The 121,896-nt window shown below is 40.8% G+C and overlaps 5 protein-coding genes across 12 annotated transcripts in view; all 5 read left to right on the top strand.

Moving 5' to 3' along the window:
* Window positions 1-590: 590 nt before the first annotated feature.
* On the top strand, window positions 591-17,061 carry LOC149315942 (complement decay-accelerating factor transmembrane isoform-like). Of its 6 annotated transcripts, none has more exons than XR_016280419.1 (12): window positions 591-672; window positions 3,221-3,409; window positions 6,208-6,396; window positions 8,226-8,325; window positions 8,993-9,078; window positions 10,440-10,499; window positions 12,094-12,153; window positions 12,652-12,696; window positions 13,720-13,749; window positions 14,941-15,009; window positions 15,508-15,592; window positions 16,281-17,061. XR_016280419.1 is itself a non-coding variant. In XM_089514460.1 (11 exons), the coding sequence occupies exons 1-11, from the start codon at window positions 600-602 to the stop codon at window positions 15,522-15,524; spliced, it is 918 nt and encodes a 305-aa protein (XP_089370586.1). In that variant the 5' UTR covers window positions 591-599; the 3' UTR covers window positions 15,525-17,061. The 6 variants fall into 6 exon arrangements, 1 of the variants encoding a protein (XP_089370586.1); XR_016280423.1 differs by lacking the exon at window positions 591-672 and adding an exon at window positions 2,840-3,070; XR_016280420.1 differs by lacking the exon at window positions 10,440-10,499.
* A 4,508-nt stretch (window positions 17,062-21,569) lies between these two features.
* On the top strand, window positions 21,570-80,214 carry LOC149315941 (complement component receptor 1-like protein). Of its 3 annotated transcripts, none has more exons than XM_089514448.1 (19): window positions 21,570-21,927; window positions 24,011-24,199; window positions 24,655-24,843; window positions 25,707-25,806; window positions 27,300-27,385; window positions 28,177-28,371; window positions 43,206-43,394; window positions 49,343-49,439; window positions 54,138-54,226; window positions 54,729-54,929; window positions 56,312-56,494; window positions 56,924-57,019; window positions 57,151-57,240; window positions 58,701-58,769; window positions 65,118-65,168; window positions 65,963-65,992; window positions 70,093-70,168; window positions 71,414-71,467; window positions 78,569-80,214. In XM_089514448.1, exons 1-19 carry the CDS (start codon window positions 21,810-21,812, stop codon window positions 78,678-78,680), a joined length of 2,214 nt encoding a protein of 737 aa, XP_089370574.1. In that variant the 5' UTR covers window positions 21,570-21,809; the 3' UTR covers window positions 78,681-80,214. The 3 variants fall into 3 exon arrangements, with proteins under 3 accessions (XP_089370574.1, XP_089370575.1, XP_089370576.1); XM_089514450.1 differs by lacking the exon at window positions 21,570-21,927 and adding an exon at window positions 23,645-23,706; XM_089514449.1 differs by lacking the exon at window positions 71,414-71,467.
* A 7,868-nt stretch (window positions 80,215-88,082) lies between these two features.
* Window positions 88,083-98,878, top strand: LOC149315940 (complement decay-accelerating factor-like). The gene is made up of 6 exons (XM_089518283.1): window positions 88,083-88,095; window positions 89,292-89,483; window positions 90,933-91,032; window positions 91,718-91,803; window positions 94,341-94,456; window positions 98,852-98,878. The coding sequence occupies exons 1-6, from the start codon at window positions 88,083-88,085 to the stop codon at window positions 98,876-98,878; spliced, it is 534 nt and encodes a 177-aa protein (XP_089374409.1).
* Window positions 94,830-101,155, top strand: LOC149315939 (complement decay-accelerating factor-like). The gene is made up of 6 exons (XM_089514461.1): window positions 94,830-94,865; window positions 98,456-98,547; window positions 98,852-99,040; window positions 99,496-99,684; window positions 100,548-100,647; window positions 100,740-101,155. Exons 3-6 carry the CDS (start codon window positions 98,926-98,928, stop codon window positions 100,885-100,887), a joined length of 552 nt encoding a protein of 183 aa, XP_089370587.1. The 5' UTR covers window positions 94,830-94,865; window positions 98,456-98,547; window positions 98,852-98,925; the 3' UTR covers window positions 100,888-101,155.
* Window position 101,156: 1 nt separating this feature from the next.
* Window positions 101,157-121,896, top strand: part of CR1 (complement C3b/C4b receptor 1 (Knops blood group)) — a 134,390-nt gene continuing 113,650 nt past the window's right edge. Inside the window, exons 1-3 of the mRNA XM_089518282.1 lie at window positions 101,157-101,436; window positions 113,550-113,738; window positions 119,457-119,553. Coding sequence (XP_089374408.1) covers window positions 101,157-101,436; window positions 113,550-113,738; window positions 119,457-119,553 — 566 coding nt within the window. The remainder of the gene's footprint in view (window positions 101,437-113,549; window positions 113,739-119,456; window positions 119,554-121,896) is intronic.

Raw genomic sequence — 121,896 nt, 5'->3', positions numbered from 1 at the left:
GCAGGAGCCAGAAGTACTCAGGATGCTGCCACACTGCAGAATTAATCCAGTTTGATACCACTTTAGGCTCCATCCTAGGGAATCCTGGGATTCGTAGTTTGGTGTAGCACCAGAGCTCTCTGACAGAGAAGACTATAAATATCTCACAAAATTACAATGCCCAGAATTCCATTGCATGAAGCCACTGCAGTTAAGGTGGTGCCAAACCAGATTATTTCTGCAGTCTGGATGCAGCCCGTGCTGATTTTAGTAGTCTCCTAGGTCAATAACACACTTGCAGAGATAATCCAGTTCGAGGCTGCTTTAACTGCCCTGGATCAGTGCTAGAGAATCCTGGGAATTGTAATTTATTGTGGCACCAGAGCTCTCTGACAGAGGAAGCTAAATGTTTCAGAAAACTACAGTTCCCAGAAGTGTTTTGGACCCTAAATTTCCCTGTAGAGTATTAGAAGTCGGCCCACTATGATGTACCTGGAGGGTTAAGCCCCGCCCCCAGCCTTGGTCCCTCCCCTCCCATTCTAAGCCCCGCCCCTTAACATCTCACCTGCATCCGAAGCCTCCATCAGTTGAAAAGGCTGTTTGGAGGCCAGGAATGCTCAATGTCAGGATCCTTCTTGCCCAGTTGGTACCAGTCACTCTTGGTGTTTTTCTCGCTCCTCTACCGGATTCAAGGTAAGTCGCCAATGTGGTGTAGAGGTTGGAGCATTTGACTAGGGCCTCATTCACACTACATAATAAAACGATTTTTGAGTTGCACTGATGGAGCGATTTAGCACCGAATAAATGTTCACACTGTTCAAACAGCGATCATATCTGCCCATTTCAATTTACTCCACTTTGTATTCACATTTATCAATAGAATCGAATCAAAATGGAGTTGCATCACAGGAGTGACTAGGCCACAGGGAACCGAATCCAATCAACAGTGCGTTCACATTTGCGCTGAATCAGTTCATTTAAAAAGATGCTGGGAATGTTGCGGATTCAGAACAACCAGTTTAACTGGGTTTAGCGTTGTGCCCCCCCCCCCCCCCAGAAACTGCATCAGAAATTCAGCACAAGTGCGAACAAGGGCCCATTAAACTGGTTTACACCGGTTTAAAAAACGGTTTATTATGTAGTGTGAATGAGGCCTAGGACTGGACTGGACAGGGTTCGAATACCGCCTCGGCCATAGAAACCCCTTGGGTGACCTTGGACAAGTCACACTCTCTGAGTTTCAGGGGATGGCGATGGTAAACCTCCTCTGAACAAATCTTGCCAAGAAAACCCCATGGTAGATTTGCCTTTGGGTCACCATAAGTCAGAAATGACTTGAAGGCACAGAAGAACAACAATACCTTCTCATTTGATGTGTGTGTACCTTACAAAGAGGAGACTAATTCTAATTCCAGCACCTTGCTACTTGTTCATTGCTTGTCAATTCTGAATATTCGTTTGATTGTGGACTCTTGGAAATAGTGGTAGTGGTACTGTACACCTGGTTATCAAGAAGACTCAACTGCACACAAAAAGGATGAAAGATTTTCAGAAGAAGAAAATAATTGAGAAAAAAAAATTATGTTCTACCATAAGTCCGAAATAACTTGGGGGCACACAACAGCAACAGCAATAACCTCAAGTCATTTCAGAGTGATGACCCTAAAGCAAGCCTGCTGTGGGGGTCTTCTTGATGAGATTTGTTCATAGGGTATTGCCCTTGCCTTCCTCAAAGGCTGGGCATTTGCTCAGGGCCACCCAGTGTTTTTCCATGGCCAAACAAAGATTCGAACTCTAGTCACTCAGAATTCTAGTCCAACACTCAACTATGCACCATGTTGGCTTGAAGTGATGACTTACTCTCAATCAGGGTTGGCCCTACCATATAGGCGACCTAGGCAGTCGCCTGGGGCACAAAAAGACCAGGGGCACAATTTGTGCCCCTCTGCATGCACGTGCGCGCGTGCACGCACGCAGCCCCGTCCCAGCCCAGGGCACCCACTCTTCTCCTGCTGCCCTGGGCCTGACTCAGGGGAAGCAGGGGCTGGTGCTTGGCTGGAGCGCAGCTCTAGCCCCGCTCCCAGCAGAGCAGTAGGAGATGTGACTTTGGCGCCCTGGGAGCCGGAGCTGCGCTCGTGCATGCTCCCAAGCGCCCTCTCCAGCCACCCGCGGGGAGGAAGGGATGGGGGGCGCCTCCGCCTCCTCCCTTTCTTCCCGCAGGTGCAGCCACCTGCGGGGAGCAAGGGATGGGGGCGCCTCCTCCTCCTCCCTTCCTTCCCGCGGGTGCAGCCACCCATGAGGGATGGTGGGGGCGCCTCCTCCTCCTCCTTTCCTTCCTGTGGGTGCAGCTACCTGCGAGGAGGAAGGGACGGGGGGGGGGCGCCTTCTTCTTCCTTCCTTCCAGCAGGTAGAGCCACCCGCGAGGAGGAAGGGACGGGGGGGTGCCTCCTCCTCTTCCTTCCTTCCCGCGGGTGCAGCCACCCATGAGGAGGAAGGGACGGGGCACCTCCTCCTTCTCCCTTCTCGCGGGTGCAGCCACCCACGGGGAGGAAGGGATGGGGGGCACCTCGTCCTTCTACCTTCCTTCCCACGGGTGCAGCCACCCGCGGGGAAGGAAGGGACAGGGGGCCGCCTCCCCCTCTTCTCCCCGGGGCTTCCAGGCAACTGCGGGGAGAAGGGGGTGGGACTACAAGCCCCAGCGGGCTTTGCGGCAGGAAGTCCCGCCCCTTTTCCCTCAGCAGCCTCCCTAATTGGTTGGAAGGCTGGGAAGGGGCGGGACTTCCAGCCGCAATGCCCGCTGGGGATTGTAGGTGGCCGGGGGGGGCGCCAAAGTATTTCTCGCCTAGGGTGGCCAAATATCTAGACCCTGCCCTGCTCTCAATTGAGAGTAATTGGATTTAGGCCAAGGGTAGAGATAAGGCTGACCTTGAGATGTTGATGAACTGCCAAGTCCCAGAATTCCTCACCACTGACCAGCCTGGCTAGAGCTGCTGAGATCTGCAGTTCAACAATACCTTGGAGGGCCACATGATTTCCACCTGTCATATAAATCATAGAATTTGTATGAATTCATTGAAACCGGATGCTTAGGGTATGCTTTGCAATTGTTATTAAAATAAACACACAAAAATAATATTTGAAAATCAAATATTTGAATATATATAATTCAAATATATTTGAATATTAGAAAATCAAAACCAGTTATGCACTGATTGAGATCAATGTTTTCTGTTCCTTGTAGGTGATTGTGGACCTCCACCAAAACTGAGCAATGCTGTTCCTTATAACAGAGTTGATGCAGAAAGATTCCGCCCCATGGAATCAGTAACCTACAAATGTCTAGATGGTTTTTATAATGTTCATGGAAAACTAGATATTGTAACATGCCTTTCAGATTCAACTTGGAGCCCCATAGAAGAGTTTTGTGAACGTAAGTTTTATTTTATTTTTTCAGTGTGCTGATTCTTACTATATTACTAGCTGTTTACCAAAAAAAAGAGGTAAAATATATGCAAGACTTGCAAAACTCTACTTATAAGAAGTATGCAGAGATCTTCTAATAAATTATTGTTAGTTTTTGGATCGATGATGACAATCTATGGCAGGAATCCTGTTTTCAGGGTTCTGAAACACACTGCAGAAATAATCCAGTTTGAAACCAAGAATGAAAAAGATCACTGGAAAAACATGTTTATATATGCTTGTGTTTAACTTTTTTTTTTTTATGAATTTATGAAATAAAAACTCAAGTAAGAAGGGAAAAAACTCAAGAGAGAAGCACAAAATCAATCAGCCGAATAAAAATGGAAATAACATGAGGCTTAAGAGCAATTATTGTTATGTGTCTTCAAGCCATTGCCAGCTTATGGTGCTCATAAAGTAAACATATCATGGGAGTTTCTTGGAAAGATTTGTTCATTGCCTTTCTCTGAAGCTGAGAGAATGTGACTTGCCCATGATCCCACAATAGGTTTCCATGGCTGAGCTGGGATCTGATCACCCAGATTTCTAGTTCAACATGCATACCAGTGTACTGTTTCCCAGATCTCCCAGGTTTCTAGTCCAATGAGAAGTCGAAGACTTTCATGGCCGGCATCCATAATTTTTGTGGGTTTTTCGGGCCACATAGCCCAAAAAATCCACAAAAACTATTTTTAGTCCAACATGCAAAACAGTGTACACTACTGTCTCTCCAAGAGCAATGTACATAGGAATAAGAAAGCCCTGAGGAAATAGAAGAGTCTTTGTCTTTCTCCAGTTTCATCAGATGTTCTCTGATGAGAGCATTTCAGAGCTTGGAGTACTAACGGAGAGTAGAATATTTCCAGTAGGCACAGTCACATCTCAGATGACAAAAGCAGCAGGGGAAAAAAAGGTTTCTATTGTGGAGTTAAGTATGTGGGCAGACACATCTGGAGAGTAGTGGTCTTCCAGATGTCTCCCTTCCAAGACATGAAGTGATTTAGTGGGCAATCCCAGCACTTTGATTTGAATCCAGAAATTGACCAAGACTCACCACAGGTAGTAGAATAGGGATAATACAATCACAGTCCCCAATCCCAATCTATACACTTGCAGTTGTGTTTTGGATTTGCTTCATTTTCTGAGGTTGAATCTGCACTGCAGAATTAATGCAGTTTGACACCGTTTTAACTGCCATGGCTCAAAGGTATGGAATTCTGGGATATGTAGTTTTGTGAGCTATTACTTTTCTCTGTACCATCGTTAAATTGTCCACTGTTGGGAAGCACTGTTTTAACCATAGGCCACGTGTTTCCTTTTGATTAGTTTGTAGCCTGAGTTGAAAGTGTGGCTAATACTGCCAATGTGTGTCAGTTAGGGTTGCCATAACTGTCAATCTCCAAACCAGGACAAATGTAAAAAATGTAGGACAAATGTAGGACAAATTTTGCCCCCAAATGTAGGACACACGAACAACTAAAAAAATATTAATAATTTTAAAAATCATTAATATAAACACATGTTTCTTAGGCATGCTCAAAATGGAGGACATTTTGGCATTATTCCTAGACAGATGGCAGAAATGTACTTCCCTTTCTAGCCAAACACCTCCCCCCACATTCCAAAACACACACAACAGCATATTTGGGCATTTAACATAGCATTATTTAACATGGCCTCTTGCATATTTCAGAGGCTTATTGCATAACCAAACCCTTTGGGTTTAACACTTAACATGGTTTAATATGGCTATGCATATTTAACATGTCAAGGTGGTTTAACAAGAAGTGGATTTGCCCTCGGTTTCAGGTTTCATACCCCAACTGTACTTCTCAGAAGTGTGTACTTGGTCAAGGTACTTTGATTTTTCTTCACTGCTCATGAGTTTGTAAAAATCAGAGCAACTTACATTGGCCATGCCTCAGAGGCTTGCTGATATCAATGTCATTATCATCACCATTGTCAAAACAAGGCAGACATGTTAGCATTAAAAGCACAAAAAATACACAAAAAACACACTTTGGAAAGTCACACTCTCTCGCCTTCAGAAAGAGAGGGCACATGCCTCAGAAGGTTGCTGATATCAATATCATCATCATCTTCATCATCATCATCACCACCACCACCACCACCATCACCATCATTGTCAGAACTAGGCAGACTTGTTAGCACTAAAAGCACAAAAAATACACCAAAAGCACACTGGGGGGGGGGAACACTTAGAAAATGGCCACCCACCTCCACCTCCTCCTCCTCCTCGGCGCCATGTGACACCAGAAAAGGGCCCTTTCCCCTCCCCCTGGCCCATAGGCCTACTCTCTGTCCTCCTCCTCTGCCTCCGCCTCCACCTCCTCCTCCTCACAAGCTTTGCCTCCTCCTTGAGGCTGGCCAATGGCAGACTAGTGCTGGAAACAGCCCCGTCCCCACTGTTCTGCCATTGGTCAGCCAGCCTCAAAGGGACGAGCTCCTCTTTTTAGCCCTGTGTGCAGCTGCGTGAAGGTGGAGGAGGAGGAGGATGACCAGCCACCTGCATTAGTGGCCGTGACGATGGCCGTATGAGCGGGGCCGGGCCAGGGGCTGGGCCCAAACCCGGGAATTGGCGGCAACTGGACGGGACTGTCCCAGAACCATCAAAAACGGGACAGTCCCGGCTGCTGGCGGGATATGGCATTCGTAATGTCAGTGCATCATATAAAAGGTGAAGTCTTTCTTTTATAGTCCTTATTAGCAGAGTCTGTTATGTCTTCTGTCTCCTTTTGTTGCCAGGCGTCTGCAGTAGGCCGCCAAGGTTCAGATTTGCTAAAGTAAAGGCTGGAGAGTTTAAATCTTATTATACTGCAAAGACCAGAGTGGCATATGTTTGTCGCCCAGGTTATGACACCATCCCTGGAATCAATTATGTTATTACTTGCCTTGAGAATTACACCTGGACAGTGCTCCCAGTTTTTTGTAAAGGTCAGTATTTTATTCTCTAAATTACCTTCAAGATTACCACAGCATTTCAGCTTGCAAATGACTTCAAAAGGGTATGATGCTCAGTAGATAGATTATTTTGATAAACTCTGTAGAGATTGTATTTTTGAGGAATATAAGTGATTTAGGCACAGAGATACAATAAGTTTTTATTTCCTTTTCATTTAGTTGGCATAATCTATTCTGCTTGTATCTTTTTGTGATCATATTTTGTTGTTATTGTTAGCCATCAAGTCAACTTTGACATAGTGAACTTATGAATGAGAGGCCTCCAAGGACCCCAATAATCAACTGCCTTGTTCTGGTCTTGCAGACTTAGGCTTGGTTGAATCAATCCGCCTGTAGTGTGGGCTTTCTCTTTTCCTACTGCCTTCTGAGCGTCAAAGTTTTTTTCTGACAAGTCAGGTTGTTTCACCCTCAGTGTAGTCAACTTGACTTCTAGTGAGAGTTCAAGCCTAATTTGCTCTAAGATCCATTTATTTGTCTTTCTTAGCAGTCCATGGTATCTATAGAACTCTCCTCCATCTTCCATTTCAAAGGAGTTGATTTTCTTCCTGTTAGCTTTCTTCACTGTCCAGCTTTCATACTCCTATACAGAAAGTATACCCATATACTTTGTTGTTGTTAACTGCCCTTGAGTCAGCCCCCACTCATGGTGACCCTGTGGATGATACATTTCCAGGCCCCCCTGTCCTCTACTGCTCTGGACAAGTCCTGTAGATTCATGCCTGTGACCTCCATGATTGTGTCTATCCATCTGGCATGTGGTTTGCCCCTCTTTCTACTGCCCTCCACCTTTCCAAGCAAATTAATGTCTTTTTGAGTGAATCATGACTTCTCATAGTGTGTATAAAATATGACAAGCTTCAGTTCCATCAAATGAGCTTACAGAAAGTGGACATATTATGGCATGGATAACTCAGATAATTCTGCTATGAACTGTCCAAGCATCTCAGATTGAGGCAAGAACACCAGTTAAAATGTCCAAATAAATGAAATTGACAAATATTCTGACAATATTGATCCAAATAGCTTTTTTGTTTTTGAATATGGCATACATTGCCAAAGGAACACCAACATCCAAAACCAATCTCATGAAACATCAGGACAAAAACAAAACAAACAAACCAAAAAGGAAAAAAAAAGGTCAGGAATTGTACTTGAGGTCCTTAATTTTAGAGAATTGAAATGCATTCAGCTCTTTATTAATTACAACAAAAAGGACAAAAGTGATTGGTCTGTGAATATTCTGTCTAGATTGTTGTTTTAAAAAAAGAAAAGGAAGGAAGAAATTCCTTTCAGCTTTAAGAGCAACTATGGCGTGTTACAGACCACCCAAAAGTGGGCGGTCTGGCGCCGGCTCCATTAGCTACGCCGAGAAGCCCCAGCGGCCAGATCGCGAGGCTTCCTGGTGCAGCTAAAAAGGAGTGCCGAAACGGCGCTCCTTTTTGGGCCCTGGAAGTGGCGCCGCAAGGTGCGAGGCACACTCGCGGTGTCACTTCCGCCACGCGCACATCTGGATGCTGTGCATCCAAGACGGAAATATGGCAGCAACCATGTGGATGGGCACTGCCATTTAGTACGCGCTCTGCGTGTCCTAGGACGTGCGGAGCACATACTAAATGGCGGTGTGTAACCCGCCTTACCTAACATTTTAGGGCACTGGTTCATGAGAAGGGAAGAAGAGCCTAATTTTTCCTTGTGGCTCTTTGAATCTGGCCAGGGCTGAGTAAATTAGATTAGATTCTTTGCCTATTAATGCATTATACTTATAACTTCTGCATGTTTCTTCTCAATGTTGTTTTTGATAGGAAAATCATGTGGGGATCCAGGAAAACCAGAAAATGGTGAAGCTGTTATTCTAACTGATCTTTTGTATTTGGCAAAAGTAAATTTCTTCTGTGAGGAAGGGTGTGTATTGACTAAGCACTGTTTTTTAAAAAATAATTATGTTGTAAAATGTCTGGATTAGATCTGGATTTAATCAAGACTAGAATAGAACCACTGAAATTAATATAGATTGATAGAGAACCGGGGGGGGGGGGGAGAGGAATCCATGGTCTGACAACTTTTTAAAAACCCACTTTGTAGGAAAGGTTTGACAATGCCACCATTGATCCCTGGTTTTCTGCTTGCAGTAGACTAGTGAGTGAAGGCAGGAAAATTAAGAAAGATTAAGAAGATTCTCCTGTGACGGAGAAATGTTTTACAGTTGACCCTCTCCATCCACAGATTCAACCAGCCACAGCTTGAAAATAATTTTTTCTAAATATTAATTCCTAAAAGCAATCCTTGATTTTACTATTTAATGTTTTTTTAAAATAAGAGTTTAAGTGAAGTGTCTTAAACTCCAGGTAAATCTACACACACCAACATTTTAATATAGGGGCAAGTAAATCTTGGAAAAATGGGACACACAAACTCTTACATATTTGCATTTAATCTGTCCATAAACAAAAGCCTTAACATTCCTTAATCCATTCATTTCTTAATAAAATAAATCTAGGATTTTAAAGGAGCTATAGAAAAATAAGGTAAGAACATCTTCTCTTACATTCCATGCTTTCTATTTCTCCAGGTACAGATTAATTGGATTGTCTTCTATCCAGTGTGTGCTGAAGGGAGATGGAGTTGAATGGCAATCAAAACCTCCAGAATGTCAACGTAAGAGTCTCTTTCAAAAAACTGGTTAAAGCTGGCATGGGGGGCATGTTTTATGAGCTTTTCTCATGTGGTCCTGAGCTCTAACCACAATACTGGTGCTAAGAAGAGTGGCATTTCTGACTTAGATTTGACCCAAGATTTGAACAAAACAGGTTTGAGGGGCCACTGCTAGCTCTAGAGTTACACTTTGCTGATTTTTATATAAAACTTACTGAAATTTAAAGTAATGTCACAGGCTTTCATGTTTGAGTTAAACAGAACAATTAATGATAAGTACACTACTGCTAGATTGGTCAACATTATTTTACCAGTACAAACAGGAAATACCTCTTTAAAAAGGTATGTTTCTAACATGAAATGGAATGATACTACCATGAGTGCATGCCTTGATCACTGAAATGTGGTTGCTACTGGTGTAATATGCTCATAGTAGGCCATTCTAGTGAGCTGCTCAGCTATTGCATTCAGCAGTTGCAACAGCTTCCAAACCAGCCTAAGTGCAGTTCAAAAGAGTGAAATGCAGGAAATCAAAAGCTGAGATTATCAATGCATGGGTATCTTATGGCCAACCCAAAGAGGAGTCACCAATGGTTCCCTTTTGTTGTGGAGAGAAGTAACAAGTGGGGTGCCACAAGGTTCCTTTTTGGGTCCAATATTGTTCAGCTCCTTTATAAATTATTTGAATGATGGAATAGAGATGATCATCAGATTTGCAGATAACACCATAGTAGAGAGGATAGCTGCCCCAGAAGACAGAAATAAGATTTTAAAAAATAACTTTAAAAGAATTTGAGAACTGGGCCAAAATTAATACAATGAATTTCATCAGGGACAATGTAAGATACTACATCTGGGCATGAAAAATGAAATGTCCAAATATAGGATGAGTAATACCTGGCTTGAAAGCAGCACATGTGTAATGGATGTAAGGGTCTTAGTAGACCACTAGCTAAACATTGGCCAACAGTGTGATGCAATAGCCAAAAAAGCCAGCACAATTCTAGGCTCCATCAACAACAGAATAGTGCCCAGATCAATGGAAGTGGTAGTATTCAGCTTTGATCAGTTCTCACCTGGAATACTGTATCCAGTTCTGGGCACCAGAATGATAGTGACAAGCTGGAACATGTCCAGAGAAAAGGTCTAGAAACTACGTCTCATGAGGAAAGACATAGGGAGCTGGGTATATTCAGCTTGGAGAAAAGAAGACTTTAGAAGTGTTCTACTAAGGAAAACTAATTTGTATCAGTCTCTCACAAATATCACATAAATTATTTGACTCCTAGGATTTTGAGAGAGATCATTAATGCATTAGTCACCAGCATATGAAAGTCAATATGTACTTGTTTCTTGTTATGCAGGGCCAACAGGGCCAACCATAAGGCCAACCTCTAAGAAGATCACCATTAGTCCTAAAACTGGTAAACAAATGCTGCTCACTTCTGTCCTTCTCCAGTATCCTGTATCCAGTTTGTTCCTACTCTTTCTTAAGCTTTTACTCATTTTTCAGCATGTCTTCCTCACTACTGCTTTCCCTTTTCCTTCTTCTGTGTGTCCTCTCCACTTCTCCATGTGTCTCTAGGCTTGTGTGATTCCATCATTCTGCACAGATAGATCTATCTTTCCTGTGTATGCCTTTGTTACACAAAGCAGCTTCCTCTGTCTCCTCCTGTTTCCCTGTCCAGTTCTCTGCTATATATAGCACTCACTACCATAGATGCCATCTGATAGAAAAGATAACAGAGGAGGCAGCGACAGGAGAAACAATGCAGCGAAGGAAGGAGTTTACCGCATGTACTTTTTACACCGTCCCGGGCACAAGACAGGATCGGGCTGTAACAGGTTAAAACTGATTTTTCTCGCTCACAAAATTGCTGTTGTGCTGCCTCCCGACCATCACCCATCCTCCAGCAGAGCTCTGGCAGCTTCCATAGTATCAAAATTGGCCACCAGAGCACTGCTGGAGGATGAGGGATGGTCAAGCGGCAGCACACCAGCAATTTTGCATATGGTAAAATCAGTTTTAACCCATTCCAGCCAGATCCCATCCCATGCCTGGGTCGACATGACATTCAATAAACTTCAAAAACACAGAGCCTTCCCCATATTGTTCCCCAGAAAATGTTTCCAAACTCACAGTAAGTTTTATTGAGAGAAAAGGTAGTTTACATTCTGGTTTAAGTGTTTTCTTACCTTTGAAAAACATTAATATAATTTATATTCATGGATTTATTATCATCTCTGTTGAGGGCAAGTCCTGAGTAACATCCATCATTCTTAGGCTGCAAGGGATATCACTACTTCAGCTGGTCTACTGTCTTTTTGGACATCTTGATCTGTTGGGATTGCACTCTTAATTTTTAACTTAGACTGCTAGCATCCCCACCATCTTTCCTTCCTTTCTGTAGAATGCCTCTTGGCCTCAAATGGGATCCAGAGGCATTTTGGGAGAAGGGATATCATGAGGCATTTCCTCAGGACTTGAAGGTATGTGTTGCCTGTAGATGTGCATTTTTTAAAAATGAATGAGAGGTAGATTAAATTGGCATTTTGTTCTGCTTTATGATGGAAATAATTAGCTTCTAATTTGGTGCTCAGACTGAACCTCAGTATCACACTCACTATTTTGGGCACAGATGTTTGTGACTGGCACTCTACTAAGAAAAACTACCATAGTTTGTATCAGCCTCTCACAAATATCATAAAAATTGTGAAGTCAAAGGCTTTCATGGCTGGCATCCATAGTTTTTATGGGTTTTTTGGGCTATGTGACCATGTTCTATAAGAGTTTATTCCTGACATTTCGCCAACATCAGTGGCTGGCATTCTCTGAAGATGCCAGCCACATATGCTGGAGAAACATCAGGAATAAACTCTTATAGAAAATGGCCACATAGCCCAAAAAACTCACAAAAAACTATCATAAAAATTATTTGGCTCCTAAGCTATTGAGAGAGGTCATCAATGCATTAGTCACCAACATATGAACATTAATATTTGTTTCTTGTTATGCAGGGCAAACAGGGCCAACTATAAGGCCAACCTCTAAGAAGAGCACTACTAGTCCTGAAACTGGTAAACAAATGCTGCTCACTTCTGCCCTTCCCCAGTATCCTCTACCCAGTTTTTTTGTCACACCCCATGCTTTCTTAAGCTCTTACTTACTTTTCAGCATGTCTTCCTGACTACTGCTTTCCCTACTGTATTCCCTCTCCACTTCTTCATGTGTCTCTAGGCTAGTGTGATACTGTCATTCTGCATTTTCTCCATATAGCTCTCTTCCTCCACTTCCTTTTTGGCTGTGGTACTCCATTCTTCATCTACTCCCCCGCCTCATTTTCTGCACAAGTAGAGATATCTTTTTAATTTATATTGCCATATATTAATATATTATAATTAATATATCAATATAGTATAATTAGTATATTATTATATTATAAATAATATAACAATATTATTATATTATTTATAATATAATAATATACTAATTATACTGTATAATATAAAATAATATTGTAATAGTTTAATACAATTTTAATTGTAAAATTTTATAAAACTCTCTGTCTTATACAGGGTCTACCCAGAGTCCAGGTAGAACAGCTCCTAAAACAAAATCAGGTAAAGCTAAAAAGTCGTGGTGCCAAACAACCTTCTTTCTGGATTAATCTTCACCCTTCTAATAAATAAGGCAGAGGGGACACTGAAGGGAGCATTTAGTGTTCTGATTTTCATTATTTGTCCTGAGACTTTCATGTACCGTTAAATTTGGCACATGTGAAAAACTTATCTGGATAAAAAATTATGGTTGGCTTGCTCTTAATCCATAGAGGTCCCAGTGCAGTGCTAGACTTCAATTTGGCTTCTATAAATTAATTTTAACAATATATTTTAGGCTGTAGCCCTATGCCTACTTTCCTGGGGTATGTCCCACTGAAGTAAATAGGGCTTGGAGTGCTGATATTGTATTGACCTGAATTGCTAATATTTTCTGAGTCCATTAATGCATGTAGATGCATCCCTAATAGTTTTCTGGGCCTTTCAATGCATCGAGGAACATCTTTCCAGACGATCATGCCTTTCTCAAGATGCACATGCATGTTGACTTTATATAAAAATTAACGTATGCTGTGTCAATTGGCCTTTTTCTATTATCAAAAGGGAAATTTCTAAAATGGTTCCAGAATGTCAGAGGGAGTGGGGAACAGTGCAGAAGAGGTTTTATGTTTTTTATACTATGTGCCTTCAAGTTGTTTTGGACTCAAGGCAACATTGGCATTTCTTGGCAAGTTTCTTCAGAGTGGATTTTCCATTGCCACCCTCTGAGGCTGAGATAGTATGGTTTCCATTGCCAAGCTAGTGTGGGTCCCATGGCCTAATGGGTTTCCATGGCTGAGCCTGGATCCAAACTCTGATCTCCAGAGTCATAGTACAATGCTCAAACCACTACACCAGGCTGGCTCCTATATGGCTAATCATCATAATCTTTTAAATGAACTACATATTGGGTTTGGAAGTACATCTGAATTCTCATTTTACATATGTTTAATAGCAAGAAAGCCATTCTTCTGCTTGATTTAGAAAAAGAGAGACTCTTTATCTGGTGCTCCATGTGGCTGGAACCATTTTTTTCATTCATTTTAGGAACCAGGAAGACTACAGGAATTGTTGTTGGTAAGTAATTACAGAGTAAGATGATGCAAGAGCAATATACAGCTTTTGCTCTTGTTCTTTAATATTTGATGGAAGCAAACATAGAACACTTAATGTTCTGTGCCCTTTGTCAGTCTCCACTTTGCAGTATAACTACTGCACAAATTGCTGAAGAACTGCTGAAATGGTGCATGTTTTGGGCAAGTGTTCTTGGAGTGCAGGTAGGCTCCAACTGTGAGAGACAAGCTGTGGATCACCACACTATTTGCACTGACATCTAATTTGACTCTGGGAAGATGCAAATAGTTGCATCCAATATAGATTTTCCTTATACTGCAGACAGGCTTCTGATTTTAAAAAGAATGCTAAATTTCCTGCTCAAGATATGGCTGTATCCATATTCACTGTACCTGAGCTAATTCACTTGAGTGGTTTTACTATGCCTTTAAAAAGCTGGATAGCAACTTATTTTACCATGTGTATTGAAAATATTGCTTGGATTAGTAAAGAAGTTAGTAAATTAGGATATGTCCACACTACAGAAATAATCAATTTGAGCCTGCTTTAACTGCCACGGCTCCATGCTTTGGGATCCTGGGATTTGTAGTTTGTGGTGACACCAGAGCTGTCTCTGACAGGGACAACTAAATTTCTCACAAAACTACCAATCCTAGAATTTCATAACATTTCAACAGTGCTGAACTGGATTATTTCTGCAGTGTGGTTGTGGTCATAGTAAGGAGTTTAAACCTGATATGGCTTAATGAACATAGAACAAAATATATTCATAACCTTCATCCTTCCTATTCGAAGGATGGTTGTCAGTGGAAGGATTCCTGTCTCTGCTATGAAGGGAACATATATCTGATGTTAAATTCAGAATCAGAAAATTGGAGGAAGTGTTCAGCTACATGAGACACAGTACTCAATACTGGAGTCAATTATCTGCCTGTCTGCTTCTTTGGTATATGTCCTGAGCAAATGGATGATTCCCTTCCTGCCAGTTTTAGATGTCTTTGTGTTTTTCATGTTTAAATTGTTATATGGCTTGATTCTGCTTCCCCACCCCAACCAACCCAGTTTAGCTTGGACCTACTGTATTGGAAAGTTGCGTTTAAACTTTGGCTTTTCCTGAAATGTAAATCTGTTACTTTTACCTTGTTCTGCATTACTGCAGCATTTCACTGAGTTTCTTTCCTTTTTTTCTTAAAGGAGTTGTGGTTGGCGTTATACTTCTGGCTGCTGCAATTGCTGTATTTATGAAATGCAGATCTTATTACCGTAAGAGAACTTTATGAACAAAAAATAATGCGTCATCCCTAAATTCATCCAGCAATAATTTTATATGCTTTACCACTCAGTCACTAGTATTAGTTCTACTGTCTGAGTAGTAAACTACTACCCACTATTAAACAGTGATCATTACTTTAATAGGTTATTTTCATGAGACCACCATACCTTTCCTGTGCTTTTCAAAGCATATTGGTGTAATCTTATCTGTCATCTTTCTGGGGTATGAGATAGATAAATAAACTGTGCTGGAACATCTAACAAGTTACACTTATGAGTAATTCTGTGCAATTACACTTATATCTATAGAAATAGGAAACAGCTATTTCTCATGGAATTGAAACAGGAGAGAATTATAATGGAACTGCCTTTTGATTTTTTCCCTTTTTCTTTCACATTTTCTTTCACTTTGTTAGATTGTTTTTATTTTAAAAGTCTTTAGCTTTAAGAGAAAGGATCTTCTTTATTTGAAACTGTTTGTATTTATAGGTCCCAATGAATACTGAACATCTTCATATTCCTTTTAAATTTCTTTGAAATGAAAGATTCGCCACTCCAACTGACTCAGTGCTTGGTATGTTTTGATGTCACGGTACCCCTTGAATAACCTATTCAATGCAATTTTATATAATAATATTATTTTAAGCATATAATTAAATATTTACCTCTTTTCTAGATTTTTCCTCTTCTCCCTCACCTCCTATCCTAGATTTCACATGCAGATCTATCCCTTCCAGGACTCAAGAAGCCATCACCACTAGTACCATCATCACTGTCATTGTCATCATCATTATTTATATTCTGCCTCCCGCTATGAAAAAAATTGGAGTCCACCAACCATTGGAGTGTGACTTCTACAGCTGTTACACTTCTAAGATTCCCATGTTGATGCAGAAACTCACATATGATTTTGGATCTAAAGATGGGCTATGGTGGAAATGAATCATTTTAAACATAGTTGGTCTAAACTATTTATGGAACTGTTTCTTTTGTGCTCATCAATTCACTCTGCTTTATATTTAATACTCAGCAGTTAGCATTTTGTAGTATAGTAATTAGACTATTTCTGATTCTGCATGACTGGATATTCCTGTCTGAGCATCTACAGTTTGGTCATCTCTTCAGTGTGAAAGCTGCTAATATTTCTTGCAATAAAAGTTATGTGTGTTGTGGAATGGAATTCACAGGAAGTAAGTGTTGAAATTTCTTTAAGTGAAATATGGAAATATTAATTTGAAATGTATGCTTCGTTGATTCCACAGGAAAACTGACCATCATCCAGGCTGTTCTGATTCTTGGCTGTAGAATAAGAAGAAAGGTGAAGCTATTAAGACCCTGATCTGCTTGCAGTGAATTTCTGATAAGTAGTGCTCCAGTTAAGAACTGGAAATGGGTACTGTATAGCGAATGCTGATGCTTTTCACAATTAAACAAATTGCCTCTACAGAGAGAAGCATTTTGAGCATGAAGCATTTTGAGAGAAGCATTTTGAGCATGGCCCCATAGTTTGACACAGGAGAGGGCTGGTCATATTTCTGCCTTGGAAGTGATGCACTGTCTTATTTTTATATGAAAATGCTACAATGGAAGTCTCATGGGATCTTCTTGGTTATCTATCCTGAAGGCTGCCTATCACAAAATAATCTATTTCGTTTTTCAATGTTTAGGGCAAAGTGAAGGCATGCAAACATAGCTATCCATACTGTCACACTTCTCAGTTCTTCAGGATTTCTCAAGCAGAGCAATAACTATTTCTGTGTGGTTTTAAAAAAACAAAAAAACTAAATTATATCCATTATGTGTTGTGTATCTTTTATTAAGTAACAGAAATAATACAAATGTCAGTGAAACAGAGTGAAGTAACCTATCTTTATCACTGGAATATGGTCCTCAAAAGTGACAGGCTGGAGATCAAAGCATGTTAAAATTAACAAGGTATTTTGCCTATCTGTAAATAGTGTTGTTGTAAATTCCATATTGCCTTGAATAATTTTTTTCTTTGTTGAACGAAAGAAATATAAAGCCTCTATTGAAAGTAAACTACGTTCTTCTGAGAGTACTTGTCAAAATTAAATGAATGCTGAATAAAACATTCCAGGAATTAAGTGAGGCATTCCTTCTCTATTTAAGTTTTGCTCCAGAAACGTACATTGCACCAGTGTTTATGCAGTTGGTACAGGACACCAAATAGTGAGTAGTTCCACAGAAATGCTTCACTATGGGAACACCTACAACAAAGCATTTCAAAATAACTTTGCAAAACCAAAAGACTCAGTCAAGTTTCATTGAACCACAAGAAGGAAGTTCAGGCTAGATTCTCCTCAGGCCACACCTCTAGATCAGTGATTTATACTGTATTGCAAACTAGCTGTTGTACCCAGCATTGCTCAGAAAAAACAGTCATCACAGTTAAAATAATTCAATTTCAATTGCTCAGGAGATCTTGTGATGCCCAAATGTTCCTCATATTGCACATTAGTTTTAATTGCCCTTGAGAGGGCATGTATCCCTCAGGCAACTGCTCTGACACTACCCTGTATAATAAATAATAAAAAGGGGTACTCCTCAAGACCCTCCATGTGAACTGTATGTATACCACATAGCCTGTAGGTTAAGTCAGATCATCCCAGCATGTAACTTCCAAATGTGGTGAAACTCTGTCCAGCTGCTTTTCATATGATGCAGTAACAAAACAGACTGACTTAATTTTATTTAATATATATGAGAAGAGATTCCACAATGTTCCTTCTCCCCCTTCAAAGAATATGCACAGGATAGTTTGATCCTTGATATTGTAGAGGTATTTATACTTAACCGTTTTAGAATCATAGAATCACAGAGTTGGAAGAGACCGCAAGGACCATCCAGTGCAACCCCCTGCCATGCAGGAACTCACAATCAAAGCATCCCTGACAGATGGCCATCCAGCCTCTGTTTAAAGACCTCTAAGGAAGGAGACTCTGCTAAAATGTTCTATCTACAGTATAGGCATTTAATGATAAAACAGCATTTCCCCATAATATACAGAATCTAGACCAGATGGAAGAGAGACGGTGTGGTGGTGTGAAAGTTGAACTATGACTCTGGAGACCAACATTCAATTCCCAGCTCAGCCATGAAACTCATTGGGTGAACTTGGGCAAGTCACATGCTCTCAGCCTCAGGGGAAGGCAAGGACAAACCCCCTCTGAACAACCCTTGCCAAGAAAACCCCATGATAGGTTTGCCTTAGGGTTGCCATAACTTGGAAACAACTTGAAGGCACATAACAACAACAAAACCACTAAGGGAAAAGAATTAGGAGGGAAGTGGTGGGGAAGGATAGGATCAATTGAGAACTGAGAACAAAAGAATGGGCAACATTGTGGCAGATGATGGAACTATTTCTTCTAATTGAAAAGCAGTAAACCTTAGGGCTTTGACAAACCATTGCAAAAGCAGGATTACAACATTCTGCTGTATGTGCCATTGCAGAGGAGGTGGCCACACACAGGGCTGTTTCATTTTGTTTTGTTCTTTAGTTGCCATAGCTTTTTTTGTGGTTGTTACACTACTTGTTTCAAGTGCATACTTGACACTTGAAAAACCGTCTGCTTGGAAATGAACTTGAGATGCCTTTGTAAGAACTTCCAGTAAGCCCTTGAGCTCAGTGCTGCCCTTATTTTACTGTCCTGCTTTTAGTTTTGCTATTTCCCACTAATGCACCCACATTACCATGACTGAAACTCAGGCCCACAAAGGGTCTTTTAGTGGAGTGTCCAGAAGAATCACATACTGCCGAGTAATCGCTTCTGAACCTGAAAAATCTGTATTCCCAGGAGCCTTTTCTGACTCCACAGATAATTCTCCCCAGGCTCTGTGGGACTTTAACCAGTGTGATGTGATGGTGAGAATGTTGGATGGAAGCTAAGAAGACACGGGTGCAAATCTCCACTCAGCCACAATGAAGCTCACTTGGGGGAACTTGGGTCAGTCAGTCTCTTTTTCTCTCTATAACTCAGTGGCATCACTAGGGCATCTATGTGGAGGGTGTGAAGCACACCAGTTGATACCCTAAGAGTGGATGACACCACTGCCCCTCAAGTATCTGCATTTTGGCAGAAATGGGCCATAGCATTTACCTGTTTCCATTTAAAATGATGTAAGAGATGGTGTGAGTGGGGTGAGACTCTGTGAGAGGAGAAAGGAAAGGCTCCATTTTAAAAAAAAGTTTGAAATTTCAAAAATTTTGATTTTCTTTAAAACATCACCTCTTACCACATTTTCAGTTTAACCACATGAAGCTATGCATATGGAAATACGATTTATGAGTAACATTAGTACAAAAAAATGACGAAAGATTCTGTATGGTGTGGTTTGGGAAGAAGTCAGTGGCAGGGGTGGCGGCCCCATGAGTTACCACACCGGGTCACACCAACCTTAGTGACACCACTGTCCTAACCTTCCTCATTGTGCTGTCAGAAATGTAGACTGGAATGGAGTGGGACACACTATGAGCTCCTTAGGGACGTGGCAGAATCATAGAATGAGAAATGCAGTAACAAACAGAAAATTAAATTTGTGAGATTCCCTTCCTATTCTACCCTGAACTACCAACTATTATTCTGGTTTTCCCTTTCATCTACCAGTCTCCAGGAATCCCAGAAGGTGTTTTTAAGGTGGGATTGGGATTCATCACTGGTAGGAAGGGTATGGGTTTGACCTACTTGTAGCAGGAGACCAAGGGGGCATTCACATTAATTTTTTGTCCTGAGGAGATGCGGATCATCGCACTGATGCATATTGGGTTTGTTGTTCCCATTTTGTTTTGGCTTTGCGACTCTCTTTGAGTGACTGTAACCCCTTTGTTATTCACACAGGCCTTCATTTTGGGATAAAATGTGGCCACGTCCCTTCCTTTGAATGATACAAAGCAATCCAAATCAATTTGAAAGCTTTTTCACACTCCCAACAATGCAAATCGATGCGGGTCTTTCAGGAAAAGTCAGGGGGAGGAAACGGTTTTGAAGATCCTGGGTTAGGTGGGTTTTTAACCACCACTCCCCACCACCCACCACCCCAAAAAAGTGCATTGGGTGCATTTGGGACATGGGTGAACAAGGATTCAACCTAGATTCATCCCAGGTTATTTTTGTGGTGTGAATGGGGCCAAATTAGTTTTTTGTGGGTTTTTTCAGGCTATGTGGCTATGTTCTAGAAGAGTTTATTCCTGATGTTTTGCCAGCATCTGTGGCTGGCATCTTTCTCTGAAGATGCCAGCCACAGATGCTGGTGAAATGTCAGGAATAAACTCTTCTAGGACATAGCCACATAGCCCAAAAACCCACAAAAAACTATGGATGCTGGCCATCAAAGCCTTCAACTTCACATTGGGCCCAAATTACTTTCTCCAGCCATCCTCACATGTGACAGCTCTTACAAGTAGAATATGTATATAGACTTCCCCTCCCTCCCCATGTCTTCAGTGGAGCTTACTTTGAACTATGCATACCTAGAATAGATCGCAGGCAGTTTTGATTATTTATTCCTGGAAGGGCTCAACCACAATAGCTATTTTTTAGGGTTTGATCATTTACTACACTTTTGATTGACAGGAAATTCAACTAGAAGTCTCAGAGGTGAAATTCTGACAGGTCATTTCAGGGAGTGGGGAGACTCAGGGTGGTAAATTGGTTTGAGCATTGGACCAAGACATAGAGGGACCAGGGTTTGATTCTCCACTAGTCTATGGAAACCTGTCTGGTGTGGTGACTGTGGGCAAGTCACACTTTCTCAAACTCAAGACGAACCCTCCCTCCATGGCAACTGTCATCTTCTGGCCTGGGAGCGAGTGAAAAGGCTGGCCCATCTCCATCAGGGCTAGCCTCAAGAGGAAGAGTGTATTTTTATTTTTATGTATTTTATATTTATGTATTTTATTGCTGTAACCAGCCTGGATTCCTTGTGATTGGGTGGGCTATAAATAAATAATTATTTATTATTATTATTATTATTATTATTATTATCATTATCATTATTATTAACAGCCAACAAAGGCAATTGTAATGGCAAACTCCTTCTGAACAAATCTTGCCAAGTAAAACCCATGATAGTCTCTCTCTCTCTCTCTCTCTCTCTCTCTCTCTCTCTCTCTCTCTCTCTCTCTCTGTGTGTGTGTGTGTGTGTGTCTGTGCCTTCAAGTCACCTGCCGACTTATGGCATGAATTTCATTGGTTTTTTTTTTCCAAGGTAAGGAAGATTCAAAGGCGGTTTTGCAAATTCTTTCCTCTGAAACACTAGATAACTTACAGCAGCTGGTAATGCGTTGGCAGTCTCCCCTCCAAGTACCAAACAGGCCTGACCCTGATTAGCAAAGCTCTGGTGCCCCCCCCCCCCCAAAAAAAAAACCCCTACCCTTCTCAGAATTCAGTAGCATGGAGCCACAGTGGGATCAAAGCTGCAGTGTGGATGCAGGCTCAAGAGCAGAAAACTTTTCCACCTCTTTGTAGGATAAACAGAGCCTTTCTTGGGGCAGCAAGGGCTCTGCAGAATTGCAAGTTTGGTGTCTTTAAAAATAGAAGCCTCCAGGCTTGCAGGGAGTGATAAACCTCAGGAAATGGAGAAAGAGAAAGGAGGGAAGAGAAAGTGCTCAGTGGTGGGGAGGGCAGAGGAAGTGTTCTAGTAATCAGGCACATTTCACTTTCTCAGATCTTAGTAAATATCAAAGTGCCCAGGGCCACCCACAGCTTAGATCCTGCCTTCCTGCTCCTATCCCCCCTGGGAGCCCACTCTTCCTACCCTGGCATGTTTGGATGACTTCTGCCGAGACACCAGGGCTGGAAAGGGACCCAGCTACCATGTGGTCCCCTTTAGTCTCCTACGGGGAACTGATGCTTTTGCTGCTTTTGGTACTTCTTTCTGGAATTCGAGGTAGGTACCAAGAAAAGAGTGTGGCTGCACCTGCATTGCAGGAACAATCCACTTTGATACCACTTTAAACTGCCAGGCTATGGAGTTCTGGAGAATGTTTGCTGTGGCACCAGAGCTCTCTGACAGAGAAGGCGAAATGTCTCACAAAACTAGTTTCCACAATTTCCTAGCATTGAGCCATGGCAGTTAAAGTGGTGCCAAACTGGGTTGTTTCTGCAGTGCAGATGCAGCCAAAGAAGCTGTTGAACCTGCAAGATGGGCCAACTATGAGCCCCAACCAGCTCCATCTTACCTTCCTCCAGTATTTGTTGTTGTGTGCCTCTAAGTCATTAAAAAAAAGTTACAGCAACCCAATAATTGGGTTTTCTTGCTTCAGAGGGGAGTTTGGCATGGCCATCCTCTGAGGTTAAGAGAGTGTGACTTGCCCAGGGTCACCCAGTGGGTTTTTATGGTCGAGTGGGGAATTGAACTCTGATCTCCAGAATCCTAGTACAAAGCTCAAACCACTATACTGCACTGTCTCTCTCCTACAAAATATTACCAGATAAGACTGTGATACTCTTCTGGAGTCCTTTATAATGAGCAATAATAACAGCATCTTTACAGAAGTCAAAGACATTGCTGTTAGTCTGGAAAATCAGTATGCAAATGGCTCATGTAGCTTCTTTGAGACTTAACTGAAAGAAAGAAGCTGGGAGTATGAGCTTTCTTAGACTTGACCCTACTTCCTGAGATGCATGCTCCGCAGTTTCCCAGTAGCATGCCTCCTTATAGAATGCTGCTTGATTATTTCCCAGCATGTGCAATATTGGGGCCAAGCTTAATTCACTCCAGTGACAGTGCTAGGAAGATAATGCCTGGAAGCCTAACAAAAAGATAAGCCACTGTTTGGATAAGCCATGGAAGCATGTGGAGTGGGGAGGATAAGCAACTGAGACAGCATTCTGTTAGATACAAATGTTTGCCACTACAAGTAGGCATAGCTATGGCCTCTTATGCATCTGGACAGCTGACAACACTACGTTTGTGATGAGCACCATGGTTCTTGGGTTCATTTAGTGATACAATCAATTATTGTATCCATTGGTGTAATGCCACTCACATAGCTGCCTAAGACAAGAGACAAGATTGGGGGCCCCTCTCGTTTAATTTTTTAAAAGTGGGATGAACTGGTAGGTAGATTGTACTTACACCACATCCTCTATCAGATAGTACTTTGGATTTAACGTGTCCCAAACTCCAAAGGTGCACAGTACTTAACATTTGTATCAAAAGAACTGTAGGCATGGCTTAGCAACATGCATAGCCCTGAACATGGGAAAGAGTTTAGTGAGAAAATTTCAGTCAAATGTCCAGATGTAAAAAGAAGGGTTTTTTTTAGTAGAGAGGAGACAACAATCACACAGACTCTGACTTTCAAATCAGACTAACTGGTCACTCTTAGAGGATCTTGCAACACATTTGAGACTAATTGCGTGGAAGAAGTTGTAGCATAGCTTTCATAAATAGACTTGCTCATGGCCGGCATCCATAGTTTTTTTTGTGGGTTTTTCAGGCAATGTGGCCATGTTCTAGAAGAGTTTTTTCGTGACCCTTCACCAGCATCTGTGGCTGGCATCTTCACCAATTGAATGCATCTACTGTATTTGGGACTAATCAACAGGATTCCACCCTCTATTTCAGCTCATTTTTCCTTTACATATTATAAAGGACTCCAGAAGAGTATCACAGGAACTGTCAGAAAGTTGTCAGCTTGGATGAGATACTGATTATTAAGAGGTTTGTTCACTTGAAATGTTTTATAAATAATGACCAATGCTTGTAATATCCAACTAACATGTATATGGAATTGTGCCTGAATTCTATATTCATTGCATATATAGAGAGAAATCTTGTAGCATCTTTGAAACTAACTGAAAGAACGAAATTGGCAGCATGAGCTTTTGTAGACTTCAGTCTACTTCCTCAGATGCATTATATTTATGATTATGCTTTCTGTTGATGCACAGTGTAAATCTATAAAATATTTGGAAAACAAATCAGCTGTGCAGTAATTAATGTCAATATTCTTTACTCATTTTAGGTGATTGTGGACCACCACCAAAACTGAACAATGCCATTCCTTATAACAAACTTCATGGAGAAAGCTTCCTCCCCATGCAGTCAGTAAACTACAAATGTCTGGATGGTTTTTATAACATCTATGGGAAACTGGATGTTGTAACATGTCTTCCAGATTCACAATGGAGCCCCATAGAGGAGTTTTGCGAACGTAAGCCTGCCTACTCTTCACAGGACAGGTTTTAAAGGGTTTTTGCGGATATGACATCTTTTTTTTCCAAAGTAGTGCTTATGTTGTAAGTTGTAAGGAAATTATAAGGGAGCATGGAGTGGGTGATGTAAAGGGGGATGGAGAGGTATTCTGAGCATGCTGGCTTTGAGCTATGCATATATTTGTACCATCCTAAGATCATTCGCTCTTTGGAAGTGCTGTTCTGAACAGGAGTACATACTTTCTTTTGACAACTTTGGGAGGCTGGAGTGGAAGATTTTGTGACAGACAGGGCCTTTAGGTTAGGTGTCTCACAATGGTTTACAGAAAAAATGAAGTCTTTCTTCTACAGTCCTTATTAGCATATCCTTTCAGGTCTTTTGTTTCCTTTTGTTGCCAGATTACCTAATGATCTGAGGACTGTAATGATGCTATTGTTGTTGGTTTATTGCCAGGCACCTGTGTGAAGCCAGCAAGGGCCAGATTTGCTAGAATAAAGTCTGAAGATATCATGCCCTTCTATCCTGCAGAGACCAAAGTGAGCTTTACATGTCGTCCAGGTTATAACACCATCCCTGGAATAAATTCTGTTATTACATGTCTTAAGAATTATACTTGGACAGCGCTCCCAGTTTTTTGTGAAGGTCAGTATTTTATTATCTCAGTTAACTTCAAGACTACCATAATTATGCAACTGCTGTTTTCACATATAAGGTACTTATAAGGGTATGGGACTGAGTAACGTAAGAATACACTCATCCCTCCATATTTGATATTTGTGGATTTTATTATTCACATACTCGATTAATATGTTCTTTCTAGGAATATCTAGGTCCTCCAGTGCAACTCTATGGTCAACTTTAAAAGTTGCACTGAAGGACCTAGAGGTTCCTAAAGCGGAGACTCTGCTAGGCCTTTGCAGCCCCTCCATCACAGTTCTATGGTCAGTGACTGTCGGATGTTGACCACTGAGTTGCACTGGAGGACCTAGAGATTCCTACTAGAGAGGTGTCTTCTCAGGTAAAAACATGGTGTTTTTGTTATTTGCAGTTTTTCCATATTCACGGGGGTCTCGCGCCCCTAACCCTAGCGAATATGGAGGGACAAGTGTATAAGGGACTACTACACCAACATGAAACATGTTTTTCATTTACTTTAATTTGAGAGGCACATTCTGTTTAATTTGTATCTCTTATGCTGGATTTTGTCATATGCTGATCTTTTGATTATAGGTTGGAAAATATACTCCAATGGCATCGATATAAGTGGATTAAATGGCACTGTTCTGCTTGAAGAGATCTCTATTCTTTTCTGTTTTAGGACAACTTGGATACAGAACTGGTTTCTGAGAAAGGAGAAGATCAGAAGCTTTCGTTGCAGCCTTTTGAACTCAGGCCAAGATATTAAATACATGACTTGTTTGTCCATTAATGTGAGATCCAAATAATGCTATTAACATATGTTTGCTCATATCCTTATGCTTATTTTCAATTTTGTTTTCTGCTAGGAAAACCATGTGGTGATCCAGGCAAACCAGAAAATGGTGACACTGTTATTCTAACTAACCTCCTGTATTTAGCAAAAGTAGATTTCATCTGTAAGGAAGGGTGCGTATCGACCTACCTACATTAAAAAAGTAATTCCAATGCATAATTAGATCCCGACTAAGTCATCTTTGGAGCAGACCCGTTAAAGAACATGAACTGGATGGGGAACAGGAAAAAATGTCTAGTGACTTTTTTAAAATGCAAATTATAGGTAAAAGTTTTAAAACAATGTCACTGAGCCCTGTTTAAAACAGCAACTTCAGAAAAGATTGGCATAGTTTCTTGTGTTCATGAGAAACAAGAAAATCCAACCCAATAAGTTATTTATTGCTGTTAATGTTATAGTTCCCTCCACAGATATTAAACATAAAAATGTGGTTAGGGTTCTCTGGCTTGTGAGAACATTTTCAAGAGAAACCCCATATTTTACTTGCAAGAGAATGAGTGCATGAAAACATGTGATGGAAAAAGAGTTTAAAAGGGGCAATGATCCATTTCTGAAAGGTTCTTTTGTAAAGGACAAAGGTTATGTAAAAAAAGGAACATATGTTCTCATGTATTCTTTTCCCACTCAATAAATATGCAGAAACTGCAGCAAAACCAAAAGGATGCATGGCAAACTTCTAATCATGTTTCATCTGCTGCCTTGTAAACAGTTCACAAAGAGAGAACAGGAAAGATTAGCAAGAACTAACCACAAGCGCAGACTCTGTTATTCATCACGAGGGGAAAGTAATGCTTTCCACTACCCACTTTTTAAAAGAATTATTTGAACATTCACAAGAACTTTGATTCTAATCCAGTCTACAAAAGTTTCTCACTCATCCCACTAGTAAATTTGAGAGAAGAATTCCTGTCAGTTTGTCATTTCTTACTATGTCTGTAAAACTATATTTTTTGGCTCCATCTAGACTGCAAAATTAATGCAGTTAGGCACTGCTTTAAATGCCATGGCTCAATGCTATGGAATTCTGGGATTTGTAGATTTGTGAGATATTTAGCCTTCTCTGTCCAAGAGCTCTGGATACACAACAAACTACAAATCCCAGGATTCCATAGGATGGAGCCATGACAATTAAAGCAATGTCAATCTTCATTAATTCTGCAGGTTGACAGCTTTCTTTGTCTCTCTGTGTGTGTAAGAGAAAGAGAGAGAGAAAATTAAGTTTATTGAAGAGGTTAGCTATAACAGTGGGGATACTTTTGTGCATTCCACTTGGCTCACATATCCAGAGCATTTTGAGTCCCAACCTAGCTAGCTTTCACAGCACCGGTTTACTGTGACTGGCTTCCCAGGTGTATCAGAAGAACACCCATTCCTAATTTAAATAAATGTAAAACATCTGGGAAAAGCCCCTTGTAATCACTGTGAGGAATCAGGGTGCACCCCCTGCCCCCCCAGAATGTAAGCCTGCTTGAGATGCAAATATTATGAACGTATCAGCATTTAAGTCTTTTCATACAGAAACAGATTTTTAAAATATGGAGGCTCTTAACTGATCTATGGGGAAATGAGATAAGAATGTGTCCCCTGCTGTTTTTCTTTTTCTTAGGTACCAGTTAAAAGGACCATCCTCTGCCCAGTGTCTCCTGCAAGGAGATGGAGTTCAGTGGAAACCAGATCCTCCAGAATGTCAACGTAAGAGTCTTCAAGCACTTCATAGCTTATCATGGCTCTAGATTGGATGTAACTGTAGCAGCAGAAAGGTGTTTATCACATGGAGGTTTTTGCAGCTCAGATCCGGGGTGATTCCTGGTTCAGCTATGCAAATTCACGTTATAACGTAGTTTCTTGAATGGCACGATGAGCTCTGAAGTCTACAAAAGAAACCCAAATTATAGCTGTACCAGTTTCAAGCTTTCAGAAACTGGGTGATAGTTAGCATGGAGAGTAACTGTTGGGTGAACTCCTTCCATATGGTCCTGGGCTTTCCCAGCATCACTGGTACAACAAGAAGAGATGTCATTGCTGACTCACATCAAGCGGCAAGTAGATCAGATGTTCTGTAGTTGCCATACAAACATTCTTGCTGACTTTACATCTTTTAAAACTTTTCTTCCTTCTCATCATTTTGCGCTCCTGATATCCTTACTCTTTCATTGTTTCATTATGATTAAATCTCAGACTCCTGCTTTGCCCTTTCTTTTGAGCTGAACCCCTAAGATTGGAATCTCACTGACATTGAGAGGAAGCTATATTTCTGTATTTATGTTACTAAACTGAAGCATTCAGAACAGAGTTATGGTTCTTCAAAAGTTTATATGGCATGGAAAGAAGCTTATTTATACTGAGAAATGAGAAAGGAAGTGATTTTCCCATGCAGTATAGCACAACCTATTAAACTTTCTCCATAAAATGACGTCATTGTATATCTGTTCTAGTTAAAGGTTTAAACAGAATTTCATTCACACTTTTCCTTTTTGTTTCAGGGATAACTTGTTTTCCTCCTCCTAATGTCACTAATGCATCACACAATGGAAGTAGTACTGGAAATTTTGGATATAATTCAACGGTAACCTACCAATGTGATTATGGCTTTTCACTTATTGGAGAGGCTTCTGTTCGGTGTACTACTGAAGACAACACAAATGGAGTGTGGAGAGGATCTCCTCCTGAATGCAAAGGTAAAAAGGTGGTTTTGTTGATCAAGAGAAGATTAATCACCTGAAAGATGTCTCATGAGTGCAAAGGTTTATTTATATAAATATGATTTTGTTTTACAGTATTGTCCACTGTAAGATTACGGAGCAGAAAGGTCTAATTTCATTTCCCTGTCCCAAATAAAGTATACCCATTGAACCACTCACTGCAATTCCCATTGATTCAATGGGTGTACTTTAGTTGGGATTAGTAGTTGAATTTAAAGGTCTATTCTAGATCGTCCAACCAAATCAGGGTAGAATCCTGTGATGCAGGAGAGGATGTAACTGTTTTGAAAATTATTCCTGATGTTTCGCCTGCATCTATGGCTGGCATCTTCAGAGAAAGATGCAGCCACAGATGCAGGCGAAACATCAGCAATAAACTCTTCTAGAACATGGCCACATAGCCCAAAAAACCCACAAAACACTATGGATGCCAGCCATGAAAGCCTTCGACCTCACATTTTGAAAAAATTATTAAATAAGTAAAACTGAAACCTGTCAGCAGAAGTGGGGTGTAATAAAAGTATCACTACAGATGGCTAACAAAACACCAGAACAGTTGGAAGACACTGAACAAAGGCATATATGCAACATTACACTGTCTCGTGTCACTCCAAAAAATGTACCCTTCAAAGCTGCCTCACTCCTCTGAAAGATGACAATAGCTGCAATGCCTAAAAGTGTCTTTAGTGACAAGACAAATGTTTTAAAACCGTATTTGCTTATCTTGTCTTGACTTGCCTTGCTCAGAAAGGAAATAACAACTCCTTTCGGTATGATTACCAAGAATGTACTAGTCATGTGTACAACTCTGGAGAGCCATATAATATTTTATACCGAGAGCCAGAGTGGTGTAGTGGTTAGAGTACAGGAGGTGTTCAGATCCCCACTCTGCCATGGAAAGATACTGGGTGTCCTTGGGCAAGTCACACTCTCTCAGCCTCAGAGGAAGGCAAAGGCAAACCCCCTCTGAACAAATCTTGCCCAGTCAACCCTGCAATAGGGTTGCCTTAGGGTGGCCATAAGTCAGAAACAACTTGAAGGCATACAGCAACAAGTCTATTGACTTTTATTCAGAAAGTACCACTGCATTCACTTGAGTTTACCTGCTCATAACTATTGTTTTTTGAGGGTTTTGGGGCTATGTGGCCATGGTCTAGAAGAGTTTATTCTAGCTGGTGAAACGTCAGGAATAAACTCTTCTAGAACATGGCCACGTAGCCCGAAAAACCCACAAAAAACTATGGATGCCGGCCATGAAAGCCTTCGACTTCACAACGTTCGTAACTGTTGAGCGATATAATATATATTGTACACTGCAATCCAAAAGACACACTGTAAAAGCACAGTTTCCTGGAGAAAATGTGAAATTCAAGACTCCAGTGCTAAAGTAATCACTTTCTGGTCTTCTGGTGTACTTTAAATGGCAACAGCCTTGTACTTGCTGTTCATTGTTCATTGAAGCAATAAATAAACATACATGGGGGGGGGGGGGGGAACATTCTGTGTTTGGTTTTCCTGCCACTGTAACAGCAAATACCAACTGCTCCCACCCCAGTGATTCCGAGATTTAACTACTGAGATTAGGAATTGCCCACATTAAACAAGGGAAGCCTTTATCAAAAGGCTAAAGAGGTGGGCACTTTGTTTAGAATTTATATATGATCATGTTGTTGCTGTTGTGTGCCTTACGGCGACCCTAACGTGGTTTTCTTGGCAGATTTTGTTCAGAGGATTTTTGCCTTTGCTTTCCTCTGAGGCTGAGAGAGTGTGACTTTCCAGTGCTCTAACCATTACACCAGCCTGGCTCTCAGTATAAAATATTACTCAAGGAAATTGCTAAAATACAGGTTGGAGTCTCTCATTCCACGTAGAACGCAGCGCAGTTCAGATTACTACAGTTTGTCCAGGCCCTCTTTGTGCATGAGTAGTTGCAACAGCCACCTTAAGTAGAAAGTGCCACAGAAGCCCCTGGGGCTTGTAGTGATAAAGGATTGTGAGCCTGACCCCTGCATAGACCTAACTGCTCTTTATACTGAATTATATTACAGTCTTATGTTTGGTATTTTGGAATAACTGGGTTCAATCGGTTTGTTTTTATGTACGTTGTAAGGATTTTATGTGGGGTCTAAGGTTTAAACCGCTTTGAGTCTCTGTGTTGGGAGAAAGGCGGGATATAAGAAAATAATAATAATAATAATAACCTAGAATTCCAAACTCTGAAATACTCCGAAATCCGAAAATGTCCACCTAAAGTAGCTGAGATAGTGGCACCTTTGCTTTCCGATGGTTCAATGTACACAAACCTTGTTTCACGCACAACATTATTTTAAAAAAAACTATGTATAATATTACCTTCAAGGTATGTTTATAAGGTGTAGATTTGAAACATAAAATGAATTTCACGTCGAGACTTGGGTCGTCCTCTTCTTAGTCCTGCTCAAAATGGCCGACATCGTGAAAATCCTCCTGGACAGAAAATTGAAATGGAGGACAGTTTGTAAATTTCCCTGCAATTATTTGTTCTTTTGGATTAATCCTTTCCAAAGGGAACCAGAGGCCGATAAAATAGGGCTTGCTCCTGGATGGAAGGCTGGAATGGAGGACATGCCCTGGAAAAGGAGGACCAAGCCTGACCACCCTGTTCTCAGCCACACTACAAAATGGAGGACATTTTGGAATCCCTGCTGGGCATAAAGTTAAAATGTAGGACATGTCATGGAAATAGGAGGACCGAGTCTGGTCATCCCCTGTTCTTAGTCATATTTGGGGAGATTCCTCCTGGAGAGAGAAGGCTGGAATGGAGGACATATCCAGGAAAATGAGGATGAAGCCTGGCTGCTCTCTTCTTAGCCACACTCAAAATGGAGGACGTTTGGGGATTCCTCCTGGAGAGAGAAGGCTGGAATGGAGGACATATCCAGGAAAATGAGGATGAAGCCTGGCTGCTCTCTTCTTAGCCACACTCAAAATGGAGGACGTTTGGGGATTCCTCCTGGGCAGGGGATAAAAATGTAGGCAAAGGAGGACACCCCCCCCCCCATTGGTCGCCCTGTTCCTAGTCACACTCCAAATGGGCGACGTCCTGGGATTCCTCCCGGACAGGGAAGGAATCAATGTAGGAGGCGTCCGGGAAAAGGAGGAGCAGGCCTACCCTGCCCTGGCAGCCAGATTCTCCGGCCAACGGTTCCTTTGCGCAGCTGGCGCTGGGGCCGAGCGTTCTGGGGAGAGAGGAGGGCCTCTCCTGGGCTCCATGGGGCGCCTGCCTCTCGCCTGGGGCTGCTACTGCTGCTGCTCTGGGCTCCTGATGGTGGCCCCCCTGTATCTCTCCCAGGAAGACGGGCCCCCCGAGGGTGGGTAAGGAGGGCCCTGGGCCCCTGGGTGGGACGGGGCCCCACTTGCCCCAATGGCCACCAGGCAGGCCCCTAGGAATGGAGGACGCCCTCCAAATTGGAAGCTGGGCCTAGGGGTCCATGCTCCTTAATGAGGCTCAACATGGAGGACCCTTTGGGAGAGAGAGAGAGAGAGAGAGAGAGAAGGCTGAAATGGAGGACAGTGGCTGGGAAAAGGAGGACCAAGTCTGGCTCACTCTGTTATTATCCCTGCTCAAAATGGAGGAGCCTTTGGGATATTCCTCCTGGAGAGAGAGAGAGAGAAGACTGAAATCGAGGACCATGTCCTGGAAAAGGAGGACCAAGCTTGGCTCTCCCTGTTCTTAGTCCTGCTCAAAATGGAGGACCCTTTGGGATATTCCTCCTGGAGAGAGAGAGAGAGAGAGAAGACTGAAATGGAGGACAGTGGCTGGGAAAAGGAGGACCAAGCTTGGCTCTCCCTGTTATTATCCCTGCTCCATAATGGAGGACATTGTGGGATTCCTGCAGGAGAGACAGAGAAGGCTGAAAGGGAGGACCAAGTCTGGCTCACTCTGTTTTTAGTCCTGCTCAAAATGGAGGACCCTTTGGGATATTCCTCCTGGAGAGAGAGAGAGAGAGAGAGAGAGAGAAGACTGAAATGGAGGACAGTGGCTGGGAAAAGGAGGACCAAGTCTGGCTCACTCTGTTATTATCCCTGCTCCACAATGGAGGACATTGTGGGATTCCTGCAGGAGAGAGAGAGAAGGCTGAAAGGGAGGACCATGTGCAGGAAAAGGAGGACAAAGTCTGGCTCACCCTGCTTAAAAAAAGGCAATGGTAGTCCCTTGACATGAATGTTTAGTTGGTTAGAAAGGGCAAAACAAAACAAACTGGCACTGCCCCTTCTCTCTTGCCAGCAGGTCCTCCTTTCTCCAGACTTAGTCCTCCATTTCAGCCTTCTCTCTCCAGGAGGACTATCCCAAAGGGTCCTCCATGCTGAGCCTCACTAAGCAGCATGGATTCATGGATTCAGCCTTCTCTCTCTAAATGCCCTGCATCTTGAGCATCGCTAAGAAGCGTGAATTTATATTTATATGAGTCAGTGTGTGTACAGCTTTTATTTTTGTCAGCTCAGTTTGGTCATCTTGGTTTCCAGGGAGGTTTCCAGCTTGATCTGCTCTAGGACCCATGTGTTTGTCCTTTTGGCTGTCCATGGGATCCTCAGCACTCTTCTCCAGCACCGCATCTCAAATGAATGGATTTTCTTCCTATCTTCTTTCCTAACTGTCCAGCTCTCAGATCCGTACATGGCAATAGGGAATGCAATGGCTTGTATGATTCTAACTTTGGTGCTTAGTTGTAAACCTTTGCATTTTAGGATCTTTTCCCTCCCCATTCTTAACCTTCTTCTGATTTCCTGACTGCAGCCTCTATTTCTATCAGTGTTTGATCCCAGATATGGGAATTCTTTTACGATTTCTATTTCTTCATTGTCTAGGTTGAACTTGTGAAGGTCCTCGGTGGTCATTGTTGTTTCTTTTTCTATTTTAGGGCCCCATTCCCACCCACCCATTTGCCCTGGATGGAACTGGACAGATCCAGTTGCCCCCCCCCCCCCAATCTCTCCGGAAACAAGTGCCCACTATCTTTTACTTTGATCGGGGTAATTTACCCCTCTGAAGTTCACATTTGTGGTACCGGTTTAAAATGAAGGCTCCTTTGCTCTCAATCAAATTCACTTCTGATTTCATCAAAGTCATGGGTTTCCACATGCCAGCCTCTAGCCTCCCCTTCGCTTGCAGCCTAATGCTACCTCTGAAGCCCTTGCCTCCCCCCCATGCATCCTCTTCCCATCACAATAATAATAATAGTAATAATAATAATTCCTCACCCCAAAATGCCATCTCTGCATCCTTTGCTTTCTGCCACCCCAGAATACACATATGTAGCAAAAACATTCTGTATCAGTTTGCCAAATTGAAACAGAAACTTCGCATTGTAGCATTCGCATATAAGAAATAATTTTTTTAAAAAGCCCCTTGCAAAGTGAGGTGCCATGCCGGGAGAAAGCAAATGAAAGGGAAATGTAGCACAAGCAGACACATTCTATCTATATGTATCAATAGAACTATTCACATAGTTTGTCAAAAATAAAAATACAAACAGAGAGAAAGAGAAAGCTGCCTGCGAGAGGGGAGGCATGTTCCGTTTCTTCCCTCCCTCTGACCTAATCCCTCCCCTGAACTTGATCCTTCCTACTGCTCCTCCTCCTCCTCCTCCTTCGCCCTAATTCTGCCCTTCATAGCACCCTTCCTCCTCCTCCTCCTCCTCCTTCACCCTGATTCTGCCCTTCATGGCACCCTTCCTCCTCCTCCTCCTCCTCCTTCACCCCGATGAAGGGGAGGCATGTTCTGCCCTCTGCCCTCCCTCTGACCTAAATCCCTCCCCTGAACTTGATTCTTCCTACTGCTCCTCTTCCTCCTCCTTCGCTCTAATTCTGCCCTTCATGGCACCCTTCCTCCTCCTCCTCCTCCTCCTCCTCCTCCACCCTGATTCTACCCTTCATGGCACCTTTCCGCCTCCTCCCTCCTCCTCCTCCTCCTTACCCCGATGAAGGGGAGGCATGTTCTGCCCTCTGCCCTCCCTCTGACCTAAATCCCTCCCCTGAACTTGATTCTTCCTACTGCTCCTCCTCCTCCTCCTCCTCCTTCGCTCTAATTCTGCCCTTCATGGCACCCTTCCTCCTCCTCCTCCTCCTGCTCCTCCTCCTCCTTCACCCTGATTCTGCCCTTCATGGCACCCTTCCTCCTCCTCCTCCTCCTCCTCCTCCTCCACCCTAATTCTACCCTTCATGGCACCCTTCCTCCTCCTCCTCCTCCTTCACCCCAATGAAGGGGAGGCATGTTCCGCCCTCTGCCCTCCCTCTGACCTAATCCCTCCCCTGAACTTGATCCTTCCTACTGCTCCTCCTCCTCCTCCTCCTTCGCTCTAATTCTGCCCTTCATGGCACCCTTCCTCCTCCTCTTCCTCCTTCACCCCGATGAAGGGGAGGCATGTTCCGCCCTCTGCCCTCCCTCTGACCTAATCCCTCCCCTGAACTTGATCCTTCCTACTGCTCCTCCTCCTCCTCCTCCTTCGCCCTAATTCTGCCCTTCATGGCACCCTTCCTCCTCCTCCTCCTCCTCCTCCTTCACCCTGATTCTGCCCTTCATGGCACCCTTCCTCCTCCTCCTCCTCCTCCTCCTCCTTCACCCTGATTCTGCCCTTCATGGCACCCTTCCTCCTCCTCCTCCTCCTCCTCCTCCTTCACCCCAATGAAGGGGAGGCATATTCCGCCCTCTGCCCTCCCTCTGACCTAAATCCCTCCCCTGAACTTGACCTGATCATGACCAGGGCCAAGTTCATATTTGCCGGACCCGGTTTTTCTGAAAAGATACAGGTAAAACTCCGCTTTCAAAAGACCCACACCAAGGGGCATTTGCCCGTGAATGGGTGTGAAAGCCTCGAATTCACTTGTGGAAGAATCGGGGCCAATTATGAACTTCCTGTGGTTAATCTGTTTCTGAACTGGGATAAAAGGTAGTTTGAATGGCCCCTAGGTTCCACAGTAGGCCTGCCTTTGCACTTTCTTCCTTGATCTTCCTTAGTAAGTGTTCCAGGCCTGTAAGGTTTTCCACTAGCACTATGGTGTCATCTGCATATCTTAGATCGTTGATATTCGTTCCTCCTATTTTCACTTCTCCTTCTTCTGTGTCCAAGCCTGCTTTTCGTATAATATGTTCTGCATACAAGTTGAACAGGTAGGATGAAACGATGCAGACTTGTCTGACTCCTTTGCCAGTTGTGAACCATTCTGTTTCTCCATGTTCTGTTCTGACAGTAGTCTCTTGTCCTGAGAACAGACCTTTTTGTATCGGCTCAGCCATTTTGGGTTGCCTACCTTACCAAGTGTGGCTATATCCTTTTGAGTTTCAATATCCAAGATTCTTTGTCACATGCTCTTTCTTGCTTGATCACTAAATACACAAGTTACAAGGAGACTGCAGCTCCTTATAAAGTTTGTTAGTTGCGTGGTCCCAGAAGACTGTGGATGTGATTATAACTGTTCTAAAAGTCACAATCTTGGGAGTCTATCTAGCTCCATTTCATTAATTTTGACTCTTCTCTGTCGTGTACCCCTGAGATCCAGACCACAGCCAAGGCTTGTAGATTCTTTTTATACAATATTGCCAAAATCCGACCATATCTCTCCGCCTCTACTGCCAAGATCCTTGTCCATGTCCTAGCGATCTCATGACTTGATTACTATAACGTCCTCCAGGCTGGGCTTCCTCTTTCTCACCTCCGCCCTTTAATTTCTGTCGAGCATTCAGCTGCACGCATTATCACATCCGCCCACTGCTCTGACCACATCTCTCCTGTGTTGGCATCCCTTCACTGGCTCCCCCTCCCTTTCCGCATTCAGTATAAGCTCCTGCTGTCAACGTTTCAAGCCCTCCATGGGCTGCCCCCCCTTATTTATCAGACCTTCTTTCTCCTCACCTTCCCACTCGGGCCCTCCGTTCTAGTAGTCAAGGTCTGCTGTCTCAGCCCAGGATTTCCTCTGCCCCATCTAGGATTCACCCCTTTTCACTTGCTGCCCCTCACTCCTGGAACCTTCTTCCCTCGCAAGCAAGGGCCATCACTTCTTTAACCAGCTTCAAAACGGAGTTGAAAACCATCCTGTTCAGAGAAGCGTTCCCAGACTTTGCGCGATTGTCATTTGCTATCTGATGTTCTTTTTGTTGCCTGTTTTATTGAACCATTTCCTGTAATGCTATGTGTTTTATTTGTATTATCCTATCATATCTTAGACTGTACGCCATAGGCAGGTTTACTCTTTTATATTTGTTGTTCTTATGTACAGCGCTGTGCAAATCTACAGTGCTATATAAATAATAATAATAATAATAATAATAATAATTTTTCACCAATAGTCACACACTCTGATTTTAGCTTGTGAAGAGATTGAATAGATTTCTAGTTCATCTCTAACTGTTGCTGAGGTCCTTTTATCTACGCCCAAGATACTTCTCAGATGTTGAGACTATGCTTGTTCTACTACTGAGATGGAATTTAAACCCCCAACTTCTGCTGTATATAAAAGCATAGATGTAACCTTGACTTTATATACGTTAATTATAGGGGTTAAGATGCCAGGATAACTGTGTGCTTTAAGTATAAGAGTCATACGTGCCTTTGCTTTGAGTGAACTCCTTTGATGATGATAGGACCAGAAAATTACTCCAAGATAAGAAAAGGTATCCACTTCTTCTCTTACCTCACCCTCTAATTGCCATCTGTGTCTCTGCTGTCTTTTTCCAAACACCACTATGTTTGACTTAGATTTATTGATGGTTAAAAAATTATCCTGGCAATAAGAGCTAAGTCTTCTTAAAAGTCTACGAATACCAACTTGTGAATATGATAACAATATCATATCATCAGCATAAAGCAAAATATTACAAGATGTATTTAAGACTTTGAGCATATGGAATGCAAGGTCCTTCAATTCACCTGGCAGGTCATTAATATTAAATAACAGTGGTGCTAATAAACACCCTTGTCTTACCCTTTTTGTGTATCAATCCTATTTGTCATAGCATCATTTATCCCAAGTCACACTCTCAGATATTTGCCTGTATATAAGGCTTTAATCAATACCAACAATCTTAATTCAATTTTATGGGCGATCAAATTGTTCCATAGTATTTCTCTGTTCACCATATCAAAAGCTGTAGAAAGATTGATAAAAGCAGCATACAGATGTTTCCCTTTGCTGGCATATTTGGCAATCATGTGATTCAGAATGAAACAGTTATCAGTGGTGGATCTATTTTGTCTAAAGCCTGCTTGTTCTTCTATTAAAATACCTTTTTCAGTTACCCAGTTTTCAAGTCTCTTCAAAAGGAATCAGGAGTAAATTTTGGCAACAATATATACAGTATTAGACTAACAGGCCTGTAATTACTGGGCTCCTTATTGTTCCCTTTTTTACACATGGGAACCACTATTGCCAACTTCCATCCGATAGGGATCTGACAGGTATTGTTTATATGCATAGACCTGTCAAAAGAGGAACTCACTAGTCAATATATTTTTTGTATAATTCAGCTGGTAAAAAATCCCCCCCCCCCCCCCGGTGCTTTGTTATCTTTAAGGCCCTTAATAATAGACTGTATCTCGTCTTCTGAGAGTGGTGGCCAGGGGGAGAGGGTTTCAGTACAAAAAGGATCCTCATCTGAGTGCTGTTTCTCAACAGGTTCATTTAAAGCAAATAACCCTTGAAAATAATCCTCCCAAACCTTGGCTGGGATAGGGATATCAGATGAAAATAGTCTTTTCTTTAAAATTCCTGTAGCAGAATGCCAAAATATAGCTGAATTATGACTCTTTACTGCTATCTTGAGCCCAGCCCAAATTGTAATAGCATGGTTTGTTTCTTTAGTTTTATGAGTTTTTTATATTACTTTCTAAGGGACAACATATTATTATTATTATTATTATTATTATTATTATTATTAAGCTTTATTTATATAGCGCTGTAAATTTACACAGCGCCGTACATACAATCTTTTTAATTAGACGGTTCCCTGCCCTCAGTCTTAAAAAGTCATGATGCAAAAGGAGAAGGGAATGGTGGTGGAGAAGGGGACCAGGCCCAGCATTTCTTCTCTCCCTCTGAGGCCTGGACCAAGGCAGGTGGACTGGAGGGCTCTGCTTCTTAATCAAGGCCAGGCCTGATGGAGTTGGGCCTGCCCTTTCATTCCCTCCATCCAGATGGAGGCAGATGCCATGGAGGGAGGGCTCTTCTTGAGGCTAGCCCTGATGGGGTTTGTATATGAGAAGAGGAACACCTCTGAGCAGCTCTCAAAGCTGACTTTAATTTCTTTTTCAGCATTCTACATTCAGTGTCAAACCAAGGTGATTTGCCTCTCTGGTAGTTTTTCGCAGAGGGTCTGGTTGATAGATAATTCTTCAGCATATGACACAGATTTGTACATGCTTTAGAAACTGATAACCAGTCTGCTGTAGGCAACCGAATTGTATTGGCCCAGTTTTCCACTTTCCCTGTTCTAAGCCTATCTGATATTGCAAGATTATCAACACTGGCCCATCTAAGCCTACCTTTTGGACACACCTCGTGAAACATCGATCAGCCCTACTCCTTGATCTCAGACCCGAACTACTGCATAAATTCACACATACAGGTTGATGATCACTTTCCCCTCTTGGGTGAAGAACAATCTCAGAAAAGAGGTCAATTTTGTCTCTTTTGTATAATTCGTCTGTGTATTGCATCCAACATCTTTTTATTCCTTCCTGACCTTGAATTATGCTATTTTTATTGTCATAAAGCATCCCAGACCTTGGCTTGAATATTCCTTTGGTTTTTTGGATCTTGTGAAATAATCTCTTATTCTTCCCTTATTGTTGTTGTCTTCTATTTCTCTGCACTGGTCATTGTAGTTATTTTTCTTTATCTTTCTGCACAAACTGTTGCTCTGTTGAATTCATAATTCTTAGTTTGTTCCTATCTCTCTTTTGTTTACAGTTCCCAAATCCTGTAGCATTGAGCCAGGGCAGTTAAAGCAATCTGTCTGGATTATTTCTGCAGTTTGGATGCAGCCTTATTAGGTGGAGTGTAATGCTTGGTTCTAGATGGACTCAGGTCTTTCCTGAGCCCTGGCATTGCTTTGCTCTTTCCTTTTTAAAAAGACCAACAAACAAAGGTCAGGTTTTTTTGTAGTGTTAGTCTATTACTTGTGAATTGTTAATTGTGAATTAACAACACAATTGTAAATTAACAACACAATTGTGAATTGTGAATTGTTATACCTTGGCGCATTACAAACGCGCACAAAGTACGCGCTCTGCGCGTGCTAGGGTTGCGCAAGAGTGTGCTAGGTTTAGGAAGCGGCGTTACTTCCACACGCCCCTAACCCTAGCACGCACAAAATGGTGGCCCCCTTCCACACGGGGGCCACCATTGCTACGTCACGACTGCGGCGCCTACAAATGGGGCGGCGCAGAAGTGACATACTGGGGCTGCACAAGGGTGTCCTTGGGGCTTGAAGCTCCAAGGACATCCCTTTTCCTTTAGCCGCTTCCCCACAGCCTGGAAAGCGGCTGATCGGGGCCTCAGAGGCTACCGCTGTGCCAGCTAAGGCCCCGATCCGGCAGGGAAAGGGCTGGTTACAGGCGCACCCTAAACGGGTGGTCTGTAACACACCCATGTTATTTTTAATTATCATAAACCATTTCATCACAAATGGAGTGGGCTGTGGTCCATGAGAGCTCCTGAATCAGAAAAGAAATATGCTATAGTCCCATAGAACACTATAATTAATTTGTCAGTTTTTTACTGTTAGTTTGTTACAGGGGAAACAACAAAGAGACTTGTGAAGACTAACAACATTATTACATCATGTTATTTTCATGCATCATAACCCATTACATCACAAATAGATACACAAACACATGCTCGCTCAATCTCTCTCTATACACACAAACACACACACACACTATAATTTGTTTCTTTAAGGTGCTGCAGGACTCTGTTCTTTTTTGAGAATGAGAAAGACATTTCCTGCATTGAGTATGCCTGGTATCTGCTCCATAGAGCCCAGGCATGCACTGAATCCTCTTCTGAACCACATCCGCACTTCAGAAATAATTTGGCTTAGTCCCGCTTTAACTGCCCTGGTTCCATGCTATCAAATTCTGGGAATTTTAGTTGGTTGTGGGAACAGACTGGTGATTAATGGAACAAAAAGACTAGTAGAGGTAGACAGATTCTTAGCACCTTCCAGATTTCTCTATTGTGGGACTGAGGACAACTGTCTTTCTACCATGCTCTTTGTGGTCCTGGATTTCTTAAAAGCCAACACATCTGAAGATAAATTTGGAATGCTTTATTTAATAAAGGGGCAGAGAACATCTTTTGAGCTTGAGGTGAATCCATCCTGGAGGAAGGTTTGTGAAAATTCCAGTCTCAAGGCCGTATAAGAAAGTATACGGAGTCAAGAAGAGAGATGCAGTCCGTGCCTGCATATCCATTTAATCATATCATCCCCATTTACAAACATCCATAAATGTGTTTAAATCATCAACCCTGATTTTTCCTCCAGTGGCCACGCTGACTGGAGGATTCTGGGAGTTATAGGGGGAAAAAACTTTCTCAAGCTCTGCCTTTCACAGACTATATGCAGCTTTATCAGTTAAGACAGGCTTATTTACAATTATTTATAATTGCTCCATAATAAATGTTTTCAGATTCCTGCCCCAATCTCCAACTATAATTAGTTTATTTATAAGTTTTATGGTCCACAATGCTATGTAACATATATAATCTTTACTGAATATTACCATTATTACATCACATACTATCCAGCCCCGCATCTCCCCTCCCTCCTCCCCCTCCAATGGCTGTAACTGAGTAAATTAGTACCCAGTACCCATAATGTGGAATATCTTATTAATAGATTCCCTGACTTCATTGTACCTTCTATTATATTTTTAATCTCCAACTATTATTTTCTTTTTCTTTTAAGTGTGGCATAAAGTATACTGCAGTAGCAGTCCAGAGGTATAGTGCATGGGTAACCAACAACAGGACCTATTGTGCCAGATAAGGTCAGAGCTGATGAACAAGCTGGAGTTTGTCACACACAAACATGCACAAGCATCTCCAAAATGCCACAAGCATCTCCACACAGCAATACTGTATTGTGTCTTTCTGAGGAGCTTATCGTGTTAACAAATAAGCCGGTTTACTTCTTCCTGCTTGAATTCAGTATCTGGGATGCCCCTGGATGTTATCATAGCTAAATTGCCACAAATCTAGCTGGGATGCTGCTACCCAGATGCATCTCAGGTTGAAGCCTCACTCAGCCAGCACTTTTTGGAAGTCGGAGAGCTTCTGAATTCAAAAATTGGCCAGCTGAGCGAGGCTTTGACCCAGGATGCATCCGGGCAGCGGCATCCCAGCTAGATTGGTAGTAATAAATTGTAAGCCGTTTTGATAGCCTTGGCTGAAGAGCGGGATATAAATAAATATTATGATGATGATGATGATACCATCCGGGGGCATCTGGGATCCTGCATTCAAGCCAGAAAAGGTAAACTGGCTTATTTGTTAATGCAATAAGCTCCTAACTGTGGGCTTTTTGGGAGCTGATCTTCATTGAAAAGCAGTGCATTGATATAGGAAGTAGAGCAGAACAGGAAATAATTTTTGGGTGAGGGTTGCATTTCCTCAGAACTACTGTGTATACTTATGTATAAGTCTAGACACTTTAGTCAAAAACTGACCCCAAAAAACTGAGTCGACCTATCCACAGATCAGTGTAAGCAGTCGGCCCTCCTTATCCACAGATTTTTTAATCCACGGATTCAAGCATCCACATCTTGAAAATATTGAGAAAAAGTGTAAATTCCAAATAGCAAACCTTGATTTTCGATTTTATATAAGATACAGCGTGCCTGCGCCATACGCGGGCACGCCATACGCGGCCTTGAGCATACGCGCTCAAGCCGCGGGGCGCGCGCGGGGTGGAAGGGGCGGCGCGTCCTATTCAATTGAATGGGTGCATGCACCCGTTGCGCCCCGCGTGCGCCTGTGCTGCCGCGCACGAGCCCCATTGTTTCCAATGGGGCTCGAGCATAGGCGGAATTCGCCTTACACGGAGGGATCCGGAACGGATCCCCCGCGTAAGGCGAGGACGGACTGTACACCATATTATTATGCCATTGGATTGAATGGAACTTGAGTATCCACGGATTTTGTTATCCACGGGAGATCCTGGAACCAAACCCCAGCGGATAACAAAGGCCCACTGTACTGTACTTTAACTCTTATATAAAAAAGGAACCATCCCCTGATGAAAGGCAAGAATGCATTCTGCACTGAAAGAAACACATTGGTTTTGCCAGAGGTCTGAATGGATTGCTTGCACAGGGCTTTTGAATATAGGCCGAGGCCTTGTGCTTGGGTTAGAGCATCATCTGCCAGTATTATTCTGGGCATGTTTCTTAGTATTGGCAACACCTGGATACTGTCTACAAACATGAGATAACAGTAAGAGTAGTACCAAATACCATAAACTGGCTGTTATCTGAAAATATGTAAACTTGATACCTCACATTTTCTGTGAATTGGGAGCAACTTGAAACTTATGCCACGAGTGTCTTACACATTGAAGAAGATATTCCATTCCTCTGGTATAATCCAGATGGCAATTAAATGTCTCTGCATTACTCAGCAAGTTAACTCAATTAAAAAAAAGGGGGGTGGGGGTCCAGGTCTCATCTAGGGAAATAATATTAAGGCTTTATAGGTTAAACAGAATTTTGTGCTCCTAACCCAAACCCTTCATCTTCTCACCTTTTCACAAAATTTCTGTCTACCTTTAACTCCAGTTGTTTGCCTTAGTCCACCAAGGCAGCCGCATGCTACAATAAGGAATCTGAAAGAAAATGACACCTATCCTGTTGGAACTGTTCTGGAATACAGATGCCACCAAGGTTATCAATATGTAACTGGAGCAAGACCATATATTAGTTGTCTGCCGACATCTACGTGGTCAACAATTCCACAAGTTTGTGAAAGTGAGTATCTTTGTTCGAGAATTTCAGCTGCCTTGGATCCTGTACAAAGAGAAAGGCATGATATACAAATAAAATAAAATGTTTTTTGCAGACAACAGCAATTCTTATGAAATCTTGATTAAACCATATGCAAAGATGGAGGATTCCTTGTATTTTATGTTCTCCAAATATCTCAGATATTTCTTTTTAAAAATATTTTTAAATTTTACAATGCAAATTATTATGCTTCATACAAATATATGCTTTAACACTTTACTTATTTTATACTAAATATCACCTCAATGCACCCCTTCCCCAGAGCCATTCCCATCCATATACTCCAACCAAAATTTTAATTCATCTCGTGAAGGTAATTTTCCATCTTCTTTTCTTGATAATTTTTCAATTTTTTTTCATATTTCATCAAAACCATTTCTTTTCCATAATCCTTTCTTCACTTTCAATTTACACGTTAATTTATCATTAATCGCTATTTGCCAGACTTCTTTATACCAATTCTCCAGTTCCACATTTATTTTCGTTTTCCAACTTCTTACTATAATTAATGTCGCTGCTATAAGCAAATTTGTTATAAGATTTCTTCTTTTTTCCATTCTACATCATTATATAGTGATAACAATACAATATTTCCTTTTCTGTCTACTCTTATTTTCATAATATTTTCTATTTCTAATATTACTGTTTCCCAAAAAGTTTTTTACATATTTACATATGTATATATGATCCTACTTTATTACATCCTCTCCAACAATATTTTGAATTGTTCTTATCTATGTTATGTAATATCACTGGTGTCAAGTACCATTTCCAGATCAGCTTATAATAATTTCCCTTAATTCTTTCCAATACATTTCTTTGTTCCCAAATTTTATTCCACACATTTTCAAAAAATTTACATCCGAATTCTTCTTCCGATATCCCTTTCCAAATATTTTGGTTTATTTCTTTTCTTTTATTCTCCATTAATATTTTTTACATTTTACTAGGTATTCCTTTCATAATTTTATTTTCCTCTAGTTCTTTTCCTTTCTGAATTATTTGTTCAAATTGCGTATATTTTTCCTTTTCTATATTCTTTTTCTTCCAATTTTGGACCTTTGTTCTATTTCCATATAATGAAATAAAATTTTTATTCCCTTAAGTTTTTCTCTTTTATATTTTCTCTTCCTATTTGTAATTCTATCCAATTTTCTATTTTATCTATCTTCCTTTCCTTTAATTCCTTATCTAATAAATTTCTTAAATTCTTTGGGAATGACTTTACCATTATTATTGATACTGTCAATGAATTTTCATTCAATAATTCTTTTTTATATTTATTCCATATTTCTAGTATATTTTTCATCAGTGTGTTTTCAATTTCTTTAATTCCTTTCCTACTAAATTCTTTAAAGAAAATATTCCCTATTTTCAAATGTATTTCTTCTTTTCCTGTTTTCAACCAGTCCAGATCTGATGTACCTAACATACCTTTAGTACATATATTAATTGATTAGCTTCACAATATCCCTTTATATTAGGGAGGCCTAACCCTCCCTTTCCCTGGGATTTATACCAAAATTGTTTATTTACTCTAGTTCTTTTTCCTCCATTACAATATATGTTTAATAATTGTTGCCACTTATTTAATTCAGCTTCTGATATTTTTAATGGTATCATTCTAAATAAAAAAAATTAATTTTGGTACGATTTTCATTTTAACTAGTGCTATTCTTCCAAACCATGATAGTTTTATTTCCTTATATTCTACCATTTTTTTCCAATTTCATTCTGTAATCCAACCAAATTTTTCATTTCCATTTCATTTAGATCTTTCATTATATTTGTTACTAAATATTTTATATTACTTTTTATTCTTATCTCTAAATCTTTTTGTTTCACAAACTGTATTTCTTCTTCTTTTGTATAGTTGAATAACATCATTTCTGATTCATTCCAATTAACCTGAAGTCCTGTCATCTCTCTAAATAAGTTCAATTGTTCTTTAATTTTTCCCATTTTTTCTTTTAAATCTTTAATAGTTACTAAAGTATCATCAGCAAATAAACTAATTTAATAGTTTTTTCCTAGCCCTATTCCTTCCAGATTTTTAGTCTTCCTTATAATATTTGCTAGCATTTCTATCACCATTGCAAATAATATTGGTGAAAGTGGGCATCCTTGTTTTGTATCTCTCGTTACTTTTATTTCATTTGTTATTCCATAATTTACTATTATTTTAATTGAATTATTACAATATTTCCACCCCCCATTCAGACCTTTTTCATAATTATTTTTAATCAAATGCTTTAAATATGTCTAATGCCAAAATTCCTACTTTTCATTTGGTTGTCCCCATTACATGTATTTTACTCAAAACTCTACCTACTAAATTAGACATTTGTCTTCCTTTCACAAATCCACATCAATCTTTCCCTATATATATACATTTATTCATTCTATTTGCTATTATTGCTGTTAATATCTTTGCATCCTGATTTATTAATGATATAGGTCTATATGACCCTGGATCCGTTAAATCTTTATCTGTTTTTGGTATCTCAGATATTTCTACCTGAATATCTAACAGCAGACTCGAGGGACAGAACCCTGATGTCTTTGGAACTACAAAAATACATAGCTGTTTTTTTTTAAAGAAAGCTCAAGGGTAGGTTTTTCAGGAGGAAGGTATTTATGAGGTAATAAAAGAAAAGCACCCAGCTTACTGAAGACTAGGCATATTCACTTGGTACAGAATGCTGACTGTCATTTGGAGGAAAAGAAAAGAGGAAATAGTCTGCTTGAGGAGGTTATGGCTGGCTTCCTAGTACTCACTTACTAGAAGGTGATAATATATTACTGTATATACCAATGTATAAGGCTAGAAATTTTGGTTAGAAAACTGACCCAAAAAACCTGGGTTGATTTATCCACAGGTCAATGTAAGTACTGTACTTTAACTCTTACTTTGAAAAAGGAACCATCTCCGGGTGAAAGGCAAGAGCAGAATCTGTCATGGAAGCACTGATACCCCCTCCATTCTCTCATCCATCCAGTCTTTAGTATGAGCAGCTTTGCCTTCCAGAATTTTCTAAGTTCTTTGGCATTGTTTTCCTTTACTTCATGCTTTAGATCCTTTGTTACGTGCCCCTAGGTTTTACCCTCAATTTATCCATGGGCCATATCAAAATCCATATTTTTTGGCCCAAAAATCTGTCTTCAGCTTATACATGAGGTCGACTGATAGTCAAGTATATACACTATATACAGTAGTTTCATTGATTATCCCAATTGACATCAATGAAGCCATCTTTTCTACTTCTTACCTCCTAGGAATCTATAGGTCAGTTGTGCCCCTATGATTCACTGATTCAACTGAGTGTTAAGCCTGTTGGGTGCCTCTTACCTCTAGCACCATGACCAATAGCAAGCAGCTATTCCTTGTTTGGTCTTTTGACCCTCCACCTCAAATTTGTAAGATAAGTGGTTTACAGGAGGGCCTAAATTGCCCCCTTTGGTGCTGGTGTGTATAATGATCACCAGACTGTTCACCCGCTACATGCCCCCTTCACCCTATACCACCCTGTTGGACTGTCCGGTTTGTGTATATTGTAATTACATCCATTGGAATTTTCACACTTTCATTAATTTGCTTTGCCGCAGCCCTGCACTTGTATTGGGATGTTGATATTGTTAAGGTTACTGCTGGTTTTACTTCCTTCAGCAGTAAAGCTTATAGTCTCTCCCCTCTCTGTCCCCTTGTAAGAAATAACAGCCAGGAAGGCAGAGGTTCACAAAAGAACTTTCTTTACTGTAAGCAGCAGAAAACACAACAGCATTAGTAGTCTTTCACCAAACAGAGTCAAGCAGAGAATGTCAGCAGAGCGAGTCAGAATCTGCCAGCATACCTTAAAACACAGTAATAGCATTGGGTAACGAATAACGGATCCAGGCTAAAAAGCCTATTGGTCTGTTCACTAACAAGTAACATAAATGTTCTACTCCGCAGAAGAGGACATTTGAGTCTGAACACACACTTGAAAATAAGACACAGAATCCCCACAATCCAAATGTCGAACAGATATGCAGCAGTGAAGATGTGCATTTTCCAGGCTAAGTCGGACTATCTTTTTGCTCTGGGTTTTGGTCCTGGAGCACAGCTTCTATCTAATTTCTGCCTGCTTTGAAGGTGTGCGTCATCTAAAGACCCTGTCTTCAAAGCGGCTGGAAACCACTTTATTTAGCCTGTCTGTTTCATACCAAGGATAATAAAGAAAACAGAATTCCACAAGATTGAATTGCTGTTGTCTGAATGGTCCTTGAAAGGCAGAAATGTCATGTCAGCAGTGTAAGCGGTCTCTCAACCTGGCCTCAATGTGGTATAAAGTTGAGATGCTCCCTCCAGCCTTGGGAAATATTGACAATATCTGCAGTATGTTCACATCTAAAGTTCAGGATTTTGTGTATTCAGTATTCTTAATATATGCCTTAATTAGCACATAATATTGTTCTCTTTGGTAAATGTATGAATCATACTGGTTTTATTCAAATTGTAATTCTAAAGATACCTGGTATTGGAGAAGGAATAGCAGGTTATTGTCCCCAACATATGTTGGTTTTAGACAATTTGGGGTGTGATAATAATTTAATAAATTGTTAACATTGTGTATTATGTCATTAGTTCTCTGTTTTGGACAGTGCCACCATTTCCCCAAAATAGAAGAACCGATTTTTTTAAAAATCCAAAATCTATTTAGCATAGGTGACAATGCAACAAGTGTATATAGTTCAAGAAGTTATTTTTCTCAACTGCTTTTATATATAGACAGGACCTAATATATGTCATCTGGCCCAACAGATTGCAGTATTAAGGGTTATCAATAAAATCAAATTTGAGGTAAACTTTACAGAAGAGTTCATAATGTATTCATATATATATATATATATATATATATATACCCTGTGATGTAACTGTTAAGAAAAATAGCCAGTTGAAACTTATGTGTTGACACTGAGACAATGTATAAAATATACTTGGAAATAGGAGATTGTCAGTTTTTTTTTTGTTTAATCAGTATTTACATCTGAAAAATTCATAGTTTCTATTTTTATCTCTGTAGACTGCAGAGACCTGAATTTTTGCACAGATTGAAACAAATGCCTTTGATCGTTTACATTTTACTTGATATGTATACTTTTAGCAAAAGAACAGTTTCCTTTGACATGCTAGAAAGATCTGGAGAGAACAAAAGCGGGAAAGCGGATTTGAGAGTCATATGAGTACAGTGGTGCCTCGGGTTACGAAATTAATTCGTTCCGCTGTCAATTTCGTAACCCGAAAGGCTTTCGCAAGCCGAATCCCCATAGGCGCTAATGGGGAAAAGCCGCGATTTGGTGTAAAATCGCGCCGAAAAGCACCAAAAGTTTTTTCGTAACCCGAAAAAACTTTCTTAACCCGAAACAGTTTTTTTAAATTAATTTTTTTCGTATCCTGAAAATTTCGTAACGTGGGTAATTCGTATCCCGAGGTACCACTGTATACAGAAATTGTAATGGTCTTCTGCTGTATTTTCTAAAGATTGTAATAAAACATTCTGATGAATGAAAAGGAAAGCTTAGAACAGCCACTCAGTTTCTTGAGCACATTGTGGTCATCACTCTCAAAGAGAAATAGTCCTCAGCATTGTTTTTTTAATTCAGTCACCAAACTTTCTAATTTTTCTCCTTGAAATGACTTTACACTTCTGGTTGTGCTTCCTCTCCACAATAGTTACCAGACATGCCTCTTATATTACATTTCCCCCTTTTTAATTATTCCACATCTGTATCATTTGTAGCCAGATGTGACAGAAACTTCCTTCATCCAACCCAAAGCAGACAAGATAATACCTAGATATCTGTTAGTGTGTTTGCTCTGTTCTATGAATGAGGACAGCATGTTGTAATTCTAGTTCTAATTCTTCCTTTAGGAAAGCGGTGTAAGCCTCCAGTTTTAGAAAATGGCAGATTTGAAGGCCCAGAAGAATTAGCATTAGGTGATACAGTAACTTTCAGCTGTGACAAAGGGTGAGTTTCAGGTCGCTTGTTGAAAAAAAATGTGTGTCGAACTCCTGGAAGGGTTTTGCTAGCAATATATTAAAATGTTTATACGTATTGTTACCATCTGAACCGTTAGTTCTATGTGGTTAGCCTAGTTATATCCCATTTTAATGGAGGCAGATCTTTCCAAAGCATCTTATAATTGCAATTAAAAATATATTAATTATAAAAATATAATTTTGAAATTGCAACATAATAATCAGAACAGCTGATCACAATCTTTCCTGGTGAGCAGTTGATATCAGATAGACTTGAACAGATGAGATGTGGAGCATCCTATGAGATTTTCCATTTATTTCCCTTCTGCCACCAATGTGAAGACCTTCTTCCAGGCCTATACTGATTTATATGTCAACTTTGAGACCTGGAAATGTAGAGTGTTTATAAGATATGAAGCATAATATATGAAGTACAGTCACCCTTCCACATTCCTGGCAGTTAGGGGCCAAGGAACCCATGAAAGTGGAAAACCTTCAAATATATTAGCCTCCCTCCACAATATGAATGATAAAGAGTCCTCTCCCACCAAGAGCACCGCTCATAACTTTTTTTTAGCCTTGAAACACATATCCTCTCCCACATTTCCAAAGTGCTTCCACTTTCAGTCTGATGTTAGCAACCACAACTGCAAAGGATCCACATTTTCTCCTTCCTCTTCCCCGACTCCCTCCTGGCCAGACAAAAGCAACACTGTATCTTACCCATTTTGACAAAACTTTGCGTTCTGCTCGTTTCCAAAGTCTTTCTACTCTGAATCTGATGTTTGCAGCCATATATCTTGATTTCAGCAAGGCCTTTGACAAAGTTCAAGAATCATTATATTCTTGCAAACAAGCTTATAAAATGTGGGCTAGACAAGGTAACTGTTACATGGATTTGTAATTGGTTGACTGGCTGAATCCAAAGGGTGCTCAACAATGGCTCCCTTTCATCCTGGAGAGAAGTAACCAGTGGGTCCCACAGGGCTCTGTCCTGGGCCTAGTGCTATTCAGCATCCTTATCAATGACCTGGATGACAGAACTGGGGGCATACGTATCAAATTTGCAGATGACACCAAATTAGGATAAATAGCTAATACCCCAGAGGACAGAATTAAAATTCAAAATGACCTGTATAGACTAGAAGGCTTGGCCAAAGCTAACAAAATGAAATTCAACACAGAGAAATGTAAGGTACCGCACTTAGGGTGGAAAAATGAAATGCACAGATTTAGGATGGGGGGACACCTGGCTGAACGAGAGTTATATGTGTGAAAGGGACCTAGGAGTCCAAGTAGACCACAAGTTGAACATGAGTCAACAGTGTGATGAGGCAGCTGAAAAGGCCAATGCAAGTTTAGGCTGCATCAATAAAAGTATAGTGTCTAGATCAAGAGAAGTAATAGTGCCACTGTATTCTGCTTTGGTCACACCCCACCTGGAATATTGTGTCCAGTTCTGGGTACCAAAATTCAAAAAGGATATTGAGAAACTGGAGCGTGTCCAAAGGAGGGCAATTAAAATGGTGAAAGGTCTGGAAATCATGCCCTATGAGGAACAGCTTAGGGAGCTGGGGATTTTAGCCTGGAGAAGAGAAGGTTAAGAGGTGATATGATAGCCCTGTTGAAATATTTGAAGGGATGTCATATTGAGGAGGGCGCAAGCTTGTTTTATGCTGCTTCAGAGAATAGAACCCAGAACAATGGATGCAAGCTACAGGAAAAGAGATTCCAGCTCAACATTTAGGAGGAACTTCCTGATAGTAAGGGCTGTTCAAGAGTGGAACACACTCCCTCAGAGTGTAGTGGAGTCTCCTTCCTTGGATGTCTTTAAGCAGAGGCTGGATGGCCATCTGTCGGGAATGCTTTGATTGTGAGTTCCTGCATGGCAGGGGGTGGACGCAATGGCCCCTGTGGTCTCTTCCAACTCTATGATTCTATGATTCAATCTGTACAAAGGGAAAGTACACCATTGCTTTTGTTTGGCTGAGAGAGAGTGGGAGGGAGACTGGATCATCCCGGAGATGACTGCAAACACTAGATTTAAAGGGAAGGTCTTTGGAAATGAGGAGGATGTAAATTTTGGCAGAGCAGGGGAATGAACAGTGTTGGTTTTCGCTGGCTGGGAGGGAAGATTGAGGAAGAGTGTGTGAAAAGGTTGGCTTTGTTAAGCAGAAGCTACAAAGTCACAAATAGTCAAAACCGCAAATCTGAAACCTGAAAATGTGGAGGGCTAACTGTATAACACAGAGAACAGAAAACTGTGTATTGTAGAGTCTAGACACAGTTCAGTTCCAGGGAGAATGCCAACATAACTATCAGTGTTGAGATGCCTGTATAAACAATGCCTTGACTGACAATAAACTTAAAATGGGCTGTAGTAGAGAGCAATTTCTGATGCAATCAGATGGCTGCTATCTGAAGGAAGTTAACTGTCCGTGATGTTTTGTTATGTCCAGTAACCTGACTGGAGGAGAAAATGATGTTTATATAAATAAGGGCCATATCTATGAGGTCAAATGGACTGGCAGCTTGGAGCAGCCAGAGACCACTCCAGCCCCAATTGACCCCTGGTGGGCATGGGACTACGGCGACCTAACGCTGCTGTCTGGAACAGACCGTTGGCAAGGAACAGTTTTCCCCCACTCCTATTATGGCCGGCTTTGGGCTATGTTAGCCGGCCTAGGTGCAGCTTCCTGGTGATCTGGGGGCATGCGTCATCTGCACGCCATGCCCCCAGATTGGCCCGAAGGTGGTACTTTTTATCCGTCTGTTTTGGGCCTATATTACTGCATATAATAAATAGCCTAAAAGACTAATAGAGAGCATGATCATCCTCCCATATAAATATCCTTTGATTCCATTACTTAGGAAGGCTTAACTTGGAATCTACGTGTTAACTCTGCCCATGTGGATTTTACTCTGCTCACAAGCTAGATACCCAGGCAGCTAAAAGATGATAAACCGCACTGCAGACAGACATATATATCTGATGAATGCTCTGAAAGCAGAGGAGAAGCAGCCTGGATTGCTCCATCCCCAAAAGGTACATCAAATTGTTTAGCCAAGGAGGAGCTGTGCAAGTGCACCACATTCTGCAAGGTGCTATTGGCCCTCTGTATTGGTGGGGATTTGGTTCTAGACACCCCCACCCCCAACACACAGATACCAGAAAAAGTTAGACCTCAAGTCTTATTAGCCACAGTAGATGTTAACATGTATGTGGCTGTGCCAGTGGGACTGCATGCACTCCTACCATTGTCGATAATGGGGCAGTGCCATCTGCGGATGCTCCAATCCACAGATGGCTAGTCCGCTGCTATGGAGGACCAACTGTATGTGCCAGGGCTTACCACTGCCTTACACTGCCACCTCCACCTTCCTGGTCAGCTCACCAGGGATTCGCACCCACAGGTGGAGGTGTGTGACAGTTGGCTCCTCTGGTCCAGTAAGGCAGGCAGGCAGGCAGAATGGCAGGGCAAGGGATGGACAGGACCCAAGGAGAGGAGGAAATAGCAAAGAGGCTTTTGGGCAGCCATTGAAGGCATGGGGTAGTGGAAGGTTGCAGGTTCCAAATTGAGAAGGAAGGTAAATAATTGGAGGTACTAAGAACTATTCCTTGGAACAATCGTTTCTATTTACTGTTCATTTGACAGCTTTCATAACCAATTTCTTTTCTTATTTTTAAATAAATGAGGTGAGCATACACTTTCTATACTATCTTATGATTGGCTCTCCAAGTGCCGCTCCCTTGGATTTTCAAGCAGGGATGAAAATACCTACCTTGATGTTCCTTTAAATCGGACTTGTAGCCTCACCATCTTGCTCCATCCCACTCTGCACTTGAAGGCTTTATCCACCCCAAGGCTAAATGAGTATGGAGAGAATGGAAAGGCACATGCCAAAGGTCAATGGATATTTATGTGACATGCCAGGGTGAAGAGAGAAATGGAATCTTGTTGCAGTCTTCTCCAGTTCCACTGACTGCTGGGTAATTTTGAGTGGCACTTTCAGGAGGAAGGGAAAAATTCCCCCACTCTACCTGTGCTATAAATTATCCTGTGTACTCACTTGGCTGTGTTCCTTCATTTTTCCTTCTGTGTCTGAAATGACAAAAGGGAGTCTTGCTAAATATTTTACATTGATCTGAATAGGTGCACTAGACATTGGAAGCTCAGACACTCTCATGTATGCTTTGCTGTAACGCAAGCTGTGATATCATAAATTAGGGTCCTGGAGGTGGGGAGGTTCTTCTCTTCATTTTTTGCATGTCTTGTCTCTGAAATTAAGGTAATTGGTGGCTTATCTCAGCCTGGATTAGTGACTAGAACAGATCTTTTCAGTTATGGGGCTCTTTGGAATATTTTTCTTATCCTGGTATACACTCCATTACGTTTTGTCAGCAAGCAAAGACCCCCCTCACACTTTTATTATTCAGATCTCTTGAAAATATTTCCTGAGCTGGCTATAATCCCGTTGCTGATACATTCTTACTCCTTCATTCTGTTAAATTGTTTTAAATTGTTGGTTTCATTATCTTTTATTTCTTTAGGAGGCCCTGGCAATGATAATGCGGTGGACTGCAAATGATCTTGCAAAACTAAGCCTACTAGCTCCAAGATATCCTGTATTTGTATACTCTTTTTTCCTATCTCATGTACTAATTGTAAGACTTTTCTCTCTTTAGGTACAGATTAATAGGCCATAAGACTTCTCGTTGCACTTTGTTTGGGAGGAACAAGGTTGAATGGGATAAAGATCCTCCGTTTTGTGAACGTAAGATTATCTGTTCCTTTAAGCTTGTTAGTGTTTGCCTCAGTACATTTCATTGTTATTTCCGTATTGCAAATAGTTTAGTTTGTAAAGATTTACATATGCCTAAAATTTGGCTAACCCCATCCCACCAAGCCTCCTCTAAAAATAAAGTTTAAAAATTGGCAGAAATTGGAACCAGAAGCAATATTGCTCACTTCTTGTTTCTATTTTAACCATTTTGTTTCGCTTGTGGCTAATGTGTGGCAAAGCTGCTGCATATTGCAGTGGTTTTGAACTATTTTGGATTGTTTTGGAGTGGGGGAGCTTCTTAGGAATTTTCTTTTCTTTTTTAAGACTTTTATTTTTCAGATCTCTAGGGCTTTGCCATTCCTGCATAGTCCACTGAGGAATGGGAAGGAATGCAAATTTGCCCTCCCCACATCTGCATCTGCCCGCCCCTACTCTAATTGATCCTTCTGCAGTTTTAATGTACCTGGACCATTGATGTTGCTTTCTTTCTCAGGAATCCCTTGTGCTCGCCCTCCTGAAATTGCCAATGGAAAACACAGTGGTGACACAGCTCTTGATCTCTATGTTTTTGGCGACGTGGTAACATACACTTGTAATAAAGACTTTTCCCTTATTGGAAATAAAAGTATTACCTGTACAACTGCGGAAGATGGCATAAGTGGAAAATGGGACAGACCCCCACCTCAATGTAAAGGTGATGGAAATTTGTGTTTTGATATCTTAGGTGAAATTACTTTGATTGCCCAAAACTAGTAGAAAACGTTATTGGCAATGGTGCAATCCATCAAGTGCCATCCTGCAAATAAGGCTTCGATGTATTTCAGTGGGACTGCAAATAATTCTGTTGAAGTGGTGGGAGGATATTACTTAAATTGATGCTTCTTTCATGTATATCATTTCAGCTTTTGTGGTCAGTGGAGCAGGAGTAATAATTATTATTCAGTAGTTTTCACGCACCACATTTAAGGTAAACACCATGTAGCAGCTATCATCATGTGACAATAGATGGGGGGGGGGAGGTCCACTCCATCCTGAGACTACTATATGGAGTAAGTTTACAGAACCAGCTTGGCATAGTGATTTGAATGTCGAAGGAGAACTCCAGGAGACAGGGTTCAAATCCCCATATAGAAACTGGGTGGGTGATCTTAGGCAACTCTCACTTTCTTAGCCTTAGAAGATGCAAACCTCACCTAAATAAATCTTGTCAAGAAAACCCTATGTTGAGACACTACAAGTTGGAGTGAACCTGAAGGTGCATAACTAAATACACTAAAGGCACAAGATCCCATCAAATCTTGGAAGCTAAACCAAGTCAGTCCTGGTTAGAACTTGGACAACAAATATCAGGTACTGTAGGCCAGTAGTTTCATTAGCAGGGTGCAGGATATGTGGACCACACCAGGTGACACCCCAGAAGAGGGGGTGACACCCAGTCAGTCCCTTCCCTCCTGCAGGGCCTCCCTGCAGCCGCGGTCCTGGGTTATGGGGCTCCCCACAGCTGCAGGCTTGTTCCCTGGGGGTGTGTGGGTCCGAAAGCCTGCTCCCCGGGGTGTGTGTGTGGCATTTCCAGTGCTCCCCGGGGTCTGGTGGCTGCTTCCTGGGGGTACATGCAGCATGTCTGACCACACGCTTATGCTCCTGTGCACACCAAAATTGCACCAGAAGTTGTGCACCAGAGGACCCGTGTCCATAGGTTTTGCCCACCCCGCTGATGAATGATCAAAAGAAGGAGATGGTGAAACCATCTCTGAGTATTCCTTTCCAAGAAAACCCTATGGAACTCATGGTGTTGCCATAAATCAATATGTGATTTGAAGGCATATACACACACCACCACCACAACAACGATATATAAAAGAAATCTTGCTTTGGGTTGAGATCATTGCTATACAAAATAATGTATGTTTACCATGCTCTGACTTTACATCATGCATAGAAAAGCATAATTTAATGGCAATAATTGGTAGGTTTAAAAGTGTAAAGTGGACTGTTTTTAATTGTTTTCAAGTTTAAGATTCCAGGTACTGAGCTGAGTTGACACTTCCTTAATCTTTGCTTTTCCTCTCTTTCCAGTGGTCCGTTGTAGCAGACCAAGAATTTCAAATGGAAATCTAGTAGGTCCATATATGTATGCTTATATGTATAATCATGTTGCAGAGTTTCAATGTATCTCTGGCTACAGGATGGTAGGAAGTAAGTTAGTTACATGTGGTGCTGACAGCAGATGGCATCCAAGCCTTCCAACTTGTGTCATGGGTATGTATCTTACGATATACAGTATGAATGAATTTCAGAAGAGCTGTGTTGTGTTGGGATGCTAAACACCCTGTCTCTACAGGGCTATACTGGAGGTGGCATTCCCTCTACTGGCCTATGGTGGGGTGCCTTAACCCACTCCCATTTTTATGCAAGCCCCCCCCAAAAAAAAACCCCTAGGAGGCATGGGGAGGGGGCAGTTTCACTCTGTTTTAGGCCAAAAGGACCCTGAATCCACTAAAATGGGAAGGTCACAACTGGTTTTGAAAAAAGTCAGTCTCTGAGTTCAGTCCAACAGGTTTTCAGTTAAAAGGAAAGTTTGGGGTGCATAGCAACTCTAGAGAGTTGAAAAAAGGGTTTGGATTTATGCCCCCTTCGGGTCTAAACACACAAATTGATCATATTCCCTTTTCTTCACTCTTTGGGTAGTTACAACTGCGACTACGACTACGACTACGACTACAACTACCACCACTACTGGAGGAGGAGGAGGAGGAGGAGGAGGAGGAGGAGGAGATGATGCTGGTAAGTTATAATAGCTTTGGGTTTAGTAATAAGTCTTTTTGGATGCAAAAAAAGAAAAAGGACTTGCATAAGATGTTGGATTTTATATTTGTTATTTTTAATGGATAATGTTGTATCTACTCTTTGGGTAGATACAACTACAACAGCGACTACGACTACGACTACAACTACAACTACCACCACTACTGGAGGAGGAGGAGGAGGAGATGATGATGATGCTGGTAAGTTATAATAGCTTTGTGTTAGTAATAAATCTTTTTGGATGCAAAAAAAGAAAAAGGACTTGCATAAGATGTTGGATTTTATATTTGTTATTTTTAATGGTTCTTGTTTTTGATTGATTTTCATCTTTTGATAGTTCAGTTACCTTTAAAACTTCAGTACACTGTGAATTTTTATCTTTTTTCAAAACTATTGTAAGTCACTTTGAGTCCTGAATTGGGAAAAAAGCAGGTTGTAAATAAATAAAATAATGGTGACAATGGTGATATAGAGTATTCTGCCTTGGAATAAACACAATAGTGTTATGTAGCCCCATCTGCATTCTGTAACTGTGTCTAAAAAATTGAAAAGTTGTGAAAAACCCCTCCAAAAACCAACATTATAATAATAATAATAATAATAATAATAAATTTTATTTCTACCCCGCCCTTCCATAGATATGATCAGGGCGGCTTACAAAATTTAAAAACAGTACAATAGAAAATGAAAATTCAAATATCAAAGTTAAAAACATTACTACAAAAAACAGGAACAGGAAATCGATAAAATACACATGTCAAGGGCAAAGAAAAAGAAGAATAATTTATGGTAGCTATTAGTAAATTTTGCTCCACGTAAATAAAAAAGTGTGGATGTTAATGAGTCAATGTGAAGAAAAATAATTTTGTTGGCTTGTCATTACCCCCCACAATTATTGTGTTACAAGTAACATTGTTACCTGTAATACATTACTTTCAAATTTTATATACAGTACTTGCTGCTGAATTTTGTGTTAATTTCTTAGATTTTTTGATATGGCTAAAGAAATAGCTATAAATAGCTATAAATAGGTATAAAGAAATAGCTAAGTTTTACAGATCAACCAAGTTCTTCAGCATTCTATAAAATTAAACCATTGTTCCATTTTAAATTAAGACTGATTTGATTGAAACTGATGTTTCACCGGTGGGTATTTTTAATGTCAGCCAAATGCATTAGCTGCAGTTTGTAGTAAGCCAGCTTCCATGAGTAAATGAACTAATCATGCAATATAGACACTTTTTATCTTTCCAAAGACATTGGAGTTTATCACACAGGAGGAATTTCTCTTAAATTTGAATGAAAAGAAAGTGGGACCAGAACGCATTCATGTGAATTCGCTAGTTCAGCTAATTTAAGTGAAGTTGAATTGCATTCAAACTGACTTCCCATTGCCTGAAAATAGCTTGCCATTGCCCGAAATTGCGTGTGGTAGTTTATCTCGCAATAACATTAAACCCCATGATTGCGTTCGGATTGCCATTGGATTATACTTCCAATTTCCCTTGTCTGATAAACTTCATTGTCTGAAGACAAACCAGTCTGGGTGAATCTCAAGCATGGCAGCCCATAGGGACTTCTGTGACTTGATTGTTGAAAGGAGTCATTAATGAATGAACAGCCAACACCTAAATGTCAGTAACTGTCTCTTGTTACACAGGAACACCAGTAGAGCCAACCATAAGGCCCCCCTCAGAGACAACACGTGGAAACATTCCCAATGAAGCTGGTAAACAATTGTTTTTAATTCTTAATGATGTTGTATTTGTTTATTACTGTAATTCTGTAGTAATAAGCAGGCTGATCCTGCTTAGTTACTGAGATAAAATGAGATTGTGCATGTTCAGGGTGGTGGCGCAGTGGTTGAATGCCTGTACTGCAGCCACTCACTCACAAACCATAAGGTTATGAGTTTAATTCCACCAAAAGGGCTCAAGCTCAACTCAGGCTTGCATTCTTCCGAGGTCGCTAAAATAAGTACCCAGATTGTTGGGGGCAATTAGCTTACACTTTGTAAACTGCTTAGGGAGTGCTTAAATAATAATAAGAATAATGATGATGATAATATATATATATATATATATATATATATATATATATATAAATATATATATATATATATAACGCCGCTTCCTTTTCGGGGATTGAGGCGGGTAACAACAGTTTAAAATACAAGTAAATAACAACAAGGTCTCCCCTCCCCCTATTCCACCCACCTTAAAATATCAGTTTTTAAAATGAAATCAAGTAACACTACATCATAAAATATCAAAGAAACATTGTTCATTACACTGTGACAACAAGTCATAGGAGCACATATGGACAGGTTTCTTCATTCATGATCTAATCAGTCTGGATAGGTGAGCCTGAAGAGAGTCGTTTTTACCGCCTTCTTAAAAGCCTCAATTGAGGATATTTGGCAGATTTCTTCAGGGAGGTTATGCCAGATTTTTTGGAGCGGCAACAGAGAAGGTTCTTTGGGATGTTGTCACTAATCTAGTTCTGCTCGACTGTAAGAGATTCTTACCCGAAGGGTGGAGTGTGCGGGAAGGATTGTATGGAAGGAGGCATTCCTTTAAGTAAGCTGGACCCAAGCCATGTAGGGCTTTATAGGTAATAACCAACACTTTGTACTGTGCCCGGAAGCTAATGGGCAGCCAATGTCATGATTTTAGAATTGGTGTAATATGGTCAGATTTAGATTTTCCAGTGACCAGACTGTCTGCCATGTTTTGTACCAATTGAAGCTTCTGGACGTGGCACAAGGGTTGCCCCATGTAGAACGCATTACAGAAGTCGAGACCAGAGATTACCAGTGCATGTACAACCATTTCTACGTTTCATTGCTCCAGGTAGGGTCGCAGTTGGTGTATCAGCCGAAGCTGATAACAGGCACCCCTGGCCGTTGCATCAACCTGAGATGACAGTTGAAGCGACGTATCCAGCAGTACCCCCAAGCTGTGAACACAGTCCTTTAGGGGAAGTGTTACCCCGGCCAGGACAGATGGACTTATCTCCATACCCAGAGGGGGGTTACCTATCACAAGTACCTCTGTTATTTTTTATTAAGCTTGTCTATTTTCCCTTATCCAATTCATTACTGATCTCAGACAGTCATTCATAGGGGAGATGCCCTCCTTGGTCGCTGAAACAGCCCGAGACATAGAGAAGTAAATCTGGGTGTCATCAGCATACTGATAACACCTCGCCCCAAGTCTCTGGGTGATCTCACCCAGCGGCTTCATGTAAATGTTAAACAGCATGGGGGACAGAATGGTGCCCTGAGGGACGCTAGATGTCAGCTCTCTCTTAGAAGAGAAGCTGCCCCCCAGCATCACCATCTGCTGCACTGATAAGCAGTATAGAAATGTACTTGCTATTGCTATTGCTATGGTATGGCCATAGAGGCCACTTTCAGGTTTGGTGCAGGCTACAGTATTAGGGCTGCACACGTGGCTCCTAACACTGCCTAAAATGCCTTCTCAAGCCATACGACATTGTTCCATAGTCTTGCTGTTTACATCTCCTTTGTTTTATGTTTAAAATAGCTTTGCAACATCTTGTATAGCAAAGACTGGACATCATCAGCTTTATCCTTTTTCTTTTCTTTCTCCAAAATGCTTCCACCTCTATGGGACCCTGAGGCATTTATGGGAAGGGAACATGGTCAGGTAAATAGAGGCAAGGGCTTTGATTTCCAGCATGTCAAGCCAAAATTGCCTTTTTAAAAATACTTGAGTTACAAAGAAAGGAAAAAGAAATAATGAAAAAGTGGGGATATATGCAATATAAAAGAGGGTTAGGCATGTAGATTGATATATCCAGTTGGATTATTAAAATGAGCTCTATTTGGGAATACCTTTGAAGAGTGTTCAGAAACTTGAACTGGTTCAAAAAATTACAGCCATTTTTTTCTTGTTGTTTTGTTGTCTTTTGACTTTTGTATCTTGTAAATTTTTAACATTTTTAACATCATACCCAGCTGTGAAGAAGTGGGGTGCCAACTTTCACCATGGAGATTTTGAGACTGAATATGCAGCCAGGTCTGGGAAGTCTTCAGCATGCCAACTCGTGTAATTGTTGATGACGATGACCTGATTTTGGCAGACCTGTGAATCTCAGTTAAAACCAGTGCTGAGACTAGAGATATCCTGGAAACATATTGGGTTTGTAACTTATGAGTGGTTGGCTATACAGAAGCTGTCAGCCAAATGGATGCCAAAATGTTGGAATGCTGACCAGAAATAAAATTGAGTGGATACCTCCAAATTGATTTTGTAGCCTTTTGAATAATCTAGTGATGATTTTTTTGGAATAACTCATCACTGTTGATGAAACATGGTTCCATCATTATGATCTGGGGACCAAACAACAGTCCTTGCAGTGGCAGCACTCAAGTTCTCCCCAGCTGAAGAAATTCAAGTCTCAAAGATCAGCAGGAAAGGTTAGGGCCGCTATTTGGGGGGATAAGGAAGGTACTTTGATGTTGTCTTCAATAGGGCCAAAAAATGAATTCAGAATAGTACTCTAATTTGCTGTGCTGGTTAAAGAAAGCATTGACATTAAAGCAACAATATAAGCTGTGGAAGGTTCTTCTCTTTTGTTGCAAGACAATGCGCCTGTTCACAGGGCTGGCAAAAGGATGGATGTTTTGAAGAATTTAGGTTTTGAGTGTATAGATCATCCATCTTACTCACCAGATCTTGCTCCATCTTCTTATTTCCTCTTTCCAAACTTTTAAAACTGTTTGAAAGGAAGGAAATTTTCAAATGATTCAGAGGAGATAGCAACAGAGCAGTATTTCAGTGACCACACATCAGGATTTTTTTTGGAATGGTTAAGGAAACTTGAGAAATGACATGTCAAGTGTGTCAAACTTTGGGGTGAATATATGGAATAGCATGTAAATTTCATGGCTTTGGATCATTCACTTCTTGGGAGATTATCATACTAGGATAAGAAATGGGAGAAAAGTCCTATGCTCTTGTCATGTTTGCACGATTACAGGAAGATTTTCACATGACATCATGCACATATTGTACTTATCTCATCATCGAAGCGTCAGGTTAGTGCATTTTCTCATTAACGCCAAAAAAGCATTAATGGCTTGCCATTAGTGCTATCGTGAACATGTGAAAGGCAATCACATTTCAATAGTGCCATTGAGAATCAGTCATTAAACCTTCTGGAAATAAATTGAATCCCCCAATCCCCCAGTGTGCTGTTCAGCAGAATCACTTGCTGTCTGTGTCACACTTGTGAGTCACAGGAGAGTTCCTTAGCAGCAGGACGCCAATGCTAAAAGCTGCCAGTCTGCGGAATGTCAAAGTGCTATTTTACCGTTCGTGAATCGTTAATGCCTCGTTATTGCGACACCGTGCGAAAGTGGGTGTTGCAATTTTGCCATTGTATCGTTCTTGCTACATAATTTTACAATAGCGCTATTAAAGTGTAAATAGCCCTTGTATGATAATCTCCTTGGTCAGGTTAAAAACTTTACAGCACTCCTCATATAAGTTGGAAGACTTTTTAAAAATGTATTTAATGTTCTATTTGTTTACTATAGGTTTTACTGTGAGTAGTTTTTGTTTCTATTTTGCTGTGGCTTTTGTTTGTCATTGTCATTGTTTCCTTTTTTAAATTTGATTAAAGATGTCAAAAACATGTAGGTAAATCCAATGGAATAAATGGCTCTACTCTAATCAGATCTAGCAAAGGGTTTTAGGACTTATTAAGATGACATTTAAGGGGAGGGCTTCCAGAACTAGGCATGAGAAGTAAGAACAAAAAGGGATCCAGGGGTTGGGAAAAATCAGAGGGGATGTTTCTTTTTTTGCTTACTACAACTACATAATACCCCAGCCAGCATGGCCACTGAGTTTTAATAGGAGTTATGTTGTAGGAGAATAATGGGGAGCCAGAAGAAGGAAAACTCCTGGTGGTGTGCTCAGAGAGTGATGTGTAGCTGTTTGTTTCTACCTATGGGTTTTTGTGTTCTGGCCAAAACTAACAAAATAAATTTCAACACAGAGAAATGTCAGGTACTACTCTTAGGCAGGAAAAAAATGAAATGCATAGATATAGGACGGGGGACATCTGGCTTGACAACAGTACATGTGAAAGGGATCCAGACGTCCTAGTAGACCATAAGTTGAACATCAGTCAACAATGTGATGTGGCAGCTAAAAAGACCAATGTGATTCTAGGCTACATCAATAGAAGTAGAGTGTCTAGACCAAAAGAAGTAATAGTGCCACTCTGCTCTGCTTTGGTCAGGCCTCCCCTGGAATACTATGACCAGTTCTGGGCATTACAATACAAAAAGGATGTTGAGAAGCTGGAGTGAGTCCAGAGGAGGGCGACTAAAATGGTGAAAGGTCTGGAAACCGTGCCTGATGAGGAGAGACTTAGGGAGCTGGGTATGTTTAGCCTGGAGTCTAAGCTATGTTTAGCCCTGTTTAAGTATTGGAAGGCCTGTTTAAGTATTGGAAGGGGTGTCATGTTGAGGATGGAACAAGCTTGTTTCCTGATGCTCCAGATAATAGGATCTACAGCAATGGATTCAAACTACAGGAAAATAGATTCCACCTAAACATTAGGAAGACCCTCCTGACAGTAAGAGGTGCTTGACACACCCTTGAAGTGTGGTGGAGTTTCCTTCTTTGGAGGTTTTTAAACAGACTCTGGATGACTATCTGTCAGGTGTGCTTTGATTGTGAGTTCCTGCATGGCATAATGGGGTTTGACTGGATGGCCCTTGTGGTCTCTTCCAACTCTAGGATTCTATGATTCTGTGTGTCTGTGTATGTGTATAATTTGGAGTGCAGTTTTTGTTGGGGCTGTTTGTCTTGTTTGTATTATTGTGCTGCCTGTTGGTTGGGGAAAATAAGTGAAATAGCAATTTTATTGAGTTTTGTGGGGCAAATGTATAGTTTGCAATTTGGAGCGCAGAGCTTATCTCAGCCTTAGAGCTTTTGTCACGTTACTTATCCTGAGTGACAAGCAGCTCCCCCCCCCCCCCCGTGCCGATCCTTTTGTCGTGGTGACCATGATATTTTCTCAAATTTCAAAATGTACCCATAGCTCCCAAACACAGATGTCTGTTATGCCATGTCTCTCATCTGCTAAATGTAATGAAGCTCACGGAAACAGGGATGGGCAACTCTAGGGGCCACACTGAGCCATCCAGTGGATTTTGGGAGGCTGTATGCTCACGTACCCCTGAGAAGAGAATTGATCTTTTCTTTTTTTTGTCCCACAATATCTCCTGGGGTGTGTGTGGAGAAATTTGGGCAAGTTTTTGACATTTTTCTGGGCTATATTATTCCCCCCTCCCCCCAATAAGTTTATGCCAGCAACAGGACATAATCTAGAATCATGTTCTGGGTTACTTCCTATTGAAAAAATGGCCTTCCGGGCCCAAAATGGCCCAGGGGCAAAACTTTCCAGAAATGTTGCCCATGCTCGCAGGAGGAGCTTGGGGGCATTTGAAACAAAGCACTGGAAGAATGAGGGGGCACTGGGACCACAAAAACAGCCCTGTGGGGCAGAGGCTACGCTCTCATATTAGTCTAAAATATATTTATAATTATGACTACACCCTTAAACAATAAGTTTGGTAAGTGCAGAAAAATCTTGGGAATCCATTTGATCAAGGCTGCATCCGCACGTCAGAAATGTTCCAGCTTGACACCCCTTTAACGGTCATGGGTCAGTGCTATGGAGTTCTGGGATTTGTAATTTTGTGTGAGAGAAAGCTCTGTCTGAGAGCTCTAGTGCCACAACAAACTACAGTTCCCCAGTTAAAGTGGTGTCAAACTAGATCATTTCTGCAGTGTGGATGCAGTCTAATTGTTTTGAATTTTTTCTTTCTTTAGAATACCTTTATCTTCCATTTTGGGGGGGCTGGTGTGAAAGATCCTGTAGTTCCATCTGGCGTTGTCTGACTCTGCATAACTTACAGTATCCTTTTCTCTGCATGGACGACTTCTCTTTTTTGGTGAAGCTTTCAAAAAAATCTGTGTCACTTTTCATTAATTCTGAAGAAATGTTTTATAAAGTTCCCTCTTTTGTGCAGGATCTACACCGAGTCCGAGTCCAAGTGGAACAGTTCCTAATGGTAAACCAGGTAAATCTAAAAGATGGTGATAGCAAAACAAGTTGTTCTTTCTGCACTTCTAATAGGCAATGAAGTAGGAATAGTGGTCGGGTTAGTTAACTTGCTGATTCTCATTGTTTATTTTAAAACTACTGTGTCCCATGAAGTTTGACTTGCATGTAACACTAGATAAATAACTGGATCACTTCTGGTTAATACACAGAATTCTCAGTGCAGTTCTAGACTTAAGCTTGTCTTCTTTAAAACTGTTTTTTAAGCAGTGCATTTAAGGCTGCAGTTCTATGCCCGCTTACTTGGGGTAGGTCCCACTGAACTAAATGGGACTTGCTTCCAAATATAAATCCAAAGTGTTGATATTTTCTCCAGTCCAGTAGTGCATGTCAATGTGATGTTGACAGTTTATTTTGCTATCCAATAAATGTCTCTAGTTCAGCATGCTTGTTTCATGTACCATTGTACAAACAATTCTCTTATGCTGTTATGGCTGGCTTTTAAAAATTATTATTATTACAAAAACACAACTTCTGAAATTACTCTAAAATTTTGGAAGGGGAAACAGGTCCAGGATATTTTATTTTCAAAGGCTAACCATTGTAATCTTTTTAATAAATCACATCTGGAATTTGGAATACATCTGTATCCACACGATACATATTTTAGTAAAAAAGAAAGAAAGAAAGAAAGAAAGAAAGAAAGAAAGAAGGCCATTCCTTGGTTCCAGCTAGAGAAAAAATGGATAGTTCCACTCCTTGCTGATGAAACATCAGCTCTCTTATTTTCTTCTTTTCTCTCTTTTGCTTTAGAATCCAGCAACACCCTAGGAATTGTCATTGGTAAGTAATTCCAGAATGAGACCTTTTACTACAGTTACTGCTATGGTATCGACTGCTTGATTGAACTTAGATCACTTAATTCTCTGTGTCTTTTCTTGTTAAACCATTTTGTGGTTTAATTGCCGAAGATTCCTAAAGGTAAAGGTATTCCTTGACACGAATGCCTAGCTGTAACTGACTGTAGGGGGCGGTGATCATCTCCGTTACTAAGCCAAAGAGCCAGCATTGTCCAAAGATGAATCAGCGTTGTCTGAGGACTGCTCTGGTGGTCATGTGGCCAGTATGACTGCACCAAACGCTGTTACCTTCCCACTGAAGTGGTACTTATTTATCTACTTGCATTTACATGCTTTCGAACTGCTAGGCTGGCAGAAGATGGGACTAGTGACAAGATCTCACCCCATCATGCAGCACTTGGGCCTCAAACTGACAACCTTCCGATCATCAGAATAAGCCACTGCATCCTTTAAAGGCACCTACTTGGAGGAAATTGTGACTATCTTTATCAAGGGTTCTTTGAGTGCAGACATGCCTGCCTACCTACCTACCTACCTACCTACCTACCTACCTACCTACCTACCACACTGCTGCTTGTAAAGTTGCCAATAGTTGGCTCCAAATCCAGTTCTGTGGGCAGAGTTCTGATGTTACAAAAGAATGCCCAATTTCCAATTTAAAACATGCCTGTTTGTCTTTACAGACAGCCTACTGTGTCCAGCACTACAGTGTCCCTGAGCTAATATACTTGAATGGTTTTACCTTGAAAATATCTGGATAACTATCTGTCTTGCATTAAAGATATTTATTTAGCTATGAATAGAGTGTAAAACTGTCACAGCTTAATGAACACAGAACAGAAAAAAAAGAATCTTCATAAGCTCTATATTTCAAGGATATTTGCAAATGGCAGAATACCTGGGTCTTCTATGAAGGCAACATGCATCTGATACAAGATTCAGAATATTGGAAACACTTTTAATGAAGTGTTAAAACAGTGAAGACACAGTCTTTATTGTTGGAGTCAATAACCTGTCCACCTGGTTTCTCTGCATTACCTCCTCAGCAAGAGGATCACTCTCACTACTCATCTCAGTGCAGTTTATTGAATAGCCCGAGGGCCGTTTCAAAATACTAGTAACATAGTAATAAAGCAGTGCCACACACCTATATATAAAATGTAAATATAGTGCACTAGGTGCAATAAACCCCAATACAATATAGATACATATGAATAACCTGAGCATGCACCAGAACCAGAACATGCACCACTTGTATACAGCTTATACATATCTAAAAAGTATATGATATATGCTAAAAGATATACTAATAAACAGGTAAAAATAAAATGGTTACACAATTGAACAGTAATATGTAAGATAGCTACCATAGAAAGTAAAACAGAATTAAAATTGAAATTGAAATGGGAGGCAGAAATAACATAAAACATCCGTCATCGTATGTCAAATCTGTTCATCACCCTTACAATTAACACCAATCATCCCCACATATCTAGATCTCAACAGTGATGCTTTATGAAGGAACCGAGCTGTGGCAATAGAGATTTTTGAATCTTGTCCACTCATAAAGTATGATATTCTGATGTGGGTATCCCAGAATATTGTTCGTTTAATATAGGGATGAAGGTATTGATCCCTTTCCACTTGGTACAGATTACATCTAAACAAAATGTGTGCTAGATCCTCAATTTCATGATCCCCACAAATACAAGTTCGTTCATTATAAGGGATACCCTGGAATCTTCCCTGTCTTACCATGGTATCAAGTTGGTCGAATCTTGCTCGGGTGAATGCCTCTCTGAGATGTTTAGGGATCTGTATTTTTAGATAAGATGGCATCTGAAAGGACCGTTTGTATTGGCTCAACCATTTTAAGTTGCCTACCCTACTGAGTGTGGCTATGTCTTCTTGAGCCGCAATGTCCAAAATTCTCTGTCTTGCACCCTTTCTTGCTTGATCGTTCATAGTACAAGCTACAGGGAGGCCACAGCTCTTTATAAAGTTTAACAGTTGCATAGACCATGAAGATTGCAGTTGAGAGTGCAACTGTTCTAATAAGCATATTCTAGGGAGTCTGTTTGGCTCCATTTCATTAATTTTGCACCAGTAATTGAACACTCTGATTTTAGCTTGAGAGTGGATAGAGTAAATTTCTAATTCCGCTCTTACAGCAGCTGCTGAGGTCCTTTTATCTACTCCCAGAATACTTCTCAGACGTTGAGACTGGGCTAGTTCTACTACTGCGGTGGAATTTAGACCCCATACTTCTGCTGCATATAAAAGCATAGGTGTAACCTTAGCTTTGTATACATTAATTATTGGGGCTAAGGAGTCTGGGTACTTGTTGACTTTTAGTTTAAGAATGAGGTTCATACAAGCCTTTGCTCTAAGTGAGCTTTTGTGGTGATGGCATGACCAGGATCCATTCTCATTGAATGTTACACCAAGGTAAGAAAAAGACACTACCCATCTGTTTTAGCAGGATGCGTGTATGTATTTCAGTACAATACAATTTAATCTTGTTTGGAGGTTTTGGCCTCATCCACACTTCAAAAGTAATCCAGTTTGACACGACTTTAACTGCCATGATTCATTGCTATGGAATTATGGGAACTGTAATTTTCTGAGACATTTAGACTTCTCTTGGACCACATTCACACTGCATTGTAACCTGGGCTCCAATTTGATTTAAATTAGGGATAATAATATAATAATAAATAATAAAAATATTATTTATATTTTCCCGCCTCTCCCCACAGATCGAGGCGGGATTACAGCCAGTATCAAATCAATGATAAATCATAATTACAATCATTTAAAATCAACTCATAAAATAACATATATCTAAAAAACACACCATTTAGAAATACAATTTTAAAAACGTCCTGAGGTTGATATATATTTGGGGTGATTTCCCTTATAAAGGGTCAGAGGGGTATGCTTTCTGGAAGAGATGGGTTTTCAGTGCCTTGTTAAAGGCGTCTAGAGTGGAAATGAGTCGAATCTCTTCTGGGAGATTATTCCAAAGTGTTGGGGCCATAGCTGTAAGTGCTCTTTGGTGAGTGGCTATTAATCTCACTTTGGGATGTTCGAGTAGGAGCTTCCCAGTTGTTCTGAAAGTGCGGGGCGGATGTTGTCACTTGAGCCAAGTTTTCCTGACCCGAATCAGGGATTGTTCTCACTTGAGTTGGATTATCCTAACCCAAATCAGGGGGTTATTCTCACTTGCACCAGGGTTTTCTGACCCAAATTAAGGGGGGGGGTGTAAATCCCCCTTAAACTGGCTTTTTTAAAAAATGGATTTTCTTGCAGTTCTTCTCAAAAGAACTGCTTTTTTTGCGGGGGCTGCCAATGGGAACATGAAAATCGATCCCATCCAATCCCTTCCCTCTTATCTCCCCTTGGCACTTCTGCTCTTCCTCCCCTTCCTCCTCTCCCCTCCTGCCAGGATCATGGCATTTTATCCCATTGCCAATGTGAACAGAATCCAGGATAAATGTCACAATCATGGCAAATCAATGCCATGGAGCAATTCAATTGTGGAAAATCAATGCCATGGAGAGATTCGATTGTGGCATTTCATGGAAATAACCAGTTTTCCACACCAGGTTATTTTTTCAGTGTGAATGGGGCCTATAATTCCAATCATTCCATATCATTGAGCCTTGGCAGTTAAAGCACTGTTGAACTGGATTATTCCTGCAGTGTGAATGCAGTCCAAGTCTTAAACCTTTCTTAAAACTCCTTTTGGTAGCCTTCAGTGGTACACTGGGCAGTTTCTGGACCGAAAAAACTGCTAACTCTACTTTGTTCACCACTGTCATTATTGTACTTGTTGTGTAAATCTTCCCCAGAGATAGGGTTGTTTCCAACTTATGGTAATTCTAAAGTGAACCTATCACAGGGTTTGCTGGGGTGAAAAGTGTGTGATTTGACCCAGTGGGTTTCCATGGCTGAGCGGAAAAGTGAACTCAGGTCTCTAGCGCCATAGTCCAAAGCTGAAACCACTACACTATGCTGGTTCTTTGTTTTGCCTTTACTTATAGCATAATCACTCAGTTTCTTTCTCTTTTCCCCATCTAGGAGCTGTGCTTGGTGTCCTAGCGGTGATTGCTGCAATTTTTGCATTTTTTATGTTCAGACCTCGCAATACAGAGAAGTGAGTCAGTCCAAGATATGCTACCTTTGGTTTCTTATAGCCTTTCTGTGGCTGTGTGAGGAAGCATCTGCTTCTGGGCTTAACTGTTTCTCCTGAGTCCTCTTCTGTTCTTTGACCAATTGTCACACTGTAAAGCAGAGAGTATGAGTACATGGTCAATGATGAGAATGTAGGGCTGTAACCAGTGGTCTTGCAACGATCTACACTGGAACTACTGCTTTTCAGCTTATTAGTAAATGAACTGCAGTTAAGATGAACTGTGAGGTGCAGTGGCATCTCTAGGGACCTAGAGGTGCCTCTAGGACCTAAGGTGATAGTGGTGGTGATACCACTATTCCTCAAACACCTACCTTTTGGCAGAAATGGGATGTGGCATTCACCTGTTTCCCTTTAAAATGCTTTAAGAGATGGTGGGAGTGAGGTGAAGCTCAGTGGGACAAGAAAGAAGAGGCCTCAGAATTCTTTAAAATTAAAATTTCACATTTCAACATTTTAATTTTTTAAAAAAATAATTTAATTTAATTTTTAAAAATAAATTAAAATGTTGAAATGTTTAAAATTAAAAATGTTTAGTTTTTTGAAAATGTGACTAGCTGTGCAAACAATGTATCCATGATATAGAAAAACATGATGGAGAGCAGGTTTTCTTCCTCTCCCATAATACTAGAATGCTGGCTCCTCCACATTTGCATGTTGAGAGATTTAGAGGTAAATAAATACAGTGTGTCCATGGCTTACATGGGGGATTGAAAGTAATGGGGTTTGGGCGCAGCATTGCATACATCATTTCCTGCTTGTCGGGTGGCTTTCAGCGTAAGATGAAAGCCACGTATATGGTGCCCATGTATGTGCAGCCGCACTTTAGTTCTCCACAGAGTTACACTCTGGAATTTAGTACCACAAAAAGTAGGCATCAGAGTGGTTGGCTTTAAAAGGGGGGTTAGACACATTCGTGGAGGATAAGGTCACTGATGCCTACTGGTCACAAGGACCCTGATACCAGCCAGGCCTTAGGGAGGGAGTATTTCACTACTGGGCTGCTGCTGCTGAGAAGGCCCTCTTCTGCAGCATTGCCAATTTCTGGGGAATTCCCCAGGATCCGGGGAATTTAAATAATTTCTTTCCAGGGATTTTGACTGAATTTTTAGGTAAATATTGGGGAATTCCAGGGATTTTGGTAAAACATTCCGGCGATATATCTTTGAGGCTTCTTGGCAACACTGCTTCTTCCATGCCCTCCCACAGTGTACTGTATCCAGGAGTAAAACAAAGTGGAATCCTCCAGGAGACATCAAGCAGGTCAGTTTATAATCTCCATTTGTAGCTTTCTAAACCAGGGGTAGGCAACCTTTTTGAGCCGGGGGCCGGGTTGCTGTCCCTCAGACAAGTCGGGGGGCCGAAGCTAGGGGCGGAGCTTCCACCCTCTGGGGGCGGAGCTTCCACCGAAGCCCTGCGGGGGGGAGGAGGCGTGTGCCCGCCCTCTCCTTCTCGGTCCTTTTCTACCCAAACACCCCCAACCTGCATTCCAAAACACACACAACAGCACATTTGTGCATTTCACATGGCTCTACTTAATGTGGCCTCTTGCATATTTCAGAGGCTTATTCCATAACCAAACCCCTTGGGTTTAACACTTAGCATGGTTTAACATGGCTATGCATATTGAACATGTCAAGGTGGTTTCACCGTTCTTGCACCAAGTGTACTTGGTCAAGGGACTTTGGTATTTCTTCACTGCGCATGGGTTTGTAAAAATCACAGCAATTTACATTGGCCTTGCCTCAGAGGCTTGCTGATATCAATATCACCATTAAAGAACCAAAAACACACAGAAAAGGCACTTTGGAAAGTCACACTCTCTTGGCTTCAGAAACAGTGCGTGCATGCCTCTGAAGCTGACTCATATCATCATCATCATCATCATCATCATCATCATCATCATCATCATCACCACACTATCGTTGTCAAAGCAAGGGAGACTTGTTAGCATTAAAAGCACCCAAAACACGCTTTGGAAGGTGACACTCTCTCGGCTTCAGAAACAGTGCCTGCATGCCTCTCAAGCTGACTCATATCATCATCATCATTATCATCATCACCACTATCATTGTTAAAGCAGAATACTGGAAAATATGGAGTTTAAGAACACACTTAATAAAAACAAATACTGGAAAATATGGAGTTTAAGAACACACTTAACAAAAACAAATACTGGAAATGGGCACCCAACTCTTCCTCTTCATCCTCCTCCTCTTCATCCTCCTCCTGCTCTTCCTCCTCCTCCTCCTCTTCTTCTTCATCCTCCTCTTGCTTTTCCTCCTCCTCCTCCTCTTCTTCTTCATCCTCCTCCTGTTCTTCCTCTTCCTCCTCTTCTTCTTCTTCATCCTCCTCCTGCTTTTCCTCCTCCTCCTCCTCCTCTTCTTCATCCTCCTCCTGCTCTTCATCCTCCTCCTCCTCGGTGCCAAAAAAAGGGCAAAGGAAATGGCCGTTTCCTTTGCACTCTGGCTGCAGCCCGGCCCAACAGAGGAGGAGCTCCTCCTCCGGAGCCTGGCTGGCCAATGGGGGCAGACTGGGGCTGGAACAGCCCCGCCCTCTCTCACAGGCTCTGGCCTGGAGAAGGGGCTCAGCCCCAGACTCAGGAGGAGGAAGTCCTTCTCATCAGCCCTGCGCGCGGCCCTGCAAGGGCGCGCGCAGGGCCAGCAGAAGTGCCTGCGGCCCAGTGCAGAGGAGTAGGAGTAGGAGAAGGAGGTAGGCGGGTCGCGGAGGAGGGGGAAGAGGGCAGACTGTGCAGCCATGCAACGCCCAAAAAAGGGGGTGGGGGAGGAGGTGGGTGGCTGCTGCGGGAGCGTGCAGAAGAGGAGGAGGGGGAGGAGGAGGAGCGCTGCCCGGCCCGCAGCCAAGGCAAAATCCGGCCCCAACCAGGGAATTGGCGCTGCGGCGGCGGCAGGACCATGCTGGGGCCGGTCCTGCCGCCTTACCGGGCCGCATCTGGCCCGCGGGCCGGGGGGTGCCAATGCCTGTTCTAAACAGATTGAAATGGAATTGGTCTGATTTCTCACACTAATTTCGTTTTTTCCTGCTTTCTTTCTCTGTGTGCAAAAACGGAATATTTTTTCCATTCTGTGGATTATTTTTTATATATACCATGCATTATTTATTTATTTGTTTATTTATTATGGTATTTATACCCTGCTCTTCGGCATTAAAGGCTATCAGAGCGGCTTACAATTATTATTTTTAATTAGATGGTTCCCTGCCCTCAGGCTTGCAATCTAAAAAGACACAACACAAAAGGAGAAGGGAATGGTGGTGGGAAAGGGGATCAGGTTCAGCATTTCTTTTCTCCCTCTGGGGCCTGGACCAAGGCAGATGGATTGGAGGGAGGGCTCTGCTTCTTAAGGATAGGCCTGATGGCATTGGGCCTGCCTTTTCACTCCCTCCCAGGCTGGATGAAGACAGATACCATGAAGGGAGGGCTCTTCTTCTTAAGAAGAAGATTTACAGAACTTTATTAGTACAAATTAAGGTATCCCAAAAGTAATGCAACAATGATTTCATATGGTTTACTACAAGCAAAGAATTGAAACCGCAAAGGAACTGCTGTGGGGTTTCTTAGTTTTATTATTTATTTCTTCATGTCACTGTGAAAGTCAGTCCTTATTCAAATAGGTTTAACCTTGGTTAAAACTCTATCTTCCCATTTGAAAATCTTCATAATTGTTGTTGTCATTAATTGCCCCCAAGTCATTCCCAATTCATGGCAACTCTGTGCGTGAAACATCTCCAAGACTCCCTGTCTTCCACTGCTTTGCTTAGGTCCTGTAAATTCATGCCTGTGAGCTCATTAATAGTCTATCCATATAGCATGCAGTCTTCCTCTCTTTTTACATCCTTCCGCCTTTCCTAGCATTATTGCCTTCTTGAGTGAGTCATTCCTTCTCATGATGTGATCAAAGTACAACAACCTCGACTTTATCATCTTGGTTTCCAGGGAGACTTCAGGCTTGATCTGTTGTAGAACCCATTTGTTTGTTTTTTTGGCTGTCCTTGGAATCCTCAACATTCTTTTCCAGCATGACATCTCAGGTGAATCTCAGATGAATTAATTTGCTTTCCTCACTGTCCAGATCTTGCAACTGTACATGGAGCCAGGAAAACAATGACTTTCATGCTGAGTTGCATATCTTTACATTTTAGAATCTTTTCTAAATCTTTCATAGCTGTGCTCCCCATTCCTAGTCTTCTTATTTCTTGACTGCAGTATCAGTGTTTAACCCAAAGTATGGAAACTCTTTTACTATTTTTGTTAGCCAAACATTCCCAACATGTCCATTTGAAAGGGGAGTCCTTGAGTGAAGACACGGGAAACCGAAGTGTCCAAAGCAAAACGCAGTTTATTTGGCCAAGACGACAGCACGCCAGTAGATGGTGATGAAATTGCTGCCGCAACTCCTTTCCATTTCTCAGTGTCATTTATACACCAGTATACATTGTTACAAATTTTCACAGATGCAATTCTTAGTAATTCAGCAATTCTTATGCCAAACCCTTTTGATTGGCTTATTAAATGGCAGCAGTTAATTGGTTGCATGCAATTTACATGCGCTGATCACACCACTTTCTCATGGCTCTCTGCATCTCAGAGCACACTCACTCTGGTTTCCTGCTACCGTATTTGGTCCGTTAACCTCTAGGCCTTGAAGCAAGTAGGTTACAGAAGCGGAAAGCAATGGTTACATCATTTTCCCTCCTCTCATTCCCCCCTTTTTCTTGTTGCTAATGAGCTCCCTTCAGTAGCAACTCTATTGCTTACAGCCATTGTATTTTGGTGTTCATAGCCTTCATCATGTTACCAGTACTACGTCTCACACTAGACAGCAAGCAAGGCACAAACATCATTATGCAACATATTATTAGCAATATCATGCCTCCTAATATTATTATGTGCTTTACCCATCCTCCAACATCAGGTAGCCACGCAGTTAACCAATCCCACCATGATCCTGAATTCTTAGTATACGTTTTTCTCTCTGTCCTTGCTATTTCATGTATTTTCTCCAGGCTTGTTTCTATTTGACCAGTTCAGTTAATATAGTGGCAACAGGAAGTATTCAGCCACAAACACAATCCCCCTTGTTTGCTTAATAGGTAATCAAGAGCCAATTTATGTTGATACACCGTCTCTGCTAGAGAATCTACCTCTGATTGTATGTCACTCAACCCCTCCTCCATTGTATTTGCCAGTGCCTAAAGCTGATATGACAAAATCCGAATTTGTCTTATATTCCAGGCTATTCCTAGCCTAGGAGATGTTATTGCAATCAATCTCTGACCCTCAGTGAGATATGTCTTGGCTGGATCATATCCTATCATTGGGCTGTAACTTCTCCTCTTTCTGACTCCTTCCCAACCAAACTGCTTTTCCTATGCTTGAGGGTGTTGGTCAAAGGGATGTGCCACTATTCCACCTGTTGCAAGAGTTCCAATAGTACAGGTGCCATTCCAGGCAGGTAGCAAGTGTTTGCCTGCCCATTTAACACACAACCAATAAAACCCTGAGGGTAATCCATGAATCTACATTCGATTATACCCTCTTGCCTGTACTTGGAGCTTTACAACAGCACTTGTCTGTTGTTTTTGACCATATAATGTGACCAAATTCAAGCTGGCATCACATGCTAGAGGACTGTGTAGTAAATAGTCAGTACATGGGGTGTTCTTCTCAAATATGGGAATGGTTAGATTGCAATTCTGATAATTACCAACCTTCATCCAGTGATGATTCTCACTTGTACTCATGTTCCATCTTGGTATAAATATAGATGTTTGTGGAACTCTTTCTGATTCAACACTAAATGTTGTGAACCGCCCTGATCTTACGGAAGGGCGGTATACAAATAAAACATTTATTATTATTATTATTATTCTTGGACCCATGTATATCTCTTGTCCCTCAGGTGTGCTGCTAATTTGAGTTTTATTCCAACCAATTAGACTTAAAGTTCCCGTGGGTCTAATAGGCCATCCCTGCCTATGATTGGTTGGTCCTCTACTACACACTCAGCAATCTGTAACATTAGCAGTGTTAACAATACTTTCTACTAGCTGATGGAATTCATTATATCTCCATCCTGCTTGGGTGGCAGTCACCAACAGCAATACTATAGGCATGGATTTGTCTGGTACGCATCCAATTGGATTGATCAGGAGGTAAATGAGTAGCATGAGCAGATAGATCACCACTATATGAGATAGAGTACAAAACCTTAATGTGAAGACGGGGGACATATAGGTGGGGGTGATGCAAATGTCTGAGTTTGTGTTTCCATGTCAGTCTTGCAGCATAACCCTCCCCCCTTATGTCCCTTCAGTCTTTCAGAATGGCTCTCGGTAGCTATTCCTCCTGTTCTTCGAGGTGGTGCTTGGTCACCTGGCCTCCAGAGAGTGGTTCTCACGATGCTGACTCTCTGTCCACTGGAACACAACTGTTATTTATTGTAGGAGTGAGTCTTTTCAATTTTACCTTTAAGGGATTGTCAGGGTCCAAATGAACTTGCCAGTCTGGGTCTACTAAAGTATGGTCCTTCTCTATCCTGGTGTAGTGGATCCAAGGTTTGATTCCAATCAGTTTCACTGTAGTGGGAGTGGTTAGTAGTATCTCATAAGGTCCTTTCCACCGTGGTCCCAACAGGTTACTCTTCCAATCTTTCAGCCATACGGATTCGCCTGGGGAGAAAAGGGCAGTGACAGGAAAGGGCAGTGACAAGAAAGGGGTATCTGATTTCACCCACAAATTGATATAATCTTTTCAATTCCATACCCAACAATTGCACTTCTTTAATCAATTCCTGTCTTCCCAATTGTTCAGGGTCTCCTTTCATTAAATGGATTCCCAAGGGTGGTCTACCATATACCATTTCATATGGTGACAATCCCAAAAACCTGGTTGGTGTACATCTGACTTTTAACAATGCCATTGGCAGTACCCATGTCCACCCTAACCCTGTTTCTTGAAATATCTTGGATATAGTCCCTTTTAAGGTCCTATTCATGCGTTCGGACTTCAGGTTCAGTAAGTGATTCATCCTTCAAGTCTGGTCAACTGGAACACACAGTAGTCACGATTTTTTCACACTCATGTATAGGGTCTTCTGGAATGGGAAACAGTGTGGCTGAGTTAAGCATCAGCCCAGTCTTTAATGATGACTTCAGGGTTTTCTTGCATAGCTGGGCTTGGTATTTCTCCAATCTCAAACTTGTCTTCTACTTAGGCCTTCAAATTTCCAACAGGGTCTGAATTAAGTGTGAGGTTATAACTTCAACAGTTTGTCCATAAATAAGTTTGGCAGCTTCTTCCAACAAAAGAGAGATAGCCACAATGCTTCTGAGACAGCCTGGTTATCTTTGGCTCACAGGGTCCATATTCTTATTGAAACAGGCAACAGGCTTTTTCCAGGAACCAAGATGCTGGGTCTGCTGATGTCTGATTATCCTAAAACAGGTGGGCTACCAAGGGCTTGCTTCAGTTGTCTTAATGCTTCTTGCTGTCTGCCTGTCCACAAAAAGGTGCAGACTCTGGTAGTTTTTCTTTTAACATGTCATACAGTGACTTTGTCAGGGAAACAAAGTTTAAAATCCATATTCGACAGTATCCTGCCATTCTGAGGAACACTCGCAATTCCTTCTTGTTTCCACGTAAAGGTTGGTTACAAATAGCTTGAATTCAGCTGTCTGCCAAGACTCTGGGTGCCAGGTCTTCTACAAGTAGAAATCTTTTCTTTTAGCAGAAAGCCACCATTGAAGGTTAATATCACTTCTGGGGTCATGACTCTAAATGTGTATTAACTTAAGAGAATGTAGTGTTTGTAAGAATGATATTTAAATGTTATATAATGGAAACTTCACCCCTTGTCAGGAACTTTTCTGTCTTGCCCTGCTTCCAGTTCCATATCTTACATCCCTCCAATAAGCAAAAGCAAATACTTCCGGCTTGTGGAAGGTCCTGCATTGACACCTCCGAGATTCCCATAAGAGAAGAAATCTATTAATGCAAACATTTTTTATGTATCACAATTTTCAGAACTGTTTCTTCTTTGTTCATACTGCATAATACTAATACATTTATTCTCCTTTGCTCCTAATCTGCAGTCACTAACAGTCGGTACATTACTTTGTGGGCTGTGTGATTGAACTTTCCTGTCAGAGAATCCACAGCCTTTACCTATCTTTTTAATGAGACTGCTGTCCTTGCATTTCTTTCGAAACGTTGGTGTGTTGTGGAATGGAAATCATGTGTCCTTCTTCTTTCTGAAAGGGAGAACCAAACCTGAACAGTTTTGAAATTACTGTCAGTGAAATGCAAATATATGAAATTAAATATGTGTGTCTTTTTTTCTACAGAAAACTTGACCCTCGTCCTGGCCCTTCTGATTCTCATCATACTGTTTCTAGAAGCAGACCTAGTAGCAAACCTAGTAGCAAACCTAGTAGCAAATCGACCCTGAAGAAATAATGAAGTTTATCCAGACTGTGATTTGTTTTCAACTGAATTTCTGCAGTACACTCAAGTAACCCTTCAGCTGCTTATTAATTCCCAGTTCTCATGTTCGTACTTATGGAAATTGGCTATACAGATTGGGGCATCTTCTGGAGCATGAGAGGATGTTTGCACCACACAAGAATCCTACTCATTTGTATTCGTTGCTTCTGCATACAACTCTTCAGCACTTCTGCTTGTGCAGAACATCTCTTTGATGGCGATAGAGGATCAGTGGATTGGGGTGGGACATCTCTACCCAGGAAGTAATGCTCTAACTTATTTTAAAAGCATGTGGACATTTTGTAACACAAGTGTAATGGGATCCTGCTAGGAAGCACTGAAAGTTATTTTAGTATTTTAGTAGGAAGACCATGTATTTCTTTCCTTTGGGTTGGTCTTATCTTGAAGGGATGCAGGCATACTTGCTAAAGTCCACCATACGCCTTATTTCCTCAGGATTTCTTGCTTTGAAACATCCCAAAATAAGATGTATCTAGTATATTTTTGTATGCTTTGTGTACTTTAATAAGCAACAGAAGTGTTCATACTTAACAACAACAACATAACCCTCAAGGACACTTCTAGGACACAACCATTTCAGTGAACATGGTTTATGAAATTATCCCACTGAAACCAGTGGAACCAAAAAAGCATTGTGCTTTGGCAAGATGGAATGCAAGCTTGTATATAGAAAAAAGCTTTTGCGTGTTTTTAATTAAAGTTATGCTTGCATACTGCATATGGGATTGTACATATCCTTACTGTGTTGATTGAATAAAATATGAAACCTGTCAATATTAAATCCATGTTAAATAAAAGACTAGAAGTGTCATATGTGGCTTTTCTGCTGAAGAGCTTGTGTTCTAAATCTTGCTTACAGATATCAGTTTATGGTTGCACAGCAATGTACAAAACCATAAAAATAGACAAATGTAACAACTTCTTTGTAGTGTCCCACTAGGCATTTTCAACAGCCATTGTTCTTAAGTAAAACCAGTCAGTTGGGTATAAACCTGTTCAAGTAACTGTTATTATATTTATTGTCTGTGGTGACGAACAATGCATATTTAATTGTGGGGTATTTTTGTGTGTGAAAGATTGTTATTTGTGATTTCCAATTGAATGCTAACAAAGGCATTTCAGGCTCAAAACGAGAGCTACCTTTTGTTTATACAGTGGCCCTTACTATCCTGTGATGTTTGGTTCCAGGACTCATAGTGGATATAAAAATCTGTGGATGCTTAAGCCCCATTAAATATAATGGTATAGTGAAATGGTGCCCCTCATCTAAAATGGCAAAATCAAGGTTTGCTTTTGTAAATTTATATTTTCAGAAAATATTTTCAAGTTGTGGATGCTTGAATCTGTGGATAAGGAACCCGTCATCCGTGGATATGGGGAGCCAACTGCAATTGTAAATTCTTATTGGGCTTCACAGTTGAAAAAAAGCAAAAACATGTTTTGCTAATATGCACATATATTGAAATGTAATAAATTTACCAAGTGATGCAGGACTCTTTCCTTGTATTAATTGAAATGTAATGACTAATCAGTAAAGTTATTTCTATGTGGAGTCTATGAAGAAAGATATAGATTTCCTAGGCAAAAGACGTAAGACCATCATATGGGGAAAATGAGAGCTATGATGTTTTTGCACTCAAAGCAACAGTCTACATACATGTATGCTTTAACTCTGGATCTTAGTTGTATTCATTCAGGTGAACAAGTGGGGAGAAGGTGGCGTGGATACGCCAAGTGCTGACTTCAGTGTCTGTTTGCATGCCAGCTCCACTTCTCACGTTGATACCTTTGATGTGAAGGTTTGAAAAAATTCCAAGTGTATTTATTTGAATGTGAGTGACTGTTCAAATACAGTTAATAAAGGATTAGGAATAATTAAGAATCAAAAGCAATAACCTACGTAGATAGGAAGTGTGTGATAAGAAATCTTTATCCTGAATGAAACCTCTCATGATGAACTTTCTAATGAAACGCAGTTCAGCAGATTTGCACTCTAAACCCCCTTTGAAGCTTCTTTGCTCTTAAGAATGAAATGTCATCCCACTGGTTTTTTTAATATCACCAGTTGTATTATCAGACTGGCAATCTTTTAGTAACAGGCTGGCATATTTTCCCCTCTGTAAAATGACAAAGGGCTTTGCTGACAGAAGATAGCATACAGTACTAGCAATAGTCTTGCGAATAACAAGTATTTATAATATAATGCAAGCAATATAACAATTTCTTGCATTTAATTTCTCTCTGATTTACCAGTAAGTATTAATAGTCCTACTTCCAACCATGTATACAGCATATAAACCTGAAATTCTGGTAACAATACTTCATGCTGTGGCCATCAAAGCTCATCCAATAATAAACATGTTAGTCTTTATGTTGTCATATGATATGGCTATCCCCTTGGAAATTACGGGTTTCTTATCAAAGAGCCAGTCTATATAGTTAGGTCTGCTTGAAACATGAAAAATCCTTTATGAGTCATTTCTGAGCAAAGAAGCAACAGCAGCTTCTATTTTGCATCTGAATCTGAAATAGAGCAGATTATTAAGCCAAGGATAGTGGATTAGGTTTAAAAATTAATTTGCTAATGTTGATTATTGGAAAGTGGTTTTAAACAGAACAGTGTCCAAGTGATTAAGAGTTTCAACTGTTGTTGTTGTTGTTGTTGTGTGACTTCAAGTCATTTCTGACTTCTCTAGAACCTAAGGCAAACCTATCATGGGGTTTTCTTAGCAAGTTTCTTCAGAGGGGTTTTGCCATTGCCATCCTCTCAGGCAGAGAGAGTGTGAATTGCCCAAAGTCACCCAGTGGGTTTACATGGCTGAGCCAAGATTCAAACTTGGGTCTCCAGAGTCATAGTCCCTGAGGTAAACTTATTATGGAGTATTCTTGGCATATTTCTTCAGAGAGGGTTTGCCATTGCAACCACATCCTCTGAGTCTGAGAGAGTGTGAATTGCCCTAGTGAGTTTACATGGCTGAGCCAGGTTTCGAGCCCTGGTCCCCAAAGTCATAGTCAAACACTCAAACTGTAACGTCATGCTGGCTGTCACAGAATTTCAGTTAATGAATGTATGTAAACAAAAGAAGTCTACGCATGAAAAGGAGATGTGTGCATATGGTAGAACAGTCATTTGAAGACAGGGACAAGCAGGCAAACCTTTCACCCCAAAACACTGAATCATGCAAGCCTCTTGACTTTCCCTCTCAATATTGCCAACAAATAACAATGTAAAAGTAATGCATTTGTGCAGAACTAGTTAAATTTTCATTATTTTATTGTAGCAAAGAGGTCTTATTTGTGATGAGCACAGCCTGTCTGCTACTGTACCACTTTTGTGGTACAAGCTCAGCACCTCATTTGCAAAGGGAATAAATCAAATTCCACTATTAGACTACACAGTGCAAGACAGTAAATCCACAAGAGACATAATGGCAGATCACAAAATGCTTCCTGCTAAGCCTGGAAACTAGGTGGAAGATCTCACCTCCTGCACCAAAGCTGAACTAGAAGTACAATTTGAAGGTTTATAAAGTAGGATGGCCAAGGAAAATATGGAAGAGGATTCCTCTATCATTTGTAATTGTGTAGAAGAAATTTCAGCAGGTGCTCCTGTCACACAAGCAACACCTGCTGAAATCTCTTTTCTTCACATCCCTGAAGAATTTCATCTGGTGACCCTATTTGTTGGCCTTCACATTACAGCTTTAATTACTCATACTGGGATATGTGTATTTTAATGTGTTAAATCTTACTGGCTTCTACAGTATTGAATGTATACTGTCCAGGCCTCACTTTTTAATTTTTCCCCAGTAAAATAAATGCATTATATCTAAAAGCCAATGACTACTCTTTCTGGTCCAAAGGTAGTGGCAGCAGCTACCAATCCCTAATGTAATCCTACGACAGGCAAGAAAAAGGGAAGGCAGAACTGACCGCAGTGATCATCAGGTAAATTAGTTTAGGATGCTGGATTTCAGAAATAAGACTTACAAGACTTAAGTTAATCTTACTTGATATACTGTCCTCTAGAACTGAAAGTAGCAGGTAGACTAATTTGCAGCCCTAATACTTGAGGTGCTAGGAAGTATTTTATGTGGTTCTCAAATCTAGTTCCCTTGGGGTTTTTCTTTCTGAAAGCCCCCATTTTAATTGCTGGTATTTTGTTTGCTTCTTCCTCTTCTGTATTTATATATCTCTACTGCATTCTTTGACTAATCTTGCACTCCTTTTGTTCTGAATGAGAACTATGATTGCTGCCTATATACTCAGACTGTTGTGGGGCTCAGCTACAGTCCTTGCTGTCACTTTGGAGGACCAAGGTGAGAATTTTAAACTTAGAAGGTGATGTTTTCTTTAGTTCTTAGCTTCCATGCTTTAATTGTTTTTGGACCTGTTTTGCCTAAAGCACCAGTGCAATGTGAGAGCCAGCAGGGTGTAGTGGTTTGATTGTTGGACTATGACTCTAGAGACCAGGGTTCGAATCCTGCCTAAGCCATATAAATCCACTGGGTGACCTTGGCAGGTCACACTCTCTCAGCCTCAGAGGATGCTAATGGCATACCTCCTCTCAAGAAACTTGCCATGAAAGCCCCATGATAGTGTGGCCATACATCAGAAGGCACACAATAGCAACAACCTGTGCAATTTATTCCACTTTCACTGTTCTGTTCAAGTGGCCTATGATATCCCTAGTATCTTTCACTGGGGGAAATGTCCTTGGCAAGATGTTGTAAGAAGAGTAGCAGCAAGGAAAAGGGAGAATTAATTTCTTTCCTTTTGGCTCATGTGGCCAAGGAATGGCATATGTGCACTGGTCTGGTTAAAGTGTGCACTTCAGAGCAATGCATATCAATGTATATACTGTAGTTGTAAAATGTTGTTGCGTGCCATAGGACCACATGTTGGAATCAGGATGTAAATATGCATAAGTATATCTGAGCTCTCTCTGCTGGAAGGACAAAACAAGAAATGCACGTTGTAGGGACAATGTAAGACAGGCCATCCTAAAATAGTGCTCATTTAATATTTGAAGTTTATCTCATATTAACGAGACCTAATCAGCTGCTCTTGGCTCATAATAGAGGGGAAAACTTTTACATTTTAATAAGGAAGTAGAAGGAAATATGCCTTCGCTTTATTTTCACGTTATTTCAGGTTTGCAGAAACCTTGTGTGATAAACCTACTGTGTTAGTGGTTTTTTTCTAATTTAAATCTACTTTAAATCCCGTTTCTTAGCGGGATTCCTCTAGTGTGATAAGATCTATAGACGTAAGTCTACTGCCTCAGTTGCAAATAAGTATGCTGATGAGTATGCCAACTGAGACGTTGGTGGAATACAGACTTGCCAACTAGGGTGGTCTGCCGCCGCCCCAGTTTGCTGCATGAAGGAGCTGCAGCGGACAAACTGCACGGCTCCCTCGCGCAGCAAAAAGAACCTGCAAAAAGCACCAATGGCACACTTGTGGTGTCATAAAGGCCCCGAGAAGTGTGGACGCTAGGCGTCCGTCACGTCAAAATGGCAGCGCCCATGTGTATAGGACGCCGCCATTTTTACGCCCTTGTCATCCCATACAGTTACATTTTTAAAAGAGTATATATTCCTACCCTTCCTGTCTACTCTAACACTGTTTAATGAGCTGGTGGTCAGTGAGGCTATATAATCAAACTGAGGAGTGACTGTTTAAGGCAGAAACAGCTGCAGCAATTTAGAAATCTGATGGTTCTTGCCTTGATTAGATTGGCACAAGGGGCTGACTAAGTGGAAGGGAGGTCTGATGCTGAACATAAAGAAAACTAAAATAATGACCACAAAAGAAATACATAAATTTGATTAAGACAACAAGGAAATTGAAATAGTTAAAGAATTCCCATATCTAGGATCAAACATGCAGTCAAGAAATAGGAAGACTAGGAATGGGAAGGGCAGCTATAAAAGAACTGGACAAGATTCTGAAGAGCAAAAACATACAATTGACAATAAAATACAAACATTTTATTCCCAATTATCATGTACAGATATGAGAGCTGAAGGAATCAGACAGAAAGAAAATAAGATCATTTGAAATGTGCTGGAGAAGAGTATTTAGGATACCGTAGACAGCCAAGAAAACAAATGCATTCTTGAACAAATCAGACCAGAGCTTTCCTTGGAAGCAAAGATGATCAAGTTGAGACAATCGTACTTTGGCCACATCTTGAGAAGGCATGAATCACTAGAAAAAACAATAATGCTAGGAAAGATAGAAGGTAGAAGAAAGAGAGGAAGACCACAGATCAGATGGATAGACTTGATCAGGAGGGTTATGGGCAAGGGCTTGCAGAATCTGGGCAAGGCAGTGGAGGATAGCGATTCTTGGAGATGTCTCATCCACAGTCTCACCATGAGTCTGAACTGACTGAAGGGCAGCTAACAACAACAACAACGATTGATCCTCCAGCCTCCCTAGAATTAGTATTAGTCAGTATTAACCTCTCACTTCCACACAGTTGGGTACTCTGGGTTAATTGGGATTGCTCAGTTTGATGGACTCCTTCACCTACACAGTACTTTCTCATTAGCACTAGATACAGAGCTATAGGGGGAATGGATGGAGGTTGTATTAGAGTCTAACAATTTGGTCATTGGATGCATTCCTGCTTTCCCTTCACTGAATGCATAAGGGTGACAATTCCAGCATTAGATATTGAGGCAAGGGGGCTTTGCACACATGGGCCCTTTTCTAATGGAAGAAGACACTTTGATCTCCCATAATAACCATAAGCCAAAGTAGGCTTTACTTTTAAAATGAGATTAGCAATGATACCTTTTTCTGCTTTATTCTAGTAAGTGCTGCATGATACAATTCCTTGCTTCACCCTGAAACCCACTGGGCAACCTTGGGCAAATCATAGGCTCTCAGCCTCTAGGGAAGGCAATAGCAAACCTCCTCTGAACAAATCTTGCCAAGAAACCCCCACGATAGGGTTTCGTGATAGGGTTTCTTAAGGTTGCCATAGGTCAGAAATGAAAGGTACAAAACAACAACAAATTTGAGCCCCAGAACAAAACACCTACACCGGCAGCTCTTGGTTGTGCATTTGATCAGTATACTATTTCATCTCCACTCTGAATACAAAATGTTATCTCAATGGGGCTATAGAAGTATTTAAAATATTCATAACTTCTTTTTTATTTATTTTTAATAAATGTTATTGAATATTAAAAACAAACATACACCATAAATGCCATAAACAAACATACATCATAAACAAACTTACAGTCTTACAGTCAGACTTTTCATTTAGATCAAATGTATGTTGTCACCAAACTAATACAAGGGAGGTACTATTAACAGATTATTACTTAACGTCCCACTTTCATTCTGTCTTATGTACATCCTCTCTCACTATCTCACTTTCCCGACAGGTAAGTAATTGTCTGCTTCTTATAACTATTGATAACTCCAAATTAATATAAAATCATGAAGTCAAGATCATGTAAAATCTTCCTTACTATCCTCTCCTTATTATTGTGTTCTTTATTCCTTCTTCATATATTCCTTACCTAAATTCTCTCTGATCCCATTGTTATACTCAACCTCTTTCATTTATCCTTCCCATCTCTATCCTCTCTCCATATCCTTCTTTTCTCCTCACCTTCTTTTTTCTGAACCCTTTTACCTCTCCCTCATTTTCTCACCTACGTATTTCATCTTCTTCCTTTCTTTCGACTTGCTCTCTCTTAAAACATTCATAACTTCTGAAGAACAGACAGTGACTGGAATCCTGCATGGCCCAGCATAGCATAATAGTTCCGCATGCAGAATTATGTTACAGATGGCCATTCATCACCACCCTGACTAACCTTTTTGCTGTTGTAGCCCACTCCCATGGTCATTTCAATTAGATCCAAAGGAGAAAGGGTTAGGTGAAAGGATACATTTCTGCTTATAAAAGGAATCTTAAAAACTGTGCCACTTTTGCAATTTTCCAGTTGCTATACCTCAGCAATCCTATTTCCCCCGTGTAGCTTTTATGGTGTTAAAGTGGTTACAGAGAATAGTGGAACTTTCTCTATGCATAAATTTCTCAGGTGTTTTGGATTCTCTATACTTATGATTTTGTATGATCTATCTGGAGATATTGCAAAAGCAGGTTCTCATCTTGCTGAGAATGTGTAATCCCTGCTTATGATTAAAAATATTATATATACAAGTTTATATGGTTGTTAATATTGTGTTTCCTCCAAATTTTTAATATTTCAAGTTAAAGGAGGCTGAAATAGATATTCTGAGTTACAGTGATCTTTCTACAGCAAACTTATACGGTTTTATTGTTTGTCCTATTTTGGTAGCACTTAAGATCAACACTTAAGAAGGAAAGGAACTCTGAATTACCGCAATATACCTTCACTAAGCAGATTAGATTTGCATGATCATACAACAATAGCAAGGGGAAGTTCCTGAAGGAAGTATGGCAATGCAATCAAATTCCCCAATGGATTGCAGTAAATCAGTCAAAAGATCCCCATTTCATTGCTTCTGGTACTCTAAAAAACAAAACAAAGAAGCAAACAAAAAGCACCAAACCTCTAATAAGAAGAATAAGAAGTGTCCTTAATGTGTCTGCAGGAACTTATGTAGAAACGATAACTTCCTAATTCAACATGCGAGTGGGAAGCTTATTCAGGGGAGACTCATTAACAAGCAGCATTGCTTTTAGTCAGACAAGGTGGAATGGATTATGGGGGCTGTATTTCAGGCACTAAAAGAAACTTTTAATCTTTTAGGCTTCCTTTAATTTCCCTGAAATGAGGGCACTTTTGGATGGTGATAGTGTGTATAAAAAAGTCAAGATCAATACAAAACACTACACCATACACGTAGGGTGCATTCCCACTATGATTTAAAGCAAATTGCTAATCGGGTTATATGAGCATCATTCCCATTTGAATCTGGTTCAGATCCTACTTTGATAGATTTCTATCGTGATAAAGCAAGGCAAATGCAAAAACCACATTTTTTCTAGACACTAGTTTCCAAAGCGTGTTCAACAAGTGGGAACAACAGATCTGAATCTCATCATTGGAGGGGAGGGACTAATGGCAGAGCGGTGTTTACCATCCCTCCTCAGTTTTTGGTAGACCCACCATTCCCCCCTCCCCCTCTGTCTTTGTGCTTGTGGTGTGACCTATGGGCACATGGTCTTTTAAAAAAAATGATAGAAGATTCGATTCATTGATTTTGCAACTACTTGCAACCAGTGAGGCAAGTAGCTGCAAAACCAAAGAATTGAATCTTCTATCATTTTTTTTAAAATGATAGAATATTTGATTCATTGGTTTTGCAACTGCTTGCAATTATCTGAGCAATCCGATGGAAGCTCATAGTGAGGCAAGTAGTTGCAAAACCAATTAATCAAATCTTCTATCAATTTATTTTAAATACATTCATCCCTCCATATTTGCGGCTTTGATATTTGCAGATTTGATTATTCATGGATTTTATTAGTATATTTTCTCTAGGAATATCTGCATCCTCCAGCGCAACTCTAAGTTCATCTTTAACTAAAAGTTGCACTGAAGGACCTAGAGAGAACAGTCCACTAGGCATTTGTAGCTCTTTCAGCACAACTCTATGGTCAATGTCTGGCAGATGTTGACCACAGAGTTGCACTGAAGGGCCTAGAGATTCCTAGAGAGGTGTCCTCTCAGGTAAAAACATGGTGTTTTTGTTATTTGCAGTTTTTCCATATTCACAGGGGTCTTGTGCCCCTACCCCTAGTGAATATGGAGGGACAAGTGTGAACATACATATATATATATATATATATATATATATATATATATATATATCCATCCCAAGCTGGGATGCCCAGGCTGCCACTTACATGAGAGATGATGCACAGATGATTGACATGCATTTTGAAGCGGCGCAAACTAGTGGGGATGACAATCATGCCAAAAATAAGTGATTACAAGGGGATAATGAAAAGATTTGATTTCATAGTGGGAACGATGGACCTTTCGTTATCGATTTACCAACACGGAATGAAGGTGAATTGCAAACTGGTTTAAATGTAAGTGGGAATGAGTCCATAGAGTGTAATGCTCGGTACCCACAGCTCTCTCAGGGTCATTTCTCTACCTCTCTCTCTCTGGAGAACTGCAATGAGGATGGGAGGGAGTCCCCACCATTCTGTTGCTTCTCTTCCTCCCTTTCCACAGCCATTTAATAGCTGTAACAGTACCTCACAAAATTTGGCAGCATCTGGAGGGAAACGGGATGTTTGGAACAGGAAGCAAGGAGCTACTGAATAGCCTGGATATACAACATATATGCAGGTGTAACCCTTATGTAAATATATGTCATTAACAGAATTTCAGCAGATAGTGTATTTTTACTGGGTATTTTAATGTGATAGTATTAAAGGTGGGATTGCTTTAAAGAAAATACTTATGAGACAAGGGAATATTAGGCAATATTTTCCTATCCCTGAACTGGAATTAATAGAATTAAACTTAATTCAAGTTTCACAGTAAGAACTGGCATAAGTTTCTTTCTTATTCTCATTTTTGTTATCAGGAGGTGGTTGTCTCTCCCCACCCAGGTTACACTTTGCTGAACTTGCTGATGAGTATAAAAAGAAGAATTCCTTTCCTGTTGGTTCAACTGTGAAATACATCTGTCGTCCAGGCTACACCAGACAGCTACCAAAGATCTCTCGAACATGCCTTCAGAATCAGAAATGGACAGAAGTTGAGGAATTTTGCAAGAGTGAGTCTCTTAACAATCTTTTAAAAAAACAAAACCCAACAAAACCAAGCAGGGTTTAGAGGGATAGAACCAGAGAAGAGAAACTAATACATTTATATTAAGACAAAATGATGAAAATTAGTGATGTACAATTCATTTCACACTATCCATAAACTTACTTATTGATATTCTGATGATTACATCATAGTCTTGAGGACTGAATGGATTAGTTCTAGAGATCATTTTTTAAATAATTTGAATGTTTCTAATAAGATGAAGTCTTATTCATTAATAGTATGTGTGCAGGGATGTAGCCAAGGGGGGCTTCTTGGGGTCCGGACCCCCCCTTCCATTAGAAAAATGAATGGTGTGTGCTGCTGCCCTCCCCTTCCCAAAATCCTAGCTACGACCCTGATGTGTGTTGGTGCCTTCCCCTTCCATAGTGTATTTGCTATTAATATACTAGATGCAATTAAAGTAGTCACATAATATTTTGATTATTAGGCTCTTGCTTCATTTAATCTGTCAAAAAACAGAACGATCATATATAAATATGTCCAGATCTTTCAAAGTAGTCTGAATAACCTTGGACCAAAAGAAAAAGAAGAAAGAGTGCTTCATTCACTCTTGTTGTGTAGAAAATTAATTATATTCTCAGAAAAAGCGAAACTAGCTTATACATGTCTGTTGGAAAGTATTAACTTTGATGTGAATGAAATTTGAATAGAATGAAGTGCAGCATTAAATTGTCCCACAAAAAAAAAATCAATTGATAAAACGATTTTACTTTCAATTTTTTTTTGGGGGGGGGGGGTTAGATTTAAATTTACATTTTGTAATTTTAAAATTAATGTTTGAGTATACTGACACCTTTACATCTGTTTTGAAAGACACTGTCTACTTCAACTAGCAGCTGGCCATTTAATACAGAGTATCCATCCCTGTGTCATATGATATGGCCACATTCAGTTGTTGTACTTTCGATACTGGATAAGTTACAACATTTACATTTTATATTGGAAAAAGCTTTGATAACTTTAGGTGCATATGTTCTTTTAAATTTTATCCTTGCCATGTGGAATTTAACTAGTAGTCAGTCTGGATAGACCTTGAATGCTCTTACTGTTTCCAAAAGATTTGACTTTCTGAGATTAGAAATACAAACATTCACTATCCATTGTTCAGTGGTCAACTACTCATGGATGTATATTATATGTGGCAGAGAAAGAGAAAGGGAAATAATGGAATTGTATCTCAACAGGACACTGTTGAAAGTGCATAATGTATTGCTGTTTCTTATGTGGCAAATCAAGACTTACAGTTCCCCATGGTGAATAAATTCCCTTTACAAGAAAGAAAGAAAGAAAGAAAGAAAGAAAGAAAGAAAGAAAGAATTATGAATCAGTTTTAGACTCCACAATACCCTGATATTAAATGGTCAAAATAGTTATTTGTCTTGTTTTCTGCTAGAAAAATCATGCGGACATCCTGGAGAACCAGACAATGGTCGACTGCATGTATCAGGAGATTTTCTCTTAGGTGCCACTGTAAATTTTACCTGTGATGAAGGGTAAGTATCAGGGAAGCCAATGAAGTTGCATTAACAGATAAAGTAGGTATTACCTGGTAAATCATTTCCTCAGTGCTGCACCAAGGGGTTGGTATTGATGGGTCCCAGCAGGAGGCCTGTGGCTTAGCAGGAGAAGCCCAGAATCACCTGGACTTGTGGCTGTTTGCCATTATAACACATTATTTCCCATTCTTTTACAACAGAAGAGCAGTATGTGAGTAAAAGGAATAGAAGCAGCCATTGCCAGCTGATATACTGCTCTTTTTACAGTCTGGAAACCCAGGCTCCCCCAGCCAGCATTGCTAGACCTTGCCAACAGGGTGATTCTGAGTTTTCTCCAATAAAGTAAAGTTTCCAAGCCTTGTTGCTCCATCTGTGGGCTAATAATTTTACTTCAAGGCTTAGGGGAGGACTAAGTGGGTAACTGAAGGCATGTAGGGTGTTTACTGAAAGCATCATGCTCAACGGCTCCTGAAAAACTGGACTTTGAGATGTAGATTTTCATTTATTTTGTCAAGAGGATGAAACATTTCAACATGTTATAGGACCTATAGGACTGGTTTTCTTTTATTTTAATATTCCTTGTAGAAGTAGGAAGCGTGTGATTCTAAATTCTCTACATATATGGAGAAAGAAATCTATATGTAGTGCATGATTGCTTTTGCTTTTTCCTTTTTCAATCTAGGCATAGGTTAATTGGACATTCTTCCAGAAGATGTGTAATATTTGGCAAAAAAGCAGAATGGACTGGTGCTGTACCCTTTTGTGACCGTAAGTAGGAAATACCTTGTGTGTCTCAACACGATTCCTGTAGGGTTGAGTCACAGTCCAATTTCAGTTCTCCAAGAATGCTACAAAAACAAATCAGTAAAAATGAGGTATTGGCTTTTCATGTTTCTACATAGACACAGAGCAGGGCCAAAGAATTCATGATCTAAAATATAGTACAATGTGTTACTACGATCTTGTCTACAGTCCCATTGAAGTTCATGAAGCTGTCAGAACAGTACAGTTTTGGGACACAGCATTGATTTTAGTGACGTATTGTTGAATCCACATTGCAGAAGTAATCCAGTTTAGCACCTATTTAACTGCCATGGCTCAGTGCTATAGAATTCTGGGATCTGTAGTTTACTGTGTCAACAGTGCTCTCCAACAGCGAAGGCTAAATGTCTCACAAAACTACAGTTCCTAGAATTCCATAGCAGTGAGCCATGGCAGGTAACTGGATTGTTTCTGCAAACTTTGTACAAGAGTGGGAACTAGAAAATCATCCTAAAATAATCTAATGGTATGAATAAATTATGAATATGTAAAATATCTTTAGCAATGTGAACTTACAATAATTAGGCGAACGTTTAGAAAAGTTATAGGTTTTGGTACTGAGGACCAATTGGAACCAGAGACTTAAGGAATCAGGCAGGTCGCTTCTGCCAAACAGCAAGTGCAGGGCAATCTAGTGCCATCCTGCCCTCAGAATGGTCCACTCCACAAATAGGAAAGGAGTCACAGTCAAAGAGAGAATGTCCAAACAGGCAGGAAAAAAACAAACAAAGAGGGAGCACTTCTTTCAGCCAGGGGTTTGTGCTTGTTCCAGAAGCCAGCTTAATATACTGGTTTAAGTGTTGGAGTACAACCCTGAGAGACCATAGTTTAAATTCCCACTGAACCATGAGAATCTAGCAGGTGATCTAGCAAGTCGCATTCTAACCTTAGAGGTAAGCAATGAATAAATCTTGCCTTGAAAACCCTATGACAGAATCATCCTTAAGTTGCAGTTGACTTCAGGGCACCAACTACTCTAAAATTATGGCAATGTACTTTGTAGATTAACTATCAACCTTAACAGACCGGCGATAAAGGCCAGCAACAGATGTGGCATCCGCACAACACACGCCCTGCCTCCACCCCCATATGGGCATGACACCACGTGCCCTATCACATGGTGGGCAGCATCACAGCACTCCTTTGCTGTGCATTCACGGGGCTCCTCTTTGCACTGTGGAAAGTCCAGATCGGGGCTGTGGCATGTAGATGCCGTGGCCCCAATCCGATGCTGAAAGGGGCAGCCTGTTCAGCCTCTAAGTGATCTGAAGAAGACCTTGGGGTCAAGCAGATGGGGTCAAGAAGACCTTGGGGTCAAGCAGAAAGTGAGGTGCGCAGCCTTGCCAGTGCTGAATGCGCCAGGGCTGTGGCAACCTACACGCACCCAGCTCTGATTTGGGCCACCACCTTAGTCCTGAACTGGGCTACCAGAAAGGAGCAGCTTTCAGCCTCTCCTTTTTGGCCCAGTTCTTCCAGGTTGAAGTGACCGCAGTGCAGCTTCCAGCCATGTTCGGGGTGTGTGGCGCCTAAGGGCTATACTTCAATATTGTCTTACTGTGGTCCTTTTGGTCCATCTGTTTAAGACCCTTGTTTTGCTTATTAAAGTGTGCCTACCCTCAGGGTCAAATATATATATATTCAGACTGCTAGCAAATACACTCTAGGTGTGGAGGCCATTTGTACCATGTTTAGAGCCTCCCTGAGACCCCTGGGTCAAAAACAATTTGGGGGCTGCCCCCCCAAATAAAACTTTTCTGCTTTGAAATGCTGAAATACTACGTGGCATTAAGTATGCTTCTACCACATTCCTGGGTCAATTTGGGCTCAAAAAAGGTCTTTCCTGAAACTAAAACATGGCAAAATTCCCCCCATACCCATATGTGAAATTTGAATGAAAAACATTTTTAATTAGGTGATGGGTGTGAGCCTGCCCCACTTTAAACTTATAAGTCATTGATAAACTGTACTTGTGTCTGGGCATCCTAGCTTTAAAAATATTCTTCAGAACTGACTGTCTTAAGTGTGTGTGTGTGTGTGTGTGTGTGTGTGTGTGTGATGATTCTACCCCAATTCTCCACTCTTCTACCATCTTCAAGAAGATTCTTTAAATTTTCTTTAAAACTGGTGCTGCTAAAACAAAATTACACTTATAAATGTGTTCATTAATGATTTTCCTGTTATGGTTGAAGACCAAAACATATGAAGCTTATTTGATCTGTTGTGGTGCTTGTGTTTGGCTAGTAATTATTATGGCAGAGTTTAGAAATCCAAAGAACATGTGTAGGTTTTGTTTTTGTTTTAATGATTGGTTATACTTTGTGTTCAGTGTTCCACTTGTACATTGACGAAAATAATACAGTCTGTGGGCGTTAACTGCTGGATCTGGATGACATTGCAATTTCACAAAGAATGGCTCAGTTGAAAGCAGATAAAATCACTCCAATATTTGCCTTTAATTGACACTTCTGCCTGTGTCTTTCTAGGTATTCCATGTTTCCCTCCACCAGAGATTCCTCATGGCAAGCACAGTGGCAGATACATGAATGATTTTTCCTACGGGACAGTTGTAACATACATCTGTGACAAAGGCTACCCCCTTGTTGGAAATGCTTCTATCATTTGTACATCTGAGGATGGTTTAAACGGAGTGTGGAGTGGCCGTGCCTATTGTGGAGGTGTGGTTTTCCTGTGTCCCTCTCAGTTCTTCTGTGGTTCATGTAGAAAGACCAGCATGATAGTTGTGGCAGAGGGGTTCAGAAAACAAACTTAATAACGTATTCTTCTCTTCGTTGTTCAAAAACAAATCTTCTTTTCAGAGACTCATTGTCCACCTCCTCATGTAGAGAATGGAAGGATAGTCTTTGGTACATCTGACATCTATACAGTACATATAGCCAAAGAGTTACCATTGACTGCAGTGTTGGCTACAAAATATCTGGCTCAAGAGAGATTCAGTGCCAAGTGGATGGCACATGGGATCCACCTATACCTACCTGTGAACCGGGCAAGTATGAATATAAAATTATATATTTTGACCTTTCTATAATCTCACCTTTCTGTATTTCGGTGTCCTTTGCTATCTGACAATAGCCGTATTGTATTGCTAGCAAAGCATTTGCTTCTGAAATATACATAGAGATGTCAGGCTATAGGCTCTGCCACAGTCAGTTTACAATAGCCTTTGATACTAAGCCAGCAGCAGTTTACATTTTTAGGTAATCAGATTAATTTGGCTTTAGGAAAAGAGTGTCATTTGGGCCTTAATTCAGAATACTTCTGAAGCCTCTCTCTGCTGTTATCTCTGGGTGGTTTGAAGAAGAAGGGTCCCCCTGCTCTGGAGGAGACCTATGGAGACCAGGAGCCTCCACACCCAGGTTTTCCTCAGCTTTGTGGGGGCTTACTGGGAAGGAAATGCCCTTCACCCAAATCCTTCTGCGGCAGGAATGCTGGACCTGAGGCTCTTGCTCACAAGGAGCCCCATTGGGTTGCAAGTAGGCGCCTCTTTCTGTCTTGGAAAACTCAGAGGCTCCCAACTGTAATAAAAGTGCCTTAGGCTGCCTAAGCACCCCTAAAAAAAATTAAAGGGAAGAACGCTAAGAAATACAACTCCCTCTCGCTTTATGTACCGATCCAACCCCTCAACTTTTTTTCTCTTTGCATTCCCCACAGAGCCATCTTTCTTTCCCTATCCTTGCAAATAATAATAATAATAATAATAATTGGATTAATTATTGGTAATGGGGGTGTCCATCTACATTGTAGAAAGACATACTTTAGATTAATGCTATGGAAAATCACCACCTTGAGTTCGTATATTGGGAGAAAAGCGGGATATAAGAAAATAATAATAATAATAACAACAATAATAATATCTGGGTATTGTAGTTTTGTGAGACATTTAGCATTCTTTGTCAGAGAGCTCTGGTGCCACAACATACTACAAATCCCAGGATTTTCCATAGCATTAAAGTAGTGTCGAACTGGATTATTTCTGCAGTGCGCAGACTTATTAGTCTGCAGTTCCCAGCAGTCTGTGGTGCTGCTGGATGATGGGACCTGCAGTCTAGCATTGCCTGGAACAGGGCCAAAGGTCTCAACAGCCCCGATTCATTATCTGGCAGAATTTGGAGGAAAAGCCTTTAAAAAGACAAAAATAAAGAAAATAAAAACTCCTTGCAAAGTAAAACCCAGAGGTCTCCCAATGGACTTTGCTTACAAGGCAGGAGGGCAGAGAGGCCCAGACCTTTGCAGCCGGCCTTTCATTGGCGACCCACTTAGACTGATTCCTTATGTTAATTAATTAATCATAGAATCCTAGAGTTGGAAGAGACCCCAAGAATGGCCATCCAGTCCAACCCCATTCTGCCATGCAAAAACTCTCTGTCAAAGCATCCCCATTGACATGCTGAAAAGGGGCTAGCTAACTGTATTTTGTTTTATTTTTCTTTAAAAAAATAGAAAAAACTAAGCTGGAAGGAAGCGTCTTGCTTTTTTGAATCACAGACCCTCCTCTTTTTTGTTGTTGCAAAAATCCAGAAATGACTGTTTTTGAAAACCTGAGTTCATTATCAGAAGAAATGTACATAGTAGAGTCCAAGTCTCCTTTATCTGGACTTCTGAAATCTGAATTATTCCAAAATCCAAAACTGACCATGAGAGCATCTGGTCTGACCCCAACTCAAGGTAAACTTGGGAATCCTGAAGGTTTAGAGAAATTACTGAATTATTGGTGTGGTCTCAGGATTTTGCTGGCAGCCTATGTCTATGAGATGCGTATGAAACAAAAATGGATTTAATGATTGGACTTGGGTCCCATCTCCAAAATACCCCATTAGACATATATAAATATACCAAACTCTGAAAAACTCCAAAATACATCTAGTCCTCGGCATTTTGGATAAAGGAGAATCACGCTTTAGCTGATAAGAGATTATTATTATTATTATTATTATTATTATTATTATGTACATTTTACTATATTGTATATGGATATAACTGCTGAAAGGAAAGTAAGAAGTCACCTTTTCTTTCTTTTATACTTCCTTTTAGAGCATTCCTTCCTTCTGTTTCCTTCCTTCCGTTTCCTTCCTTCCTTCCTTCCTTCCTCTTCCTTCCTTTCTTTAGTTCTCCCCCCTCCCTTCCTATCACTCTTCCTCCCTTTTTCCTTCCTTCCTGTCTTCCTTCCCTTCTTCTTCTTCCTCCTCCCCCTCCTCCTCTCCTCTCCCAGGAAGGGAGACTTCTGGGAAAAGCGTGGAGGAGGACGAAGAGGAGGAGGAGGAGGACTCGGATGCAGAGGAAACGAAAGGGAAAGAAATCACAGGGAGGGACCCCCTCCCCCTCCCCCCTCTCTCTGAGCCTCCCTGCTCCCTGCGACTTCCCCCCCCCCCCCTTTTCCCTCTCCATCCAAGTCCTCTGCGCTTTTGATGGAGGGGAGGAAGGAGCTTGAACGTCCCCACACCTGAAGGGGGGGTCCAAACCCCTCGGACCCCACCCTTGGCTAAGTCCCTGAACTGAGACAGCATTCGGTTAGATACAAATGTTTGCCACTACAAATAGACATAGCTATGGCCTCTTATGCATTTGGACAGCTGACAACACAACGATTGTGATGAGTACCATGGTTCTTGGGTTCATTTAGTGATACAATCAATTATTGTATCCATTGGTGTAATGCCACTCACTCAGCTACCTAAGACAAGAGACAAGATTGGGGGCCCCCCTTGTTTAATTTTTTAAAAGAGGATGAATATCCTCTGTCAGATAGTACTTTGGATTTAACTTGCCCCAAGCTCCAAAGGTGCAAGTATTTAACATTTGTATCAAAAGAACTGTAGGCATGGCTTAGCAACATGCATAGCCCTGAACATGGGAAAGAGTTTAATGAGAAAATTTCAGTCAAATGTCCAGATGTAAAAGGAAAGGTTTTTTGAATAGAGAGGAGACAACAATCACACAGACCCTGACTTTCAAATCAGACTAACTGGTCACTCTTAGAGGATCTTGCAACACATTTGAGACTAACTGCGTGGAAGAAGTTGTAGCATAGCTTTCATAAATAGACTTGCTCTAATGTGAAGTCGAAGGCTTTCATGGCCGGCATCCATAGTTTTTTTGTGGGTTTTTCAGGCAATGTGGCCATGTTCTAGAAGAGTTTTTTCGTGACCTTTCGCCAGCATCTGTGGCTGGCATCTTCTGAAGATGCCAGCCACAGATGCTGGCACAACGCCAGGAAGAAATTCTACTAGAACATGGCCACATAGCCTGAAAAACCCACAAAAACTATAGACTTGCTCTACTTCCTCAGTTGCATGGAATGAACTGAAGCCCAGGAAGGACCTTTATAGGGCACAAGCTCCAGACTGCCTCACCCTGCCAAATGGTAAGGTCAGAAGTGAGAAGCTGATTCTCTGTGCCCCTTGTAAATGTCAATGACTGATATGGACAGAATAATAGTCTGATAGTCTTGGACAACAGACTCTCTGAGTCTTAACCAGAGTAGACCCATTGAATCCATTAGATTTACCTATGCATTGACTCACCAATTGAATGCATCTATTGTATTTGGGACTAATCAACAGGATTCCACCCTTTATTTCAGCTCATTTTTCCTTTATTATAAAGGACTCCAGAAGAGTATCACAGGAACTGTCAGAAAGTTGTCAGCTTGGATGAGATACTGATTATTAAGAGGTTTGTTCACTTGAAATGTTTTATAAATAATGACCAATGCTTGTAATATCCAACTAACATGTATATGGAATTGTGCCTGAATTCTATATTCATTGCATATATAGAGAGAAATCTTGTAGCATCTTTGAAACTAACTGAAAGAACGAAATTGGCAGCATGAGCTTTTGTAGACTTCAGTCTACTTCCTCAGATGCATTATATTTATGATTATGCTTTCTGTTGATGCACAGTGTAAATCTATAAAATATTTGGAAAACAAATCAGCTGTGCAGTAATTAATGTCAATATTCTTTACTCATTTTAGGTGATTGTGGACCACCACCAAAACTGAACAATGCCATTCCTTATAACAAACTTCATGGAGAAAGCTTCCTCCCCATGCAGTCAGTAAACTACAAATGTCTGGATGGTTTTTATAACATCTATGGGAAACTGGATGTTGTAACATGTCTTCCAGATTCACAATGGAGCCCCATAGAGGAGTTTTGCGAACGTAAGCCTGCCTACTCTTCACAGGACAGGTTTTAAAGGGTTTTTGCGGATATGACATCTTTTTTTTCCAAAGTAGTGCTTATGTTGTAAGTTGTAAGGAAATTATAAGGGAGCATGGAGTGGGTGATGTAAAGGGGGATGGAGAGGTATTCTGAGCATGCTGGCTTTGAGCTATGCATATATTTGTACCATCCTAAGATCATTCGCTCTTTGGAAGTGCTGTTCTGAACAGGAGTACATACTTTCTTTTGACAACTTTGGGAGGCTGGAGTGGAAGATTTTGTGACAGACAGGGCCTTTAGGTTAGGTGTCTCACAATGGTTTACAGAAAAAATGAAGTCTTTCTTCTACAGTCCTTATTAGCATATCCTTTCAGGTCTTTTGTTTCCTTTTGTTGCCAGATTACCTAATGATCTGAGGACTGTAATGATGCTATTGTTGTTGGTTTATTGCCAGGCACCTGTGTGAAGCCAGCAAGGGCCAGATTTGCTAGAATAAAGTCTGAAGATATCATGCCCTTCTATCCTGCAGAGACCAAAGTGAGCTTTACATGTCGTCCAGGTTATAACACCATCCCTGGAATAAATTCTGTTATTACATGTCTTAAGAATTATACTTGGACAGCGCTCCCAGTTTTTTGTGAAGGTCAGTATTTTATTATCTCAGTTAACTTCAAGACTACCATAATTATGCAACTGCTGTTTTCACATATAAGGTACTTATAAGGGTATGGGACTGAGTAACGTAAGAATACACTCATCCCTCCATATTTGATATTTGTGGATTTTATTATTCACATACTCGATTAATATGTTCTTTCTAGGAATATCTAGGTCCTCCAGTGCAACTCTATGGTCAACTTTAAAAGTTGCACTGAAGGACCTAGAGGTTCCTAAAGCGGAGACTCTGCTAGGCCTTTGCAGCCCCTCCATCACAGTTCTATGGTCAGTGACTGTCGGATGTTGACCACTGAGTTGCACTGGAGGACCTAGAGATTCCTACTAGAGAGGTGTCTTCTCAGGTAAAAACATGGTGTTTTTGTTATTTGCAGTTTTTCCATATTCACGGGGGTCTCGCGCCCCTAACCCTAGCGAATATGGAGGGACAAGTGTATAAGGGACTACTACACCAACATGAAACATGTTTTTCATTTACTTTAATTTGAGAGGCACATTCTGTTTAATTTGTATCTCTTATGCTGGATTTTGTCATATGCTGATCTTTTGATTATAGGTTGGAAAATATACTCCAATGGCATCGATATAAGTGGATTAAATGGCACTGTTCTGCTTGAAGAGATCTCTATTCTTTTCTGTTTTAGGACAACTTGGATACAGAACTGGTTTCTGAGAAAGGAGAAGATCAGAAGCTTTCGTTGCAGCCTTTTGAACTCAGGCCAAGATATTAAATACATGACTTGTTTGTCCATTAATGTGAGATCCAAATAATGCTATTAACATATGTTTGCTCATATCCTTATGCTTATTTTCAATTTTGTTTTCTGCTAGGAAAACCATGTGGTGATCCAGGCAAACCAGAAAATGGTGACACTGTTATTCTAACTAACCTCCTGTATTTAGCAAAAGTAGATTTCATCTGTAAGGAAGGGTGCGTATCGACCTACCTACATATATGAAATGGAGGACATTTTGTAAATTTCCCTGCAATTATTTGTTCTTTTGGATTAATCCTTTCCAAAGGGAACCAGAGGCCGATAAAATAGGGCTTGCTCCTGGATGGAAGGCTGGAATGGAGGACATGCCCTGGAAAAGGAGGACCAAGCCTGACCACCCTGTTCTCAGCCACACTACAAAATGGAGGACATTTTGGAATCCCTGCTGGGCATAAAGTTAAAATGTAGGACATGTCATGGAAATAGGAGGACCGAGTCTGGTCATCCCCTGTTCTTAGTCATATTTGGGGAGATTCCTCCTGGAGAGAGAAGGCTGGAATGGAGGACATATCCAGGAAAATGAGGATGAAGCCTGGCTGCTCTCTTCTTAGCCACACTCAAAATGGAGGACGTTTGGGGATTCCTCCTGGGCAGGGGATAAAAATGTAGGCAAAGGAGGACACCCCCCCCCCCATTGGTCGCCCTGTTCCTAGTCACACTCCAAATGGGCGACGTCCTGGGATTCCTCCCGGACAGGGAAGGAATCAATGTAGGAGGCGTCCGGGAAAAGGAGGAGCAGGCCTACCCTGCCCTGGCAGCCAGATTCTCCGGCCAACGGTTCCTTTGCGCAGCTGGCGCTGGGGCCGAGCGTTCTGGGGAGAGAGGAGGGCCTCTCCTGGGCTCCATGGGGCGCCTGCCTCTCGCCTGGGGCTGCTACTGCTGCTGCTCTGGGCTCCTGATGGTGGCCCCCCTGTATCTCTCCCAGGAAGACGGGCCCCCCGAGGGTGGGTAAGGAGGGCCCTGGGCCCCTGGGTGGGACGGGGCCCCACTTGCCCCAATGGCCACCAGGCAGGCCCCTAGGAATGGAGGACGCCCTCCAAATTGGAAGCTGGGCCTAGGGGTCCATGCTCCTTAATGAGGCTCAACATGGAGGACCCTTTGGGAGAGAGAGAGAGAGAGAGAGAGAGAAGGCTGAAATGGAGGACAGTGGCTGGGAAAAGGAGGACCAAGTCTGGCTCACTCTGTTATTATCCCTGCTCAAAATGGAGGAGCCTTTGGGATATTCCTCCTGGAGAGAGAGAGAGAGAAGACTGAAATCGAGGACCATGTCCTGGAAAAGGAGGACCAAGCTTGGCTCTCCCTGTTCTTAGTCCTGCTCAAAATGGAGGACCCTTTGGGATATTCCTCCTGGAGAGAGAGAGAGAGAGAGAAGACTGAAATGGAGGACAGTGGCTGGGAAAAGGAGGACCAAGCTTGGCTCTCCCTGTTATTATCCCTGCTCCATAATGGAGGACATTGTGGGATTCCTGCAGGAGAGACAGAGAAGGCTGAAAGGGAGGACCAAGTCTGGCTCACTCTGTTTTTAGTCCTGCTCAAAATGGAGGACCCTTTGGGATATTCCTCCTGGAGAGAGAGAGAGAGAGAGAGAGAGAGAGAGAGAGAAGACTGAAATGGAGGACCATGTCCTGGAAAAGGAGGACCAAGCTTGGCTCTCCCTGTTCTTAGTCCTGCTCAAAATGGAGGAGCCTTTGGGATATTCCTCCTGGAGAGAGAGAGAGAGAGAGAGAGAGAGAGAGAGAGAGAGAGAGAAGACTGAAATGGAGGACCATGTCCTGGAAAAGGAGGACCAAGCTTGGCTCTCCCTGTTCTTAGTCCTGCTCAAAATGGAGGAGCCTTTGGGATATTCCTCCTGGAGAGAGAGAGAGAGAGAGAGAGAGAAGACTGAAATCGAGGACCATGTCCTGGAAAAGGAGGAACAAGTCTGGCTCACTCTGTTCTCAGTCCTGCTCAAAATGGAGGACCCTTTGGGATATTCCTCCTGGAGAGAGAGAGAGAGAGAGAAGACTGAAATGGAGGACAGTGGCTGGGAAAAGGAGGACCAAGTCTGGCTCACTCTGTTATTATCCCTGCTCCATAATGGAGGACATTGTGGGATTCCTGCAGGAGAGACAGAGAAGGCTGAAAGGGAGGACCATGTCCTGGAAAAGGAGGAACAAGTCTGGCTCACTCTGTTTTTAGTCCTGCTCAAAATGGAGGAGCCTTTGGGATATTCCTCCTGGAGATAGAGAGAGAGAGAGAGAGAGAGAGAGAGAGAAGACTGAAATCGAGGACCATGTCCTGGAAAAGGAGGACCAAGCTTGGCTCTCCCTGTTCTTAGTCCTGCTCAAAATGGAGGAGCCTTTGGGATATTCCTCCTGGAGAGAGAGAGAGAGAGAGAGAGAGAGAGAGAGAGAAGACTGAAATGGAGGACAGTGGCTGGGAAAAGGAGGACCAAGCTTGGCTCTCCCTGTTATTATCCCTGCTCCATAATGGAGGACATTGTGGGATTCCTGCAGGAGAGACAGAGAAGGCTGAAAGGGAGGACCAAGTCTGGCTCACTCTGTTTTTAGTCCTGCTCAAAATGGAGGACCCTTTGGGATATTCCTCCTGGAGAGAGAGAGAGAGAGAGAGAGAGAGAGAGAGAAGACTGAAATGGAGGACCATGTCCTGGAAAAGGAGGACCAAGCTTGGCTCTCCCTGTTCTTAGTCCTGCTCAAAATGGAGGACCCTTTGGGATATTCCTCCTGGAGAGAGAGAGAGAGAGAGAGAAGACTGAAATGGAGGACAGTGGCTGGGAAAAGGAGGACCAAGTCTGGCTCACTCTGTTATTATCCCTGCTCCACAATGGAGGACATTGTGGGATTCCTGCAGGAGAGAGAGAGAAGGCTGAAAGGGAGGACCATGTGCAGGAAAAGGAGGACAAAGTCTGGCTCACCCTGCTTAAAAAAAGGCAATGGTAGTCCCTTGACATGAATGTTTAGTTGGTTAGAAAGGGCAAAACAAAACAAACTGGCACTGCCCCTTCTCTCTTGCCAGCAGGTCCTCCTTTCTCCAGACTTAGTCCTCCATTTCAGCCTTCTCTCTCCAGGAGGACTATCCCAAAGGGTCCTCCATGCTGAGCCTCACTAAGCAGCATGGATTCATGGATTCAGCCTTCTCTCTCTAAATGCCCTGCATCTTGAGCATCGCTAAGAAGCGTGAATTTATATTTATATGAGTCAGTGTGTGTACAGCTTTTATTTTTGTCAGCTCAGTTTGGTCATCTTGGTTTCCAGGGAGGTTTCCAGCTTGATCTGCTCTAGGACCCATGTGTTTGTCCTTTTGGCTGTCCATGGGATCCTCAGCACTCTTCTCCAGCACCGCATCTCAAATGAATGGATTTTCTTCCTATCTTCTTTCCTAACTGTCCAGCTCTCAGATCCGTACATGGCAATAGGGAATGCAATGGCTTGTATGATTCTAACTTTGGTGCTTAGTTGTAAACCTTTGCATTTTAGGATCTTTTCCCTCCCCATTCTTAACCTTCTTCTGATTTCCTGACTGCAGCCTCTATTTCTATCAGTGTTTGATCCCAGATATGGGAATTCTTTTACGATTTCTATTTCTTCATTGTCTAGGTTGAACTTGTGAAGGTCCTCGGTGGTCATTGTTGTTTCTTTTTCTATTTTAGGGCCCCATTCCCACCCACCCATTTGCCCTGGATGGAACTGGACAGATCCAGTTGCCCCCCCCCCCCCCAATCTCTCCGGAAACAAGTGCCCACTATCTTTTACTTTGATCGGGGTAATTTACCCCTCTGAAGTTCACATTTGTGGTACCGGTTTAAAATGAAGGCTCCTTTGCTCTCAATCAAATTCACTTCTGATTTCATCAAAGTCATGGGTTTCCACATGCCAGCCTCTAGCCTCCCCTTCGCTTGCAGCCTAATGCTACCTCTGAAGCCCTTGCCTCCCCCCCATGCATCCTCTTCCCATCACAATAATAATAATAATAATAATAATAATAATAATAATAATAATAATAATTCCTCACCCCAAAATGCCATCTCTGCATCCTTTGCTTTCTGCCACCCCAGAATACACATATGTAGCAAAAACATTCTGTATCAGTTTGCCAAATTGAAACAGAAACTTCGCATTGTAGCATTCGCATATAAGAAATAATTTTTTTAAAAAGCCCCTTGCAAAGTGAGGTGCCATGCCGGGAGAAAGCAAATGAAAGGGAAATGTAGCACAAGCAGACACATTCTATCTATATGTATCAATAGAACTATTCACATAGTTTGTCAAAAATAAAAATACAAACAGAGAGAGAGAGAGAGAAAGCTGCCTGCGAGAGGGGAGGCATGTTCCGTTTCTTCCCTCCCTCTGACCTAATCCCTCCTCTGAACTTGATCCTTCCTACTGCTCCTCCTCCTCCTCCTCCTTCGCCCTAATTCTGCCCTTCATGGCACCCTTCCTCCTCCTCCTCCTCCTTCTCCTCCTTCTCCCTGATTCTGCCCTTCATGGCACCCTTCCTCCTCCTCCTCCTCCTCCTTCACCCCGATGAAGGGGAGGCATGTTCCGCCCTCTGCCCTCCCTCTGACCTAAATCCCTCCCCTGAACTTGATTCTTCCTACTGCTCCTCTTCCTCCTCCTTCGCTCTAATTCTGCCCTTCATGGCACCCTTCCTCCTCCTCCTCCTCCTCCTCCTCCTCCTCCTCCTCCTCCTCCTCCTCCTCCTCCACCCTGATTCTACCCTTCATGGCACCTTTCCGCCTCCTCCCTCCTCCTCCTCCTCCTCCTCCTCCTTACCCCGATGAAGGGGAGGCATTTTCTGCCCTCTGCCCTCCCTCTGACCTAAATCCCTCCCCTGAACTTGATTCTTCCTACTGCTCCTCCTCCTCCTCCTCCTTCGCTCTAATTCTGCCCTTCATGGCACCCTTCCTCCTCCTCCTCCTCCTCCTCCTCCTCCTCCTTCACCCTGATTCTGCCCTTCATGGCACCCTTCCTCCTCCTCCTCCTCCTCCTTCACCCCAATGAAGGGGAGGCATGTTCCGCCCTCTGCCCTCCCTCTGACCTAAATCCCTCCCCTGAACTTGACCTGATCATGACCAGGGCCAAGTTCATATTTGCCGGACCCGGTTTTTCTGAAAAGATACAGGTAAAACTCCGCTTTCAAAAGACCCACACCAAGGGGCATTTGCCCGTGAATGGGTGTGAAAGCCTCGAATTCACTTGTGGAAGAATCGGGGCCAATTATGAACTTCCTGTGGTTAATCTGTTTCTGAACTGGGATAAAAGGTAGTTTGAATGGCCCCTAGGTTCCACAGTAGGCCTGCCTTTGCACTTTCTTCCTTGATCTTCCTTAGTAAGTGTTCCAGGCCTGTAAGGTTTTCCACTAGCACTATGGTGTCATCTGCATATCTTAGATCGTTGATATTCGTTCCTCCTATTTTCACTTCTCCTTCTTCTGTGTCCAAGCCTGCTTTTCGTATAATATGTTCTGCATACAAGTTGAACAGGTAGGATGAAACGATGCAGACTTGTCTGACTCCTTTGCCAGTTGTGAACCATTCTGTTTCTCCATGTTCTGTTCTGACAGTAGTCTCTTGTCCTGAGAACAGACCTTTTTCTATCGGCTCAGCCATTTTGGGTTGCCTACCTTACCAAGTGTGGCTATATCCTTTTGAGTTTCAATATCCAAGATTCTTTGTCACATGCTCTTTTTTGCTTGATCACTAAATACACAAGTTACAAGGAGACTGCAGCTCCTTATAAAGTTTGTTAGTTGCGTGGTCCCAGAAGACTGTGGATGTGATTATAACTGTTCTAAAAGTCACAATCTTGGGAGTCTATCTAGCTCCATTTCATTAATTTTGACTCTTCTCTGTCGTGTACCCCTGAGATCCAGACCACAGCCAAGGCTTGTAGATTCTTTTTATACAATATTGCCAAAATCCGACCATATCTCTCCGCCTCTACTGCCAAGATCCTTGTCCATGTCCTAGCGATCTCATGACTTGATTACTATAACGTCCTCCAGGCTGGGCTTCCTCTTTCTCACCTCCGCCCTTTAATTTCTGTCGAGCATTCAGCTGCACGCATTATCACATCCGCCCACTGCTCTGACCACATCTCTCCTGTGTTGGCATCCCTTCACTGGCTCCCCCTCCCTTTCCGCATTCAGTATAAGCTCCTGCTGTCAACGTTTCAAGCCCTCCATGGGCTGCCCCCCCTTATTTATCAGACCTTCTTTCTCCTCACCTTCCCACTCGGGCCCTCCGTTCTAGTAGTCAAGGTCTGCTGTCTCAGCCCAGGATTTCCTCTGCCCCATCTAGGATTCACCCCTTTTCACTTGCTGCCCCTCACTCCTGGAACCTTCTTCCCTCGCAAGCAAGGGCCATCACTTCTTTAACCAGCTTCAAAACGGAGTTGAAAACCATCCTGTTCAGAGAAGCGTTCCCAGACTTTGCGCGATTGTCATTTGCTATCTGATGTTCTTTTTGTTGCCTGTTTTATTGAACCATTTCCTGTAATGCTATGTGTTTTATTTGTATTATCCTATCATATCTTAGACTGTACGCCATAGGCAGGTTTACTCTTTTATATTTGTTGTTCTTATGTACAGTGCTGTGCAAATCTACAGCGCTATATAAATAATAATAATAATAATAATAATAATAATAATAATAATAATATTTCACCAATAGTCACACACTCTGATTTTAGCTTGTGAAGAGATTGAATAGATTTCTAGTTCATCTCTAACTGTTGCTGAGGTCCTTTTATCTACGCCCAAGATACTTCTCAGATGTTGAGACTATGCTTGTTCTACTACTGAGATGGAATTTAAACCCCCAACTTCTGCTGTATATAAAAGCATAGATGTAACCTTGACTTTATATACGTTAATTATAGGGGTTAAGATGCCAGGATAACTGTGTGCTTTAAGTATAAGAGTCATACGTGCCTTTGCTTTGAGTGAACTCCTTTGATGATGATAGGACCAGAAAATTACTCCAAGATAAGAAAAGGTATCCACTTCTTCTCTTACCTCACCCTCTAATTTCCATCTGTGTCTCTGCTGTCTTTTTCCAAACACCACTATGTTTGACTTAGATTTATTGATGGTTAAAAAATTATCCTGGCAATAAGAGCTAAGTCTTCTTAAAAGTCTACGAATACCAACTTGTGAATATGATAACAATATCATATCATCAGCATAAAGCAAAATATTACAAGATGTATTTAAGACTTTGAGCATATGGAATGCAAGGTCCTTCAATTCACCTGGCAGGTCATTAATATTAAATAACAGTGGTGCTAATAAACACCCTTGTCTTACCCTTTTTGTGTATCAATCCTATTTGTCATAGCATCATTTATCCCAAGTCACACTCTCAGATATTTGCCTGTATATAAGGCTTTAATCAATACCAACAATCTTAATTCAATTTTATGGGTGATCAAATTGTTCCATAGTATTTCTCTGTTCACCATATCAAAAGCTGTAGAAAGATTGATAAAAGCAGCATACAGATGTTTCCCTTTGCTGGCATATTTGGCAATCATGTGATTCAGAATGAAACAGTTATCAGTGGTGGATCTATTTTGTCTAAAGCCTGCTTGTTCTTCTATTAAAATACCTTTTTCAGTTACCCAGTTTTCAAGTCTCTTCAAAAGGAATCAGGAGTAAATTTTGGCAACAATATATACAGTATTAGACTAACAGGCCTGTAATTACTGGGCTCCTTATTGTTCCCTTTTTTACACATGGGAACCACTATTGCCAACTTCCATCCGATAGGGATCTGACAGGTATTGTTTATATGCATAGACCTGTCAAAACAGGAACTCACTAGTCAATATATTTTTTGTATAATTCAGCTGGTAAAAAATCCCCCCCCCCGGTGCTTTGTTATCTTTAAGGCCCTTAATAATAGACTGTATCTCGTCTTCTGAGAGTGGTGGCCAGGGGGAGAGGGTTTCAGTACAAAAAGGATCCTCATCTGAGTGCTGTTTCTCAACAGGTTCATTTAAAGCAAATAACCCTTGAAAATAATCCTCCCAAACCTTGGCTGGGATAGGGATATCAGATGAAAATAGTCTTTTCTTTAAAATTCCTGTAGCAGAATGCCAAAATATAGCTGAATTATGACTCTTTACTGCTATCTTGAGCCCAGCCCAAATTGTAATAGCATGGTTTGTTTCTTTAGTTTTATGAGTTTTTTATATTACTTTCTAAGGGACAACATATTATTATTATTATTATTATTATTATTAAGCTTTATTTATATAGCGCTGTAAATTTACACAGCGCCATACATACAATCTTTTTAATTAGACGGTTCCCTGCCCTCAGTCTTAAAAAGTCATGATGCAAAAGGAGAAGGGAATGGTGGTGGAGAAGGGGATCAGGCCCAGCATTTCATCTCTCCCTCTGAGGCCTGGACCAAGGCAGGTGGACTGGAGGGCTCTGCTTCTTAATCAAGGCCAGGCCTGATGGAGTTGGGCCTGCCCTTTCATTCCCTCCATCCAGATGGAGGCAGATGCCATGGAGGGAGGGCTCTTCTTGAGGCTAGCCCTGATGGGGTTTGTATATGAGAAGAGGAACACCTCTGAGCAGCTCTCAAAGCTGACTTTAATTTCTTTTTCAGCATTCTACATTCAGTGTCAAACCAAGGTGATTTGCCTCTTTGGTAGTTTTTCGCCGAGGGTCTGGTTGATAGATAATTCTTCAGCATATGACACAGATTTGTACATGCTTTAGAAACTGATAACCAGTCTGCTGTAGGCAACCGAATTGTATTGGCCCAGTTTTCCACTTTCCCTGTTCTAAGCCTATCTGATATTGCAAGATTATCAACACTGGCCCATCTAAGCCTACCTTTTGGACACACCTCGTGAAACATCGATCAGCCCTACTCCTTGATCTCAGACCCGAACTACTGCATAAATTCACACATACAGGTTGATGATCACTTTCCCCTCTTGGGTGAAGAACAATCTCAGAAAAGAGGTCAATTTTGTCTCTTTTGTATAATTCGTCTGTGTATTGCATCCAACATCTTTTTATTCCTTCCTGACCTTGAATTATGCTATTTTTATTGTCATAAAGCATCCCAGACCTTGGCTTGAATATTCCTTTGGTTTTTTGGATCTTGTGAAATAATCTCTTATTCTTCCCTTATTGTTGTTGTCTTCTATTTCTCTGCACTGGTCATTGTAGTTATTTTTCTTTATCTTTCTGCACAAACTGTTGCTCTGTTGAATTCATAATTCTTAGTTTGTTCCTATCTCTCTTTTGTTTACAGTTCCCAAATCCTGTAGCATTGAGCCAGGGCAGTTAAAGCAATCAGTCTGGATTATTTCTGCAGTTTGGATGCAGCCTTATTAGGTGGAGTGTAATGCTTGGTTCTAGATGGACTCAGGTCTTTCCTGAGCCCTGGCATTGCTTTGCTCTTTCCTTTTTAAAAAGACCAACAAACAAAGGTCAGGTTTTTTTGTAGTGTTAGTCTATTACTTGTGAATTGTTAATTGTGAATTAACAACACAATTGTAAATTAACAACACAATTGTGAATTGTGAATTGTTATACCTTGGCGCATTACAAATGCGCACAAAGTACGCGCTCTGTGCATGCTAGGGTTGCGCAAGAGCGTGCTAGGGTTAGGAAGCGGCATTGCTTCCACACGCCCCTAACCCTAGCACGCATGGAGCGTGCACAAAATGGTGGCGCCCGTTCCACATGGGGGCCACCATTGCTACATCACGACTGCGGCACCTACAAATGGGGCAGCGTGGAAGTGACGTACTGGGGCCGCACGAGGGCGCCTGGGGCGCCCTTTCCGCGGCCCCGGAAGGAGCTCCATTTCAGAGCTCCTTCCACCTTTGTGTCACTGGGCGCAGCCTTTACATGGCTGCGCCAGCGATGCAGAGCAGAAAGGGGCCAAGCGGCCCCTTTCTCCTCCTCCCCGTCGCCGCCGGGTGTCCTTGGGGCTTGAAGCTCCAAGGACACCCCTTTTCCAGGCTGCGGGGAAGCGGCCTTTAGCCACTTCCCCACAGCCTGGAAAGCGGCTGATTGGGGCCTCAAAGGCTACCGCTGTGCCAGCTGAGGCCCCGATCCGTCAGGGAAAGGGCCGGTTACAGGCGCACCCTAAACGGGTGGTCTGTAACACACCCATGTTATTTTTAATTATCATAAACCATTTCATCACAAATGGAGTGGGCTGTGGTCCATGAGAGCTCCTGAATCAGAAAAGAAATATGCTATAGTCCCATAGAACACTATAATTAATTTGTCAGTTTTTTACTGTTAGTTTGTTACAGGGGAAACAACAAAGAGACTTGTGAAGACTAACAACATTATTACATCATGTTATTTTCATGCATCATAACCCATTACATCACAAATAGATACACAAACACATGCTCGCTCTCTCTCTCTCTATACACACAAACACACACACACACTATAATTTGTTTCTTTAAGGTGCTGCAGGACTCTGTTCTTTTTTGAGAATGAGAAAGACATTTCCTGCATTGAGTATGCCTGGTATCTGCTCCGTAGAGCACAGGCATGCACTGAATCCTCTTCTGAACCACATCCGCACTTCAGAAATAATTTGGCTTGGTCCCGCTTTAACTGCCCTGGTTCCATGCTATCAAATTCTGGGAATTTTAGTTGGTTGTGGGAACAGACTGGTGATTAATGGAACAAAAAGACTAGTAGAGGTAGACAGATTCTTAGCACCTTCCAGATTTCTCTATTGTGGGACTGAGGACAACTGTCTTTCTACCATGCTCTTTGTGGTCCTGGATTTCTTAAAAGCCAACACATCTGAAGATAAATTTGGAATGCTTTATTTAATAAAGGGGCAGAGAACATCTTTTGAGCTTGAGGTGAATCCATCCTGGAGGAAGGTTTGTGAAAATTCCAGTCTCAAGGCCGTATAAGAAAGTATACGGAGTCAAGAAGAGAGATGCAGTCCGTGCCTACATATCCATTTAATCATATCATCCCCATTTACAAACATCCATAAATGTGTTTAAATCATCAACCCTGATTTTTCCTCCAGTGGCCACGCTGACTGGAGGATTCTGGGAGTTATAGGGGGAAAAAACTTTCTCAAGCTCTGCCTTTCACAGACTATATGCAGCTTTATCAGTTAAGACAGGCTTATTTACAATTTTTTATAATTGCTCCATAATAAATGTTTTCAGATTCCTGCCCCAATCTCCAACTATAATTAGTTTATTTATAAGTTTTATGGTCCACAATGCTATGTAACATATATAATCTTTACTGAATATTACCATTATTACATCACATACTATCCAGCCCCGCATCTCCCCTCCCTCCTCCCCCTCCAATGGCTGTAACTGAGTAAATTAGTACCCAGTACCCATAATGTGGAATATCTTATTAATAGATTCCCTGACTTCATTGTACCTTCTATTATATTTTTAATCTCCAACTATTATTTTCTTTTTCTTTTAAGTGTGGCATAAAGTATACTGCAGTAGCAGTCCAGAGGTATAGTGCATGGGTAACCAACAACAGGACCTATTGTGCCAGATAAGGTCAGAGCTGATGAACAAGCTGGAGTTTGTCACACACAAACATGCACAAGCATCTCCAAAACGCCACAAGCATCTCCACACAGCAATACTGTATTGTGTCTTTCTGAGGAGCTTATCGTGTTAACAAATAAGCCGGTTTACTTCTTCCTGCTTGAATTCAGTATCTGGGATGCCCCCGGATGTTATCATAGCTAAATTGCCACAAATCTAGCTGGGATGCTGCTACCCAGATGCATCTCAGGTTGAAGCCTCACTCAGCCAGCACTTTTTGGAAGTCGGAGAGCTTCTGACTTCAAAATTGGCCAGCTGAGCGAGGCTTTGACCCAGGATGCATCCGGGCAGCAGCATCCCAGCTAGATTGGTAGTAATAAATTGTAAGCCATTTTGCTAGCCTTGGCTGAAGAGCGGGATCTAAATAAATATTATGATGATGATGATACCATCCGGGGGCATCTGGGATCCTGCATTCAAGCCAGAATAAACTGGCTTATTTGTTAATGCAATAAGCTCCTAACTGTGGGCTTTTTGGGAGCTGATCTTCATTGAAAAGCAGGGCATTGATATAGGAAGTAGAGCAGAACAGGAAATAATTTTTGGGTGAGGGTTGCATTTCCTCAGAACTACTGTGTATACTTATGTATAAGTCTAGACACTTTAGTCAAAAACTGACCCCAAAAAACTGAGTCGACCTATCCACAGATCAGTGTAAGCAGTCGGCCCTCCTTATCCACAGATTTTTTAATCCACGGATTCAAGCATCCACATCTTGAAAATATTGAGAAAAAGTGTAAATTCCAAATAGCAAACCTTGATTTTCTATTTTATATAAGATACACCATTTTATTATGGATTGAAGGGAACTTGAGTATCCATGGATTTTGTTATCCACGGGAGATCCTGGAACCAAACCCCAGCGGATAACAAAGGCCCACTGTACTGTACTTTAACTCTTATATAAAAAAGGAACCATCCCCTGATGAAAGGCAAGAATGCATTCTGCACTGAAAGAAACACATTGGTTTTGCCAGAGGTCTGAATGGATTGCTTGCACAGGGCTTTTGAATATAGGCCGAGGCCTTGTGCTTGGGTTAGAGCATCATCTGCCAGTATTATTCTGGGCATGTTTCTTAGTATTGGCAACACCTGGATACTGTCTACAAACATGAGATAACAGTAAGAGTAGTACCAAATACCATAAACTGGCTGTTATCTGAAAATATGTAAACTTGATACCTCACATTTTCTGTGAATTGAGAGCAACTTGAAACTTATGCCACGAGTGTCTTACACATTGAAGAAGATATTCCATTCCTCTGGTATAATCCAGATGGCAATTAAATGTCTCTGCATTACTCAGCAAGTTAACTCAATTAAAAAAAAGGGGGGTGGGGGTCCAGGTCTCATCTAGGGAAATAATATTAAGGCTTTATAGGTTAAACAGAATTTTGTGCTCCTAACCCAAACCCTTCATCTTCTCACCTTTTCACAAAATTTCTGTCTACCTTTAACTCCAGTTGTTTGCCTTAGTCCACCAAGGCAGCCGCATGCTACAATAAGGAATCTGAAAGAAAATGACACCTATCCTGTTGGAACTGTTCTGGAATACAGATGCCACCAAGGTTATCAATATGTAACTGGAGCAAGACCATATATTAGTTGTCTGCCGACATCTACGTGGTCAACAATTCCACAAGTTTGTGAAAGTGAGTATCTTTGTTCGAGAATTTCAGCTGCCTTGGATCCTGTACAAAGAGAAAGGCATGATATACAAATAAAATAAAATGTTTTTTGCAGACAACAGCAATTCTTATGAAATCTTGATTAAACCATATGCAAAGATGGAGGATTCCTTGTATTTTATGTTCTCCAAATATCTCAGATATTTCTTTTTAAAAAATAGTTTTAAATTTTACAATGCAAATTATTATGCTTCATACAAATATATGCTTTAACACTTTACTTATTTTATACTAAATATCACCTCAATGCACCCCTTCCCCAGAGCCATTCCCATCCATATACTCCAACCAAAATTTTAATTCATCTCGTGAAGGTAATTTTCCATCTTCTTTTCTTGATAATTTTTCAATTTTTTTTCATATTTCATCAAAACCATTTCTTTTCCATAATCCTTTCTTCACTTTCAATTTACACGTTAATTTATCATTAATCGCTATTTGCCAGACTTCTTTATACCAATTCTCCAGTTCCACATTTATTTTCGTTTTCCAACTTCTTACTATAATTAATGTCGCTGCTATAAGCAAATTTGTTATAAGATTTCTTCTTTTTTCCATTCTACATCATTATATAGTGATAACAATACAATATTTCCTTTTCTGTCTACTCTTATTTTCATAATATTTTCTATTTCTAATATTACTGTTTCCCAAAAAGTTTTTTACATATTTACATATGTATATATGATCCTACTTTATTACATCCTCTCCAACAATATTTTGAATTGTTCTTATCTATGTTATGTAATATCACTGGTGTCAAGTACCATTTCCAGATCAGCTTATAATAATTTCCCTTAATTCTTTCCAATACATTTCTTTGTTCCCAAATTTTATTCCACACATTTTCAAAAAATTTACATCCGAATTCTTCTTCCGATATCTCTTTCCAAATATTTTGGTTTATTTCTTTTCTTTTATTCTCCATTAATATTTTTTACATTTTACTAGGTATTCCTTTCATAATTTTATTTTCCTCTAGTTCTTTTCCTTTCTGAATTATTTGTTCAAATTGCGTATATTTTTCCTTTTCTATATTCTTTTTCTTCCAATTTTGGACCTTTGTTCTATTTCCATATAATGAAATAAAATTTTTATTCCCTTAAGTTTTTCTCTTTTATATTTTCTCTTCCTATTTGTAATTCTATCCAATTTTCTATTTTATCTATCTTCCTTTCCTTTAATTCCTTATCTAATAAATTTCTTAAATTCTTTAGGAATGACTTTACCATTATTATTGATACTGTCAATGAATTTTCATTCAATAATTCTTTTTTATATTTATTCCATATTTCTAGTATATTTTTCATCAGTGTTTTTTCAATTTCTTTAATTCCTTTCCTACTAAATTCTTTAAAGGAAATATTCCCTATTTTCAAATGTATTTCTTCTTTTCCTGTTTTCAACCAGTCCAGATCTGATGTACCTAACATACCTTTATTACATATATTAACTGATTAGCTTCATAATATCCCTTTATATTAGGGAGGCCTAACCCTCCCTTTCCCTGAGATTTATGCCAAAATTGTTTATTTACTCTAGTTCTTTTTCCTCCATTACAATATATGTTTAATAATTGTTGCCACTTATTTAATTCAGCTTCTGATATTTTTAATGGTATCATTCTAAATAAAAAAAATTAATTTTGGTACGATTTTCATTTTAACTAGTGCTATTCTTCCAAACCATGATAGTTTTATTTCCTTATATTCCACCATTTTTTTCAATTTCATTCCGTAATCCAACCAAATTTTTCGTTTCCATTTCATTTAGATCTTTCATTATATTTGTTACTAAATATTTTATATTACTTTTTATTCTTATCTCTAAATCTTTTTGTTTCACAAACTCTATTTCTTCTTCTTTTGTATAGTTGAATAACATCATTTCTGATTCATTCCAATTAACCTGAAGTCCTGTCATCTCTCTAAATAAGTTCAATTGTTCTTTAATTTTTCCCATTTTTTCTTTTAAATCTTTAATAGTTACTAAAGTATCATCAGCAAATAAACTAATTTAATACTTTTTTCCTAGCCCTATTCCTTCCAGATTTTTAGTCTTCCTTATAATATTTGCTAGCATTTCTATCACCATTGCAAATAATATTGGTGAAAGTGGGCATCCTTGTTTTGTATCTCTCGTTACTTTTATTTCATTTGTTATTCCATAATTTACTATTATTTTAATTGAATTATTACAATATAATTGATCTATTAAACCCTTTATTTCCACCCCCCATTCAGACCTTTTTCATAATTATTTTTAATCAAATGCTTTAAATATGTCTAATGCCAAAATTCCTACTTTTCATTTGGTTGTCCCCATTACATGTATTTTACTCAAAACTCTACCTACTAAATTAGACATTTGTCTTCCTTTCACAAATCCACATCAATCTTTCCCTATATATATACATTTATTCATTCTATTTGCTATTATTGCTGTTAATATCTTTGCATCCTGATTTATTAATGATATAGGTCTATATGACCCTGGATCCGTTAAATCTTTATCTGTTTTTGGTATCTCAGATATTTCTACCTGAATATCTAACAGCAGACTCGAGGGACAGAACCCTGATGTCTTTGGAACTACAAAAATACATAGCTGTTTTTTTTTAAAGAAAGCTCAAGGGTAGGTTTTTCAGGAGGAAGGTATTTATGAGGTAATAAAAGAAAAGCACCCAGCTTACTGAAGACTAGGCATATTCACTTGGTACAGAATGCTGACTGTCATTTGGAGGAAAAGAAAAGAGGAAATAGTCTGCTTGAGGAGGTTATGGCTGGCTTCCTAGTACTCACTTACTAGAAGGTGATAATATATTACTGTATATACCAATGTATAAGGCTAGAAATTTTGGTTAGAAAACTGACCCAAAAAACCTGGGTTGATTTATCCACAGGTCAATGTAAGTACTGTACTTTAACTCTTACTTTGAAAAAGGAACCATCTCTGGGTGAAAGGCAAGAGCAGAATCTGTCATGGAAGCACTGATACCCCCTCCATTCTCTCATCCATCCAGTCTTTAGTATGAGCAGCTTTGCCTTCCAGAATTTTCTAAGTTCTTTGGCATTGTTTTCCTTTACTTCATGCTTTAGATCCTTTGTTACGTGCCCCTAGGTTTTACCCTCAATTTATCCATGGGCCATATCAAAATCCATATTTTTTGGCCCAAAAATCTGTCTTCAGCTTATACATGAGGTCAACTGATAGTCAAGTATATACACTATATACAGTAGTTTCATTGATTATCCCAATTGACATCAATGAAGCCATCTTTTCTACTTCTTACCTCCTAGGAATCTATAGGTCAGTTGTGCCCCTATGATTCACTGATTCAACTGAGTGTTAAGCCTGTTGGGTGCCTCTTACCTCTAGCACCATGACCAATAGCAAGCAGCTATTCCTTGTTTGGTCTTTTGACCCTCCACCTCAAATTTGTAAGATAAGTGGTTTACAGGAGGGCCTAAATTGCCCCCTTTGGTGCTGGTGTGTATAATGATCACCAGACTGTTCACCCGCTACATGCCCCCTTCACCCTATACCACCCTGTTGGACTGTCCGGTTTGTGTATATTGTAATTACATCCATTGGAATTTTCACACTTTCATTAATTTGCTTTGCCGCAGCCCTGCACTTGTATTGGGATGTTGATATTGTTAAGGTTACTGCTGGTTTTACTTCCTTCAGCAGTAAAGCTTATAGTCTCTCCCCTCTCTGTCCCCTTGTAAGAAATAACAGCCAGGAAGGCAGAGGTTCACAAAAGAACTTTCTTTACTGTAAGCAGCAGAAAACACAACAGCATTAGTAGTCTTTCACCAAACAGAGTCAAGCAGAGAATGTCAGCAGAGCGAGTCAGAATCTGCCAGCATACCTTAAAACACAGTAATAGCATTGGGTAACGAATAATGGATCCAGGCTAAAAAGCCTATTGGTCTGTTCACTAACAAGTAACATAAATGTTCTACTCCGCAGAAGAGGACATTTGAGTCTGAACACACACTTGAAAATAAGACACAGAATCCCCACAATCCAAATGTCGAACAGACATGCAGTAGTGAAGATGTGCATTTTCCAGGCTAAGTCGGACTATCTTTTTGCTCTGGGTTTTGGTCCTGGAGCACAGCTTCTATCTAATTTCTGCCTGCTTTGAAGGTGTGCGTCATCTAAAGACCCTGTCTTCAAAGCGGCTGGAAACCACTTTATTTAGCCTGTCTGTTTCATACCAAGGATAATAAAGAAAACAGAATTCCACAAGATTGAATTGCTGTTGTCTGAATGGTCCTTGAAAGGCAGAAATGTCATGTCAGCAGTGTAAGCGGTCTCTCAACCTGGCCTCAATGTGGTATAAAGTTGAGATGCTCCCTCCAGCCTTGGGAAATATTGACAATATCTGCAGTATGTTCACATCTAAAGTTCAGGATTTTGTGTATTCAGTATTCTTAATATATGCCTTAATTAGCACATAATATTGTTCTCTTTGGTAAATGTATGAATCATACTGGTTTTATTCAAATTGTAATTCCAAAGATACCTGGTATTGGAGAAGGAATAGCAGGTTATTGTCCCCAACATATGTTGGTTTTAGACAATTTGGGGTGTGATAATAATTTAATAAATTGTTAACATTGTGTATTATGTCATTAGTTCTCTGTTTTGGACAGTGCCACCATTTCCCCAAAATAGAAGAACCGATTTTTTTAAAAATCCAAAATCTATTTAGCATAGGTGACAATGCAACAAGTGTATATAGTTCAAGAAGTTATTTTTCTCAACTGCTTTTATATATAGACAGGACCTAATATATGTCATCTGGCCCAACAGATTGCAGTATTAAGGGTTATCAATAAAATCAAATTTGAGGTAAACTTTACAGAAGAGTTCATACTGTATTCATATATATATATATATATATATATAAACCCTGTGATGTAACTGTTAAGAAAAATAGCCAGTTGAAACTTATGTGTTGACACTGAGACAATGCATAAAATATACTTGGAAATAGGAGATTGTCAGGTTTTTTTTTGTTTAATCAGTATTTACATCTGAAAAATTCATAGTTTCTATTTTTATCTCTGTAGACTGCAGAGACCTGAATTTTTGCACAGATTGAAACAAATGCCTTTGATCGTTTACATTTTACTTGATATGTATACTTTTAGCAAAAGAACAGTTTCCTTTGACATGCTAGAAAGATCTGGAGGGAACAAAAGCGGGAAAGCGGATTTGAGAGTCATATGAGTACTGTATACAGAAATTGTAATGGTCTTCTGCTGTATTTTCTAAAGATTGTAATAAAACATTCTGATGAATGAAAAGGAAAGCTTAGAACAGCCACTCAGTTTCTTGAGCACATTGTGGTCATCACTCTCAAAGAGAAATAGTCCTCAGCATTGTTTTTTTAATTCAGTCACCAAACTTTCTAATTTTTCTCCTTGAAATGACTTTACACTTCTGGTTGTGCTTCCTCTCCACAATAGTTACCAGACATGCCTCTTATATTACATTTCCCCCTTTTTAATTATTCCACATCTGTATCATTTGTAGCCAGATGTGACAGAAACTTCCTTCATCCAACCCAAAGCAGACAAGATAATACCTAGATATCTGTTAGTGTGTTTGCTCTGTTCTATGAATGAGGACAGCATGTTGTAATTCTAGTTCTAATTCTTCCTTTAGGAAAGCGGTGTAAGCCTCCAGTTTTAGAAAATGGCAGATTTGAAGGCCCAGAAGAATTAGCATTAGGTGATACAGTAACTTTCAGCTGTGACAAAGGGTGAGTTTCAGGTCGCTTGTTGAAAAAAAATGTGTGTCGAACTCCTGGAAGGGTTTTGCTAGCAATATATTAAAATGTTTATATGTATTGTTAACATCTGAACCGTTAGTTCTATGTGGTTAGCTTAGTTATAGCCCATTTTAATGGAGGCAGATCTTTCCAAAGCATCTTATAATTGCAATTAAAAATATATTAATTATAAAAATATAATTTTGAAATTGCAACATAATAATCAGAACAGCTGATCACAATCTTTCCTGGTGAGCAGTTGATATCAGATAGACTTGAACAGATGAGATGTGGAGCATCCTATGAGATTTTCCATTTATTTCCCTTCTGCCACCAATGTGAAGACCTTCTTCCAGGCCTATACTGATTTATATGTCAACTTTGAGACCTGGAAATGTAGAGTGTTTATAAGATATGAAGCATAATATATGAAGTACAGTCACCCTTCCACATTCCTGGCAGTTAGGGGCCAAGGAACCCATGAAAGTGGAAAACCTTCAAATATATTAGCCTCCCTCCACAATATGAATGATAAAGAGTCCTCTCCCACCAAGAGCACCGCTCATAACTTTTTTTTAGCCTTGAAACACATATCCTCTCCCACATTTCCAAAGTGCTTCCACTTTCAGTCTGATGTTAGCAACCACAACTGCAAAGGATCCACGTTTTCTCCTTCCTCTTCCCCGACTCCCTCCTGGCCAGACAAAAGCAACACTGTATCTTACCCATTTTGACAAAACTTTGCGTTCTGCTCGTTTCCAAAGTCTTTCTACTCTGAATCTGATGTTTGCAGCCATATATCTTGATTTCAGCAAGGCCTTTGACAAAGTTCAAGAATCATTACATTCTTGCAAACAAGCTTATAAAATGTGGGCTAGACAAGGTAACTGTTACATGGATTTGTAATTGGTTGACTGGCTGAACCCAAAGGGTGCTCAACAATGGCTTCCTTTCATCCTGGAGAGAAGTAACCAGTGGGTCCCACAGGGCTCTGTCCTGGGCCTAGTGCTATTCAGCATCCTTATCAATGACCTGGATGACAGAACTGGGGGCATACGTATCAAATTTGCAGATGACACCAAATTAGGATAAATAGCTAATACCCCAGAGGACAGAATTAAAATTCAAAATGACCTGTATAGACTAGAAGGCTTGGCCAAAGCTAACAAAATGAAATTCAACACAGAGAAATGTAAGGTACTGCATTTAGGGCGGAAAAATAAAATGCACAGATATAGGATGGGTGATACCTGGCTGAATGAGACTGCATGTGAAAGGGATCTAGGAGTCCAAGTAGACCACAAGTTGAACATGAGTCAACAGTATATAGAATCTTTATTAGAAATACAAAAAGAATTTGAAGAAGCATCAGGCTTAAAGGGCAAAACAATGATATTAACTAAAAATATGTCAAAAAAGAGGAAAAAGCATTCGAAGAAACAAGTGGGTATAAAACAAAACAGTGTCAAATATTTAGGGATAACTTTGACCCGAAAGAACACAGACCTATTTCATAATAATTATGAGAAGATCTGGAGAGATATTTAAAAAGACCTAGAAAGATGGGAAAAGATGCAACTCTCACTGCTGGGTAAAATTTCAATTTAATTCAAATGAATGTGCTCCCAAAGCTCTTATTCCTATTCCAAAAGATACCTATAATACATAATGAAAAACCATTAAATCAATGGCAAAAAGAAATAGGAAAATTTATATGGAATAGGAAAAGAGCCAGAATTAAGATGAAAATTCTATGTGATGAAAAAAAAAAGAGGGGAAATGGGATTTCCAAAACATTAAGTTGTATTATTTTGCTTGCTGCCAGACATGGATGAAAGAATGGGTTGATTTACAAAATGAAAACTTGCAAGGACCCAACAGTGGGAGGAAAAAAAACTTGCACAGGCAGCAAGTAAAAGGGACCCATGGTCTGTGATGTCTCTACACTAATGCACAGAGCATGGGAAATAAGCAAGATAAATAATAAATAATAATAAAAACTTTATTTTTAGCCCGCCTTTCCTGGGATCAAGGCGGGTTACAAGATGAACTCGAACTCCTAGTACAACAAAGCAAATATGATATAATAGGCATCACCAAAACCTGGTGGGATGAGTCTTATAATTGGAATGTGGAAATAGAGGGGTATAACCTTTTTAAGAGAAATAGGCCAAACAGGAAAGGAGGAGCAATAGCACTATATGTCAGAGATATTTACACCAGTGAAGAGATCCAGGACATCAATCATGGAAGCCAGGTGGAGAGCATCTGGATAAAAATTAAAGGGGAGGGAAACAACAAGGATGTTATGGTGGGAATCTACTACAGACCCCC

The sequence above is a fragment of the Sceloporus occidentalis genome, unplaced genomic scaffold, assembly GCF_023333645.1.
Source record: "Sceloporus occidentalis isolate IW3139 unplaced genomic scaffold, rSceOcc1.0.p SCAF_3, whole genome shotgun sequence".
NCBI lineage: Eukaryota > Metazoa > Chordata > Lepidosauria > Squamata > Phrynosomatidae > Sceloporus > Sceloporus occidentalis.
The sequence above is the reverse complement of the archived record's forward strand: the minus strand, read 5'-3'. Positions and strand labels throughout refer to the sequence as shown.

Coding starts and splice junctions, on each gene's coding strand:
- LOC149315941 (XM_089514448.1), top strand. CDS start 21,810: ATGACTTCTGCCGAGACACCAGGGCTGGAAAGGGACCCAGCTACCATG. Junction 58,770..65,117: donor AAACATTCCCAATGAAGCTG/GTAAACAATTGT, acceptor TCTTTTGTGCAG/GATCTACACCGAGTCCGAGT. Junction 70,169..71,413: donor AGACCTCGCAATACAGAGAA/GTGAGTCAGTCC, acceptor GCCCTCCCACAG/TGTACTGTATCCAGGAGTAA.
- LOC149315942 (XM_089514460.1), top strand. CDS start 600: ATGTCAGGATCCTTCTTGCCCAGTTGGTACCAGTCACTCTTGGTGTTT. Junction 9,079..10,439: donor AAAACCTCCAGAATGTCAAC/GTAAGAGTCTCT, acceptor CTTGTTATGCAG/GGCCAACAGGGCCAACCATA. Junction 10,500..12,093: donor CACCATTAGTCCTAAAACTG/GTAAACAAATGC, acceptor CTTGTTATGCAG/GGCAAACAGGGCCAACTATA.
- LOC149315940 (XM_089518283.1), top strand. Junction 89,484..90,932: donor AGTTGAGGAATTTTGCAAGA/GTGAGTCTCTTA, acceptor GTTTTCTGCTAG/AAAAATCATGCGGACATCCT. Junction 91,033..91,717: donor AATTTTACCTGTGATGAAGG/GTAAGTATCAGG, acceptor TTTTCAATCTAG/GCATAGGTTAATTGGACATT.
- LOC149315939 (XM_089514461.1), top strand. CDS start 98,926: ATGCAGTCAGTAAACTACAAATGTCTGGATGGTTTTTATAACATCTAT. Junction 99,685..100,547: donor GCTCCCAGTTTTTTGTGAAG/GTCAGTATTTTA, acceptor GTTTTCTGCTAG/GAAAACCATGTGGTGATCCA. Junction 100,648..100,739: donor GATTTCATCTGTAAGGAAGG/GTGCGTATCGAC, acceptor TCCTTTCCAAAG/GGAACCAGAGGCCGATAAAA.